This window comes from Cryptomeria japonica, chromosome 5 (genome assembly GCF_030272615.1).
Source record: "Cryptomeria japonica chromosome 5, Sugi_1.0, whole genome shotgun sequence".
NCBI classification, from domain to species: Eukaryota; Viridiplantae; Streptophyta; class Pinopsida; order Cupressales; family Cupressaceae; genus Cryptomeria; species Cryptomeria japonica.
Genome location: NC_081409.1, coordinates 448,436,200 through 448,580,378, shown reverse-complemented (window position 1 = coordinate 448,580,378; position 144,179 = coordinate 448,436,200). Strand labels below are relative to the sequence as shown.

The following is a 144,179-nucleotide window of genomic DNA, read 5'->3' as shown; positions in this document are numbered from 1 at the left end:
TGCAGCACTAGTTGACATCAATAACTGCATGTCAACAATACTCCCATACCAGTTGTCCTTCTATACCGGTTGACATCAATGACAACACAATGCCAACATAAATGTTTCTCTTGTAATAAGATAGGACATTTTGCTTCTAGGTGTCCTGAGCTAATGTCTAGATATGATAAGCATGATAAATTTGAAAGGCATAATAGATCTGATAAGTATGATAAATATGAGTTGCGTGAAAAGAATGATAAGCCCTATAAGCCTAACCAGAAGTTCAGATATTAGAAGAGATGTTATTATGTTGTTGATGAAGGTGTGACAGATGAAGAAGTAGAGAATGGAAATTTAGAAGATGAGTTTGTATTTATTGCTATCAAGGAAGATGATCTGGTACCAGTAAATCCTATAAGTTGCATTGTTGAGGAGAAAGCTTTGGCTTCTAACATTAATAGGTTCTATATCTTCATCTGTCACACATTAATAGGAGAAAGATTTGGCTTCTAACATAATAATGATGAATGTTATTGCTATCAAGGAAGATGATCTTTTAATAGTAAGCATAATAATGATGATGTCTTGTATGTTGAAGGATTCGAGCATAATCTTTTGAGTGTTGGACAAATGGTTGACAAGGGATATGATTTACAATTCATGAATGGTAAATGCAAGATCCTAAATGCCTCTGGTATAGAGATTGCATCAGGAACTAAGACTAAAGGTAATATCTTTCATTTGAATGTTGGTGAGAAAATTTGTTTGATTGCTCAGATTGATGAAATTTGGTTGTGGCATAGAAGGATGTGTCATGTTAATTTTGACTGCGTGATAAGGATAAGTTCTACTCAAGCTATTAGAGAGTTGCCTAAGATTGTGAAGCCATCTAATTTAGTATGTAAGGAATGTCAGTTGGGAAAGCAAACAAGAACTACATTTAAGAGTAAGTTGTATTCATCTAGTGGATTGTTAGATCTAGTGCGTACCGACTTATGTGGTCCTACTAGAGTGAGAAGCATGCAGGGTGACAAATACTTCATGTTGTTTATTGATGATTATTCTAGGATGATGTGGGTTACCTTTCTAAGGGAGAAATCAGAAGCGTTGGAAAAAATCAAGATATTCAAAGCTAGAGTGGAGGCTAAGATAGGGTTGAAGCTAAAGTGTCTGAGATCTAACAGAGGAGGAGAATTTACATTAGGAGAGTTTGATATATTCTATGAGAGGAATAGAATTAGAAGATAGTTATCTACTCTTAGAACCCCTCAGCAGAATGGAGTTGTTGAAAGGAAGAACATAACAATTTTGGATGCTACCGAGACTATGTTGATTGAAGTAAATGTTGCAAAAACCTTTTGGAGAGAATTTGTTAGCACTGTTGTTTACACATTCAACAGGGTGCATATAAAAGGTGATTTTGATAAGACTCCTTATGAGCTATCATTTGGTCATGTTCCTATAGTTAGATATTTCAGAATTTTTGGAAGTAAATGTTATATCAAGAGAGATGAGGATATATGAAAGTTTGATGAAAGATGTGATGAAGGAATCTTCTTGGGTTATTCTATTAAGAGCAAGGCCTACCAGTGTTACAACAAGAGACTAAGAAAGATAATAAAGAGTGAAATGTGAAGGTTGATGAAAGTCTTGGAAATTATATCAAAGCATGTGGATATGAATTTGATGATGAAGATGTTATTTCTAAGCCTATGCAGACTGAGATCTTAAAGCATAATGATCTGGTAGAGAAAGGTAATCTGGATATTATTGCTACCAGTGAAGAAGTTCAAGAGCCTAAGAATAAGAACAATTAGAAGACTCCAAGGTATGGTATGTAAGATTGAATCATTCAGATAATTAGATTATTAGTGATAAAAATAAAGGTGTGATGACTAGGACAAGGATTGTTGTTGAAGAGATATGTTTGATTTCAAAGATCGAGCCTAAAGATGTTGCAAAATCATGTAAGGATGAGAATTGGATAAAAGTAATGGAAGAAGAGCTGAATCAAATTGAGAAAAATAACACTTGGGAGCTTGTTCCGAGACCTAAAGACAAGAATGTGATTGGTACTAAATGGGTGTTCCAGAATAAACTGAATAAAGTCGGTAAAGTTGTTAGAAACAAACCAAGAGTGGTATGTAAAGGGTGTTCTCAGATGGAAGGTATTGATTATGAGGAGACTTTTGCTCAGGTAGCTAGAATTGTTGTTGTTAGATTACTGCTTGGATATGCTACTTACAATAATTTCAAGGTATATCAGATGGATGTCAAGTCAGCCTTTTTGAATGGTGATTTGGAAGAGGAAGTCTACATTGAGCAACCAGATGGATTTTCTTTATCAAATGAAGGAGATATAGTATGCAAATTGAAGAAAGCATTGTATGGACTTAAGCAAGCCCCTAGAGATTGATATGCTAGATTTGATAAGTATTTGTTGAAGTTGGGATTCTATAAAGGTACTGTTGATAGTAATTTATACTTTAAGGTTGATAATGATAACATTTTGATTGTTGAAGTCTTTGTTGATGATATCATTTTTGGAGGAGATGATGATTTGAGTATGAAAGTTGTTGATGATATGCAAAAGAAATTTGAGATGTCTATGATTGGTGTGACGAATTTTTTCTTAGGATTGCAGATTACACAAATTGACAAAGGCATTTTCATTTCTCAATCTAAGTATGTGAAGGAATTATTGAAGAAGTTTGGGTTCGATGATGGTAAACCAGTTGGAACTCCTATGGTGACTGGATGCAAATTGTCTAAGACTGATTAATCTCATAAAGTTAATTAGACTTTGTATAGATTTGTGGTTGGTGGATTGTTGTACTTAACTCATACTAGACCAGACATTATGCATGTTGTTTGTCTTTGTGCTAGAATTCAAGATGATCCTAAAGAGACATGTTACTGTTGTGGAGACGAATTTCAGATTCTTAAAGGGGGGTGTTGACTATGCTTTATGGTATTCGAAGAATGATGATTTTTTGCTATGTGCCTATACTGTTGTTGATTGGGCGGGTGATTTTGATGACCGAAAGAGCATTACCGGTGGAGATTTCTTTTTGGTAAAGAAGTTGGTTTCATGGTCCAGTAAGAAGAAAGATGTTTTATCTCTGTCTACTGTTGAAGCATAATACATTATTGTTGCTAGTAATTGTACTCGGGTAGTTTGGATAAAGCAAATATCGAATGATATTAGAGTTATTTATGAGAGCCTACTATTATATATTGTGATAATTCAAGTGCTAACAATATTTCCAAGAATCTGATACTGCATTCTAAAGCAAAGCATGTATCAATAAAGTATTATTTCTTGAGGGAGAAAGTCAATGATGAAGAATTCAAATTAAAATATGTATCTATAAATGATCAGAATGCGGATATTTTCACTAAGCCTTTTCCTACAAATACATTTGTCTATTTGAGAGAAAAGTTAGGGGTCTATGCCCCTCCTGTTGAGAACTAGATGCATGGAGTTGCATCAATCTGGTGGATTTAAGAGCCTTATCTTTTTATCCGGTTGATGAGTTGGTACTGCTACTCAGCCGGAGTAGTTAGTGTGTGATTCAGATGATCATTTGTGGGTTTAGCCTAAGGGGGAGAGATTGTCCTTCTTAGAGGATGAGTTTTGGGGAGAGAGCATGATTTGCATTCTATCTTTGGCATTGCTATCAAAGGGGGAGAGAAGCATGTGAAAAAACTGCCTTATCTTTGGAGCTTTGTGTGGATGGTCTTAGGGGGTGTTTATTGGAGTTTGCTGGTATTGATTCATCCCTTTGCACTGACTGTTTTTCACATTCACATGTTGCCATCAATTCCAAAGGGGGAGATTGTTAGATATTGTTGCTACTAGGATATGTTGTTATCATTGAAGTCAACATATACATGTGTTTGGTGTTCCAATAATTGTATTGAGTTGATCTGGTTGGTTTATCTATTTGGGATGTTGAATCAACTAGAGATACTTGATTATTTATTGATTCCATGATGCTATGTGTTGATTTGGTCGAATTGTGGATTCTAGTATGAAGATTGTTTTTCTGTGTTATGTGGTTGCCAGAGTTTGGTATTTGATCTGTTGTGCTCTGGTATGTTCATATATTTGGTTGAAAATTTGGGAGAGTGTTTTGGATGTTCACGTGTATCTACATCTCAGATGGTTCATGATTTGGTACTCCGCAAGTTATCTTTCTAGTCTAAATTGCTACTGATGAGTGTTCTTGAGTGTTAGTGTGTTGATCGATGAAGATTTGAATAAGTGGTGTTGGTGCAGCTATTGTGGATGGTTTTAATGTTCTTGTTGGTGTTTCCTAATAATTTCCTATTTCTTTTGATGGTCTGCATTGATCCTTGTCCACGGTATTGGTGATTTTGTTGATCTGGTGATATTATTCATGCTATGCGGTATTTTTGGTGGTGTAGCGTGTTGCAGTTGATCTTGGTGAGATTTTTGATGGTGATGCATGCTTGGAGATTTGATTAGGTCCATGTTAAATTATATCATCTATGGAATTGTATTCTTCTGGTGGTCGATCTATGTATCATTTGATGTAATTTTATAATTAAGGGTTGTGGGTTTGGCCGACTTTGTAGTCAAGGTTGATGAATTGTATAGATAGATGTTATATTTATTAATTTGGGTGTCGATGTGGTGTCTGCATTATCAGAGAGTGGTGTATGTGCACATTAGAGAATTTATCCTTCAGAATGATGTATTGAGCAGACATTGTTGCAGGGCAGACAAATATGCTTAACTAGAACTGTCATCAGGCATTAGCAGATGCTATCTTTGCATTTCATGTAATCCGGATTGTAGTCTGAACATTATTGTAAGGTAGTGAACCTTCCCTGAGGGTTGGAGCCTTCTGGGTCATTGTATTTTGAGCAATGAGCTCTAAGTAGTGTGCCTAAATGCATGTGTATTCCCCATTGTAATATTTACACATACTACTACAGAGTATCATCTTATTGTGGGTAGGTTCCCACCATGGTTTTTCCCTTTACTGGGTTTTCCATGTCAAAAATCTTGGTCTTATGTGTGTTGGTGTTATTTTCTTTATCTTTATCCTTGTTGCAATTGATTGAAATATGAGATTGTGCTTAAACTGTCTAATCTGGTGAAAACTGATTCACCCCCCCCTCTTAGTTTTCCTTGATTGTTATTGCCAATAGGGGCAGCTTGGGAAGACTCTCTAGTTAAAATTGCCTCCCTTTTTATCTCTTGGGGTCACCACTGGAGGCTCATATGTAGGTGTTTCTTCTTCAACCTTATTTGATGGTTGCTTTGTCCATGCCTCCATTACAATAGCCTCAAAACTTCTTAACTTACATAATGTCCTTGCAAAATAATTTTTTATGTTGGAGCAAAATCCCTAAATATTGGGGTCTCTTTGCCTTCTTTCTTGTTCCATCCTCTTGATAATATCCCACTTCTTCCTTCTTTGGATGGCATCACTGGGACAACAGTTTCTTATTAGATATTCATATTCATCATGTTCATGATAGATGCCCTCCACTTTCATTTTTTGTGTTCTAAGCTCATTTATGTACCCCTATGAGTCATACTCCCAAGCTTTTCCAATTTTGAGATGGTAAGTATCTACCAAGAAGTCATGCACTTTATCTAGTGCCTCACTCCCAACAGAAAAATCATCACATACAATGAGCCTAGGGAGGTGTATCCCCTTTTTCTCTGTTTGGATCCATTTTTTCTCCATCCACAACATCTGCCACATGAATTCAATAAATGCTAACCTCAGAGAAACAATAAGTGGCAAAATATGAGGTGGTTGAGGGCATCCAAATACCCTAATAATTATGCAATCAAAATACAAGAAAAAATCTCCAAAATTATGGGTAAACGCACCCTCTAAGAATTGTATGTTTTTCAGTTTAACATCCCTAACCCTTAATACTTTTACAATATCCTTAGAGAGCCTTGGAGTTTAGAACCCACAATATCCTAAACCCTTCACCACAAAATGCTCAAAAAATGCAGAATAATTGGACCACCTGGTCCCTTATCCCATATTTGGTTTTGCCTTTGAACCGACCATTTGCTGCTTGAATCGGGATCAAACATATTTATCTTTAAAGTTGCACCCCACTCAGTCCTGTTTTGGAAGAGAATTAGGTAGCACAATAATGAATAATATTTGACATCTAGTGGGACCTTCTCATCTTTTGCACTCGTTAGCCCTTCATGTAACTTCTCCTAAATGTATGTTGAAAAATCATACAATTCATTGGACTAGGGATGTTGGATTTTCATTGACATCATCATGAAGTCCACAGGCATCTTAGACCTTCCACAATCCACCCCCAAAATCTGGTAGAGAGTATAGTATGTTTTCACAAAATAATTTTCAAATGTTACCAAGACAAAGAGCTCCTTTTCAATATTCAAAACATAATTATTCCCTATCTGATACATCCTTTTTTTATAATGGGGGATCTCCTCATTTCTGAAAAATATTTCTTTATGCCATATTTTGTCTCCAATCTTTTCAAGTTAATTGACTCGAGGGCACTTCTATTTAAACCAAAACATTGACTAATGACATATTTGGCCACATCAACCAAAATATGCCTAGCTGTTGCTCTTACTGTCATGCTTTCAAGATGATATTGTTTCCCCAGCTGCCTTATAAGAATTGGCTCCACAAAACATTGGGGACAAAAAGATTGACCAATTCCAAATTCCATCAAGCTTGGCTTTCTTGGGTGCCCTCTTCCTTTTTGTCTTGGAGGACTCCTCTTGAGTGGGCTAGTTTAATTTTGTGCTTGGAGGGTTTGGCTCAACAGTCGACTCATTGGAAATTGTTGGGGATGGATTAATCGCTACAATTGGGGTGGCATGGGTAATTTCTGGGATGCTGGCTTTCTTCTTCTTGGATTTTGAGGCCTCTCCTTTCTTAGGGATCTTTTAAGAGGTTAGGGTAGTGGTTTTATTCCTTTTTGGTTCCATTTCTATGTTCTAGGGCTTTGAATTATTATTTTATTCTAAATACAACCTCTACACAACCTCCTACATCTTCAATAATAACGTACAAATATAGGCTCCACAATTACTTGGTTTCTGAAGGCTTTTAGGGTGCAATTGAAGCTCTGGAAATCACTCCAAGTTGCTTGGGTTGCAATTTTCTCATTCTCTTGAAAGCAAGGTGTGTAAATGAGCTGCAGAAATTGGTTTTATTCTTCGCATGAGGGATTGAATGAATTCACCATTAATTCCTTCATGAAAGCCTCACGAGTTGGGAGCATCAAAGTTTGAACTTCACCATTGATCTGCAATTGGACGATTGTGATCATGTTTGACCCTCTTTGACCGCTGACATGGTGTCCCTTAATTTTCTCTCTGCCACCCTTTGATTTCTCTTTATCCTCTATAGTTTTATCTTTAATATTTTTCCACCTTTCTCCATGTTAATTCTTCCTTGTGGGATAGTAGGGGGGGGTCCTTGTCTTTTATCCTCTCTTTATCTCGCTAGACCGTAGGGTCATCCTTCTTTGGTTTTCTTTGTTGTGGGGTAGTAGAGACTACTCCCTCCTTCGTAATTTTCCTTGATATGGCTAGCTCACGGGATCATTAACTTCTTTATGTTTGGCTCGCGGGGTAGCGGGGACAAGGATTTTGTTGGCATTATACACTTAGATGAGAATGATAGATGTTGTCATTGATGGCAAATGAGGTTCAACATGGTTCACAGGTTATATCAACAAAAGACTTCACCTACCGGCACCGACAGGTACTACAAGTTTATTCACACCAGCATCCAGTTTACATCGGCAACAAATCTTACTGGCATCCAAAGCCAACTTGGCAATAGTATTGTTTATGTAATGTAAATTGTAATTGTATAGCCGACATGATGTATTGTAAAGACTCATATATGTATGAGATCTTGTAGGTTATTTGGTCAAGAAGTAGTTGTATGCGAAGTAGGTAATGAAATATATGTATGATACCGAATAATTGTATATGCACTTTGATGTATTTATTTTGAGAGCAAATAAGAAGCAGAGCTGAGCGAAGACTATTATGTGAGAGAAGAATCATTTACCAACAAGGTTTTGGTAGAGGTATCAAATAGAGCTTAAACTGGTACTAAATCCAGCATTGCAGATGCTATTTTGAAGCAGTACACTATTATTGGATTTAACCATCCAATTGTGTAGTCAGTGGGACTCCATTTTGTGTTGAGCAGTGAGCTCTAAGCAGTTGGCCTTCCTGCATGTGCAGGCCCCTATTGTACTGAGTAATATCCAGTGAGTAAATATTGTGGGTCACAAATCCCATCGAGGTTTTTCCCTTACCGGGTTTCCTCGCCAAAAATATATGTGTTATGGTGTGCATTAATGCTGATTCTTTTGTTTCTCTTTACTGCATTATTATTTGCTTACTGATATATTAATTTCAGTTATAAAGTTGCAAATAAGTTTAAATCTTTCATTTATCGGTCAAACACTGATTCACACCCCCCCCCCCCCCTCCTCTTAGTTTCTTTGGGATTAACCAAATATCTAACAATTGGTATCAGAGCCTGGTCCTCTATTTGCAGAAGCCTAACAACTTGAGGAAGATTCTGAAACTGGTACCGATGGAAAGCTTGAGACAACATTTGGAAGGAGCTCTTGAATATTTTGATGTAGAAAAATTAAAGAATATCAAACTAGAAGATGAACTCAGAACTGCTCGGGAATTCATCAAAGCACTTCAAGAAAACTTGGCCAGGGCACAGAACAAGAGAAAAGAATTACATGAGCAACTGCAAAAACAAGACGATGAAGAAAAATAAACTTTTAGAGATATTGGAGAGAAACTGAGACAATAGAATGGTAACATGAAGAATGAGATGCAAGATTTAACCATGAGATTATGTAAGGATATTGAAGATAGAAAGAAGAATGAGGAAGATTTGGCCAGAAGACTTAATGAAAGATCAGATGAATCTCTAAGGCTTAGTTATGAAAATGATATGCTTAAAACAGATTTGATTAACATGCAACATGACAAAGAGGAACTTATGAGACAAGTTAGCACTCTGGAAAATGAGTTGGTCGCTGCAAATGAATACAAGGACAAATTCAAAAAGAGTTTAGACAAGCTTGATGATATGCTGAAAAGTCAAAAACCTAATGGAGAAACGGTTGGACTTGGATTTGAACATGGAGAAAGTTCTGGAACTGCAAACAATCATGATCACAGCAAACCGGTAAGGCAACCTAATGCTTATAAATTCAATGGGAAATGTTTTAATTGCAACAAATTTGGTCATAGAGAAAATCAGTGTAGATTTAGGAATAATCTAAAAAACAAACTCATCCACCGGTCAATGTTCCAAATGCAATAAACATGGTCATAACTCAAACAATTGCAGAATGAATGTAAAATGTTATGTTTGTGGTAGATTTGGACATCTATCTAATCAATGCAGAACTCAAACTGGTCAAGTTTATGGAAAAGCTATTCAAAGAAACAATGTAACCTGTTATGTGTGCAACAAGATTGGGCATATTGCAAGATTTTGCAGAAGCAAGAATGTACTGACAAACAACAAAGGATCTAATGACAAAGGCAAAGAAAAGGTGAATGAAATCAAGCAAGAATTCACCAAAGAATGGGTCAAGAAAAGAGATCAGAGAAATGATTATTTTGTCTCTGCACCGACTGAACAGAGCATTCCTGCACCGGCATGAGATTCTTCACCTAATTAAGGAAGAATTCTTAGGGGTAAGGCAACCAATTGAAGATCATGCATTTTACCCTCAGATGGTGGTAAGAAGTCACAATTCTTATTTACCGGCACATATGTTGAGTTACATTTCACTTAACCGGTGAAGCATTTATTGTGGTTGTAAGTTAACTTTTTGGTTATAAAGCACTGGAATTTCTCATTTCGATTCACCAAAGCATTCAAGCATTCGAAGACCGCAGAAGTTGAGCACCAACATTCAAGAAGCAAAGTAGCAATATTTTCAAGGCATCCAATGTTTTCAATTAAAAGGTATTTATCTTACGACATGGCTTCTTCATCTTTTGTTCCTGAATTCATTGCAAACCCTACTATTGTGGAAAATATCAAGCGTCCTAGACTACTTTTTAAGATCATCCCTAAGATAGCTAAGTTGGATGACTCCATTGGTGCATTTTCAAAAAACTCGAAAGGAGTTGCATTTGCTAAAGACCCTAGGGCATACATTCACTGTAACATTGAAGATTTAGTGTTCGAGGATATAAAGAACATGTTCATGAATGTTTTCACTGACAACCAAGATATAGTCAAATTGGAACATAATATTGTGGAAGATTTGGGGTTCATTGACATCCTTCACATTCCTGAATTTTCAGATGAGACTGTTCATTATGTTCTTAGCAGGGTTCAAGGTGAATTTTTATCGCTAGACTCAGTTTTCAAAATCACTAATGAAGCAATTAAGGTTGTTACTAGTTTACCTTCTATCGTCACTAGGCCTGAGAAGAAAAAGAAAATTCCAAACAAAGAGGTTATGAACTTAACTGGCACAACATCAGATAAAAGATCACTTAGGGTTAGCGATATAACTGATAACAATGTCAAATATGCTAGTATGATTATTGGATATAAGGTGGCAATTCTGTTTCAAGTCTATGCATTCATAGTGCCTATGAGATGATAATGAACAATGTTAAAATTGATCTATGTGAATGGTTGAAAGATGAACTGATAGAAAATCTGGATAAGATCAAAGGTGACAAGAAGGGAACTTTCAAATTTGGCAATTTACTTGTATGTTTAATATTATATTTCTCAAAGGTGATTCCCAGTATAGGCCACAAAGACTTTGCCTGTGATATTTATGTTGGAAAACAGATAAAGGAGGCAATTACCAGTATGGGCTCTGATGGTGACAAGTGGGTAAAAGAGTATTTCAAGGACTTTCAAGCAAAAATGAGACAAAGGGAAAGAATCCCTTGAAGCATTGTTGATAAATACGACAAACATATATGCTTTGTTGTAAAAAAAGATGAAGTATGGATGGAGGCAGTTAGACCTAGAACTATCTGGATAACAGAGATGGGTTATGAAGTAGATTCACACATTCTGGAATCTTATGCCAAGATACTCCTAGATGCTCCATCGGAACCGACAGAAAAGATCTTTGGCACTGCAGAAACTATAGAGAGTGATGTTACTATGCAGAAGCGGAGGAAGAAAAGAGACAAAGCAAAAAAAATGCTTCGAAGTTTGTTGAAGTTGTTAAAAAGGGATTGTTGAAACTTGATCCGATGAGAGGTGTTGTTGGACAAGAAAGAAAATCAGAATAGCAATCGGTAGCACATATTTCTCTTATGGCTACCTTATCCGACTCTAACAATGACAAGGCTGCAAAATTCAAAAGGGTGGATAGGAAGAAAAGAAAACCCTCATCGGCACTTGCTCCATCACCAAAGAAAACAAGGACACTTAGAAAGAAACAACGGGTTGTGAGAGAGCCCAGTAGTCTGGAGAAGAAGAAAGTTACACAGAAGAAACCGGAACAAAAGGTATCCGATACTCTTTCACCGGCAGAACTTATCAAAGAAATAACTCAGGATGGCAATCTTGGTAATGTTATCAAGTTCTACCATTCTTTCATAGATTATGATAAGGATACTACTGAGAGTATAATTTTGTATCTAGATATATATAAGAAGGTTCTTATTGAAGTTTTAGATGTTCTTCCAAATGATTTATATCTGTGACTTGAAGCCAAGAGAATGTCTATTATGGAACTAGATAAGAAATTGAAGGTTGAGGCACTATTAGCGGTTCATCCTGTTAATTCTAAGCAAGAAATTGACGATTTGATATCTGAAGCTAACAAGACTATTTTTGCAAGTGGTCATTGGAAATTTAGCCTCATGACTGATAGAATAAAAGAGATAACAGATGAAACAATGGATAAGTGGGACATATTCTTTGTAGAGAAAGAGAAAAGAGAAGAAAATGAAAGACAGAAAGTTGACAAACCCTTCACTAAGGTATATCAAAAAGAAGATAAGGGTAAGGGTAAGGTTGGGAGTGTTCTTAATTTCACAATAAAAGATAACTTACCCCTACTGGCACGGGACACCCCACCGGCAGTAGCAGAGGAACCGACAGAAATGCAAAATCAAATTGAAGAGAAGTCAGAGGAAATGAAAGCAAATAATATTGATCTCGAGTCAAACATTCTGTTCACAATGAATGTTGACACCCAGGACATCAATATTGTATTGGATAAAGAAATTACTAAGGAAAAGAAATCTGAATCTACAAATGTTGAGAAATCTAAATCACCGGTAAAGGTAGTTGACACTCAACAGAAAGTTGAGATTCCGGCAAAAAATGAACAAGAACCAACAAAATTTGAACCGGAAGAGAATAAGAATGAGAATAAAAATGAAAATAAGGAGGAGAAAGTGAATAAGGATGAGATTAAAGTGGCTGAACAGGTATCTGGAGAAGAGAAGAAAATTATTGCAGAACCTAGCACTTCTCCCAGTACTTCTACTATGGATTTCAGACTGACAAATGTCACTGATGTATTATTGGATTCAATAAAGAAGATAATTGAATGCAATGCCTTAGCATTTAAGGCTATTGATGAATCTCTACCGATTTTGCAAATGATTGCACCGACATGCAAGGTAGATCACATTGTTGGCTCAATAAGTAAATTGGACACATTGTCCAAATTCATTTCTTCTAACATTCAGTCTGTAGATAAAATAAATGAGGAAAATATTTAGAAAAGAGTTAATAAGGAAAAGGAATAACTCTTTGACAAAACAATAAAGGATTGTACATGACAAATTGATTCATTGCTACCAGCATTGAATTCCACCATTTTGGAATACAAGGAATTGTACCGGGAAGCCTGCAAACCTCATCACTTAACAAAAGACATTGATGAACAGATCAAGAAAACTCAGAAAGAGATTGATTACATTGCAAATAACGTGATTGGTTCTTTGGAACTAACAATAGTTTTGGATCAGGAAATGGCTATTTATGAAGAGAAAATTGAAAAACTGGAAAGAGAGAAAGCAAGGTTGAAGATGAAAACCTGGGAGTTAAAGAATAAACTTGGTCCTAGAATGGATAATCTACTAACACACCAAAATGAACTATCCAAGGCAAAAATTCAAGGAGACAAATCACTAGAGCAACAGATGCATTATCTCACCAGGATGATCAGGCAAATAGAGACAATAATTTCTGACAATACAAAGTTTTTGTAGAGTCTTAACTTGGTTTTGGCAGATATTTTTTAGATTGTACATAACCAGCTATAGGTATCTAAGTAATTTTTGAATTTTTGATACTTTTAACATCCTTTGTCATTAATGTCAAAGGGGGAGTGGTATAATGAGAAAAATGTACAAAAATGTACAGAGTAAGGCATGGTGACAAATGTACAAAAGGGGATCATTTGCTCAAGGGGAGAACTTTCATTTTTGGATTTCACAATTTTGATTTTTCTCACGAGTGTTGCCATCAATGCCAAAGGGGGAGATTGTTGGAATTATACACTTAGATGAGAATGGTAGATGTTGTCATTGATGGCAACTGAGGTTCAACATGGTTCACAGGTTATACCGGTAAAAGACTTCACCTATTGGCATCGGCAGATACTACAAGTTTATTCACACCGGCATCCAGTTTACATCGGCAACAGATCTTACCAGCATCCAAAGCTGACTTGGCAATAGTATTGTTTATGTAATGTAAATTGTAATTGTATAGCCGACATGATGTATTGCAAAGACTCATATATGTATGATATCTTGTAGGTTATTTGGTCAAGAAGTAGTTGTATGCGAAGTAGGTAATGAAATGTATGTATGATACTGAATAATTGTATATGCACTTTGATGTATTTATTTTGAGAGCGAATAAGAAGCAGAGCAGAGTGAAGACTATACTATGAGAGCAGAATCATTTACCAACAAGGTTTTGGTAGAGGTATCAGACAAAGCTTAAATTGGTACTGAATCCAGCATTACAGATGCTATTTTGAAGCAGTACATTATTATTGGATTTAACCATCCAATTGTGTAGTCAGTGGGACTCCATTTTGTGTTGAGCAATGAGCTCTAGGCAGTTGGACTTCCTGCATGTGCAAGCCCCTATTGTACTAAGTAATATTTATTCATATTGGCCAGTGAGTAAATATTGTGGGTCTCAAATCCCACCAAGGTTTTTCCCTTACCGGGTTTCCTTGCCAAAAATATTTGTGTTATGGTGTGCATTGATGCTAATTATTTTGTTTCTCTTTACTACATTATTATTTGCTAATCGGTATATTAATTTCAGTTATAAAGTTGCAAATAAGTTTAAATCTTTCATTTACTGGTCAGACACTGATTCACCCCCCCCTCTCAGTGTCTTTGGGATTAACCAAATATCTAACAGCTTTCTTTATCACTTTTTGTTATCCCGTCAGCCCGTGGGATGATTTATCCTTCGCTTTTGTCCATGCGAAGTCGCGTGGTGACCCTATCCTTCTTCTACGTTGGCCTCATCCCGCTACCTCGCAGTGACATATTAACCTAACCATGTGGGGTGGTGGGGCAACCACCTTATCCCTATAATATATGCTATCCCGCCAACCCACAAGATATCTTTTGCTTTTGGTTAACCATCACAGGGCTGCAGGGGCACCCATTTTACTACACAATGTATATATACTACTACCCCGCTGGACATAATCACTTAATAAAGAATCTGTGTGGGGTGAAGCTTTCCTCTTTTCTAACAGACACCCGGCTACCCTACAATGCTTCTTTAGATGCTAAATAGACCTTGTGGGGCATTGAGAAAGGTACAAAACATAATCCCCTACCGTCCCACAACACTTTTAGACTATGTGATATAGGCCTTATGTGAAATTTTTTAGCATGTGGTCTATATGTTGAGGGTAAAGGGGGTTGTGAACAATGCGAGCACTAGGAAAATAAAAACTAAGGACTTATACAAAATTTAAAACCCACCTCTCATATTTAAAGGGTAACCGACCTATGAACTAAAACCTAGCACATGGGGCTGGTCACAAGATAATTAAGAACCCTCCCAACAAAAACTTAAAAGACCGCAACCTTCCATTGTCGGTCAACAACGAAATAGAAAAGGGATGGTGCATTTCTAAGCGCATACACAAAGGATTAAAACTCTATTAAAAACCTCAAAAACCCTAACCCTAAAAGGGACTTAGGAAACAAAGAGAATGGATATGTAGCAAAATTTACACTCCTAACAATAACTTTGGTTGGGGATGCCTGATTTCCTAAGTCAAAGCAAGGATCCAGAATCTTTGGGAGATCAGACCAACCAACAATAAACACCAAGGATATTTACAACTATACAAATATACAAAACCCACTCTATTGTGCATGGAGAGAATTTTTTATACAAAGAAATGTTTAAGGAACTGTCCATGCACTGGAAGTTCCTGCATTTCACCATTCATGTCTTTTAAAAGATATGAGTCCTTACCATTCTTATTTGCAACTATGTATGGACCTAGCCATAGGGCTTTAAACTTCCCATGTTTGCCCTTGTCCTATCCTCTGGCATTCCATACCAGGACCAAATCATCAATATTGAACTTCCTGTATGATGCTTTCTTATCGAATAAATATATGTTTTTTTGGTGTAACTCCAAGTTCTTCGTACGAGCTTCATTTCTAGCCACATCCAATTCAACAAGTTGATCCATCTTTTCACTCATTGGCTCTAGCATGCCCAAATCATTTTCATGGATAAATTTGTATATAGGTAATAGATTATTCACTGACAATCTCACTTGTGTCCCATACACTAGCTTAAAAGGTGATTTACCAATAGCCTTCTTGATAGTTATTCTATCAACCCATTTTGCCATTTTCAGCTTTGAGTCCCATGCCTTCTTATTCTTTTCAAGAGTCCTTTTGATGATTTTCATGATACTCTTGTTGCTAGCTTCATCTTGTCCATTGCCTTATGGGTGATACGAAGATGCATAAGATATGATTATACCACATGACTTGCGAAAATCAGCAAACTCTTCATATCTGAAACACATAGCATTGTCCATTATTAGCCTCATCGGTACCCCAAACTTGGTAATAACATTACTTATCAAGAAATCAATGACAACTTTGTTGGTTGCTTGCCTAGTTGGGATAACTTCCACCCACTTTGTAAAATAATCTATAGGCACAAGTATCCATCTATGTCCACTACTTTATCTCTCAACTATATCACTAATAAAATCAATGCCCTATTGGTAAAATGGAGCTTCTATTTGAATAGGTCTGCATGGTAATGCTCTTGAGCACTTCAATCTACCTAAGAACTTTTGGCATGGTTCGCATTTCCTGACATAAGAATGAGAATCTTTGAGAAAAGTAGGCCAAAAATAACCCGCCCTCAACAACTTATGGGTTGTGGTATTTCCTGTGAAATGATCGCCACATACTCCAACATGCATTTTTTTAAGTATCACTTATGCTTGGTGTTCATCCAAACAAAAAAATAGAATGCAATCTTTGTCTCTATAATAGAGATCCCCACTAATAAAAACATACTTATGTGACTGCAGTTTCAGGGTTCTTTTCTGATGTTTTGTCAAATCATCTAAGCACTTCATGTGTTTCAAAAAATAGATGATATTTGTGTACCATGGAGTGCGTTGGAGGTTGCATTTGTTGTCCTCTGAAATGGACAATGCATTTACCTATGCAACTTCTAGGTTTTCCTCTGCTATGAGTTTTGTCAAACCTTACCCTCTAACCACCTTAGTAATTTGAATATCTATGTTAAACTCTTAAATCTTATTTATCCACCTGCATCTTCTCCCCGTTACTTCAGATGAGACAAAAATGTCTTCCACACTGATGAATACTAAGAGGGGGGGGTGAATTAGTATACCAAAAATTACTGAACTCAAACACTTTATCAGTCTATTAGTAAACCGGTATAACAGTTTAACTAACAAACCGGTTAACACAAATGCAAACCAAACAACAAGTAAGGCATTCACCCATAGAAGCACAATCACCATAACATAAGAGATTTTGACGTGGAAACCCAAATGGGAAAAACCACTGTGAGATGAAACTCACAAGTAACTATCTGCAGAATAGTAACCAGACCGGTTAAGGTCAGACCAGTTAAGGTCATACAATGTTCTTTACCAGAACAGATCATGTTAGGAATCTCAAACTCTGTTAGGAGATAAGTCTGATTAAAGACTACCTTGTGAGAGGATTTTAGATCCACAGATGTGAATCACCTTGTTAGAGGTTTTACAAAGGCTTTTCTGGGCCTACCCGGTTAAGGGTTTCTAACTTGTCAAAGATGTGAGTAATCAACAAGTGAATGATCTAGCAAATAGCACAGTCTATTTGGTTAGATCCATGATAGCTCAATGCTAATGCATTTCAGCATTACTTCAGTCTTCAGTAAATCTACACTCTGTTACACCACACAGACTTGATCTTTTCTGTTAAGATCGCACATATAAGAACTCATCAACCACCACAAACCCTAACAGCTACACACATACTAAAACCCTAGACATGATGTCCTTAAACGGAATCTGATTTCATGTTGGTCCAATAGGATTACAATGCAAGTTCCTAGGTTCATTGTATCTAGACACATTTGGTAACACGACACAAAATCATTGTCAAGGTGTCAGTGGATGGTAACTCATCACAAAGATATACCAGTTGGTAACTCATCACAGAGTATTATCGGTTTACACAACTTTACCGATTATCGGTTGGTAACTCAGAGTAATACCGGTTTAAGTTTTAAACAGATTACCGGTTGACAGAAATGAAGACTGGGAAAATGATAACTGCTGCTTCTAGTTTCTTTGCTCTGTTCTACTTGAGATCCTCAAACCGCTTGAGGTCCTCATGCCGCTTGAGATTGGTAAACACTTTCTGCAAGACATCGATAGTCTAAAGACTATAACATAATACCAGTTTGAAACAAATACCGGTTGAGCATAACTCATACATACAAAAAGTGATCTCATATCAAGTGTGTGTCTATCAATGACAATCACAACATAATCATCTAAAATGCCAACAATCTCCCCCTTTGGCATTGATGGCAACACTTAGGAAATTTTTTGATGTCTATGTGTTTTTACAAAAAAAATAAGTCATAATAAAAAATACTCCCCCTAAGCATATACACTATCCCTTTGCAGAAAAAAAATGTATACTACTTCCTTACAAAGATAAACATGAGTATACATAGCATGCATCAGAATTTTAAATACCAGAATACTTCTCCCCTTTTGCCAACAATGACAAAATACAGTTGAATAACCCTTGTTTCGATTAGCTGAATAAATGATTATGACAATAAAGAGTGAAACTTGTCAAAAATTGATTTAAAGTATTGCATAAATTGCTTCATGGATAAGGACCATGACTCAAGTAATGAGGTAGCAACCTCACTCTCCGTTTGCATCTGGGATACTTGTTCCTCCATGGCGTCCAAAGTACTCATCACTTGAGTAATCATCAAGGCATCCAGATTGAGGTAACACTTCTGAAGTATTTGCAGTCTTAGTATTAGAACTAGTTGTAGTTCTTGCAAATCCTTGGTTTGGTTGATGATCTCTAAATCAATTCTTGCAGCCTGAAATTGAAACTAGTGAACGGTTTGCCCATAAGCGGTAAATGAGTCATATGGGGTCTTGAAGGTGCTTATGAATGTCTACAAATTAGTTTGCAGCTTGTCTTTCTGGGCAAGCACATCATCACAGAATAGATGGGGTAGACATATCTTACTAAGCAACAATTTCCCCTCATCCATTGCATCTTTGATGTCCTTCTGTGCCTTCTACGGATCGAACCGGAGCTCATGTAGCTTTTTCACCAAGGCAGTGTTCAAATCCTTTTGATGCTCCTTCTTGGCATGCACTTCGGCAACCTCTTCCAGTCTTTGTACCTAGTTCTCCACAATTGTGCATAAGAGTTTCAGTTGGGCCAGAGAGGAATCGATACTAGGGAGGTTGGTACCAGGTATCAAACCGGTAAGAGTGTCCACTGTAGCTTGGATCACGTCTTGCTCCTTCTTCCTCCTTATCACCTCTAGGCGTTCTTGAGCAAGCTTAATGCTTTGTAGCAGCTCTGATTCGTTAGCAGATTGGAGATCAATGGGACTGGTAATGTCAGCCGATTTGGCTTGACTATCGGTTGCCTTTGGGGTCTCCACCTGTGTGCTCTGTGCCGCTTCCTCCTTCTGTTTGGCTCTTAACTTATCTTCTTCTGCCTTCTTTTGCTCCTTTGCTTCTTGCTTTCTTTTCTCTTATTCCTTCTTCTTCTCTTCTTCTTTCCGCTCCATTTCTTCTTCTTCCTTCTTCTTCTTCTCCTCTTCTTGCTTCTTCTTCTCCTCTTCATGTTTCCTCTTCTCCTCGTCCTGCTTCCTCTTCTCCTCTTCCTTTCTCTTTTCTTCTTCATGTCGTTTCTCTTCTTCTTTCTTTTCTTCTTCCTCTTCTTATCTTCCTCTTGTTTCTTCTTATCCTCTTCTTTTCTTTTCTTTTCCTCTTCTCGTTTCCTCTTCTCCTCCTCTTTTTTATTTTCTTCCTCTTTTCTCTTTTTCTCTTCTTTTGCCTGTTTCTTCTTTTCTTCTTCCTGTTGCTTCTTCAATTTCTCCACTTGCTCCTTGGCAGCCTTTTCTTTGTCCTATTTTTCCTGTTCTGTCGCTTCTGATGGTGTACCCGGAGTGACATTTTCACCATTCAAGGCATCAACATCAATAGGGTCCATTTGATCAGTGACCAGTTCTCCTTCACTGTCATATACCTCATCCAGTTTATTGGTTGTCGGTTCTTGCTTAGATTTCCTGTTGGCTTCAGCCACTTGATGCAACCTTAAAGTGGCTTGGGCATGAGAGTGGGTATCTTTTACCACTTTAGGAACTTTTCCTTCTAGCAACAAGAGTCTCCTTCTTCTCATGAAGAAGAGGCCTTTGTATTTTTCCATAGTTTCATAAAGTTCTGAATTTGACACATTAAGAAAATATTGTGCAAATATTTCCTCTCTTGTTTCTTGTTCCTTCTCTATGGCAATGTGTCATTTGTTATCTAAAGAATTATATAAAGAATCTGGTGTCACGGATCTAATTTCTGATGGCGATCGGTCATTAACACATAAATATTGAATGACTTCCTGTTCAACTTCCTCTTTCTCATTGTCATTAAAATCATCAAAATATTCTTGCAAATCACTAAGCAAATTTCTTCTAATATTCTTAATAGTTCTTTGACAATGTGTCAAAGGTTTGTAGGAGGAAATATCAATATTTACCGGTGCAGATGTTGTCGGTTCATTCTTTGTTTTTTTCCTCGTTTGCCTAGTCTTCTTAGGCCGTTCTTCAGACACAGTGTCCTCTGAGTCCGGTGTGGTGTCTTTTGTCTTCCGCTTTCTCTCAAAGACTTTGGCAGGTGCAGCTTCCAATTTCTTCTTTGCTAGTGACCGCTTGGTCACTTTGGGACTTGTTGTGGTAACTGGTGCCGATACCGAAGGCACTGCCTTTCCCTTCTTTACTGACGGTTCTTCAACCGGTGTAACCCTTTCCAAGTAGGTGTCGGTTATCTTTGCCTTTGGATCAAGAGGTGAGGCAAGTAGGGTAGAGGCATACCCATCTAGCATGTCATACATTACCTCATATCCCATCGGTTCCACTTCTTCCTGTCTAGGCTCAATCGCCTCCATTATGCACTCATCAACTCTGATGGTGAAGCAGATGTAATCTTCATATTTCTTGACAATATCACCTGATATTCTCACTCTTTGGCTCATTTTGCGTCTGAACTCATCAAAGTATTTGTTCAGAACTTTTGGATAACCGGTTCCAACCGCTTGAAGGCTTTCCTTGATTTTCTTTGTAACCGGTTGGTCAACAGACCACTGAATATCTCCGACTCCTAGGAAGTAACCTTGGAAATAGAAGAAAAACCCAACCAAACTTAAATCTCAAGGCATTGTCCTATTTAATTGACTTTAGGTTCACCAGAAGTTGCCTTTGCATACAGGTGCATAAGTCAAATGATGCATCTTCCATGATCATCCAGTAGGCAGCATTTACCGCTGCAGTAGAGACAAAGTTGATCCTGCTAGCATAAAATGTCCGGTAACCTATTACCATGCAGGCATATTTGACCAAATCATCCTTGATGGGATTGATGGTCATTCCCTGTTGGTCGCTCACAGAACCGGTGAGCTTGGTCATTTTCATCTTGCTGATTTTCCTTAGGGTTGGCACTTCATCGACGTTACAGAAACCGGTGACGGCATGAATCGCTTCCGGTGTGATGTCATGCATTTGCTCTAAGTACATTTTATCACCATGCACTCTGCTCAGAATGATGCGGATGTGATTATCTGAAAACTCTTCAAGGAAATAGACTGCATTGTGAAGCTTCTTCTTTTTCAGGATGCTAAATTCTGGTTTAATCTTCTTGTCCTTCCCGCAGAACAAACTCAACTGGGAATGGATTACAAGAGATCCTAAGTCTTCAATTTTACAATCAATGTAATCGGAAATGCCTTCCTCCACTATAACACCAGTGGGTATTTGAGATAGGGCATTGTATTTTGCCTTCCATTGAATGAAGTCTATTGGATCAACGAGTGCACTAGGGCTAGAGTGTGATGTGGAAGCCATGATAAAAAAAGAAATTTGAGAAATACCTTCATAATTTGAAATTTAGGGCTTGCAAATTACACTTCACCACACACTCCTTCGGTTGCTGAAATATCGCTTTGTGCTCTACACTTGACCGATTGATATTCGCTTTTGATTCTTCTTCAAGATTTTGAGAATTCTTCAAATCGCAATCCAAATTGCTTTTCGTCACTCTGTGCTTAAAAAAAAACTTCTTCACTCGAGAACTGATAAGTGAAAAATGACTTGAAAAATCCTTTCAAGCAAGTTCTCCACCTACCATAATAAATGCTCCACTATTAGGGCGTAAACCCTAATTTGCCTTTTACCGTTTCCGGTCTTCTACCAGTTGACAGGTGTCACTTACCAGTTAAGGTCTTTTACCGGTGTAAACCAGGGGTTCGAGATATTTCATCATTTGCTCCCCCTAAGCTTTTTTGATGCTTAGTTTGTTGGTTCAGTGACTTCCACACTAGGTGCAAAAACCGGTTCTTCTTGAATTGCTTCTTCTGGCTTCTTCTTCTAGGTTTTCTTCATATCCGCTTGAACGGTTTCAACATCTATCTTTCCTTTTGGAGTTACCGATATATCATCTGATATATTCTTTCTCATTCTGAAGAATCTTGCTGTATGACCCAGTTTGTTGCAATGATAGCAAATCATTCCAGGTGCTCTTCAAGGTCCATTGTTCATGTTTCCATTCTTCCTTCTGCATGTTGCAGCAGTGTGACCATTACCATGATAGATCAAACAGGTTGCTCTCCATCCAGTTGTCACTTGATAGCCACTACTTCCTGACTGATAATTATAGGTATTAAACCGGTTTGGGTTCCAGTTCCCAGAGGGTTCAGAAAAAGCTCCTTTACTCCTTTGAGGATACCTTCCAGTTTTGTGCATGATAGACCTGCATCCAAATGCTCTATGCCCAAACTTGTTGCATGCATAACAATTACCATTGAATCTATTGGGTCTAGGCTTATCGTTTAGAAAATAAAGAAAGTTATTGTAAGCCTTACTTCTACATACATTAGCAGTGTGTCCTTCCTTGAGACAATTAAAGCAAATAGGTTTGAACTTTTGCTTACCTTTATCCTTTGGTGTCGGTTGTTTCTTTGATGCTCCATCTTTTGTTCCAGAGGTCTCACCTTCCTCATATTCAAAGAAACCAAGTCCATTGGTATTCTTTATCGGTTTAGCTAATTCAAGCTTTTGCTCTAGCTTGACAGTGCTCTTATTGAATTTGGCAAGTATTTTCTTTGACTCAGTAAGTTCTTTGGTAATAGCAACATTCGATTCCTTCAAGGTTGCATTCTCAGAAACATCCATGTGTAGTTCACCTTGCATTTCTTCCTTTTCCATTTTATTTTCATGGAGATGAGTGGTAAGTGCACTGATCTCTTGCTTCAGCTTGGAGATCTCATGATCTTTGTCTTTTACCAGATCTTCAGCTTTCCTCTGGTTCTCAAGCTCTTGACACATTCTGATAGTTAGTCCTTCAAGTTCCCTTCTTAGGTTGGCATTGGACTCATTCAGTTTTTCAACTTCTTGAACTAGGGCTTCCATGTCCGCTTCATCAGAAGAACTATTTTCAGTTAGCTCCATCAGTTTTTCAGCATGCTCTCTTCTTTTTGCCTGAGAGGCCTTATATTTGACTTTAAGTTCATCATAGGCTTGCTCAGTTTGAGTGAGCCGATGAGTAAGTTCCCTCACAATGTATTCCCCCATATCTCTTTCCAAGTGGTTAGACTTGTAGAAAGGTTGGCTCTGATACCAATTGATGAATACTAAGAGGGGGGGTGAATTAGTATACCAAAAATTACTGAACTCAAACACTTTATTAGTCTAGCAGTAAACCGGTTTAACAATTTAACTAACAAACTGATTAACACAAATGTAAACCAAACAACAAGTAAGGCATTCACCCACAGAAGCACAATCACCATAACACAAGAGATTTTGATGTGGAAACCCAAATGGGAAAAACCACGGTGAGATGAAACTCACAAGTAACTATCTGCAGAATAGTAACCAGACCGATTAAGGTCATACAATGTTCTTTACCAGAACAGATCTTGTTAGGAATCTCAATCTCTATTAGGAGATAAGTCTGATTAAAGACTACCTTGTGAGAGGATTTCAGATCCACAGATGTGAATCACTTTGTTAGAGGTTTTACAAAGGCTTTTCTGGGCCTACCCAGTCAAGGGTTTCTAACTTGTCAAAGATGTGAGTAATCAATAAGTGAATGATCTAGAAAATAGCACAGTCTGCTTGGTTAGATCCATGATAGCTCATTGCTAATGCATTTTAGCATTACTTCAGTCTTCAATAAATTCACACTCTGTTACAGCACACAGACTTGATCTTTTCTGTTAAGATCGCACATATAAGAACTCATCAACCACCACAAACCCTAACAACTACACACATACTAAAACCCTAGACATGATGTCCTTAAATGAAATCTGATTTCATGTCGGTCCAATAGGATTACATTGCAAGTTCCTAGGTTCATTGTATCTAGACACATTTGGTAACACGACACAAAATCATCGTCAAAGTGTCGGTAGATGGTAACTCATCACAAAGATATATCAGTTGGTAACTCATCATAGAGTATTACCGGTTTACACAACTTTACCGATTACCAATTGGTAACTCAGAGTAATACCGGTTTAACTTTTAAATAGATTACCGGTTGACAAAAATGAAGATTGGAAAAATGATAACTGTCGCTTCTAGTTTCTTTGCTCCATTTCACTTGAGATCCTCGAACCGCTTGAGGTCCTCATGCAGCTTGAGATTGGTAAACACTTTCTGCAAGACACCGATAGTCTAAAGACTATAACATAATACTAGTTTGAAACAAATACCAGTTGAGCATAACTCATACATACAAAAAGTGATCTCATAGCAAGTGTGTGTCTATCAATGACAATCACAACATAATCATCAAAAATGCCAACACACACTACATTAGGCACATATGCTACAATCTTAGATCCTACTAGGTAAGGCCTAAAATTCTTGACTACTTTGACCAATGCATATGCTTGTGTCTCCACTATGTCATACTTCAATTCAGGAGCTTGGAGTGATTTGCTATAGAAAGAAATGGGTTGTTCATATCCTTCATTATTCATTTGGAGCATGACAACCGCAACAATATGAAATGAAGCAAAAGAAAAAAATTGAAATGGATTACTAAACTTAGGTGATTTCAATATCAGAGCCTCTTTTATTTCTTGCTTGATATCCACAAAGGCATCCAAAGCTTCTGCACTCTAGTCAATTTTGACCCCTTTCTTCATCATTTTTGAAATAGGTTTTGACAATCTCAACAAAATTGGGGATGAATCTATGAACAAAATTTATCTGACCTGATTGTATTGCCTTCATAGTTTTTGGGACAAATATCTTATCTATGGATTCTACCCTCTCTGGATCTATTTTGATCCCATCCTTTGGTACAATATGACCTAGTAACTTACCCTAAGTCACAACAAAATTGCACATTTTTAGGTTTCAAAGAGATCTAGTGAATACCTTTTTAAGATGTAAGCAATTTTCTTCTGTTTTTTAGAGAATGCAATCAAATCATCCTAGTAGACTACCATGATAATATCAATCAAATATGGAAATACCACATCCATAGCCCTCTAAAAGGTAGCTCCAACATTAGTCAATCCAAAAGGAATTCTCACATATACATATGTCTCCCAAGGAATGGTAAAAGTTGTTTTATATTACTCAAATTCTTTCACTTTTACCAAGTTGTACCCTGAAAAACCATCCATTATTGATAGCAACTCACAACCAGTTAGATTTTGCAACATAGAATCCATATTTGGGAGTGGGTAGTTGTCTTTAAGAGAAGACATATTTAGGTTCTTGAAATCCACACATAGTCTGATATCTCCATTCTTCTTTCTGATAGGAACCAAGATAGATACCTAGGTAAAATGTCTAATTGGCTCAATAATCCCACCATCTCTAAGCTTCATGAGTTCTTCTTGCATTTTTGGTCTGAGCACTGGATTAGTAGGCCTTTGTTTTTGCCTAAAGGGCTTTACATTGGGGTCCAAGGGGATTTCATGTTGAAACATATCTTCACTATAGGCCTTCAAATCATCATATGACTAGGGAAAAACATGCTTATACTTCCTCAGTAAAGCCGCCAACATAGTTATAATATGTGGCCTGATTTTCTTACCAACATAAACCTTCTTAGGGGATGACTCAGTCCCCAAGTTGACTTATTCTAATTCTTCTTTGTTTACCAAAGATGGTTTCATGGCTTGACCATCATTACTGTCAAACACCCTCTCTAATGGTACCAACCTTTTAGGGATATTATTAGTTTGTAACTGAACAAACTCATTCCCAAACACTGTATCCTCGCCATCTACAACTTCCACAAAAGCATTGAAGTCTATCTCTTGGCTTTCATACTCATCAACACAATGAAGGAACCCGAGTAAATCATCATCATCATTAAAGACTTGCCAATTGTAGATGTTGTCTAGAGTGGATGGCTTTGATATCCCAACAAGAGTAATGTCATTGCCTTTCAAGGCCGCATTTGCCCAAAAATCTGTCATTATGTTCTTTGATCTCTCAACCCAACTAATATTAAAAGCATCAAATAACTCTATTGAATCCCAGACATCACACTTATATTGCTTCAATATTTTGTTCTAGGAAAAATACTTTGATCTAATTTGAGATATAACCAATTTTGAATCACCCCATATTGTTAGCATTTGATCCCATGCTTAAATGCCAAGTTTAATCCCAAGAGAAGAGCCTCACACTCAGCTACATTATTTGTGCACTCAAACACTAGCTGGAACGAATATTAGAAAGTTGTTCCATTAGGTGCAATAAGGATTACCCTAGCTCCTAATCCTTCTTTACTACATGCCCCATCAAAGTACATTTTCCATGACCCATCTTGATTATTCTAGATTTCTTCACTAATAAGGTTTGTATCTTGGGGAAGTGGTTGGGTTGGTTATAACTTTCTCCTAATTGGTTTGGTGCTTTTGGTTGGCAGTGAGGGGGGACTTGGAAAGATTGTGAGATACATGGGCATACCATTCTATGTTTGTCCCTCACTGGCTAACATGTGGAATTGGATGTTCTCTAAAATACAAAGAAAAATGAAGAATTGGGATACAAACCATCCATCCCTAGTTGATAGAGTTCAAGTTTACCAAAAGATTCTAGCCTCCTACTCCATTCTATTATTCTTATGTTTAGTTCTTTGCTAGCTATGAAGTCAATAAGGTTTGGAAAATTATAAGAATTTTTTTATGATTGGATGGTAGAGGGAAAAATAAGAAACATGTTGTCAAATGGGATCAATATTCTTTTCGTAAAGATATTGGGGGTTTAGGTCTGAAGGATTTGAGATGCCAAGGCATTGCAATAGGCACTAAATGGATTGTAAAATCCGAAGATGACAATGAGCCTTGGAAAGTGCTTATAAGTAATTATATGTAGGAGGCACTCCCTAAAAAAGCAAATCAATGGAAATATATCCATATGAATGACTTGATTTTTGGTAGATCCAATGATGTACCTTTAGGATCACCTATTTTTTGTAGCATCTGGAAGGCCTTGGAGTTTTGCAAGAGCATGATATAAGGTAATGATGCAATTGACATGGAGCACAATGAGATTTATGGTTTCAAACCATTATGGTGGAATACAACTCATAACAATAAGCGCTTGCCCTTGCTACAAGGTTTCTCTACCAAGAGTTGGAATGCTAAGGGCATATCTTCACTTAAGGATTTATTCATGAGCAACAAAATTAAAACATGGCCTTTCCTACAAACTAAATTTAGTCTATTAGACTCTAACAAGAGAACATATATTGTTATTATGAAAAACATGGAAAAGATGAAACAACCGGTTTGGATTAAGGAGAATGAGGATTGCTATGAGAAATTCACTTGGTCTGATAGTTCCCTTTTCTTGAAAACCAAGGGTTTGTGTCTATAAAAGATCTTATCAGAAAACTAAAACATATTCGAGAATGTAAACAATGTGTGGAATATGAACCTTCAAAATAAGAATTGGTAAAAAAATTCAAAACTTATTGGCCTAGTAAAATTGAACCAAAGAAAAGCTAATTTAAATGGATGTTTATTCTCCAAAAGTTAGTTATTGTCACCCATGTTGTTTGTCCCTTATGTGGTTGTAATGAAGAAATTGACCACTTTTTTTTTTCTATTATAAAATTGCTTATGCCATTTGGTCTTTTATCCATGGAGAACATAGTTTGGGATGTTAAAAATATTTTTTCTTGATTTGAAGTGCTATTTGGTTATGTAAAAGGTCTTAACAAAAGGTCTAACTATTTTGGTTGTTTCTTTCTATTGAAATGTTGTATTTTTTATGGAAAAAGAGGAATGATTATGTATATCAGGGCAAGGATGAGATCTTTATCAAGTCTAAAAATAGACTCACTTTTTTATTTATTATTAAACAAATCACCTCAACATTGAATGTGCTAGCAGAAATGTTTCTTGAGATAATAGATGAAGGTTCCTCATTGTTATACAAAGAATACATTCAAGAAGTAGATTATTGGCCACAACATCTGAGAAAGGTGGACAAAAAAGTTTCAAAGTAAATAAATTGACTTTTAGAATTCCTATTGCAAGGAGCATTAGTACCAACTCCATAGGGATGCAGTTGTAAGGGATTTTGGAAATGACTCACAAGAACTTTGATTGTTCTAGTTGGGAGTGGACCTCTCCCCCAATTGGAGCCTTTTCGAGAATTGATTCCTTCCAGCTCAACAAAGTGAAAGAAAAGAAGAAAGACAAAGGCAAAGATAAAGTTCACGACGAAGAGCAAAAAGACAATGAAAATAATAGTTACAATGAAAATGAAAATGACAATGAGTAATATAGTAGGTAATTATTGGTGTTGACTTATGCTCTATATGTATGTATGAACTATTTTTATCTATTTTAGTTTGTAGCTAGTGTATATCCTATTTGGGGCTTAGGTAAATGTGAACACCTAGGTCACATGATTGTAACCAGAATATTTCTCTTTTTAGTAATTGAATTTTTCTTTTTCTTTTTCTTTTTTTAAGAGAGATATAACCTAGTGTATTTATTGATCAAACAAAAACCCTTGTTTAATGTGTATAAACTTGTCATGTGGTAGATTAATATCTTTAGCTACAGGAGGTTGTAGCATGTGATATATTATTTTGCTTGCAACAACTACATGCAAATAAAAAATGCATTCATTGGTGAGTAATTCACGGTGATAATCAAACAGGACATTTTTAAAATTTGAAGCATGAAACATTCACCTATATGTGAGTATTCATGTGGTAGGAAAAAATGATCTTTATGTTTTTCTTCAAAAAATTCTTTAAATCAACAACTTCTTCAACAAGTTGTCCTTCAAGTGCCAACTATGTTGTAGTAGCTTGACAAACTTCTTCTTGTGTATTTATGTGATCGCTATCTTCAATGTCATTTGAATTTTTTTGCACATTAATTGTATTTAAGTAAGTTTATTCATATGATATACATTTATCTGTGTCATTAATATTAGAAAAATGCAATGGATAAAAATCTGATAAAGAAAACTCCCCCTATCACTTGATGACAGACTTTGGATTTATGCTTTATGAGGGGAAATTGTAAAATTCTCATCTAAGTCTTCTTTATGTTGCATGACTAAATTCTTGTTAATAGTTTCTTTCTTCTACAACTCATCCAAATCATCCCTTTCTTTATGAATAAATAAAAAGTTATATTTTAATGAGTCATAACAATCTTTCAATCCTTCTACTCCATTTGTTGAGTTCCATATTTCAAATATCTAATTGAGTTTAATGATAACAACAATTGTTGTCTCTTCTTGATTTAACTTTTCTAGATATTCATCATTATCTTTGGCTATTCTCTTTACTTGAAAATTATACTTATTTCAACCATTAAATGTGTTGAAGTCTTCTACCATCATGGTTGTTATAACATTTGTTGCAATATATTTTGTTGCTACAATATCTTCTTGTCAAAAATGTCAAACAATTCAACTCATCATGCCCAGTAGTATCATGCATTCTACATTTTATTGGTAATGTAAAGTGAGATAAGTCTTGAGGGTACAATTGTTCATTCAAAGCCTCATGAAGTTGAGAGATATTAACTTGAAGTCTAACTTCACAACAAGAAACATAAAATTTTTGCTCATCCATTTCAACTCAGATTTTTTTTTTTTCAATGTATAGAAAAACATCTAACATATATTTTTGGAGAAAGAAAATAATTGTTTGGATAAAGGGGATACATTTTTTCTTTTCTAAAGAGGCAAAATGCATAATTAAATATGATTTGAAAAGGGAGGCATGTGTCAAATATAATTGCAATTGTTGAATGCTGGTGACGTCTCAACTTGTGATGTTGGCCGAATCATCACTATTAATGGTAAGCTAATTTTTTTTTTGCATTTTCTATAAAAGGCAATGCCCTCTCAACTGTAAAAGATGCATGAGAATTATTGTGTTAAAACTCTATTAAAATTAATATAAATACATACACTAATATTGTTGTTATCTCATAGTTGCTAATTCCAACTTTAAATGGAGTTCAGTTGCATTAACATTGATATGTAAGTGTATTTGATGAATTATGGATTCAATTTATTAATAATTTTCTAGTTGTGAGTTGCAGTACACTTGAATCCAACATTTTCTTGAGTTCAATTATGATTGTTTGTTAAATTTGTGCCAGATTTGGGTAAATTTGATGGGCCTTTGTAATCTAAAAATCTTTGACCACCTCTACAAATTGCATCTTTCTTATGTAGATGTGAATTTTTTGGTGTAGCGAAAACTAATTTTATTAAAGCATTTGTCTACCTACAACATTAAGCGTTGGCATTCTACACTCTTATGAGAATAGTTGATGTTGTCATTGATGGCAACCAACTGGCAACTCACCGACAATTGGTTTCTACATGCCCGACATCACAAACTTCATACACTGCCAGACACTGGCATCGACAAGCTCTTACACCGGCATTCAGATTACATAGGCAACAAAGCATACCGACACTCCAGCCGACATGGGATGAACTTTTATTTATTGTAATGTAATTATCTTTTGTAAGACGACATGATATATTGTAAAAGACTCATATATGTATGAGATCCTATAGGTCATTTTGAGAGTAGATGAGATGATATGTATGGTAGAAAATAATTGTTTAGTGGCAACAAAGGTTTTTGGATAAGGTGTCTATCTGAGCTTAAACCGGTACTGAACCTGGCATTAGAGTTGCTATTTTGAGCAGTACATTGTATTGGATTTAATTATCCATTTTGTAATCAGTGTGACTCTTCATTGAGCAGTGAGCTCTAGGCTATTGGCCTCCCTGCATGTGCAAGCCCCTTATTGTAAGTAGTATTTATTCATCAACCAATGAGTAAATATTGTGGGTCACAAATCCCACCGAGGTTTTTCCCACACCGGGTTTCCTCGTTAAATATCTTGTGTTATGGTGTGTTTCTATGTTGTCTCTATTATTTCTTGTTTACTGCAATAATTCTTATTTACTGGTACACTATTTTGGGTTGCAAAGTTATAAATAAGTTTAAATATTCTGCTAACGGTTAGACATTGATTCACCCCACCCCCTTTCAGTATCATTGGGACTGTCATTGAATCTAACATTAAGGTGTTTATGCAATTGTCCTCAAGAATCTCTCTCTTTCTTCTTCTTTACTTGCCTTTTGAAATTTGTTTCAAAATCTTGGTTAGTTTAGGAAGAGCATCATAGATATTGCTAAATTCAGTGTTAAATCTCTCAAATTTAAGTTCCAACTTAAATATGTAATGCCCCTTGAGTACAAAAATACCCATAAATGGTATGATGGGTCTATAATCAGTGCTAAGTTACAAGTATTAGTCCCAACTAGCTTCATCGACAGTTTTCTTATGGATTTTCAATATGGGTTTGAAAAGTGATGTTGGATATGGAATTGATAACATATGTCACAAACATCTCAGTTATTAAATGGTTTACAATAATTATGACAATGGCAAGGAGGACACCATATTAATAGATAATATAATTTAGAATAAAATTGGCTATTTGTTTGTTGGTGAAATGGGTTGATGGAATGACCTTTATCCACTTCATAAAATACTTAGTGGAAATGATAATTAATTTACGGCCATTAGATGATGTGCGATGTATTTTGCCTACAGGTTTGAGTACTCGCTTTGAAAAGGTCCAAGGAGTAGTGATTGGCTACAATTCATGTGTTGATTTATGCATATAATATTTGTGCTAATGTGCATCATGTTTCATAGTTGACCAATAGTGTCTTGTTTATAGCAACTTCTTGGCAAGGGTGGGACCACTAGAATGTACCCAACAAACACCTTTATGAACCTCACATAAGGCAATGTCAACTTATTCTATGTTAAGACATCTAAGGAGGGTATCATTGAGACCCCTTTAGTATAACATATCACCAAGGATAACAAAATAGGAAGAACAATAGATGAATGTATTATTTTGGATGTTGGATAGATTAGGTGGAAGGGTATTATCATGAAGGTAAGTGTAAATGTTAAGATACCATTGGGAATCAAGATTAATAGTTTCATACACAAGTTCTAATTTGGGACATCAAATGATAGAAATTAAGATTTATTCTATAAGGAATTCACAATGTTGGCTATTATGAGGCATCTCCAACAAAGATCCAATAGTATTAATGGAAATAACAACTTTTTTATTCAATCTTGGTATCTATTCAAAAGAGATTTTTGAGAAGTATTGTTTGATGTTATCAATCATCCTCTTGTTACATAGTACTTTCTTATCCTTTCTTTGATAATCATCATTTACCAATCTTATGACCATTTCTTTATTTTGAATTTGAAAGTTGACAAGAGCATTCAAAGCTAATTGAAAGATCATCATTCACATTGAAACTTCAAAAGAAACTAATTTATTGAAATGAAATATGCAGATTTATATAAAGTAAAATACATCATTATTTATGCAATAATCTACTACAAACATCTTCTTCCCAAGGCAGGTGTTTTTTCTTGGCTTGCCATTCAGGGCATAATTTTAACACGGGATAGACTAGCCAAAATAGGTATTTGTGGCCCTAGCAGATGCACTATGTGCAAGAGTAATTTGGAAAGTGCAAATAACCTATTATGGACTTGCCCCTTTGCTCAATACTGTTGGAAATACCTGCTAGGGAAATCGGATTTCTAGCATGTGGAACCTTGGAGTTTGCAAGAGTGGTTCATTTCATGGCCCATATTTGTGTACAAGGGAATGTTTAGTAGCATATGGGAGGTTCTTCCCTTAATAATAATTTGGTAACTCTGCAAGGAAAGGAACATAAGGATCTTTAAGGATCAGACGATGCCTCGGGAAGTGTTAGTGTAAAAAATGGAAGCTTCAATAGTAGAGCTTGTCAATAAAGTGGCCAAAAAGAAAACGAAAAAATCCAATGTTTTCACAAATAGAGACAACGATGTTATGGAAAAATTTCTTGGTTTGAGGGTCCCAAGGGGTCATGAATTGGCTCATTCAGAAGGCTCAGCAAAACAATGGGATACCATAGTCTAGAAAGCCCCCGAAAAAGACTAGATCAAAATAAATTTTGATGATGCCTCTTTGGGCAACCCAGGGAATGTAGGGGTAGCCTGTGTGGCTCGGAATGATCAAGGCCTCATTGTAGGGAAATCAACTAAGTACATTGGAACAAAAATAAATAACATTGAAGAATTTAGAGTAGCTTTGAAAGGAGTCGAGATTGACAGAAAACTGGGGGCAACAAAGCTTCACCTCAAGGGAGATTCTCTTCTAGGGATCAATGCAATTAGAAACAAATGGGTGGTAAATTAGTAACTTGAGAGATGACTTTCTCTCATATTAGAAACACTAAAAGGTTTTGTTGAATACAAGATTAGTCACATTTTTTGGGAGGGAAATGGGACGGTTGATGACCTGGCAAAGCACTTGGCTGAACACTAGATCTTTTTTGAATCATTTCATATCGTAGCATGAGTTGGGGTTGATACTTGACGAATTGGGAAAAGATCATGAGGACAGTTATAGTACATAGGAATAATTTCCCACATGACCCGACAGGTGTGGATGTGACAAGGAAGGTCACAATTCTTGATCACCCATCTTTAGATACCTAGCCAAGTGGCGGGTTAATCATAACCAGACTTCCCAAGAAGAGGAGATGTTGAGTTGGGAAAGATATGTTTGTGAGGTGGTTAAGTGTCAGTCCTACATGTCACCGCAAGGTGATTATGGGAAGGAGGGGTAATAAATAGGCCTTTTATAAGGTATGACTCAGATGATGTGATCATTATGGCAAGTACTCATTTCGCCCCGTAGCCTAAACAGTGTAGGATTTATATACATGGAGTATATGGCGGAAGAACCACTTCATTTTCTTCTACCTTTGAGTGACCTGGAAGTTGTAGCGATGGATACTCCTATTCTTTTTGAAGCAAACAAGTAGCAGATGGTTTTCCTAGGAGAAATTTCAGAAAAAACGTCTGCTCATGGTGATGGAGTCGAAGCATCCCCTAATTTTGCATGTGATAAAGAAGGTTATGGGGTCGGAGTTCTTGCGAGCAGCACACAAGTACAAAGTGAATACGACCATAACGATAATGTTCTTGGCGATTTGCATCCAGATGGGCATTTGCAAGCCTGGAATGAAGAAAGTATGCCAAATGCTTTCTCAACATTTCTTTCTCGGAGAAATTGATGTAGTTATGGATAATATTGATGAGTAGAAGTGCATTTCGTTGGCTCACCAATATTACATGGCTCAAGATGCCGGGGGGGGGGGGGGTGTGAAGAAATTCTCAATTGTTCAAACCATGGAAATGGAGAACTTCAACCGTAGTCGTGCGAAGAAGAATCAAAATCTAGCTTTTTGGCTCTTTGTGACAGACAACCTGACTTGGCCAAAGACATATGATTTGGGGAAATTCATGAGGGAGGAAGGTTTGCAGGGTTGAAGGGATATCAGGGTGGATGAAAATGGTGTGATTGAGATAGGGAATGATTGGGGCCTTGGCAAAGGGGAATTGTGGATTCCAAATGACATGAGACTCATTAAAGAGATAGTTGCAAGGGAGGCACATGTGGGATGCGATCAGGACTACCCAGTCATTTCTCAGGCAACTGCAACTCAGAGTCTATATGAGAATATCTCAGGCTCTTCAAAGAGTGAGTGACCTCACTCTCTTCTTTTCTGATAAATGGTTTCCTTTTTTGGCATAGTTCCTCATAGGCTCGTGCACAATACCTTACAAACAACAACGATGTACGTATGATATCTAAAGGTAGAAGATTAGCTATATGTAGATGATCCTTCTCCTCTGTTATACCCAGATTTTGTTGTTCTTTGGGCAAAGGATGTTAGGTGGACATAGATTGCCCTTTTGTTTCCTTTTTGGCTCTATGTCTGCATTTTGGATAGGATGGTAATGACACACACGCACCTCCTTCAAATGTACCAACTTTATTATCAATACAGGTGCTAGCCTATCCAGCTATTTACTAACTAAAAAAAAAATCTACTAGAAACATCTTATTTCATTTACTACAAACTTCATATAAAATAAAGAGCCAAATTGGTTCCAAAATACACAACTAGCTTAACCAATTTTTAGGATGAGGTTTGAGACTTCACAATAACGTCTTATTTTATAAATATCTACTAAACAAAACCAAATTATAGAAAACCTATGGCCTCTAATAATTCATGAACTTCTACAACACTTACAAACTCAAAACTAAAGAAATCCTTAACAAATCAACACAAAGATAATCAATGAATAATTATTCTATGGTAATCCTTGAATCCTATCTTAGATCACCTAGTAAGCCTTTGACTCCCATCCTTAGATCACATAGAAATTTTCAAACCTACAATCTCCTTATCCACTCATTTATTAGCCATTGAAGAAACACATCAAAGGACAAACTAAAAATCAATTTTTGAAAGCCCTCTAAAATGTCCAAATTTCTCAATATACAAAATTCAAATTCGAGTTTAAATTAGATGCCCAAATCCCTCAATATAGAGGAAATTGGCATGAAATAGAAATAATCATTTTTGGAAACTGTCATAAATAACCACCATAAGCAATCAATGAGTTGCCATAATTGTTACAAGTGCACTAGATGCCAATGAGACTTCCAAAAAACAACACCACCGTAATAGGAAATTAATTTATTATTTTTTTGTTTGAGAAATGTGATTTGCATCAAAACAAATAACATTTAGATTAATATTATTTTTTCCCAAATTGTTCTATGACACCAACTTACTATTTTTGGATAGTGGGCTCTTACTATTTTTAATAAGTTCTATTTTTGGAAAAAATGGACATGACAAGTCCTCCCTTCCCAAAACTGCTTGTCCTCGAGCAATTGCAATTATGATTCTCTAAGATCCTAAGGACAAAGTAATCTATCATGATAAACTGTATCCCAAACCTTGAACCCTTCCTTGTGTTGTCTGCCATTTTCTACCAATGAACACTATGCAAACTTTAAGACTTATATTCTTTTGTATCAAAGCCATGAATCAAACAATAACAATGATGAAACATAAGCTCTTGAGTGTGTAAATTTGTGATGTATTCTTCCTCACACTCCAATTGATCTCCATCTCGCCACAAAGATTTACCAGCTATAGTTTCATTCATCTTCCTTCCCAACCCTCTAAAAAACTCTATAAATAATGTATTTAAGTTGATATTGATGTAGCAATAGCCAAGGTATAAACAAATTATCAATGCTACCAATTGGTATGTGATATGTATCCATTCATTTTCCATCAATATCCTTCCTTTCATGACCTTTTGTCCCAAATGTATACATGCATTGACACTTGACAGTTTGTACCATAAACATTTGAAACTTATTATTGTGGCATAAATATGCTTTTACATTCAATGAAATTTTTATAACAATAAATGCATCCTTAATTGTATCAATTACACAAATGAGAGACAATTACCTCTTTTACCTTTGAATTGTTGAGATACACCTTGTTGAAAACCATACCAATCATTTCAAACTTTGCTTCAACTTGAAGGATGTTAAATTTAACTTCAAGAAGACCGTTTCTAAGATGGAAATGGTATAGTTGAGAATTGATCAACAATTAACATAATGTGACAACAAAAAATACTCCACCCAAATCTAAATATTGAATTTACAAAAAATAGTTCATTATGATGGAAGTTTGTGCACTCTTTGAATCCACCCACTAGCACATACTAATCACCCAAAAAAAATTCTAATATGATAGTTCCCATGTTATAAAAGTTATTACCATGCTTGATACCGCCTTTCTTGAAGCACTCCCTAGACAATCTCTCCCTTATGATCCTTCAAGTCACAAAATGTATTAAGGTTGTAGCATTGCTTTGGGGTAGCTTGCACCATAAATCCTTGAGCCCTTTGATAAATACAAATCTGATTTGGGTAACATAATGGACAATGAAAATATCCCATACAACCCTCATAACAACAAGTACACATCATTGAAGTACTCAACAATGGGCTCATAATTAACCTCGACTTGTGAGAATTCATTTCCACCCTCATGGATCGATCCATGAGATATAAGATGTGGTAGTAAAGGAATCATTTAATAACAATATTCATTACATGATATTCTAGGTAGCATCATTACAAATAACAACTTACATCGATGGAAGGTAATGTACCCCCTTGAAAAATTCTTTTCCAAACCTTTAAACTTCATTTGTCAAATTTCTCGAGTTTCCATCTCTTTTTAGTTTCTTTTGAATCTTCTTGTCTTGCACTCTTATGTATGCTCCAAATACAGGTAACTTGGCTAAGTAAGTGAAGTCATTGTTCCATATTGCTGATATGTTTGGTAGATCATGTTATTCATATACACATGAAACTATTTGCAAAATATCCAAAATATCTACTTAAGCCTTGAAACACAAGATATTATCAACATAGACCAACAAAAACTGTATTATCTAGCCCACCTTCAATTGTCAAGTTAAATTGTAAGGTAAGAACTTGAACCTTCTATGCTCCTTGCAAATAGATATCAGAGTCCTTCTTTGTTGATTTGGAAGGAATGGAATGATGAGATGGGGCTTGTCAGAGAATTTAGCTTGCTTGTTCTTTACCACCAAAAACAAAATGCTATATAATCAACCTTTTCTGACATGACTATCCAAAATTGAAGTCATCAAATTTAGCAGTGTACCCATGATATAACAATCACAAGGTTTACAAAATTGAGTAGTAATCATTGATGTGTCTCAAGTGAAATGGTTGAATAGCAATGTGTGGACTAAGAACTCTCCATAAGTAGTCATAAACTATAAAATGTTCTTTCCCATGACCAGGATTCCCATTATACTAAAGGCAATAATACTCATGAATTTTATCATATCAATTTCAATCAGGTGCATAGGATTGCAATCAACTCAACAATGACACCTCTCTTCCTGAGAAAACTTGAACTCTTTGAATTTATGAATTTGAAATGAAATAACTTATCAAAAGATATCATCCATTCCACATCCATAATCACATTTGATCCATTATCTAATTTAGAATGCAAACCTCCGTAACTCTCTATGTGAATTGAAAAGGCACTACTTGAAATCTTAAGATGCATTAAAATGAAATTGTTACCTTTCAAACCTTTTTCCATCGCGAATACTTGCTCTTGCCAAATTCCTGTGATTGTGCTTGCTTTCAACATAGATCAATATTCAACAAGGATGTGTTTCTCAACATACCCTTATGCTCGATCCTTATTTGTACTAGCAATATCCCATATGTAAGAACAACTTTGAATTTGAAACAAAGAATTTTCATGCCCCATATTGTAAATTTTATCATTTACTCTATCACCTAGATCCCATATAAAAGAACGCTTTGGATAATGATCTACCCCTTTTGCATGCTCTCCAAAATGACAAGAATTTTGTTGTAAAGAAAGTGACAAATCTAATGTATTTCATACCTTTGGGTGCAAGTAGCAAGATCATCCTCATTTGCCACAAGAGATTTCTCAACAACTCCATTTTTGTCATCCCCATGAATAAGGGCGAACCACAATGTTTCTCAAAAAAAGAATTTTCTATCCCAAATGCTACTTTGTAGATCAATCAATGGCTCACCATGTGCATGATTCAATAAATTTTTCTTTATCTTGAACTCTTCGCTTTGAACAAGTGAATCATGTTCTCTATGGTCTGCATTGACATTTTGATACCACATATAATAATTAGAAATCAATATATCTTTTAAAAGTAAATGTTCTCTTTTTCACCTTGCATGGCAAATTTATTCCACTTTTGCACAATGGCATCCTTCTTTTCACCACCTACAATCTTAATTGCTCCTTTATCAGCATTACAATACATTAGAATAACTTCCTCAATTTTTGAGGCTTCACATTCAACATATGATAATGTTTTTTTGTTGAATTCATCAAAGATAACTTTTTATTGATTTGAAAGCTCATTAGAAATGATTGAAGAATCTTTTCCAATTAAAATGTCTTTATATTCAACCTATTGGATACAATTTTTTTTCTCTTCCTTCTTGATTGGATCAAATATGTCTCCCTTAATTTGTTCTTTTTGTTCCTTGGTTTCTACAACTCTCTTCGACTGATCTTGTTCTTCTCTCCTTCTCGTAAAGTATTCATCAATTGACACTTCAAATCTATCCATTGAAATATGCATCTCAATTTTTTTGATAACCTCTCATTCTCGAGGGATAACTTTTACTGTAAGCTTTACAAATTTGTAAAATGCATGGGTTACCTCAAAATATCCAGGTTTCACTAAATATTTATCAAACTAGTGAAAAAATTTAGACACTTAAATGTCATTTTACAAAATCTTGAAAATAGGTTTGAAGAAACCTTCCATGATTAGTAATGTAGGACCCTACAAGCTGACAAGATCTTTCTTTTTCATTGAGTATTCACAAGATTGTGCAAACCCTTAGGTGGGAAGAATCAAATATTTGATACCATTGTAATGTCCCTCGTCAAATAAAATATCAAATCCGAAATTAAGTCTTCAAATATTTCTTTATTTTGAATTTGAGAGTTAATAAGAACATTCAATCTAGCTATCTGAAAGATCATCATTCACACCAAAACTTCTAAAGAACTTAATTTATTGAAAAGAAATAAAATATGCATGATATTTATATCAAGGAAATACATCATCATTTTTTAGATAATCTACTACAAATATCTTATTTCATTTATTGCAAACTTCATACAAAACAAAAAGCCAATTTGATTCCAAAACACACAAGTAGCTTAACCAGTTTTCAAAAAAACTTTTCAAACTCCACAATAAAATCTTATTTAATAAATATTTGCTGAAAATACAACCAAATAGAAAACCCACGATCTCTAAGATGTCATGAACTTCTGCAACACTTACAAACTCAAAACTAAAGAAATCCTTAACAAATCAACACAAAGATGACCTTGAATGAGATTATTTTGTGATAATCCTTGACTCCCATTCTTCAATCACCTATAAACCTTCAAACATCCTATTCTACAATCTCCTTCTCTGCTAGTTTATCAACCACTAAAGAAACAAGCCAAAGCTCGAACTAAAAATCAAATTTTGAAAGCCCTCCAAAATGACCAAATTTCTCAGTATATGAAATTCAAATTCAAATTGGGCAGTCAAATCCCACTACTTGACATGGAGGAAACTTGCATGAAATAGAAATAATCATTTTTGACAACTTTCATAAATAACTATCATAAGCAACCAATGAGTTGCCATAACCATTACAAGGCCACTAGATGCCAAGAAAACTTCCAAAAACCAACACCACCATAATAGAAACTTAATTGAGTATTTATTTGTTTGTGAAATATGATCTCCATCAAAACAAATAATATACTAAATTAGAATTATTTTTTCCCAAACTATCCTATGACTCTTACTTACTATTTTTGGATAGTGGGGACTTACTATTTCTAGTAAGTTCTATATTTGGAAAAAATGGACACGATGTTAGTGTTACAGTTGGCGTTAACAATTCAATTAGGGCTATATATAGGATTCATATAATATGACGATTTAATTAGGGCATATAATACAACACAGGTAAATCAGGTCATAAACTAGTTGTAAAATCAATCTTTGTGGCTCATAACCGTTTTATGGTGTACATTAATTTTTTAAAAGCAATTGATTTAAATATTGATAACTTTGATGGGTGATACATGAAAAAATAAAAAGGAAAAAAGAAAAAAAATAATCTTATTAATTTCAAACCAACAGATACAGATAGTTTTTTAATAAAATTTTTAAATATTATTTTATATTTGAAAAGCAAGATGAAATTTAGATAATTAGAAAATAAATATTAAAAAAATATTTAAGATAGAGATATTGAATATTTTTAATTAATTAAAATTTTTTAAATATAAGATAAGATTTTTTAAGATTTTATATAGGATACAGTTAAGACTAGAGAATAAGGTAAGCGTTTAAAAAAAAAACAAAAACAAATGCTTATTTTTAAGCAATCCTCTTAAATAATTTTGCAAATGAAATTATTAGTAATATTTTTCGCAAACAAAATTTCTAGGCAAATAAAAAGGAGATGAAAAAAAATTGGTGAAGCCACGTGTTCAATAAGCATCAACTGCTTATTTCTAGCCCCCCTTTTTTTCAAAGCTTATTTTCAATTTTTAAGCAGCCGCTGCTCCACTAAAACAAGGAAAGATTATTTTTTATCCCTTTTTGCTAATTAAACTTTTACATGGGAACACTCCACCTGCTTAATTTAAGTAGAAAATGCTCATAAGCAGCCACATGGGGACATGGGGTAAGAATAAGATATTTAAACAAGATTTTATTTGAAATAAAGATATTAAATATTTTTAATCAATTAAAATAATTTAGAAAATAAGATACAAATTTTAAGATTTTATTTTAAAATTAATTAATAAAGATAAGATTTTAATTATAGTTAGGGTCTAACCAGGATCGGGATTATAATTCAATTAAGATTAAAATTTAAGTTCAGTAAAGGTTAATGTTAGGGATATAATTAGGTTAGTGTTCACAAATAATTCAATTACGATTATATATGTTAATGTAGATTTTTATTTTCTTAATGAGATATTAGGTTTTTCTTAATTCTAGGTTTTTCCTATACTTTTATTAAGTTTGCTTAGGTTCATAAAGTGAGTTTAACTACAATAGGATATTGAGGTGTCACCTTTCTTAAAAGGTGGTGTCCCCTTCCTTAAAGCGTGGATCATTTGCTAATTTTCGACTATTTGATGGTCACATCCTATTGGTTGGATTTTCCACCTCTATCCTCTCCTCACTTCTATATAAACTTGCTTCCTAGCTCGTATTTTTCATTCTATTTCATACATTGTGATGCTCTTTTCATGTACTTTGATTCATGCAATTATTCTTCTGCAACATTTCTTTGAGCTCCCAATGCAATCTTATGATTTTGACATTTGCACATCTCTTGAAATCTCAAGTATGTAATTGCTTTGATTCATTTACAATTTTATAACATATTTCTTTCATGAATTTTTATTTGGGTATGTATAAATTTTAGACCTCTAACAATACATACGATTATAGTTCGCAATTTTTGATTTCGATCATGTAAGAATTTTTGCATCAACATTTAGGATCACACTCCATGATCCATCATTAGTATGAAAGAATACATAAGATTCATATAATCTAAGTTTTGCTAAATTAGATCGTAAAGTATTCCCAACAATATATAAATTTTTTATCATAAAATATACAATTATATTGTAGTTTTTTAACCTATTGTCTTTTTATATAATAAAACGACTAAAAATATTTATGCTGTCAACCATTTGACATTGGTAACGAGCGTGGCGTTGGTAAAGGTGGAGTTGAAGGGTAAAGATTTGCGTCCACGATGGCATCCACGACGGCTCGACTTTCCCAGAAATTTACTTCTTGACCTTGTTCCCACAGTTGCCTTGCGCGACTTGCCGACTAAAATAATTATTTTTGGAGATTAAAAAAGGAAGCAAAATCTCCGAAGAGCATTATTATTACTTTTGCTCCCAATAATGAAGGATTCACCATAGGATTTGGCGCGAGAAGAGCAGGGCAGGTGCAGATGCATTGAACGCTTCCGGTTTATGCAGATAATATATACCTCGATTGAAGGTTCTCTTAACCAGTGTATTGAGGGCACAGATGTGCATTCCTTACTTTCGAATGAAGTTGTGGCCGACAATTCTTGGTTAAAATATTTCAAAAACTTCGATTGAGGCCAAACCGTTTGTGATTCATTGCGGTGAGTGATTCAAGATCTTTATTTTTTCTTTCAGATTTTAGGTTATTATTGTTTGCAGTGGTGGACCTGGTGATTGCTATGTAGGGTTTGCTATCTTGATGCAGTCCATAGCTTAGTTTATCCCTTGGACAAGATTGAATTCAATTATGTTGTGATTTTTTGCAAAAAATCAATTTTGGTCCGGATGGCCAATTATCATGTTTTGGATGAGCAATCAGTAGTCACCATATGATTTTGACATCGATGTCAAGGCTTGTGATTCATTTAACAAAGTCGCCATTTACAACAAAGTCACTGATTAGATTGTATAAATCTAGGATTCGGGAATAAATACTGCAAGAATTACCTTTACTATGTTTATGTTTTGGGCGGTTAATAACAAGCCAGTAGCAGTATACTTATTTACTCCCTAAGATAATCGCTTGAGTATTGTCATGACCATATCTACTACCGCAACCTTCAATAGGTGTCATTTGACTATCGCAACTAGCTTCATTGTCAGATTTAAGTTCATCAATGACGAATCTAATGAACTCTGGAAAATTAGTTATAAAAATATGTATAACTGAATAAGGAATAAGTAAACACATTGCAATGATTGCATTGAACTTTGAAAGATTGTGTTGGAGTATCTTAAAAGGATCTAACCATAAAGACAGTAAAATCTCTAATTACTCCTTTAATTTCAGCGTAAATCTATTTCACTTTTGTTGTCATGAAAAACATCTTTATATGTGTAAAAGCCACCCTAGATGATCTTTTATTTTTTAACAAGCATAAGAATCATGCAAACTGAAACAATGCTATCTTTGCTATTAAGTACTGATAACGATTACAAGCTGATACAAATGTTGGTACAGGGTAGCACATTGAAAATACACTTTCTAGATTGCCCAAATTGCATGAAACTAGCACCCAATAGAAAACAATAAAAGAAAATACTTTGAAAAACAGCTGAATTGATCACTATAGGTAGGGAACACACATTTTGATTTAAATTACTGTATAAGACAATGCCTGTCTGATACAACTGGAAAATATGTTGCAGGTACAAAACATCACCATTGTAGTTCCAAACAATCCCTTAAAGCCTCCTAAAACTCACTCTATGCAAACCATGTTCGCCCCCAAGCAATGCCAAACAGCGAGCCTGAGATATACTCAACATTACCAAACAGTCTAAAAAATTTGCAAGTCCCCTCCAAGTTTGAGGGTGTCTGGGAGTCTCGGGGACGTCACAGTGCTCCCTGTGGCGTTTTTGACACAATAAACTTTTGAGAAACGCCCCCTTGGTGAGGAGGTGTCTAGGAGACGGCGGAGGAAACTTGGTGGCGGTGGAGGGACGGCGGATGGATGTTCCCCAGGTGTCCCTGCATCTTGGGGATGTCCCCATCTTGAAAAATCCTGCATTTTCAGGGGGGATGCGTCCCCGTGGAACACTGCAGCATTTTATAAAACAGCTGGAGAAGACTAAAATATTATTTTTATCTTTATATATGATTCAGATTTAGAAAAAAAATTCATATGGTGAGTATTTAACTTTTAAGAATGTGTAATGCAAAACTGTTTTAAAATACAAAAATTAACATTTTAAAGTATTGAAATAGATGCCAACTAAAGAAAAGATTAATTTTAATTCATATTGATATATGATAATAATCCTGCCGCAATCACCCAGAGATGTAGACAGATACTGGGAGTGGATTGCCATCATATTAAATTGATAAAAACATGGTATTTTTAGATGATTGTTTTTTCAATTAATTGATAAAATGTCAATACATTTACACATCTTACGCCTTATTATTGCCTCTTTGTGCGTCTTTGGGATTTGTAATGTCCCTACATTGAAATATAATTTAATAGTAATAATAATAATAATAAGATTAAATATAAAAGAATAAAAATAAAAAAATAAAAAATAAAAATATAAAAGAATATAATTAAAAATAATTTATTAAATTTAATTAAGTTAATGAATGGCCAAAAGACATGGAAGGAAAAGTTGTGACTCCCTCAACATTGAGATATAAAAGGGAGAAGAGAACCTCATTTGAGAGGGGGACAATTTGAAAATCAGAAGTGCAGATCTGATTTAAATAAGAGGTGCTGATCTGATTATGAAAGGTCGTGTCCCTTTCAAAAGGCAGAAACCCTTTCAAAAGGCAGAAATAATGGAGAGTTGCACTCTTTCAAAGGGTGCTAATGGTGAAAGTATGTGTCTCTTGCCAAAGGGCATACATGATGAAGAGGTGTGACCTCTCCCTCACATTGAGAGAAATAAAGGAAAGGAATCAAAAGGATCCAGTGAGGTCACCATTGATTAGATCAAATCAAATCATATCAGAACTGTTATTAAGTTATAGGCAGTAACATCCTTGCTCTTGGTGGTATGCATGAGGATGTGCTTAATATGTATGCTTGATATATGATGCCTGGTAATGTTCTTATGCAGAATTTAATAGTAATATTAATATAGACTGCAATATGTATGAGAGTCATACTTAATTTTAATAATATTCATATACATGAGAAGTTAGTAAACTTATAGTCTAAATCATGTTATTACTGTTAGTATTTAAGAAGATGGGGATGAGATGTTCCAAAGAGGGGCAGTCTAAATCCGAGCAATAGGTTAAGTCCCAAGATAGGGTGGGGATCAGCGACCCATAAGCTTGAGGGTATAGACCCAATATAGGTAAGGGCTTAAATCTGTAAACTTTGAGGGAGCCTATTGTATTTGGTCTCTAAGTGCTTTGGTAACATACATAGACCCTTCTCCCTTAAAACTGAAGTAGTAGCAAGGTCTGATATCTATATTGAGAACTATGAATAATGAAATTAATCATCTAATAAGGAAAATAAATAAGCACTTGTTAATAACTAATAAATTGAAGAATATCAATGACTAGCATCATGATTAGTCTCTCAATCAATTTTAGTATATTTAAATAGATTAATTATGTTAATCATGTAGGGGACATTACAACATTTTCTGCCACAATAAACTTTTGAATTTTATGCATTGAAAGTTTGCTAATTTATTACTTAAGATTTTTTAGCTTTTGAGTTTTGACTGTTAATTTTAGGATCAGACTGATAAATATAGATAGCAAAATCAGAGAATCAAATCATTGAACACAAAGAACACCAAAATACCCTGGGAAAACCTCCCTCTTGGAGATGAAAAACCCAGCCAACTAAATCCAAATCTTTATTAGACAAATCAGTATGAGACTTTACAACTATACTTCAACACTTGAAGTATTCAGAACAGCAGGGTAAGCACAGTAGCATAACACAATAAGAACTTATCTGGAACACAACTTGCAGATCATGGAGAATATTCGCTGTCTTTCAAGTTTGCTGACCCTAGAATGAAGTCGCTGTCATTAGGAATGACTTCGCTGTTCTTGATAGTGTCTTTGCTGTCCTTAAGTATATCTTCGCTGACCTTGGAGTGGTGTTCACTGACCTTAGGTGAAGGTTGCTGCTGATAGGAATATAATCTTCGCTGACCTTAGGAGAAGGTTGCTGCTGAATGAAGAGTGTATTTGCTAAGTGTATATGTTTATTAATTATGCCATGCAAATGACTTGCTTATATACTTGACTTGTGGTGTCAAGTCTCAAGTCGGCCTGCCTTGTTAATTTAATAATAATATTATGTATATTGTCCAAATAGGTCTTGACCTATTAGGATGTTATTGCTTGATTGCCTTTACCACAAGCTACATGAGTTTGGGCCCAGCCCAATTACATAATCGCTCAAATACATAATTGATTTTACTGCCCAAATTGGGCCTACCTTATCTACAAGTTACATTATACATTGGTCTTGTCCTATACATAGCAAGATATAATTACAAGTTACATGTATTTGATCCCAGCCCTAAGTTACATCATTTGCCTTCATGTTACATGTGTTTGGGGCCAGCCCTAAGTGGTTCGGATTGCATGAGATAATACATAGGATTTTAATTGTCATTGACAACATTAAAATCCAATAGTCAGGTATCCGAGCTAGCCACAATTTTCAACATTGACAACCAAGTGTCAGCACTTTAGGAAAACCTAGTTTTAATTAGAAGTATAGGCTCTTAGAAAACTAACTAATTTACATTATTTTGCGTCTAGCAATGTTAATATACTGCAACCTTTGTAAACTTATCGTTCTTTTCTTTGGCTGACATTTCAGAATATCTTCCACTTGCTCCTTTAGCTCTTGAGTAGGTGAAGGGTGTCAGCTTCTTTCACAATTCATTACGCTCTTTGTAGGATCCTTCTTTATGTTCTTAGAATCCATCTTTCCTCTCTTACTTATTGTCTTAGATACATTCTTCATTGTCCCCTTTTTTAGGTTTTGCCTCACAATCTTTATCATGCTTCTCTTCATGCTCTTTTTTTGATTTTTCATCCTCTTACCTATTATTTTGTGAAATACCATACGATTTCTACCCTTTTATCTGCATCAATTCCTTGTGATTTTTTTTTATGATAAAGTTCTTAGATTAGTAGTTGCAAATCTTTATCCAAGGATATCTAAGAACAATATTTAAAGATTCTAAACAATTTATGGCCATAGCATAGAAATTTGAATGCAAATAATATTCATCCACGGTAAGTTCCAATTTTTCAAAACTTGGAATCCATTTGCCATATACTTCTGTCTCTTTGTCATTCAATTTTTTGAACCTGCAGTTGTTGAGTCAGATCAATGAAGACGAAGGTATAACTACCATTCACGTTTAATGGTGATAATGTCTTTATTTTGAACCCATTGAAGAACTTACCGTAATGATTCATCTTAACTTGGAAACAAAACTCGTAAGCCTTTATTTTCCCTTTCTTGATCCAAGGTCAGGTTCACTCCCATTTTCAGCCTTTACTTTTTAGTTTTTAATCTGTTACTTCTTCAATTAGTGGTAGAATTCCTAAATAGAGTTAAAGTTAGTCTTTTTAGGCCATTGGGTTTGAATTCCTAAGTAAACGTAGTCCTTCTAGGTCACTGCCAAGCAAGTTAACAATTTGGTGTGTGAGGTCCACCCTTGTAGAACTCCACAAGAGGGTTGTTTTACCATTTACCCTTTTACTGTTCAAATTTGTATATCCTGACCAAATTTCAATTGGCTATATCCTCTTCCTTGCTGTGACAGTTTCTCCTGTACTTAAAAGCCATGATTGTTTTCTCTCTATTAGCTCATGAAGAGCTTGAATTTAATTTTTTCAGATATTCATATGAGACAGATGCATTTTTAGGCGTCAACTTGCTTTTCTAGATTTCTCTGGCCTTTTCTTTCATTAGTTTTAGATGCCTTGACCAAACTAAAACTGACCTTCTCTGCTTCCTTGCTGCGGCAGTTTCTTGAACTCAAAAGTCATGTTTTTTGTACTCTTTATTTGTTCATCAAGAGATCAAATTTTATTCTTCAGATATAATAAGGATGCATTTTTAGGTGTCAACTCACTTTTATTATTTGTAGACTTCTATGTCCTCTTTTAGTTTAAGAAGTTTCTCATGTAATTATTTGACTAAGAAAACTTGTTCTGCTTCTCCCCAAGTGAAACACCTCTCACATAAAGCCATTCCTCCGAAAGAGGGCTTTCCTATCCAAGCTTTAGGTGAGAAAGCACCCCACACAAGGCTACATAAATGAATATTTTAAAGTGCAATGCAATAACAAACACTAGCATCAATATCTTCATAACCAGATGCATAGGTGTCTCCAAAGCAGAAAGCTAGGGTTTCTAGAAAACTTTCATTCAAATTATCTCTCATTTTACCTCAATATGAATATAGAAAATATGGAGGTGAAGTGATTTTAAGTTTCTCTTACAATTATAAAACATAACACTTGAATTGCCTATTTGGATTGCAAGATATGAAGGTTTTCTTTTTTTCTGTCTGAGTTGTGATTGCAAATACAATACTTCAGCAGTTCCAGAAGGCTAACCTTTTGAGGTCATAAAACCTTCAATACAAGTTATGTTTTTTACTGTGATTGCTTGTTAGACAGCTTTAGAAGAATACTTTTTGATGCTGCAAGATGAGGTGCTTTTTTCTGAAAAGTTCCAACAAAACGACTCTAAATCTGAAACATTCTTCTCCATCTTTGTCCAAACTGCTTCACTGATAAAATTTTAAGAACCAAATATCCAATATTTTGTTAAGTTTTTTGGGATTGCTTAGGTTCTGGTAATTAACAGGTCCATCCTTTGGCCTGTGTACCATATTCATATAGCAACTTCATTATTCTTCATTTTGGAATGCTCCTTGCAGTTTTTGTTTATTGTTCATTTTAAGAAAACAAATTATTGTTTAGGTGTTATGCATGGTCAATTGAAACTCTCCTGTATCCCTGATTGTAGATGTGCATATTAGCACATAAGCTGTGCAGCACAATGAAGACGAATCCCCTTCCCTGATTGTAGATGTGGCAATTGGCACACAACCTGCACAGCACAATCTGAAGACAAGAGAAAGTTCAATTAAAGATTATCCAAAGGTAATTTTCTGAGATAGTTGATCCAAATAGCAATCCAAGACATGTTTCATTCTGCTATTGAGTTTGGGATTGGATAGACATGTCATTACACAAACCTAGAGATGCAATGCAGAGTCTGAGTCAGTGGTACTATGCCAAGGATGATAAAGATCAAAATCAAAATCTAAAGAGTACATTTTTATATCAGGCTCTCTTTAAAATGTTGGTTGGGTTTATGTGATTAAGAATACTGCTTTTGGATTGTGCCGAATATTGTTGGAGTAGTTTTCCATTTTAGTCAACTTATGTAATTGATAATACTTAGCAAATTTTGTTTTCGTTAATTTTTTTGTAGTATTTTTTAAGTGGGATGGGTTTGTCTTATGTGTACTATAAGAAAGTAGCTAGCTAGCGTCTTGCTCCTTTGGTGCTGATATATTGATGTCATACCATAGTTGGGCTATTACATTGCTCACCATTGAGAATAGCTAAGATGTGCATGCATATGTGTACACCATGCGCATGTGGGAATACAACTTGGATAGGTGTACACAGCACCCTTCCCCAGTTTGGATGCAATGCCATGCTTATAATTAAGATTGAGGATCTAGAAGATAAGCTGAACTCTGTAGTACTGGCTTGGCAGGAACATTTTGTGTTTACCTAATGTTAAGGAGAGCATAATCTCTTAATACTTGAGAAATAAAGAGTGAGTGATTAGGGATTGTTTTATGTTTGCTCTTGTCATGGTGCTTACAATCTTTGCACATCAAAATATTGCCATTTAATTTTGTCATTATGCATTATTAAAGTCTTCTACACAATCTTCCACACAAATAACATGAAAACTGGGTTTCTGGATCCCCTTTTTGGTTAAGTGGAAACAGTGGCTTGCATGTGTTGCTTGCGTTTAGTTTTATTCAATATTTTGAGATGGAATATGGCTGTTCACGTTAACATGAAATACACTTAATCTCAATTATTTTCTGTATTGTTTGGTATGGGTATTGCCTTTCATGATTTTATGTGCTGGTTGCGCACTATTTGTGCAAAATTGCAAATCATACTTATGTTTAACTCTTTGCAAAGTAAGATAATGCGATTTCAGGGCTCCAATTCTGGCTTTGTTTAATGTTACTTCAATCTTTTTGGACATACTACTTTAATTTGATGCTGAAAACATGTGTAAAGGTTTATTAATTTTATGCATGTTCACAGATTGGCACAGTTGGGTGGTAGATGAATAGCTGCAAACAAATTGGGAACCTCAATTTTCTTCAGTTCCCTGTATCCATTCTCAAATTATGCTCAATGAACCTGGTTCTGACCCAATTCATGCATGGATATGCTTATAATGGGATTGATTTCGTCTTGTGTCTGAGCATGCCAATTGTTTCCATAGGGTGCTGTTCGTCATAAATGCTACAAATACTACAGCAATGGAAGGAGCGACAAGCTCTTTGGCTGTTTCATGTGAAGAGAGCTCAATGATTGGATCAGTAACTGCAGCTTCAGAACAAATGAGTGCTCAAGGTTGCCTTTCAAGTTCCCTTAGAGCTGCTTTGAATTTTGGATCAGTAACTGCAGCTTCAGAACAAATGAGTGCACAAGGTCGCCTTCCAAGTTCTCTTAGAGCTGCTTTGAATTTTGGATCAGTAACTGCAGCTTCAGAACAAATGAGTGCACAAGGTTGCCTTCCAAGTTCCCTTAGAGCTTCTTTGAATTTTGGATCAGTAACTGCAGCTTCAGAACAAATGAGTGCACAAGGTTGCCTTCCAAGTTCCCTTAGAGCTTCTTTGAATTTTGGATCAGTAACTGCAGCTTCAGAACAATTGAGTACACACCTTCCAAGTTCCCTTAGAGCTGCTTTGAATTTTGTTTCAAGCCATCCAACACTAGGCTCTCAGGAACTTTTCCCTCCATTGTCACCTCGGAGATTCCCGAATGGGATAAATTTTGGATGCACTGGTGCCAAGGAAAATCCTATTGTAATCGAAGATGAGCAGGATGAGGAGAAATCGTTAAATTATGTAGAGAAGCAAAATAATTATGTTTATAAACGTAGAAAGTTACAAGGTAATTCTGTAACGCTATTGCCAAAACAAATTCAGACAGCTACTGGAAAAGATTGCTTGCCAAATGGCATGTTAAATTCTGACTGGTTGTCTCAGCCAGCACAAGTTGAAAATTTTCCAGAGTGTCATGAGGATATAAATTATTGCGATGCAAATGTGTTCACTAGTCATATAGGATATTCAGGAAATTTTTCGTCGTCAGAAAAAAAGCAGATAAACTGTAAATCAAATGGGATTTTAGATGGAGAAAAGTGCAAAACTTATGCAAGAGTGCATGTTGATTGTAAGGCACCAGATAGTGAAGAGATTTTATTATATCACACAGGATCTTCAGGATTAATTGTGGATGGGGAAAAAATGAATTTGAATATTGTTGAAGTTGGGGAGGCTAGTTCAGGAAGCAGATCAGTCATTGAGGATTCCACAAGCTTACAAGTTCAAAGCAGTTCATCCTTTGAAATGTCCAATTGCAATTTGGGGCGAACCACAGTTCCTGTTAAGAATGAATTAACTGAACTAGCTGAATGCACTTCGTCTGTTGATGTTACCCGTCAATCTCAAGAGAATGACCTTGAAAAAGAGTGGTGTGTTTCTGTATTGAAACAGTGTGGTTTGCTCGGGTGGTTTGTATCTTCACGAGAGTATGCAGCTGTAGGACATCCGGGTGTTGTAGGTGATGGCAGTTGCCCACAATTATGTAAAATATGTGGTTCTTTGGAAGATTCAATGACAACTCTCATTTGTGATTTGTGTGATGAAGCATTTCATATGTCATGCTGTAATCCCAAGGTAAAAGCAGTGCCTACTCAAGATGATTGGTATTGCCAATTTTGCAGAAAGAAAAGGAAGAGACCAGGAAAGAAGTCCCTTATTGAAAGCAAAAGTGCTCAAAATGCAGCGAAAGACACCTGCACAAATTTAGATAAGTCTAAAGATAAAGGTGATATTTTCTCATGTATGTTGGAAAATAGTGAGCCATACACAACACAAGTTCGAATAGGCAAGGCATTTCAGGCAGATGTTCCTAACTGGATTGGCAATGTTCCCAAGTAAGTTCATGATAGAAAATGGCAGCATCTATTTTTGTAACATATTCATAATGTCATTTGACATCTAGCATTGTAAGGTTTAGTTGGCAGACTCTGACTTGGCAAAAACTTGGCAGACCCAAGATTTGTGACTTGGAAAAAAATCAGCAACTTAAAAAATTGCTTAAATTTCTTTAAAAGCACATATTTTTGCAAAATTTAATGACAAAATGTGTCCAACGAGTACAAAAGTGTTTTCTATTAAATTTGATTAACTTGAATACAAATTGAGTACAAAACTGCATCCTCATGCAGAATACTAATACAATAGATAGCTGACAACTTAAAGTGTGCTCACTTGTTGAACTCAAGTGTTACATTTTGGAAAGTGGAAGCATCTGGGTCAGTTTTCTCTGGCTCCATATCCCACAGTTTCATGCGGGTCAAGGGTCAGCACCCCTGATGGGGTTTGGGGGCAGTGCCACCAAGCCCAAATGAAGTCCTTTAAAACTGCATAGATCTTCATGGTGCTCACTGTTTTCATAATTTTTAAAAATGCAATGTCAAAGGTGGAAAAATTTAAAAAAAGATAAAAGAAGGCAGAAAAATGGATGGATTTGTGTTTGGCAAGTTCTGCTCACGGACTTGGTGAGTTCTCTTTTTACTTGCCAAAAACTTGCCAAAAAAACTCTGCGAGTTCGTTGGTGAGTTACTCATCCCCAGAAGAAATGGTGAGTATACTTGCAGAGTATGCCATTTATGGTTTATTTAGCATTATTTGACATGTTCCCGTATAGGGGGATGTTTCGAGGACACGGGGATGCATCGGCATTTTTCTCTTGATGCCCCTTGACATCCTAGAAACATACTGGAAATGCCGGAACTTTGGGGGATGGCTGGTGATGTCAATGACTTTTCTTGACCATCCTGGGGCAGCCAACAATTCTCTTGCAGTTACACTCAATTTATAAAAAAGGCCCTAAATGAACTAAAAAATCATTTTATTTGTTTTTTGAGCAAAACAGCAGGTTTTTAAACTTCTCTAGGATGTATGACGGTTGTATGTTGTTAGGGTTGACATTGCAATATTTGAAAGTAGTAATCAGCCATTTCAGTTGACAAAATAGCAAGGTTTTCAAGATAAAATCAGGCAAAAATACCTAAGATTTCATGCTCCATTCATGAGACTCAAGTTTTTTAGTTGTTTTTGAAGTCACAAAATTTCAGGTTTGCAACATATAATGGCAAAGATTTCAGTCTTATTGAGGCAGCCTCCTTTGTGATTTCAATACAAAGTAACTTCTTGTTGCTTGTGTTATCCACTACAATCTTGAGACAAGGGAGATAGGCTCATTGATTGCACAAGTTCTTTTCAAGCTTAGGGATAGCAGCATATTTTCTATGATTGTCATTTTGTAGTTGAAACTTGCAACCTTTGGGCATTTTGTTGTAAATGTTATGTATTAAGGCATTATATCATATATGATGAATGCCTTAGCAATGTTATCATTTGAATATTTGAATTTCTTTATATTTTTTAAAATTTCCCTTTTTTTTAATAGCCGTTCTCTAAAATGGCCTCCAAAACTTCATCTTTGAAACTTGTCACCTAGTACCCTACTGTCCCCATCTTGAAAACTTGGTGGAACATAGTTACTAGGTCCATATTAGGGGTGGAATTTGGGTTGGGTATGGTTCTGGGACTAGTAAGAGTCAGGTTTGCCCCTGGGCTCGTCCCGAGCGACCGCGTTCTCTGTGGGTCTGGTGTTGTTGTACCCATAGGGAACCTTGCCACCTAGGGCACACTCGGGGCAAGTTCGAACGTACCTAGAGAACCTAGGCTTGTCGGTGCCCAAAAATGGGGCCCACGTAAAACCCTAATTTTGCCCTAGTGATGCCTCTATTTGCTCTTTTCACTCATTCATCTCATTTCACTTGCATTTTTCACATTTTTTTCTCTCCAAGTAGGTTTCAGAGGTGATTGCATTTTTCTTCAAAGGTGAAGGCTATGGAGGTGTGAGACATGCATCAAAGGCGTAGGAGTTGTTGGAGAAGGAAGATTTAGCCATCAAAGGTGAGCAAATCTTCATTTTTTCAAGTTTTCAGGATATTTTAAAGTTTCTAAACTTTTTTTTAAAGAAGTTTTGAATATTTTTTTACACTTTGTATGCATAATAGGGGGTTATAATGTCATATTTTTTTCAATAATGTTGAGTTTTCCATTTTTGATTTCAGGTTCATTATTCATACATAATGGTTGAAAGTGCAAGTGCAAGTGCAAGTATTAAAATAATATTAATATCTATTCTATAATGGTCATCTTTTATTCTTAGTGGTCATCTTAGTTGTCAACTTATTTAGCTATTTAGCTTTTTAGTCGACTTATTTAGTTTGTTTAGTCTTTTAAGTGTAACTATTGCTTCTTTTATAAGAACACATAGTTTGCATTTTAGTTTTAAGTTTTTTAGCTTTATTTAGCATTTTAAGCTTTAGATTAACGGTTTGTTCTTTTTAGAACACCGTCTTGTAATTCCTTTATGTACGCTTGTATATTTGTAATTAATTCATATGAGCGTTTTGCCTTAGAGGGAAGTGTTTGCACGAGCAGATGTGGACGAAGCGGAAGTGAGAATGTAGGCTTGAGTAACGCAAACATTGGTGAGAATCCACTGCCCCGAAAACCTAAGGATTCCTTCGCAAGGTTCGTCCACGGAGGGTGAGTCAGGGCTGGATGAAATGTTCTAGATTGAAAATGGATAGATCATATTGGAAGGGTAAAAAAGAGATTTCAAAGACTAAGAGTGGATCCTTTTTATGAAGATGATCATAATTTTCATTTTCTATTTTGTTATCTGTTGATACGACATCTATCAATTTGTATATTAAGAAGACTCTCCCTTGATATGGAAAAGTGGTCTATGTATAATTGGGACAGAGCAGCATAATAATGCTCCATATTCTTTAACAGATGCATAGTAAAGAATACTATGCTTAATAATATTAATTCGCTATATATATATATTGAACTACTTCATATTTGATAAACATGAAGTAGAATTGTATTTAATAACAAATGCATTAGTAGGGGAGCGTTTCGCCTCAGAGGGAAGTGTCTGCGCGAGCAGATGTGGATGAAGTGGACGCGAGAATGTCAGCTTGAGTAACGCAAACATTGGTGAGAATCCAATGCCTCGAAAACCTAAGGATTCCTTAGAGCATGAGTTAAATTTTTGGAAAATTTATAATTCTAAAATAACTTCTTATTGAAATTTTTTAAGTGAAATTTTCCTAAAGTTTTTTCTCGAGTGAGTTGGGTCCAAGAAGGTTTTGCAGGTCTGGCTGGGTAGGGTTTTCTAGAAGATTTTTTCTTTGAGGGAACAATTTGACTTGTCAGATTTTCTTTTGCAGGTTCGTGTTTCAATTTTGATGCGATTTTCACGACTTTGTTTTTGGTTCTCTTTTCGCTTCTCGCAATTGTTTTCGGGCTTGCGCTTTTTGTTTTTCGCCGGTTTTGGATCCAAGAAGGTTTTCTAGGTCTGGCTGGCTAGGGTTTGCTGGAAGAATTTTTTTTTGAGGGAACAATTTGAATACTTCGTCAGATTTTCTTTTGCAGGGTCGTGTTTCAGTTTTGATGTGATTTTCGCAACTTTGTTTTTGGCTCTCTTTTCGCTTCTTGCAACTGTTTTCGGGCTCGCGCTTTTTGTTTTTCGCCGTTTTTGCTTCTTTTCGGGACAAATTTCGGCAATTTTTGTGTTTTGGCGAAAGTTGTTTTGCGGCGGCATGTTTTTTTTGCGATTTTTTTGAGTGATGGCTCCATTCTTTTTTTGCCCTTGGATTTTTCGCGATTTGTGTTGGGCGGCGGCGATTGATTTTTTGGGTTGTTCTTCTGGGTGATTTTTTCTGAGTCTTTTGGGCTTCTTCAGATTTTTCGCCTTTTTTTGGGTTTCGTGGACTGCAGCTAGGGTTTTCCTAAGTTCCTCCGACCGTGACTCCTTTCGGGTTTGCAGATTCGAAATCCATTCTTGCATTTTTTTTGTCTGTTTTGGTGGGTTTTTCAAACTTGCATTGGAATCTACAGTACTGGTCGAAATTTTCGTGGAGCATATCCTTCGACCTAAGATTATTATTTTTTGATTTTTTTAGAAAATTTTCAGGGTTCAAAATTGCAGGAAATTTTAATTTCTAGGTTTTTCAGCAAACTTTGAAATTCATGCATTGGGATTCGTGCCTCGAACTTTGTTACAGTTTCAAATTTTTGTTCAACTGTTTCTATTTTGTTTTTTTTAATCAAATTCTTTTGTCTTTTGCCTTCACTAGGTTGACTTCGTTCAACCTCGCTTTCCGTGATGGCATGTTTGACCAACATCATGTTGGAACACAGTCAAAAGTTCAACGACCGCAACTACAACACCTGGAAACATTGCATGTTAACTATATTTGAATATCGTTGCCTTGATCAGATTGTTCTTGGCAAGGTTCCTCGTCCTACAATAGCAGGTCCAGATTAGGATAAATTTGATGAATGCACTCAAGAGGTTGTCATGCTCATCAAGTTTTTCGTCACAGACGATCAACTCCCTCAGGTGCTTTTAGCCTTTTAGGTAAAATAGCTAAAGAGATTTGGACTCTCTTGAAGGATCTTCATGAAACATCCGACAAGAGCCAAGCTTTCTTTTTGAAGAATATGCTGTTTTCTATCATGATGGATGAGAAGGCATCTATCCAAGTACATATTACAATGATCAAGGACATCTATGACCAGTTGCAAGCTATCGGCCGCACTATGGCTAAAGAGGATATGGTAGTGATCATGCCGAAAAGCCTTCCCAAATCCTACGAGCATTTCATTGATACGCTCAATATCACTTCTACTAGTGTTGATATGAAATTTCTTGATTTGTACCATACTTCTACAATAGGATCAATTGAAGCAACAGTTTGGAAGCAACGCTAGTTCATCCATTGAACATGCCTTCACAACAAAGTTTTGGATAAGAACAAGGGTAAAGCTTAGTCCTTCTAGCAAAAGGGTCAAGGTCAATCTTACCAGTCTTCAAAGAAGAGAAGTGTACAGTGTAACTATTGTCACCAGATTGGCCATATGAAGAAAGATTGCACGAAATTGTTGGCATCCGTGCAATCTAAATTGGGAGGGTCTCAGGAACAGGAGTAGGCTCATGTTGCAGAGCGTTTTGAAGAAGAGTCGGCCTTCTATGCTTTGTGATAAGCAAATTTCTTGTTTGGTATGTTTTCACGATTTTTTCTTGAAACGTAGGTTTTCACGATTTTTCCTTGAAAAAATGTTCATAGGTATTCACAAATGTTTCCTCAAAAATTGTTTGTTGGTTTTTTCGATTTTTTTCCTCAAAATCATCCGTAATACGTGAAGTTTATGTGGGATTTTGTGATTCGTGAAGTTCTCAAAGTTTGACGGTTTTTTCCACAAAAATCTTGCTTTGTTGTAGTCAGTTTTGGGTCACACTGCTAGGGCGAACATCCGCAACCATGGTATCTTGCAGTCTGTTTTGGAGTTGCTGGAGCAAACAGTGCTCAATACCCTTCTGCAAAAAGGTTTGCCGGTTTTTTCTCAAAATCATGGTTTTAGGCTTCTATAATTCGCGTGTGAGGGCTACATCAGCCTGGATAGCTTTTGGTACTCTTGGTCATTTACATTTTGCAGATCCTGGGAGGGTCTTCGTAGCAACAAAGTGTTCTTTCCATTTGTGATCAAAACACCTGGAGTGTCTTCTGTAGGGTATTGCGTATGATGACCATTACGAAGGGTATTAAAATAATATTAATATCTATTCTATAATGGTCATCTTCTATTCTTAGTGATCATCTTAGTTGTCGACTTATTTATCTTTTTAGCTTTTTAGTCGACTTATTTAGTTTGTTTAGTCTTTTAAGTGTAACTATTGCTTCTTTTATAAGAACACATAGTTTGCTTTTTAGCTTTATTTATTTTAAGCTTTAGATTAACGATTTGTTCTTTTTAGAACCCCGTCTTGTAATTCCTGTATATACGCTTGTATATTCGTAATTAATTCATCTGATTATTTTGAGCAATCAATTTTTCAGCAAGTGCAAGCTCTAGTTCAGTTGCCCAGGCCCAAATTCAGCAAAACCCTTTTAATATTGATGTCGATTCGCCACTTTGGCTTTATACAACAAAGATCAAGCAAATGCCTGGTGGTGGGAGTTTTTAGCGGTGTAACCATTGTGGCGTTGAGTATACCAGCTCATACTATCGAGTGCAAGGTCACTTTTGCACCATCCCTGGATGTGGAATAAAATTTTGCAAGGGGTTAGATGGCAAAGGGCTGCCAAAAGTTCTTATATGGAATATATTAGATGATTCAGGAGCATCGGGTTAACTTGTTTGTTTGGTGTTATTTTGATTTTAGATTGGTAGAAATTCAGTTTTGACGGATGACAATTTGAAAAGAACGATTAGTTGCCTACAACAAGGAAAGGTGAACGATTAAGGATTAATGAGCAATTTAAAAGAATTAGTTAAGACCCGTTGAAGGCAGTTATGAATGGCTAGTTATGCAGGAGAAATCGAACCACAAAATAAGAGGGGTAAACAGAGGCAAAATGATGGTTGGGTCAAGAAGAGGTTAGACAGGCCGAACAGATGGAACAGTCTTGGACGAGAAAGGAAGGCCTGATTTGAATGTAGGGAGTGCCTGATTTGAATGTAGGGAGACAACACAAATCCATTACAGAATAGTTGTAGCGCAGATGGAAGGCCAAAGAGAAGAGGCTATATGGGGTACGTGAAAGAGGGAAAAGTGGCAGGGCGACGAAAGTAGGACATGTTGAAGAATCTGTATAAAGTGAGATGGACGCAACTTGAAGAGTTAAGTAGTGGGTACACCTAGGAGAGTGAAATGCCGATAGAGAGAGATTGAGGAATATTGATGGAAGTGTGACAGAAGCGAGAGGAGCAAATTAGGCAAATTTGCTTAAGGTTGGCATTGTGATGAATATTATATCATCTGATTATAATCATCTTGGCATGTTACCAAAATAAAGTATTCATTGTGTTGTGTGTCTCAGAAAGATATTTGTGTGCTCTGTGTATTTATTGGTTTACTTGAAGTTCCTATCGCCCAATATGTTCTATTACAGAATTTGGTGATTCTCTGTTTTGTTCCTGTCATTGTTTGGACAGGAAGTTTGTAGAAACCGGTTATTTTCTTGAACTTTCTATCATTATTGCCCCATCATTTGATTGTAAGTTCCTGTGTGTTCTTATATATTTGTGATCAGCTAGGTGCGCCATCATTTTGCTATCAGAGCCCAAAAGATCTGGGCAAGAAAAATGGGCATGATTATTGAACTTTGGAGAAGTATGAGAATTACAGTTTGATGTTCATAAATTCGTGGAAAGTTTTTTGTGTTGCAGATTGGGTACCAAAAGGCTGTGCAGAGTAAAAGGCGAGAAGCCCTAGGTGAGGTCTCACAAAGATAAGGACAAGAGAAAGAAAGATGCAGCATATGAAGAAAGAAAGTTTCAAGGGAAAAGACAAGATGAAAGTCAATATGGTAAGACAAGATGCAGAGTTTGAAAAAGAAATGGCAATTCTGAGAAGAGATATCGAGAAGTGTAAGATTATGGTAATGGAATGGCTTGAGGAGAGAAGCCAAGAATGTGTTTGGATTTGGCCAATGAGAAAGAAGGTAAAGTGGCCTATAAAGGAGATTGTTAGGGAATGAAGAAAGCAAAAGATTGCTGCCATGAAGAGAGAAGATAGAAAAGGTTTGGACAATAGAAAGTTGATGAGTAAGATTCATGTCAAGGAAGAGGTGAAAGAAGTTCTCATTGTTGAGAACAAGAAAGAACGTAAGAAAAAATGCAGAGTAGTGCAGGAAGAAGCACTCAAAAGAGGAAGCGACCCAGAAAGGATGGTGTCCATGAAGGAGGCACTTAGGGAGACATGTTGGTCTCTTGTTTTATTTGCTAATGTTGTGTTTAAGTACTGTTTGTAGGTGAGAAACCTAAAAAGGAAGGTCAAGAATAAGACCTTGAAGATGATGAGAGAAAGGGAAAATAAACCAACTGTACAAAGTGTTGCTTTCCTGAACTTTCTATCATCATTGCCTCGTCATTTGATTGAAGTTCTTGTGTGTTCTTATGTTTTGTTGATCAGCTAGGCATGCCATCATTAGAGAACAAAAGTGATGGAAATATTGTCATTGATGTCAAAGATGCAAGAAGACATTCACAATGTATATGAGTATATGTGCGATTCATAAAAGATGAAATTGTTATGACAAGTCAGCATACACGTCAGAAAGAAGATCAGAATATGTTGGTTGATTCCATAAGAATGTCAAGTGGATTTGTATAATATAAAGCATATCTGAAGGCATTATTATTAGACCATATAAGCATATCTGAGAAGTATTGAGCAGATCTGTACAAAGCTGTGAGCATGGTAATGACAGAAAATTAGACAATGAGCAGTGTCAGAATGGCGTACATCTGATTTACATAACAGCAACCATAATGAGTTAATGGTTGATGTCTAATAGCATAAACATAGCATATGACAGATTTTGTGGGCATGTGATAGTCGACTATGTCTTTGAACAGTAATCAATGATAACATTAAAGAAATATTTTCATGCCAACAGTCTACAAAAATATAATAAAGGGGCATATTCGACAAGGCTAACTCTTTGAGGAAGTATTGTGCATTTGTAGACAAAGATGGTGATAATGATAAGTCGACTGAGATAATCGACTACATGGAAGATGACAATCAGTGACTAATGTGTGACAGAATACATGAATAATCAGCGACAGTAATCAAAGACTTATGGTAACATAGCATTGAGACAAAGAAGACTCTGAATCAGCAAGTCAGTGATTGAAGAAAATAAAGAGATTAGGTTCTGGAACAGCAATCAAATTATGAGCGATCATACATACTATATAGTCTGATCATATATATATAAATTACAGTCCCAGTAGTTGGAGATATAGATCCCGTGCCAATATACTGAGTGAAAGTTGATCCTTTTGTCGGTGGGGAGAAAGGTCGACTTCTTATTGAAGTAAAAAGCAATGCCACATACAAGTCGGCAATTCATAGAATATAAACTGATAAACAAAGTCTAAAGATGATACGTATATGCAAGGAGTATCGACACATAAACAAAATGAAAATCATAAGGATGAGAAAGTTCGTGAGAAGACAAGTGCAAGTCGATTAATGACTAAGAAAATTAACTAATAGCAATGTATTAATGAAATCGATTCATGGAGGAGATGCAAAAGGGAGTATTTGTTTAATAAAGTTAGTAAAGGATGTAAGTAATATTAAATGAAGATCTGTCATTAGTGAAAGGTGGCGTTTCATTTCATAGTGATGTGTTGTTAAAACATATGTGGCTAAAGAATGAATGAAGCACTTTGACTATTCTAAAGAGATACGATTTGGTGAATTGACAAGAATGTGGATAATATTATAAGCAAGCTTTGAAACAAGGATTAGTTAAAAGATGTGTAATTACCTTTTATAAGGTACGGGTCAATAAAATGGTGCGATTAAGAAGACACGCCAAATGGTAACCTACGATTATTACACATGAAAAGGTGCAAAGTTTATCACACGAAAGAAAGTGATTAATATTCTTAAAGACAACGCTCTTCACATGAGGACAAATTGTTTTAGTAAAAGACAAATTCCTTGTCTCATATGCAATGTTGTCTTATTCAAAAAGGTAAACTTTTTCGTCTTATTCAAGGTCAAAAGGCAGCGCTTGAGATAAGAAAGGTTTGTCAAGTAATTAATATAATATGCCATTTAGGACAAGTCAGCAAAAAGGTACGATTTATTTGGAAGAGTTATATTTACGAAAGGAGGCGTCTCAAAGGAGGCATGAATATATAATTTGTAAGAAAAAGAATATATCTATGGTGAAGCATCGTCTCTCTCTTATAGGTGTCGTATTCTTTTAAAGAAGATTTAAATACAATATGAATATGAGATGGGTAGCTGTGAGTGAATGAAATACAGAATGCTAAGAAAAGTGAAAAAGAAGATGCTACTATGCATGTATTAAAGACATTTTTTAATATACACAGGAATACTAAAATTCTGAAAGTACAAACTGAAGTGTGTGGTCTGTATATGAGTCTGAAATAATCTTCAGACTATAAGACAGTGAGTATGAGAAGAATGTGAGAAAGGTATTATGTGTGAAATATGAAAATATAAAAAGAGAGGAAGAGAGTAGTGGGTGTATATATGTTGAGAAGATAATAATTATATACACCTGTAGGTGAGCAGTGTATAGTGCTGAAGGTATAAGGAGAGTTTTAAAAAAGGATCAAGTGGAGATTTATGAGAAGACTGTGAGAAGATAGTCTCAGGCATATGGGCAGATTATGAACAGATCTATATGACAGGCTTGTGAAGAATCCATGATCAGATTTGTATGACAGATTCATGTATATGCAGATATAAAGAGAAATGTGTGCAGATTTATAAAGACATATTGACGATAATAAAAGAGAAGTGTATGCAGATATAGTGGGAGGATTATGCAGCATTTCGTGCAGAGATAAAGAAGACTTATGAGCAGATTTATATGTGCAGTTTGAGAACATATTTATAACAGAGTTATGAGGAGATTATGATCAGATTTATGTGACTGATTAGTATTATTCATCACAACAGATTTGAGAAGATCAAATTGTCCATCATCTGTTGTTATAGCAACATTGTAAAGGTGGAAATTCAGATTTATATGAAGTGGGTTGGTACTCACAAATTCAGAAGTGAGAGTTGGTGCTTCTAGTGGGTTGGTGCTCACAAATTCAGATTTGGGAGTTGGTGCTTCCAGTGGGTTGGTGCTCACAAACAAAGTTAGGGGTTGGTGCCTCTAGTAGGTTGGTGCCTATGAACATTGTAAAAGAAGATTTATATAAAAGCATTTATTGCCGTGGTTTTCTCCCGTAAGGGTTTGCACGTATATATCTTGTGTTCTACTTGTGTTCATATTATTTAGATCACATATGAACGTTGGTGTGCAATGAATATGTTAATGAGATAAGTTATATACTTATGATTGAAGTTGAAAAAGTTTAAACTGATAAAATATTGTTGTTATACTGATTCGCCCCCCCGCCCCTCCCCTCTCAGTATAACTGTGTGCTCTTCAAAAAGAAAGCCAACAAGGGAAGCAACAAACCAAAGACTAATCATCCTCTTGCCAAGGCAAGCTTGAAGAGGCCTCCTAGTAGTAGTGGCTCCACAAGATAGGCTAGCTCACATCCTTTAATGCCAATGCCACCACCTTTTGAACTAGAGAATGTTGTGGTTACAGGAAAAAGAGGGTCATTGGATAGTGCCTTCAAAAATGAAAGCAAAGAGTTTGTAGATCAGAGCATTGCTTGTTGCATTGATGGTAATGGCCTTCCTTTCAACATTGTTAGATCACCTTATTTTTGGGACCTGGTGCATACCCATTGCAATACACCTCTTGATTATGTTTGTCTCGGGTATGAAAAGGTGCGAACCACCTTATTGATAAATAAGAAAGCTTCCATAGAGACACAATTGAGAATCATCAAAGATACATGGCCGAAAACAGGTGTGTCCATTGTTTTTGATGAATGGAAATATTGCAAAAATAGGCCATTGATCAATGTTATAGTAGTGTCTGCTAAAGGGGCGATGTTTTTGAAAGCGGTGGATTGTAAGGGGCAAGTGAAAAATGCAAGTTTCTTTGCCAATATCCTCATAGAACCCATTGACATGGTGGGGGCTCAAAACATTGTCCAAGTCATAACGAACAATGCTAAAAATTGTAGGGCAGCTGGGTCTATAGTGGAGGTTACATATGGTCACATGTTTTGGACACTATGTGTAGTCTACTCACTCAATCTAATCATGCAAAAGATTGACATACAAATTGATTGGGTGAAACAAGTTTACATGGAGGGCGAGGAAATTCCAATGTTTGTGACTAATCATCACATGTCACAAGCCATATTCAAGACTTTCTCCAAGTTGAAGCTGTTGAAGGTAATTTAAATTTTATTTTTTAACTTTTTATTTTTTATATTTTATAGTTGATATATGACATGTAAATTTTAATGCGATGTTAGGTTGCTGAAACGCAATTCGCATCTCACATACTTGTCTTAAGATGACTTGTGAAGGTGCGAGAGGCCTTGAGTGCTATGGTCATCAACACTTTGTGGAGTGTATGGAAGTAGTCAAACACATAGAGAGCCCAAAAAGTAAGAGCATTGATCCTTGATGATGATTGGTGGGATTGTGTAGAATATGTTTTGAATTTCACTGAGACTATCATGAGCATGATTACGTATGTTGATATTGATCGCCCATGTTTGGGTGAAATTTATGATGGCATGGACTGCATGGTGGAGAAAATAAGAGCAATAATAGAGGCCAAGGAACATGACCCAATGGAAATATTTTTCAAAGTTGTGCAACAAATTGTTGTTGACCATTGGGACAAGATGACCACCCCCTTACATCTCTTAGCATTTTCTTTGACACCAAAGTTTTATAGTGTAGAGATGCTTGCATTGACAAGGAGAGTGCCACCATATAGAGATACTGAGGTTGCTACTGGGTATAGACCTGTATTTAAAAAGATATATTCAAGTGAGGAGACTAGAAATATTGTCTTGAGGGAGTTTGGCCAATTCGTATCTACAAAATATTATGATACTGTAGCTCTTCAAGCCAGATATGGGATGGATGCTGATGAGTGGTGGTATGTACATGGTCAAGGCTCCATTATGCAGCCTCTTGCAATTAAAATGTGAAAATCAGAGATGATTCACTAGTAAAAACTTCATTTCTTTTAATTGAGGAAGGATTACATTATATAGAAGTTACAAAATACTGTAGCTATTAATTAACTACCTACTTCTAACTACTTGTTACTGTAGACATTTAAGATGTCTAACAATCAGTTACATTATTGACCATTAACACTAATAATATAAAATATTATTCTAACACCCTCCCTTAATGGTCAATCTATCAAAAACACCAAGTTGCCCCCTGAATTTTACAAACTTATCCGGGCTCAGAGACTTGGTGAGAATATCCGCAGTTTGATCCACTGTCAGAACATACTGCAACTGAACTGATCTATCTTCTACCAGCTGGCGGATGTAGTGACAATGAAGTTCGACATGCTTGGTACGTTCATGGAAGACTGGATTTTTGGCCAGTTTGAGCATCCCTTGATTATCAGTATACAAGGGAGAAGGACCTGCTTGCAACATCTGCATGTCAGAAAACATCCTTCGGAGCCAAACTGCCTCACATGCGGCCTTGACTGTTCTCCGATATTCGGCTTTGGTCGAGGAAAGCGCCACGACTTGTTGCTTCTTGCTGCTCCAAGTGACGACACCAATACCCAAACTGAATACGTACCCAGAAGTGGATTTTCTGTCATCCATTGATCCTGTCCAATCTGAGTCAGTATAACCAATCAGCTCTGGATCGTTGCACCTGCCATGCAGAATGCCATAGTCTAATGTGCCTTTCACATATCGTAGCACTTGCTTCGCTCCAATCTAGTGATCAGCTTTTGGGGCTGTCATGAAGTGAGAGATGTAGTTGACAACAAAACTAATGTTAGGTCTAGTGGTTGTGAGATAGATGAGGCTGCCTACTAGTTGCCTGAATTCGGTTTCATCTACGACAGGTGAATCAGACTTGGCTGATCACTTCAGCCCTTTCTCCATAGGTGTAGAAGTAGGTTTACAATCCTGCATAAGAAACTTGTCAAGCAAACTGCGGGCATACTTGGACCGTGAAATAAAGATACTGTCATCAGTCTACCACACTTCAACACCTAAGCAATAATGGAGAAGCCCCAAATCTGTCATGTCAAAAGCTTGGCACAAGTCCTGTTTGATGGCTGTGATCAAATGTGCTGAATTGCCAGTAATGATCAAGTCATCTACGTAGACAACAAGAAAAAGGATATCATCATCAGAGAGTTTGACATACAGATTAGTGTCAGAGGGACTGCGCTGAAAACATGTTCAACCAAATACTGATCAATCTTGAAATACCAAGATCGAGGGGCTTGATTTAGGCCATATAGGGCTTTTATCAATCTACAAACCTGATGTTCCTTACTAGGAACCTTGAAGCCAGGAGGTTGAGTCGTATAAACTTCTTCGTGCAACTCACCATTGAGGAATGCACTCTTAACGTCCATTTGGTGAAGTTTCCATCCAAACTGAGCTGAAATGGTGAGAAGAAGACGAATTGTGCTCATCTTTGCAGTAGGAGAAAAGTTCTCCTCATAGTCAATGCCCTCCCACTGTGTAAAACTCGAGCAACCAATCTGGCCTTGTACTTATCCAAAGTTCCATCCAGCTGATAGTTGACTTTGTAAACCCATTTACAGCTGATAGGTTTCTTTCCAGGATGCAAATCAGAAAGAACCCAAGTGTGATTCTTCAGAAGACTATTGTATTCAGTCTCCATAGCCTTTTCCCACTCAGGAATGCCTTTAGCCTCGAAATATGTCTCGAGCTCATGGATGCTGTGAATGTTGGCTATAAGTGTAAAGTTGACTGTATTCTGTTGCTCTCTCTTCGAGCGGATCTGCCCCCAATAAGTTCATCGTCATGAAGATCTTCAATAGTCTTGGCCCACCACTTAGGCTTGAGGGTAGAAGTACCAACATCGGGCATTGGAGGAACAACATCCCCTAGAGTTTTTGGAACAAAGTCATCTGGATGCAAATCCTGTGACAAATCAGGTGGTGTTGGATCGGTAGATTCCTCATCTTTAGAGTCAGAATGCTCTGAAGCCCTCCCATCATGGGAACCAAGAGGAAGACGAACACCAACATTAGAAGTCTTCACAGACGGAGTCACAGGACTAGGGGTAGTAGATGGCATAAATGGACCAGTAGTCTCATCAACGACAACATCACGACTGAAAATGAGACGATCTGTCTCCACATCAATCAACCTGCAGGCCTTGTGGTTGTCGCTGTAACCAGTAAACATAAGTGTTTGGCTCTTTGAATCCAGCTTAGCACGCTTAGCATCTGGAATCCATACATGAGCCGTAGAACCGAAGACTTTCAAATGGCCCACTTTAGGCTTGCGTCCTGACCAGGCTTCTTCAAGAGTCATCTTCTTGACGACATGTATAGGTGATCGATTCAGAAGGTAGACTGCAGTGTAAACTACTTCAGCCCAGTATTTCTTAGGAACATTTCTATGCTCTATCATAGAACAAGCCATTTTAGTGATGGTGCGATTCCTACATTCAACTACACCATTCTGCTGAGGGGTGTATGGTGTGGTGAGTCGGCGCTTATTGCCCTGTGTAGCACAAAATGTAGAGAAGTCATTGGAACAAAACTCCCCCCCATTATCTGACCTTAGAGTGACAATCTGAGAACCGGATTCTTTCTCGACTAAGGCCTTAAACTGCTGAAATGTATTGAACACATCTGATTGATTTTTCAAAAAATACACCCACATTTTACTATTGAAATCGTCAACAAATAACAAGTACCTACAAACAGTAACAGATGGAGTGTTCATTGGCCCACATACATCAACGTGAACCAATTGAAGGACCTTGGAGGCTCACCAAGAATCACCATCCGAGAATGGTGTCCGATGCTACTTCCCAGCTTGACAGGGTCCACAAACTCCATGATTTTGAGGTTGGATCTGTAATGTACCGTACGCTTATCCTGCCGTACGACAACACAACATCCACCGTACGGTCAACACAACCTCTACCGTACGGCCAACACACCCTCCACCGTACAACCCTCCACTCTGTACGCTTCTTGCCTTCCGTACGGTCAATTGACTCTCTTGCGTACATAACTAATAATCTCGGTCTCAGAAAGATGGTTCCGTTATATGCAATATGTTGGTGCTATGACTATGTGAGAGATGTAAAGACAAGCAATGATGCTACAAACAATTACTAGAATATTGGAATGCTCGGATTATGAATATTATTCAGAACACAATATCAGATATCGTTGTCTAATACAAATTTGTCTTCGAATGAAGACTTCACAAAGTTGTAGCATAATATGAAATATCGGAATGATATTTCCAATGCCAGGCTAGGGTGGTTGTGAACCACCGAAACTGCGAATGCCAAGTATGCTGATAATTGAACTCCAACTGGAATTCGCACCTATAGAGAAAACAACAAATTCACATACCTACAACAACGACTAACTCGGCCATATATATGGCTTCGGGGAAACTTCCCGAAGGATTACAAAAAGTGATGACACGGCCAAAATGTTACTGCCAAAAGTAAAAAGGGCCCGCGATATAATAAATATAACTTTTGGGGTCATACACACAATTAATAATATCGAGGACATTACAGGATCTCAGGTAGACCAGTAACCAAACCCTCCCGATATAATTGAGAGAGATAGTGCACGTTTAAGTACCCATAATGCTGATGCCAAAGTGTTCTGATAGATGTGGTACGAGTCTCCCTATCAAGTCTATACAAACCATGATCCTCAAGTCCCATAGCGATTGTGGTACGAGTCTCCCTATCAACAATGCTGCAGATGGACGAACTGAAGACATCTAATTGAGGAGAATGCCTCATGATCTGACTGACAGAGAGAAGATTATGTTCCATGCCCGGAACATAGTAGACATCAAGAAAAATTAAATTTCTACCTCCTGAGTGAATCTGAACAGTGCCCTTACCAGCAACTGTGTACTCTTCTCCTCATCCGAAGATTATTGAATCTGAGAATGGTTCAAATTTTGTGAACCAATCATGACGATGAGTAAAATGCCGCGAAGCTCCTGAATCAATATACCAGGCAGAAGTGTACTTGATATGCTGTACTCTTGGCCATAAAAGCATAGAAAGCAGATTCTTTCTACTCGGAGTGTTCGGCGACATTTGCTTTCTATTGAGACCCTCCCTGCTTCTTTTGTTCAGAAGCCAATCGAATTCGACACTCAGCCTTCATGTGACCAAACTTATGACAATAATTGCATTGAACGTTCTTCTTCTTCTTGCTGTCCTGAGAGGAACTAGAGCCTTTCGGTTGAGAAGATTGAGCCTTCCCTTTGTTCTTCACAAAATATTTGGCAGAGAACGCTTGCTCGGTGGAGGTGGAACTAGTACTGCTTCCAAACTGCTGGCGCCACCGATCTTGCTGTAAAAGCTTGTTACAAAGATTAAAAAACTTCAAATCAACGTTAGTGGAAGTGATATTGAGTGTCTCGATGAAATGCTAATACAAACATGGGGGACTCTTCAGAATAATGACCACCATATCTTCTTTCTCCATTTTTCGACCAATAGCTTCCAGCTGGTCGCGAATATCCTTGATCTTTGTCAGATGCTTCTGAAGAGATGTTTTCCCATCCATCATGATTGTGAAGAGCATATTCTTAAGGAAGAATGCTCTGCTCGTCAAAGGTTTCACGAAGACTCTTCAAATGATCCCATACCTCCTTCGCTGTTTTGCCAAACGGTACCTGAGGTAGTTGCTCATCGGTGACAGAGAGTTTAATGAGCATGACGACTTCCCGGTTGCGCTCATCCCATTTGTCCTGATCTTTTTCGACAGTGGTTGGACGTTGAGACGTGCCTAGAACAACTGCATCAAGACATCAGTACTCAAAAATTGTTTACGTTGTTTCTAGGTGTTGTAGTTGTGCTCGTTGAACTTCTGGTTGCTTTTAAGCATTATATTTGTCAGAGATGCCATCACGTACCTCGAGGTCAAACTGGTGAAGGCACGAATGCACGAAAACCAGAGGATGAAAACAAAGGGTTTTTAGAGACAAATTTTGCAGGTTCTGCAAGTCGGATTTTGAGGCAGAAACTGAAACCCTAGCACGGTTTTCGAGGCAATTTTTTTCGAAAGACCCCCCAAAAATCAACAACCTAGTTGAGGTTTTCAAAAAACCTACCAAGAATTTGCAATTAGAATATAATTCCGCCTTGAAATAGAGGGTCAAAACCCCAGGCGAAGATGTAGAAACCCTAGGTCGTAAAAAACATGCAGATTGCAGAAATTTGTAGACCCAAAGATATTACTGGTAGGCACCAAAAAATGTTTGAGGGTTTTTTTGAAAACCCTAGTTGCGGCCCAAAAACCCTAGCCGCTGCGAGCAGAAAATACCCAAATCGTAGACAGGAGCTAAAAACTTTTCGTTGCGTGTGCAAAAAAAAAAATCCTGATCGCGGAAAAAGTAGACGCCGTCGTAGGGAACATAAAACTATTCCCACCGAAAAAAAAACAAGAGTCCCGTCGCTGAAAAGAATCAGAAAAAATCGCGAAATTTTTTTGCATCGCGTGGGAGAAATGTGTATGTCGCGCGGGCACAGACACGAAGAATATTTGCGCGAAAACATAGAGGATCACAGAAGCACAGATCGCAAAAAACCACGATTTTTTTAACTCGGAAAAAATTGCGAAAAAATTTCGCGTTAAAAACTCTAGGCCGCAAATGCAGACGCAAAAAATAGACTCGGGTAGGAAAAAAAATCCATGTAACAGACCCGTGATTGTAAATCGCGTTAGCAAAAAATGGAAAATGTGATTAGGGTTTTGAAAAAATAGGTTCCGTGCCCTAGCTTTGATACCATGTGAAAATCAGAGATGATTCACTGGTAAAAACTTCATTTCTTTTAACTGAGGAAGGATTACATTATATAGAAGTTACAAAATACTGTAGCTATTAATTAACTACCTACTTCTAACTACTTGTTACTGTAGACATTTAAGATGTCTAACAGTCAGTTACATTATTGACCATTAACAATAATAATATAAAATGTTATTCTAACTTAAAATTCTCTCCCAATTCCATTCAATGCTATCATATTAAAATATTTTTATTTTATAATTTATAGATTTATAATTATGTTTTAACAAGTTGCAAGTTCTTCTTCAGTTGAGTGGAATTGGAGTACATACTCTTTCATCCACTTGGTCTTGCATAATTGTTTGGGTGCAAAAAAAGCAGAGGATTTGGTCTACGTACAATCCAACCTTCATCTATTGTCAATTAAGAAACTTGAATATAATGTGGGTTTGACAAGGAATTGGGATCTAGCACTTGAGTGTGCTGATTTAGATGCTACAATTGCACAACTTGCCCAAGTCTCTATAGATGAGACAGCTATGGAACTTGACAAAGATGTAGCTAGTGGGAGTGGCAATCCAATGGATTGTGGTTCAAATGATGTTGAATTTGAACCAAATGATTACCTTGGGCTTGGGCTTGATCCTTTAAATGAAGATGAATATTACATCTCATATGGCTTGTAATTGGAATTTTCATTGTGTCATGACATTTTGAGACTTGAGAGTTGAATATTATCATTTTTGCAAATTATGAATATGATATTATATTTACAATATTATGAATATTTATTGGCAATTATGGATTTATGTATGGGAAAGTTACATTGTATGGATTGTATCATTGTAATGATGGGAGCAACAGTTTATATTTTGTAATTTTTAATGTTTGAACATACATATAATGTGTGTGTGTGCACCCAAGGAATTTTTTTTACTGTACCTACGAATCTGTACCCGAATCCATACCCAAACTGGTAACTTAAGAGTTTTTTCATATATCTATAATCACAAAATTATCAACATTTTGAATGCAAAAAATTGACCTTAGTTTCTTTCTTTTGGAAACTTCGAATTTTATATTACATCAAGCGATACAGAATATCTAGAAAAGGGTATGACTTTTGAGAGGATCTCTTTCTACAAAGTCACTGAGAGCTGTAGTGTCTTAGCATTTGCATCAACATATTCAACAATTTTTTTATAAACCTCAAATCTTGATTGACTAGGGGCACAATATTGTTTGCTATATGTCATATTGGCACAATAGAGTCAAGTTCCTTTGAAGTGCAATGCTTAGTTTATCTCCTTGAAAGGTTGATTACATCACCTTGACTGGAGGAGAGAAGATGCATTGATAAGCACAGCTTACTATGTTTCTTTTTATGGTTCCCATCCATCCATGTATCATCCAGTGGTTCCTTTTTCTATGCTATCTTGCCGCAAAGGTGCAGAGAGTTATAGCATCTCAGCTCTTGCAACAACTTGTGAAGATTCGACAACTATATATAAATCTCAGATCTTGACTGACAATGTGTATGATATTGTCTGCTATATCTGTCTTAAAATAGCCAAGTTACTCTGAATTTCAGAGGTTACTTTATCTCCTTGAAAGGTTGGTTACATCATCGTTTATAGAGAAAAGAAAACACATTGAGAAGCAATGTTTGTTGAGACATGGACCAGCTAGGACTCGAACCTAGGACCTTCCATATGCTGCTGGAGTGCTCTACCTACCACTGAGCTACTGGCCCCTCTTGGACCAGTCCATCGTCGGTCCGGGTGTGGCTTATTTCCAACACCAACACCCCCCTTAAGCCACACCTCTCGTGTGCTTGGGGCTCCTAGCCTAGACCTGACTCTGATACCATGTTAAGGAATTTTTTTTTAGTCACCCAGGGTATCCCCGCGACTCAACCCAGTGACACTGGTTTCCCATTATGGGGCGAGCTGAGGCGAGACTAGTCCCTGGAGATGAGCTAAGCAGCCTGTCAGCCAAGCCCATCGGTTGAATCCAAGCCTCAGGGTCGAACCCGAGACCATTGGGGAGCAAACCCACGGTCCAAGCCAACTCTGCTACCTGTCCGGGCTACCATGTTAAGGAATTTAGATCAGAGATAGAGAATACAACAGTCTGGTAATATGTAGTGAGGATAGACTTTAATAAGATCACTGCAATGAATATGTTTTACCTTCGATATATATATATATATATTAACTCTAACTATTAATCTTCTATGATAATATCGATAGCTTGCTGGTTCGTGAAACTGCCACAGTTATTGGTTTCGGTTCACAACAAGTGTTGATGCCTATAAATAAAAGGATGAAGAGTCATGTCCACGTAGGGGCATGACTTCTACGTGGCTTATGCCACGTAGAGTCATGATCCTACGGGGACATGACCTTTCATTCAATGTCATTATATATTACTTGCTTCAATCCGAATGAAGCTATATCCTTAACAATGTTTGCTATCTTTCATTTTTACATTCCCAAATTATCCAGGTTTGTCTGAAGGGTGCCTCTCTCTAATGAAAGCATTGCACAAAATGAATGCCACATTCAACACAAATCCACTGCCAAAAGTTTGTAGCTGTTTTGGTTTGCTAAAACTTATGCCAGAATGAACAGCATTCATGAACCTCTTTTTTATATCTTGACTTGACTGCTTATATTTAGTGAAGAGATAACCGGTGTAAATTTATTTGAAAGCAGTTTTAGCTTTTAACATATTTGATATATATGTAGCCATCTTTCCTCATGGTCTTGGGTCCAAGACTCCAAAACTCTTTTGAAAATTAAAACTTCCTATATGAGAGTGGTTACCATTTCCTTGTGATGGAAGTGTTGTCTCAAGTAGATGAAAACTTCAGGATTTTTTTGCCTAATCTGGAAAATTGCAGTCTCATTTCTTGTTTGTTTTGGGGGCTTTGGTTAACAGTTTTTAAAATTGGTGTATGCTTTTATGCAGAAAGCAGGAAAGGCATTCAACACTTATTCATAACCATGAAATAATTAAATGCGTTTATAGTTTACTGTGAATGAATATAAATTGCACAATAATATTCCAGGACATAGACTACAATATGAATTGAGAAATAAAATTTTTTAAATGGAAGGAATTTTACCACATTAAGAAGAAAATGAATGCTTTTTAAAATGGATATCATACTCACACAGAAGCATGATAACCAAAAATAAATTGTAACACAGACTCGCAATAAGTTTCAAACTATAAGCATTCAAACTTGCAAGCACACAGACTCACAATATCTTCTCAAGGTATGGCAATTTTTTTCTATTATCCATCTCTTAAACGTTAATAAAAATTAATAATAATCAACTCTTTAATAGTCTTTTGGTTACATATCTAAAGAAAAACTCATGGAACCGCTCAACTGAATCTTTTATATAAGTCTCTTTTAAAAATATTACAAGCTTAACATAATAAAATGTTAATGTCTCCAAATATCATCATCAAGCAAATAAAATCATGGCTGAGGTGGCACGTTTGACTGGTCCATGTTTGACGCCATCTCCTTGTGTTAACTAGGCTACACACCAGGCTTTGTAGTCCTTCAGCGCTTGTGTCACTACTGGAATTACTGAATGCTAGGGAATAATAGCATTCTTTGTTTTCAACTTCCACAACGTCTTGTTCCCTTTGATGCTGTCCAGTTTGGCGGTGAAGGTTGTTGAGCAACTTTCACATTGAATCAGAGCAGAGTCGATCATTGCCATTTTCCTCAAACACTCCATGTTCAACGACTGTTCATTGAACATTTCCTGAATTGCTTTCTCAAATTCATTCTTCAGTTCTTCTGCTGTTGCATTTCCTGAATTATCTTTCTTTCTTAGGTGGAGGCCTATGCTAGAGAGCTCTTATTGAATATTAGATTTAATCTGATTACATTCCTATAGTAGTTTGTTTTGCTCTACAATGTTTTCCTGTAAAAATGTGGCCCTCCACTATCTACTTTTTCTCCACATGATACACTTCGTATCATCAGCACTAGGGAGAATTTGTTCAGCCATAGCTTTATCTGCCCCAAGGCCAAGGATCTTTTTTATCTCACTATCCACCTGCTGCAGTATGGACTCTTCTTGTTTGGTACTCACAATTTCTGTGTACATGGCTTTTTCTAGTCGTCTTATATCATCATAAACCTTCCTCACCTTGGATAAATGTGACCCCTTTGATCTTTTTGTCCTTTACCCACTCCTCAATGACTTTGCTATATGCTCTATATTTCCATACTTTACCAACCATTTCCTTCCCAATAGTTTTGCTTGGGTCAAATGAGGAGCTAGCTTTACTTATTGGCTGAGGAGATGGATGAACTAGAGATTTTAAGCAATCTATTAGAACTTGCACCAATTTATTCAGCCCATTTTATCTTGCTTGTCCTTTGCTGTCCTCTCTACCAGCTTGGAGGCTGTCACTTGGAAGTTGTGCACTTCTCCATCCTTGCTTGATGGCCTCACGTTGATCTTAGTTATTTTGTAGTCCCCTAGGGTAGCTTGGCTTGGTTCCTTTTGTGGAGAGGGGTGGGCTACCTCGACATAAAGACTTCTTGTGCTGCGATTTTCCATAAGCCTAGATGTGGTTTTTAACTTTTTTGACTTTGAGAGTCCTTTGCAACAACTGCCCTATGACATTCCTATCCGGCAAATTAACTTGTACTACATTCCTCTTCTTGGAACATGAGGGAGAAGAATGGGTTTTCATTGTTTTTGTTGCAGACTTAGAACCAGAGGTTACAAAGTGCAAAGCTCTTCGAAGGGCAGGTGTCCTAGTGACTTAATGGTTTGGATAGGAAGAAGAGTAGGACCAGCCCTAGGTGGGGACGTTTGTGGCATGTTAGGAGGAGGGTTAGGAGAAGCACAGGGAGGAGACTCACTCGCGTGAGACTCAGCGAAATCATTTGCAACCTTTTCTATATTTGTCTCTTTTTCCTTGTCCTTTTCTTTCTCTGTCTCTTTATCCTTAGGAGGGGCATCTCCACAGGTCTTTTCTAGAATTCTTTTCTCTGGAAGCTCTTCACCACTAGGTGAAGCCATTTGTTGAGTAGTAGGGAGAGGTTCGCTTGATGTAGAGGTAGTTTGAGTTTGGCCTCTGTTGATCTAACCTGTGGTATCTTGGGATCCCTGTGGCTCCACTTTTGACTACTTTGCCTTCTCCTTGGCTAGCTACTCTTGAGTTCTCTTCATCACAACAACACGCCTGAGTCCAATGTCCTCTGTCTCCTTGATGCTCCAATCTATGGGTATTGGTTGCATTTCTATTGATTGATAAAGATGGGATCCTACTCTAATGTAGGTGAACCTTTGGAATTGAATAAAGTAGCTACCATAAGTGTTTATTAGCTGAATGGCATCAAGAGAAATTGTTAGACTTAAGTGTCCTTGAATTTCTCTTCGCAGTTTCATAGTAAATGCATCATTTACCCTTTTGAACCTTTTGCAGCTGTTCTGCAATCGCAGTTGAGTGTAGTAATCATATATCTAAATTGTGTCATAGGCTTCTGTAGGGTGTGGACGTGGCCATTGCCTTGTGCAAGCCAGCACATAAATAAATAGGACATTTAAATGAATTTTTTTAAAGGGAAATTGAATATCATTGAGTGTAGTTGTTCACTGATGATCTTTGCCTTGTCCAAGTACGACTCTCTAGCTATGATTACTTGAATGAAAAAGTACATCCAATGATCGATGTCATGGGCATTTTGGTTGCCTTTCATTCTATGTAGGAGGACTATCATAACAGAGATTTCTTCCACAAAGTGAGACTTGTGTAGCCTCCTAGGAAAATGTGACTTTCCCTTTTTTGGGGCAGCAAACCTTTCTTTGGCGATTATATATCTGTATAGACTCGTCTTCTCATGGAAATGTTGGTAAGAGAGTAGGAAATTGAAATTTGTGTATACCTCTCTTTTTGGTAGGGGAAAGCAATTATTGATTGTGTTTCTATTAATTGTGATGAGTTAATTGTTATGATTCCTTCTAATCTCTCTGGTTTTCGAGTTGTAATGATTTATGCATTCTAAGATCAGGTCAGTGCATTGAACAACTAAAGGGATTTATGCATTCTAAGATCAGGTCAGTGTATTGAACAACTATAGGGAAACCTACTTGCAAGAGGCCACTTTCTATCAGTCTTTGCGTGATGGGAGTTTTGTTATCTTTTTTAATTCATTCCCAAAAATCATCCAAAATTATGTGCCCTAGTCTGGTGTATCCAATTTCAGCCATTGTGCTCATCAGAGTGGACAAATACTCATCCCAAATATTTGTATTTCATTTTAGCTGAATTTAATTGAAAACAAAGCAATTTGAATTTTGGAGAAATTTTGGCAGTGGTTCGGTATGGGAAATTGGTTTTTCTCTTGTAAAAATGATTCAAAACCCTTAACTGATTTACTGCACTATATGAAGCTGAGAGAGACAACAACTTGTTTTTAGCTGAATTGTTGCGTTAGAGCTTCAAATTTCTCCTCTATGAATACTTACGATGATGCTGTTTTGCTTTCTGTGAACTCTTTTTGAATGCTTTGATCTTTTATGTTGCTCTTGTACCTACCTCTTTAGTGTGTTAGTGAGCATTAATGTCAGACATTAACTGTAGTGGATGAGCTCTCTTTTGATAGTTTGCGCCAAGCTTTTGAAAAAAATAATGGCCCAATAATGTTGGGCGGTGTTTTCATAGGTTTTGAAAATCTTGGTGGGCTCCAAAAGGGGTTTCCAAACCTTCTTTCATTGCGGCGATTCACTTTTTCAAGCTTTAGAGAATCATCTTTGTAAAAAGACATCTGCTTTTTAAGTTATGGGTTTGAACTTTGACAAGGTTTGAAAACCTTGTCGAGTCTCAACAGTAGTTTCAAAACTAATCCCTTCCTCCAAGACAAGCCTTACAAATCTTAAAAGAGTTTTTTTATGAGAACTTGAACCTTTTTGAAGTTGTGAGTTCTGAGTGGGGTTCCGACAAGGTTTTGAAAACTTGACAATGGTTTTGAAACTGTTTACAAAGATCGACAACAAAGATATGCAACACTCCAAGTTTTGAAAGCGATCCTTCTTTGGAAGTATGAAGATTTTGAGAACCTTGTTGGTGACCGATGATGTTGTGAAAACCGTCGGCTCCAAACATGGTTTCAAGAACCTAGTAAAAAGCCAACACAAGGGAGAAAGGACTTTCAAATTTTCAAAGGCAAAAGACTTTGTTGGAGTTTATGGTGGTTTCAATAACCTTGTCCTAGGCCGAATTGGTTGTGAAAACCTTTTTGGCTTTTGATGATGATTTCAAAACTAAAGAGAAATGCTGAATAAAAGACAAAGATGCAAAAGTTCCTAAGTGTGAAAAGTATGTCGGAGTTTAAGGAAGTTTCAAGAACTCGATCGAGGGCTGACATGGTTTTCTGAACCTTAGGATCACCCACTTTGACAAATAACAAATTTTATGAATGGGGCAACAAAAACCAAGGCAATAGGGGGATATATTCTAGAAATGTTAACCTTATTAATTTTATTTTTTTCCTTATTCTGAAATCACCAATTTCTCCTTGTTTTCAATGTCTTTTTCAATCTGATTAGTGCGGCCTAAATATGTCTCCTTTTCAATTTCAACTACCGTAATCCTATTACTTTGGCTCCTGACGTGAGATTCTGGCAACTCTCTAGTTTCAAAATGCAATTGCATTGTTTATGGTGGGTTATGCAAGCTTAAATACTCCATTCATTTCTCAAAATCCATCGTTTTGTTACGCAAGTGATTATTGCAACAGGCTGCATGTTCTCACATGTGTAGGGTTATTTCATTATTTTAGGTTTTTTTATTTTATTTTTAATTCTATGTTTTTGGAAGTTTTTTTTTCAGAGTTTTGCTAATTCCAATGTAGTGTTCGACACAAGTAAGAAACAGCTTACAAAAATCTCACAAAATACAATTACTGTTTTGTTGAGAAATATACTGTTTTTGAGAAAGATGATACCTATAATGGTCCACAGAATGACAACTTGTTTCAGGTTATTACTATTGTGAAAAATGCCTTTTTGACTGCTAGTTCCGATATGTTCCTATTTTGGTTATCTTTGTTGATTGAAACAAAGCAGTATTAAGTTTCTAGAAACTTATTTGTCTAGGTTGTAGAATTTCACCTTCGTCATTGGAGTTGGATACTTTGTGATGCAAATTATGGATTGCTTGGTATTGCATATTTTGGTTTGCAATGGTGGAATTTCTGTATTTGGATTTACATCTGAAATCTTTTTTTGCAAATAATTTTGTAATGTGGTTGTGTATACATATCCTTGTTAGTGAATATTTTATTATTCATTGGAATCTTCTGGCAGTAATAAATTATTTTATTAATGTTCTTGTAAGATTAGCACCATATGACTAATATTACAATTTGCAGTTACAGATATTGGCATCACTTTTCAACTATTGTTTACATTCACTTGTAATGCTATATGTCTGTATATTGATTGCAGTACTCAATGCTAGTCTTTTGGCACTTAAATGTGCATTCAGTGCTTGAAATGAATATTTTTTTGTTGTTCAAATACATGATTTTTTTTTCTTTTTCAGCACTTATATTATGATATGGCAGGTCAGGAAATGTCTTTTCTTTAATTCATTTTATGAATGTTAGTGATGCAGAGATGTTATATCTGGGAGAACCGTTAGAAAAAGAGTTTCCAGAGCAAAATTTGATAAATGTGAGTGGTTATTAGAAGACAGCGTTTTGAGTTATAAGATAAGGGTGTATTGTATAATGTCGTGCTTAGGAGTTTGCTTTAATTGTAAGTTAAGTTTCTAAATCTTTCAATAGCTAAATCTAGTAACCATACTACAGGAACTATGGTCAAAAGGCTGGCAACCTGCTAGATCCTTTTTTCCAGGCTCAATGGAAAATTGGCTTCAGTGTCAGAATGTGATTTGTGTGGTTGGAACATGCTCAGATGATGAAAAGGCAAAGGACATAATTTGTGGAAAATGGCGCAGGTAAGGAGCTACTTTTATGTGACATAATATCTTGTTTGATTAGGAGCATGGACATAGGAGATGGGTTCCGGATGGAGATTGGAATAACAGAATCAATGGCAGATGAACAATGCTTGAAGTGCTTTCATTCTTTAATTGACTGGGGCGGGAGTCCATTCTCTTGCTTGAAGTGCTTGAATTCCCATGCTTTCCTTGCGTGCTTCTGACCAACTATATCTGCCCACCCTCCCCATGGGTCCCCATGGGGAATCGATACTTTTATTAGGAGCTCCCACCTCCCAACCTTGATTCATGAGTACATCTTGTTTTCTTCTCTTTCCTTTTGACACTTTGAGTGCCATTGAAATTTGACGTAGATGCATATCTTTAATAGATGTGCCCATTTTAGTGCATTTCCTCTTTCTTACAATTCTACTGGATCCATGCTTATCGGACATCTTTCTCTTGTTCCATGGACATTTGTACATGTTTGGTGGACATGGGGGCAGTCTGGTTCTGGATTTCTTTTTAGTTCCTTGTTTTAACAACTTATTAATCTAGAAACTTGAATCGGGTGAATAACAAACTAAGCCACTCGTGGCTGTCTTTTTAACAGTGTCCTAGTACCTGCCCATAGCTTTTGCTTCTGCTTAATTTCTGCTGTAGGTTAGAAATTTTTTGATTAGTCAGTTTGCAGATTTATAATAATGGCAATAATGCTAAATTTATTTTTCCTATAACAGGCCACCATGCCAAGTATTTAAAAAATGGAATGTCTTTTTTAGTACTCATGTACTATGGACACATTCATTTTTGCAATCTTACACTCCACAAGGGGTGGAATACATGATAGAGGACCAAAAGTGTAAAACAATTTTTTTTTTGTTGTTGAATAAATCTAGGTTTTGCTTGGTCCGAAAACAAAAGACCAAAATTGAAGTCGATTCCTGGAAATAAACCAAACCAGTATATGTTACTGAAAGTTAGTGTTAGGCGTTCACACTCTAGAGTCTAAATCACTTGCTCAGAAAATCAGTACAAGGACACAAGTAAATGAAAACAGTATAAAGTTTGTAAAAGTCTTAGGTCAGCCAAGCTTGAAAACAAAATTCTTTATGTGTGTCAGATGTGTTGTATACTTGTTTTCAAATTGACACCCCTTATAGACTGTGCACTTCACCACAATTGGAGATTTGACATTTTTTTGTGTCCTTATGGGTGGTTTTGTGGCCCATGGTTGTATACTAATTATATAATATATTGTAATACAGCGTGTTTCCTATAATAACATGCTTTATTAATTTGCCTATAAATAATCACACATGGATTAGGTTTAAGCACTATTTTAAATTTTTGGAATTAGTCCTTACATGTATGTGTTTGTGATTACACATTATTTTTTTTTTTTTTTCAATTGGTAAATGTGACTTTCCGGGGCCACAATATGTGTAGAGATCCCTTTCATACAACATCCACGACATACAAATATGAGCCAACTTACCAAAATTGGCTTTATTTCCATCTTTACATGTTGACATACACTCTAAGCCTATAATAGAGCCATGCCTTGTTTCTATTGCTATTTATCTAATTTATAGACTATATCGTTTAGTTTGAGTAAAGTTTTTTCCAAAACTAGCTTGTTACCCTTCCTCGCTGTTAGCCTCTTCCTTCACAATGTTGTCCGCTAGGGTAAAATACCAGTTTCTGTCGCCTGCCATGGCCCCTTCAATACACTCCTTGAGAAAGCTTATTCCCACTCTTGCATGGTTCCAACATAGTGATTTCCATCCCCACACCCCATATCACAAACTACATCATTGGATTACATGTTGCAAGATACCTTTCATACCCCCATGCCAACGAGACAACACTAAAGGAGACATGACATTTTCCACCACACAAATATCTTCCCTTGCATCCAATAGTATTTCTTAAAACATTGAAACAATATCCATGTTAACATGATATCTCTTTGTTCCATTCATGTAGTCATCTCCCAAAACCATTCTCAGAGCATGGAGGACAACAACAACCCTGGTTTTGAAGATTTTCATTAATCTTCTCTTAGATATATCACCAATGAGAGCCATCTATCTCTTTTTGCTTTCAGGTACACTGTTGTATCCATCCCTATGGTGCAAATGTCACGATGCGGCAACTCCCATTTGTTGGCTTAATTTAAAAGCCAATGATCATTAAAAAAACGATCATCATTCAATTAGCTGGTTTTGTACTTTGCACCAATTCACATACTCCATCATTCATCCTTGTCCTTGCAATCCAATTTGGCTGCCAATTTAGTCCTTTTAACCCGTAGGCAATTTGCAGAATTCGTGCCATGCTATTAGTGATTCAACCTCTATTTCCTCAACACTCATATCGTCTACTGTCTTTGCAACGTCATTTGCCACCTCATTTCCTTCCCTGGACATATGGGAGATGGTAAAATCATTGAACGATTTGATTGTCTCTTTAATATTTCGAAGCCATTTTCCTAGCTTCTAATTGGGCATATTATATATTTGAATGGCGTTTACCACTAGTTGTGAGTCTCCCTATAAATGAGCTTTGTAGTTATTAAATTTGTTTCTGTTAACCCCAACAATGCCACTTGTAATTCAACCTCATTGTTGTCTTCCTTGCCTTTAGTAAAATCTTCCCATCTTAGTTCCTTATTACGCACCCAACCCAACCATTACTGGATTTCCATGCACAGCTCCATCGAAATTGATCTTATCCACCCTCCATTTTATCTTTTCCCATCAATTTAAATCCTTCATTTAGCACTTTCGCGAATTCTCTGCCCCTATCTTTATTGCCTTCTGATAACTCATCTGGTTTGGTTAGTTCCTCATTTCCTCCTTCCCCCATCAACTCTTTCTCATGCAACTTTCTAATTTGACCCCTCTCATTGTACTCTCGACTAGCCTTATTCACCTCTTCCTCCTCTTGTCTTTTCCTTGTTGCCCAAAGCATTTTGAATTTCTTTCGTCACTAGTCACCATCTCTTTTGGATCGGTTTCTTGTTTGTCTTCAGTAAATTCCCTTTGTTTTGACTCTGCCCTTGAGTCTTCCTCCCACACACATTCCTGCCCCTCATGCCCTTTTGATTTGCATTTTTTGCAAATTATCAAATGATCCCACCTTTCCATGTTTTGGTGCCATATTCCCCAATTCGTGGCAATTTTGATTTCCTTTGGTGTTGATAGGACCGGTTTAATGTTGATACAAATTCTTGCATACATCTCACAGTTTCTATCTTTTGGATTTTCATCGGCTTTGACAAGGGTTCCCATTTTGTCTCCAATAGTTTATAGGATTTCCAAGTTCTTGTCTTTTGATGGAAAGTTGTACAGTTTTATCGAAATTAGAATCTCTTTGATCGATTGTTGTAGGGGATTGAATTTGTTCCTTCTCCCTCAGGCACTTGTTCCTTCTGCTTCTCTCGGTCTTCATATTGGGAACCATGGTGTCGATGGTTCCAGCCCCATCTTTTATTACCCTCTCTCTCCTTTGGGCTTTGGTATTCTCTATTATTCTGAATGCCGGTGTTTTTGCATGACCTGAAAGGCTCCTTCCACCAATTAGGGCCTTTTCCAAATCGCCTGTACCATCCATATCAGGTTTTTTGAGTGTTAGGGGTGAAACTACTTCTGTTTTGGCGTCCATCTTTGGACTCTCCCCATCTGCTATTCCACCAATTCACTTTACCTTCCAATTGCCAATCTCCAATCTTCACTGCTCGTTCCCCATTTATTGCTGCGCCAGTCTCCTCTCCTTTCTTCATTCTCTATTAATGGTTTGTCTACTTCCAAATTTTTGCCAAATCAATTGTTGTTGTCAAAAAATCCTTTGATTTTTTCACTCCTTCCCAGGTCCTCCCCTTCCTCGCTTGCCAATCCCTTCTTTGCTGCTCTTGGTCAAGTTGCAGTCTTAGAATCTGAAGTGGCAGGTCTGCATCTGCTTGGTTTGCCCACACCCCAACTCTTTGCTCCATTTTTCGCAAACTCATTTTTCCAAATTTATTTTCTACATTATTATTTGTTAATTATTGTGAGTATGAAAATAATATGTGAAGAGAATAATACAAATAATATAGAATAGGTTTTTAGAGATTAGTGGGATGTAAGTTATGTATGGTCATTGGCGAAGTCCTATAAATATGTACCTCATGTTATTGAGTAAGTGTTGATGATGAATGATTGATTAATGCATTTGAGCCCTTGACTCTACTTCAATTTCTAACATTTGATATCAGAGCAGACTTTTTGTGAGAATTTTTTGTTTTCCCTCCATTCAATTGTCCTTGCTTCAAAGCGTTTCATACAATGGCTATGCACCACAGACCATGTGTAACAAGCATTGTTTTGTGTGTCTACCATTTTTGCATTTTGTCAATCATTGTGTGGTGTAGAGCACTTGCAGATTTGTCACATTTGTCATCCATTTGCACTTCTCTGCTCTTTCTATCTAGTTTACTCTATTGCTATTTTTAGTCCATTTGTTTGATAGTAAAAGAAATGTGTACATTCAGAATTGCTTTTCAGTCCCAAAACCTTTGTTGTTGCAGAAAATTTGTAGGTATTTGCTTGCGATATCATAATCTGTGGGATCTATTCATTGCATGACATTGTTGGAGGTGTTGTCATCTATTGATTGCAGACTTGCATTGAATTCATTTCTGTGTAGTGAAAAATCAACTGATTGCAAAGGATAGGTGGTTGCCCGATTTTCACTAAAGACTTGTGGATTGATGAGGAGCATTTTGTAACAATGTGGCATTTTGTAATCCGCCAATAAGTTTTAGAGGAACTTTGGGGTGTGTAAATACATTGCCAATCGGCATAAATAATTACTGTGAGGGATGATATATTTAGCTATCTGGAATGAGCTTGTGGCGAATTCATTCACAAGTATTATTTGAGGTGATCAACATTGTATTTGTTTTCTTTGTAGGAGATTATATGTTAAAAATGAATAAGAGGATTTCATATTTATATATTTAATTCAGATTGAATAAGAGCAAACTTTGAATTGTTTTAATAATGCTTTGGTCAAATTGGAAAATGAATGTATAGACCCATAAGGCAATGAGAAGAACTATTCAACAACCCATACTTTTAATTAATGACATTAGTTTTCCACAATCCGTAATGTTGACTGTTGTTGTTTCTGGATTTGACTGCGTGAGAGTTTTTAGCATCAAAACTCTCACACAATTGAATCCAAAACCAGCAACAGTCAACATAATTTTAATGTTCTTTGAAAATGTTTAGCCAAAAGCCTATCCTCATACACAAAGTCTAAACATTTTGCAGTGAAGGAATGCATATGTGCACTAGGGTCACCTTTGTCATCACATATTGGGAATCAAGGTGCCACAGAAATGATGTTTAGAGGATGCACAAATGTGTTTTAGGCTTACTGTTGCTATCATACATTGGGACATTATGTGGCACAAAATCAGCAGTTCGAGGATTTATAACAATTTCAAATGCCAATGGTGTGTTTCTAGCTTCAATAAATTCTGCATTGTCCGGCATCCTAGTTATAGTATCAACTTTATCATTCTTTTGAAATAGTGCATTTAAGCAGTGGAGGGAATGGCAACCCAAGAGTTGAACCTTAAGCTTTTAGCTATAAATGGTCTCACACACACACACACGTACAGACATAGATGTTTGTGTGTGTGTATAGCAAGTGAAAACCAAACCTACTGTACTTAACCCAGGGAAAAAATTGGTGAACTGCCAAACCCAAAAGCCTGAATCGATAATGTAGTTTAACAAATGAATTACTTATGTTTTGTTTGGTGAAAGGAGATATCAATTTAAATTGTGTTTAGTGAGAACAACTGAAAAGTATGTTTGAAGTCACCTTTTATTTCAAGTGATAACTTCTCTGTGTTATTGTAGAATTGATTTAATTCGTAATTTTCTTGTCCTTTTTAAGAAAGCATTTGAAGTAGATGTTGTTTGAAGATAGAGACATACTTGATGTTGTTGAAACATGAAAATCTTACAGCATGAAACAAAAGATCCATAAAGTTTCTTTGTTTAACAGAAAATGGAGATTATTTACCTGTTTGAAAAGTATGAGTTTTTTTTGGATATAGCAGGTTCACTACCATTATATGCATAAAGCAGAAAAACTTAATATGCTGACATTTCTTTGCCCTAACTTGTGTTTTCTGTGGTACTTTACTCATGTCAACAGAGCTCCTCTCTCTCAAGTGCAAAATGATGAATGGGATTGCTCTTGTGCAGTGGTTTGGGACCCTGTTCATGCTGATTGTGCTGTACCCCAGGTACTGTTAACACCATTGATGTATTAACTATTAAGTTTCTATTCAAGCAGGGTTTGGAAGCTTATTTCAATTGTTTAAAGGAATGGTTCCTCGTATGATTTTTTATGGTTTCTAAATTATTGTAAGAAACTCTTGAAAGTTGTTCATTGTGGTAAATTTTCTATATATGGATGAAACACATTAAGTATATCTTGTTTTTAGAGTCATTATATTTTTTATTTTTTTCAATCAGTTAGTCAATATAACATAGGTGGTTACAGAGTTGAGTGAATTTGCACTGGACCTGAGATCGATATGTGTTATGTATCTTTCTTTCTTATTTAAGTGTGGTTTCTATTGGGCTTCCCTCTCTTAGAGAATAACTTTATCTTGTGTTACTTTTAATGGTTTTTCTAGTTTTTTGTTATTGCTTTGTACTTTAATTGAGATTTTATTTTCAGCAGTATTACAGTTTGACATTTTGTCAAGTTATCCTTATGCCACTTTGTTAGCCATAGTAGTGTTGCCACATTTCATGATTATTTCTTGTATCCTTGGATTTTGTAGATTGCAAACATGAAGCAGAATAGAATACTTAATGCAATAATCCAATTTTTTGCTAACACTTTCTCACAGTAAAATTTCATGTATATAATATATATACACAATTTCAAACTACCAAATATCTTGAAATGCTGGTTGTCAATTGAGAACTGAATATTCACAAGTATTGGGCAATGAAGCAATATTTGAAGTAGATGTTACGGAAAGCCATTAACACTACATTTATATAAAATGTGTGAAATGGTAATTGATTGATGAAACAAAGGAGATGCAAAGCTCCATTTAAAGCAATTACAAAGACAATGTTTGTAGATGAAACAATCGTTTACTGAAACTGAAAATAGAAACTTGCTAAACTTACTAAAGTACATTAAGTGACCATTAAATAAGAAATACTCTAATACTACTCTAATACCCTACCTTAATGGTTATTCTATCAACAACACCAAGTTGCCCCCTAAATTTTACAAACTTGTCCCGACTCAGAGACTTGGTGAGAATGTTTGCAGTCTGATCCTCAGTTGGAACATATTGCAACTGAACATATCCATCTTCTACAAGTTGTGGAATGAAGTGACAATGAAGCTCAACATGTTTGGTGCGCTCGTGGAAGACTGGATTCTTGGCAATTTCATCACCCCTTGATTGTTACATAACAAGGGAGAAGGACCTTCTTGAGACATTTGCATGTCAGAAAGCATCCTTTGAAGCCAAATTGCCTCACATGCGGTTTGATAGTTCTCTGATATTAAGCTTCTGTCAAGGAAAGAGCTATTGCTTGTTGCTTCATACTAGTCCATGTGACTGCACTCGTGCTAGACTGAACACATACCCAGAAGTAGACTTCTTGTCATCAACAAAACTTGCCCAATTTGAATTTGTAAAACCAATCATTTGAGGATCTTTGCTTCTGCTCTACAAAATGTCAAATTCAAGTGTACCTTTCACATATCTCAGTACACGCCTGGTTGCAACCTAATATTTTGCCTTAGAGGCTGTCATGAAGTGAGATATGTAGCTCACATCATAACTAAGATCAGGTCTAGTGGACGCAAGGTAGATAAGGCTGCCAACTAGTTGCTTGAAAGCGGATTCATTCACCATAGGTGATTTTGATTTGGTTGATAATTTCAACTCTTTCTCCATAGGTGTAGATGCAGGTTTGCAATCATTTATCCTGAACTTATCCAGCAAACTCTTGGCACACTTCGATGGAGAAATGACTATACTGCCACTAGTTTGCCAAACCTCAACACCGAGACAATAATGCAGAAGTCACAATTCTGTCATAACAAAGGATTGGCACAAATTCTGATTGATTTGTTCAATCAAATGTGCCGCACTACCAGTAATGATTAGGTCATCGACATAGATGACAAGAAGGATCTCACTACTAGAATTCTTGACATATAAGTTGGGATTCAAGGACTCTTTTGAAAGCCTTGTCCAACCAAATACTGAACAATTTTAATGTACCATGCCCGAGGAGTGTGTTTGAGGCCATAGAGTGCTTTCACCAATCTGCATACTTGGTGTTCTTTACTAGCAACCATGAAACCTTGAGGTTGTGTCATGTAGACTTTTTCCTCCAAATCACCATTGAGGAAGGCACTCTTGATGTCCATTTGATGGACATAATAGCCAAATTGTGCTCAAATGGCTAGAACAAGCTGGATGGTGCTCATCTTGGTTCAGGGAGCAAATGTCTCCTCATAGTCAATGCCCTCTTTCTATGAGAACCCTTTAGCCACCAATCGAGCCTTGTACTTATCAAGAGTTCCATCAACCGTATACTTGACTTTATAAACCCATTTGCAGCCAATGGGTTTCTTTCCAGGTGGAAGATCTGACATAACCCATGTTTTTATTCTTGAGAAGACTATGATGCTCAACTTCCATAGCCTTCTCCCATTTAGGCTTTCCTTGTGCTTTGGAATAAGTCCGAGGCTCATAAATAGTCAGAAGATTTGCCATAAGAGAAAAAATTACTATGTTTTTTTTGCTTTTGCCTCTAGAAGGTCTCCCCTCAACAAGTTCATCATCATGAACAATACCAATGGTCTTTCCCCACCATTTAGGCTAGCGAGTAGAAGCACTTGTAGCTAACTCAGGAGGATCAACATGAGCAAGTGTATGGAAGAAACTCATTTAGATGCTGATCCATGTTTTCTTGAGGAAAATCTGGTGGAACAAGAACTTGTTAAGGAGAATCAACAGTCTTTGTGCCAAAATCAGAAGAATCCTCCTGTCAAGTGGAGTTAAGGGAAGTTGAACACCCAAATCCTTAGCCTTTAGAGGCCGATCTTTAGAACTCAAAGTAGGAGAAGAGAGCTGAAAGGGCTCTCTTTCATCAAACATAACATCTCGATTGAATATGAGACCATCAGTGTCTACAACAATCAACCGATAAGCCTTATGGTTGTAATTGTAGCCCGTGAACATCAATTTTTGGCTCTTGAATCTAGTTTGATCTCTTTGCATTTGGAATCGAAACATAAGCAGTAGAGCCAAAAACTTTCAAGTGGCTGATTTTGGGTTTCCTCTGGGGTCATCTTCTTAACGACATGTGAGGAAGACTGGTTTAGAAGGTACACTACAATATACACTGCTTTAGACCAAAATTTCTTAGGAACATTTCTATGTTTCAACATAGACCAAGCCATTTCGGTAATTGTGCTGTTTCTCTGCTCAACAACACCGTTCGGCTGAGGAGTGTAGGGTGTGGTAAGTTGGCGCTTAATGCTGTGGTGTGTACAAAAGTTGGAAAAATCAGTAGAACAAAATCCCCCCCCCTTATGGGACACCTTGACCCTTTTCAGCTAAGGCCTTAAGCTTCTGAAATATAGGAAACACTTTCGACTTGTTTTTAAGAAAAAACACCCACATTTTTCTATTGAAGTCATTGACAAATAACAAAAAATACCTGGTGCCAATGACTGAAGCTGTGTTCTCCAAGGGTTGCCGTTTGAGAAAGGAGTCTGATGATGCTTTCTTGCCTGGCAAGCTCCACAAACACCATGACTCTATGACTGAATCTTAGGTAACCCAAGAACCAGACCCTCTCGAGCCAATTGAGAGAGATATTGAACATTCAGGTGTCCATACCGCTGATGCCAGAGTGTGTTGATGGAAGAACTCTTTGCTTCCATGGGATGCTCCTGAGAGTCACCAGTGTCAACAAGTCTGTAAAGACCATGATCCTTTGGGCCAACAACAACTATAGTGCGAGTTTCCTTGTCAACAATGCTGTACTTGTGTGTATTGAAGATGACGCATAATTTGATTGACTGAGAGAAGATTCAGTTCCATGCCTAGAACATAGTATACATTGAGAAATAACAATTTTCTCCCTCCAGATTGAATCTAAACGTTGCCCTGGTCGACAATAGTATTACTCTTATCCAAAAATCACAAAATCATTGAAAGCCATGCACTCTGAGAACCAATATTGTTGATTTGTGAAATGACAAGAAGCTCCAGAGTCAATGCACCAAGCAAATGACCTGACATTATCAGTTAGTATTTTGGCCATAAAAGTAGAAAAGGTAGGCTTCTTCTGCTCATTATGCTCTGCAACATGGGCCTTCTGCTGAGACCCTCCTTGTTTCGATTGCTCAGACGCCAATCGTTTCCTGCAATCCTTCATATGACCAAACTTGTGAAAGTAGTTGCATGCAATGTTCTTTTTGGGGTTCTCCTGAGATTTACCTTGTCCTTTTTGCTAGAAGGACTTGCCTTTGCCTTTGTCCTTATTCGAGGCTTTGGCAGTGAATGCTTGTTTAGTGGAGGATATGCTAGTGCTACTGCCAAACTGTTGTTTCCATCTATCTTGCTGTAGAAGCTTGTTGCAGAGGGTAGGAAACTTGAGATTAACACTAGTGGATGTAATATTGAGCGTCTCAATAAAATGCTCGTAGGATTGAGGAAAGCTTTTCAACGTAATCACCACCATGTCTTCTTCCTCCATTTTGTTACCAATATGTTCTAATTGATCCTTGATCTTAATAAGATGCTTCTGGAGAAGAAACATCTTATCGTTCATCATTATGGAAAACAACATGTTCTTCAGAAAGAACGCTCGGCTTTTGTCAAACGTTTCAAGGAGGTCCTTCAAATGTTGCTAGATATTTGGAGCGGGCTTACTAAACGAGACTTGAGGGAGTTGATCTTTAGTTTCGGATAATTTGAGGAGCAGGACTGCTTCTTGATTGTGCTCATCATATATATCTTGATCTTTCCCTGCCGCGGAAGGTCGAGTTGTATAACCCAAAACGACCTCATCAAGACACCGATATTCGAAGATGGTTAACATGCGTTGTTTCCACGTGCTATAATTGTGGCCATTGAACTTTTGACTGATCTCCAAGATAATATTCGTTAGAGATGTCATCACACCAGATTCCGATGCACAAAAAGTCACACGTTACTGCAAAGTTTAAAAATAGGTCAAAAAATAACAAAGCTTGTAGGCATGGATCCCAAGGCATTGCAAAAGATTGATGGACTGGTCAAAATTAGTCAACGTGCACAAATCCCAAGGTAAAAAATGTAGAAAGTAGAATCCATGGTTTTGTAAAAAAATCAGTCAAAAACTTGAACACCTGTGAAAAACACTGTACTTGCATAGCAAAACCCTAGCTGTAGGTTACAGAATACAACACCACAAAAAATCTTAGAGTCGCGAGTAGAAATTGCGGCTAGAAACAGGAGAATAAAAACCTAGATTGTGGGAAAAAATCTAATGATTTTTTTTTTACAGAACAACCCTCGCGCTCTCTAGAAACTTTGCACGTGGGAACACGTCCCGTTAAGCTTGTAGAAATTTTGAAATCTGTCAGACACACGAGCATCAGAAAAACGAGGCCAAGAATACGAGCCTCATAAAATTGCAAAGAGAAAAGCCCTTGCGGGTCGTGATGTTGTTATCAAATTCTGATTCCCTTCTCTCCTCCCTGTTAGGAATACAATAAACTTTGTTTGCATATGAAGAGGACACCGAGGAAGAACAAAACTCCAGAAAAACATATAACAAGGTTTTAACAAAACCTTCTACACTTCAAACTTATCCAAAGTTCAGGTGGGTATACCTTCTGTGAAAACTTTCACACTTTTGAAATTTGAGATCCATAGTAAACCAATGCTAGAAACCTATGGACTTCATCACCTTAATAGAACTGAAACATTAATTGAAAAGCTTATACTCATTTTCAGTATTGATCTCCAAGAGAAATAGAAAGAAAACCACAACTGGATACTAGTGCCTTCTTCGGGCTACAGAGTCACCCAAATCAAATTAGAATTCCAAAACTGAAGAATCGCATACATTTCACCACCTCGGCCTTAATTAACCCCATACATGCCTAACATATACATGAGTTTTATCCTCTTAAAACTAAAACCGTTCATCAAATTCAAAATGAGCAAACAATTGATTTACTGATAGAGATATTTCATGCATATTTAATTCCTCTCCCTTGAAGAGAAAAGCTAGAAACACATCCATATGATTGCCTTACAATCCATGTTCAATCAAATAACCCTAGACTATTCAAATGAAACCAACAAATTAACAAGTGCACACCAGAAGACAACACAGATTTAGGCCTGAAAAGTATTGATCTGTATCTTTATATTCATTTTTGAAAATAATCTTACATGATTCAAAGTAATCTCTGCAATAGCTAGAAAAAAACCAGATATATTTCTGCAGAGTTTCTTTACAAAAATTCTTGTGATCCCTTTTCTATTAGTCATGGTATCCATTTATAACATCATGGATGCATACAAGCTTCAGACATTCCTAAGAAAAGTTAGTTACAAACCGCAATGTCCTCCAAGAAACAGTTACAAGTCCTTTTCAGTATCAATGGCCTCTTCAGTTTGTTGCTCCTCTGTAACATCTTCTAATTGTTCTGGGATTCCTTCTTCTTGCACCGCATATTTCTTGGTCCACTCTTGGAACACGTCATCTCCAGGCCATGAGTAGCCAACAACTTTTTCCTTCAACTTAACCAACCTTTTCCAAGAGTTTATCACTTTACTAACCTCTGAATTCAAAAAGACATAATGTGACTTTATCTTTTCTATTTCTTCAACTGTCTTGACAAATAGGGATGTGTCATCTGTATTAATGATTCCATTCACCCTTAGAGACAAGTTAGCTCCCAACTCATCAAGCCATACCTGTTTGTCCTTCAACTGATTTTGGTTAACAAAACCCCCAGGAAACAATTCAAATTTACGCTCAAAATATTCTTTCCTATACAAGTTGGCTTTCCTCTCCACATTGGTTCTTCCTTCTGCTAACTTGGTCAGACCTTTTGCTAACTCACATGTGGATTTAATAATAGCATCCGATTTTGCTTCATCATAGGATGCACACATAAGTTCTAAATCCACTTCTCTTGGCATCCACTTATCCAAAATTGGCTCCAGACTAGCCTTGTCTTCATTCAACTCATTCCAAATATCAAAAATCTTCTTCATGCTATTGTGCACCATGGAAGACCCTATTGTGTCAGCAAAGCTCAAAATTGTGGCCTTTACCTTATCCTCATATTTGCTTGCAAATAGGACCTGAGCCTGTTTTAACTTCTCCAATTCATGCTGAATGGTCTCAGCTGGCTGAAAACCAGAAGGCATAGGAGAAGGGGGAAATTCTATAATAGGACTGGTAGGTGGAGGTTGTGCAGGAGAAGAAGCTATCATTAGAGTAGAGGATTCACCTTGATGGTACTGTCCTGCCAATTGAGGCTTCAATTCAGCATTGATGTTATCTCGGTTAGCTAGTCCTTCTTTGGCCTCATTATAAGCCTTCAAGATTGTTTCTAATTTCAACTGGAGATTAGCCTTTTCTTTTGCCTCCTTTTCTGCCACTGCTACATTGAATTTTGTAGTTTCTAAGACTGTACTAGCAGCCTCTACCACCTCTGTATCCTGAACTCTTCTTACTATCATGCCTCCTAGAAAACTAGATCCTGGGGTATCCTTCCTTATTCTACTTTCATCCCTCTTTAGGGACCACATGACCAGAGCAGCATTATCTTTGCTTAATGTCACTCCCTCCATAGGCTTGGTCTCTTTCCTGACTGCTTCAAGTACCAAGGCATCTGCTATATCCCATTCAGGGAGGAGTAAAACACCAGCCTTTGACACCATTTCCCTTCCAGCTTCAGGAGTGATGGCTTTGAATTCAGCCATCATTTCTTGTTTAACTTCTTCCTCCACTAAAGTTGTATCTTTGTGAGGCTGCTCACTCATTCTCTTTTCACATCTTGCCTTGAATTGTTCAATGTTTTGTTTCCATACAAATTGCATGAATGCCCCTGTTGTGACAAAATTGTTGTCAGCTAGGAATTCTTCACTAGCTTGCTTGACAGTCAGGTCTAACTCCTTACCTTTGAACTCATCTTCAGTTAAGTTCATCTCGACACTAGGTGGCTCTTCTGGCATTCCCTCTTGTGTCTCTTCATAGGTGTAAGCAATTTCTCCGAGGCTTCCTAACTGCAACATCTGTTCTGCTAGATGGAGAGTACAGAGGTTCACTTGCTTGCACTTCTTTCCCCACCCTCTACCTTTTAGGGGATTCTTGGATGTCAATGACATCTTCAATTGTTCTCTTCCCTCTTGAAGTGGAAGGCTCACCTGTTACTGGCATCAATACACTATATTTTGACCTTTTGTGCATCACATAATCACCGGGAGGGATGGCTTTAGCAAAGGCAGACTTAGTTAGAACTAACTTAGCCTTGTCAGGGTTATCTTTTATTATAGCCTCCCTCTTTAAAGTAAAGAATTAAAAATTTGATCTTTTCCTCAAAGGGATCGAAGCTAGACAGAGGGTCATAACTGCTATCAAATTGATGAATGAAATCCAAACCCTTTTTGTATGCCACCCACTTTTCTTTCCTCAATTCTTGCTCATCCAAACTGAATTCATTTCTAATTAGGTCCTCAGGGAAATGAAATTGGTGTGGCCTACCTTTGCATACTGCTCTTCTCCTGAACATGCCATTGAAAAAATCCTTATGGTCAACAAACCTGGTTACTGCGGTAGACAACCTATACGGTTGAAAAAATTCATCAAAGAATTTCCAACCACCTTTGGTGATCACGAATTGATGGGCCATGGTAACAGTTGGGAAAATAGTCCCTTTACCCCTATTTGTCAGCTCTGCCTCTTGCACACCTCCAATTTGCCTTAAGACCTCTGCAATCCCTATTTTCAATGGGACTTGATAAGGCAATAAATATGGAGTGCCTCTGAAACCATAAACTCTGAAAACTGTAGAAACAGGGTACAAATACATATCACCCCAATTATGAACAATCTTAATACCTTCAGTAAACTCCTTAGGTTTGAGGAACTCCAAAAGAGCCTTTGGGATCCTAGGGTTATGTGGGCATAGAAGAATCCTAAGCCTAGATGCAAAGCATCTATCAAACTTCAAATAACTGGCATCCTCTCTGTCCCAAGACAAAATTGTGCTCCACAGTTGCACAGGCATCTCCTCACCTTCCTTTTCTTTGATCAAATCCATTTCCTTAGCAAAATAATCAGATCCTTTGAACAAAAATATGTGCATTAGAAGAGAATACCATCCAAAAGGTCTATCCACCTTACCATTTTTTATCCCTACAAGCCCCGCATGAATTGCATCAGTGAGGTAAGGTGCATAATCAAATGTCACTGCTATAGAGAGGTTCAAAATCTGTGCCATCATTAACATATAATGGGTTGGCATGGTTGTTTCAGCATCTTCCCCAAGGATCTGAGATAGTGACCAATACATGCCCTTGGCCCTTAAAGTGAACAAATTCAGGTAGAAGGGTTCCATGGTGCTAGGGCCTACTATAGTTAACCCTCCTATTTTAACAAAAAACTCCTTCAAAGGGCCACTCCTAAGGTGATCTTTCTGCACATCATAAACCTGGGCCAATGTTTCAAAATCAATAGGCTCTAATAAATTTGATGCCTCACTGAGCTTAAAAACATTCCTGAATTGATCATCATTGATTTCTATCAGAGCTCCTCCATTGACATTCCTCACACATCTAGCAACAGGATCATAATTGTGTGCGATCTGGGTTAGCAAGTCTACATCCATAAACACCCCAGGGACTATGAGCTTTCCCACTTCTAGTTCCCATATGCTGTTCATTGGGGCACTGACATGTCTTTGATTGAATCCCACTTTAAAAAGACCCAGCCCTGAAATCCCTATTTGTGAATCCCTTAACCATCTACCCTTGTCATATAAACCGTCTCCAATCCTTAAACAGGGGGCTTTAAGAACTAATTCTTTGATTTTGGCCGCAACATTTGAGGACATGGTCAATTGTTCTAGGAAGTCATCACATATATTCCTATCTTGATAATTTACCTTCCTTGTGAACTCCCTTCTTGGTGCCATCCCGTTAATGCAATTATATCAATTGAGATTCAAACAAAACACTGATAAGGCAAGCACACAGTAAAGAACCAATTTTCAAACTGTAATTAGTAAGCAAGATACAGAAAAACCTATGACTCTCCTGAAAAAATTCGCTCTGCACCAGCTCTACAACAAACTCGGCGAAATGGTGCCAATATTCAATTTATGTAGACCTTAATACGGCAACTTGGCATTGAATTGAGAAATTAATCCCGCATGCTTCGACCATCAACTCAAAATTGAATTCGCAAATCAAATTCAAAAACGGGCTCCAACGGATCACCGGTTCTCTGAGTATTTCCCTGTTTCGTTGTTTCGCCATTTCGTGGAGTTTAAAAACCTCACACCTTTCCTTCGCGAAGCAACGACGTTCGTTGGATCATTGGAAACTTGCACTGCCTTTACTCTTCCGGTCCTTCTACATTAGTAACGGGCCCCACCTTCTTTTCGCTACTTCGCGAACACTAAACCTTGTGCACTTCGATTGCGTGAAACAACGCTGGCCGTCCGATCATTTTCCACTTGCTCGATCTTTACCGCTTACGGTGACCACCAGTCTTTTTTGCTAACTGCGCACCACCATCACTGCTAGCGGTCTTCGGCGCTTCGCGAAAACTGACCACCCTGCATCTTCGGGCTGCTAAACAATGCTGGCCGTTGGATCCACCTCAAGATGTACACCATTTAACGGACTCAAACCTTTAAAGTGGGCCCCCGGCTTGGAAACCACTTGCCTTTTCATCACCGGCGAATGAATCTTACGTGTCGGTCTCCTATTCACTCAAGAACTCCGACGGGCTCCATTCTAAGATCGCCATGTGTTCTATTTCACATGGATTTCAACACCATCATCGGTTAAATCAAAGCGGGCCCCAAGCAATCCTTTGGAGCCACGTGCATCTGACAAGTCATCATTTCCCTCAACCTAGCGACCCACTTGTCCTGCCATGTCATCCACCGTGTGACTGCCATGTCATTTAGCTATTTCGCGAACGGTAATCTTCGTTTGATTTGAGGTTGCGAATCCACGCGAGCCGTCCGATCAACCACAAGTTGATCGGTCTTTAAAACCACGACCCGCTTATCCTTTGGGCCCACCAACCTTTTCGCTACTTCGCAGACTATAAACCTCAGGCAACTCTTCTTCGCGAAGTCACGACAATCGTTAGATCTTTGGAAACTGCTCGCCTGTTAGCCCTTTCGTCACTACCTTACTCGGGCCCTCCACCTTTTCGCTACTTTGCGAAAGGTAAAATACGGACATCTTTCGGTTGCGAATCTACGCGCACCGTTGATCTTCTCTAAACCGATCGTCCTTTAACCAAATGAAACGCTTACCTCTGGGACCCGCCAACTCTTTCGCTATTTCGCAGAGCGTAAATCACATGCATCTTGGGCTAGCGAAGCAACGCCAGCCATTGGATTCAATACAAGATGCATTCCTTTTATCTAACGAACAATCCTTTGGTCGGGCCTGCTTACCCCTTTCGCCACTTCGCGAACGCTAAACTACAGGCATCTTCGCCCAGCGAAACAACGCACACTGCAGGATCAACCTTGACTTGCACGATAGTTAAGAAGCCCGACAAAGATTAAAACAAGACATAGGAAAAGGCGTAAAAATTGAAAATATTTAAAAGACCGCCTAGGGAAAACCTAAAGGGGGGGACACTTTCATGACGGAGCGAGCCTTCCACTTAAGTGGAAAAAGTAATGGAGAAATAGAACGCAAGGGTTTTTCCAAAACATAGGAAGGGTTAAATCTTTCAAAAACCTTAAAACCTCTTTGACCCAAAAAACAGAGAGGCAACAAGGCCATGTCAAACACAACTTTGCAGATTTTAGCCAATTATGGGACAAGAATACCCAATTTTCAAAACAGTGATAACACGTGGAAAACACAGGAAAAAACGTCGCGCAAAAAAAGAAAATGATCCCATCGCAGCAGAAAATAGAACTTCTCGGTGTGTGAAAAATGCAAGAATAGGTCTGCCATTTTTCACAAAGATTGTGCAAAATGTCTGAAAAAGAATGTCATGCGGGTGAAACCAGTTGCAGCTGGAAAGAAAACCCTCATACGGCTTAAAAAATGTTGTGCGATTTGAAAAAATCTGCGAATTTTCCTTTTAACGATCTGCCTTCAGAAAACGACCTCTGAAAAACTTTGATTTTTAATTAAAAAATCAAATAAAAACTTCTAAATTTTTTTTCAGGTTACACATGAAAAAATTTCACCAAAAACATATAACTTGGCTCTGATACCATGAAATGGTTATTGATTGATTAAACAATGGAGATGCAAAGCTCCATTTAAAGCAATTACAAAGACGATGTTTCTAAACGAAACAATCGTTAACTTAAACTGAAAATAGAAACTAGCCAAACTTAGTAAAGTACATTAAGTGACCATTAATAAGAAATATTCTAATATTACTCTAATAATGTGAATTTGCCCAAAAATTAGACTCAACTTCAAAGAAACTGGTGATCAGTATCAGTTGATGAACCTTTGTTGCATTAGAGGAGCTGTGTAATGTAATTTGTCAACTACACATTTCCACATTATTGTCATTTGACCATGAAATCATGCCTTAGATTTAAAATTACATTGGCGTTCTGAATACGGAAGCAATCATATTTCTTACATTTATTTCTTGCCTTCTGGACATTTTAGTGATTCAGTTTTATGGAAAAGCAAGGAGGCTACTGAAGAAATGAGTTCTTTAAATTTTTCAGGATTGTTATTATTCAAAAGTGGAATTAAATTCTTGTACTATGGATATTTACAGCTATATTGTAGTTCCTAATGTACTCTATTAGCTGATATACTCCAATGTAGAAAGTACCCTTAAGTTAGGGCAACATCAAACAATGGAAGGAATCACTTCAAATATCCATCCTATGCAATTGTTAAAACAATGATAGATGACTCTATTTATAGCTTTTTCTTCCTTGAGCACTCTTGTACATTGTTTATTGTTCTCTTCTTTAGATTCTTGATCATATAGTTCATAGTTCCATAGCTGAAAAATGTGTAGAGTAGTCGCAAAACTTATGAGTCAGAAACCTTGGTGAGTTACTTGCCTAAGAACTTGTTGACGGTTCTTTGTAAAACTTGCAGTGATTTTTGGATGGAACTTGTCAAAACTTTGCTAAGAACTCATGAATTTTTATGTCAGTGTCACCTAAATGAGGTTGTAAATATGTTTTTTCACCTAATGTTTAAAGCCTTTTTTATAATTTTTCCTTCAAGTGATAATATTGAGGAAATGGCACGCTGCCCCTAGACCCCCATGAGAGGCACCGATCCCAACCTCGTTGGAGTTTCTACCCCGAGACCTGCACTAGTTTTTATGATCCCTTGTCACATAAGAAACTTGATTGCAATGAGGGGGTAATGAGGAATTGAGATATAACTATTGAGTGTGCTGACTTAGATGCTATTATCACACAATCTACCAAAAATCTCTTTAGATGAGGCAATTTCTACATTTGACATTCCTATTCGAAGTGACATTGTAACTCATTTTTTGATCAATGATTTGTATTAAAATCTAATGTTGATGTTTTTATGATAGAATCCAGTAATATGTTCTACAAATTTAGTAATATGTGTGCTTTTGAAGAATATGTTAAAGAATATGTATTTTCAAATATTTGATAAATATGCCAAGTTATTGCTGAGTATTTTCTCAAGTGGTTTCAAAAATTTGGGCTTGCTGAGTAATTGTTGAGTCCTGAGTTTTTAAATTTTTTTGGGCCTGCCAAGTAATTGCCAAGTCTGAGTTTTTCAACTATAGTTCAGACACAACCTTGCCTTGCTTAATTGTACATGGTCCCTGATGCCTTGGAATACCTTGCATTGTTCACTTCTTCCTTGTGTACAAAAGCTTCACAAACTTTTTTTTTGCATTAAGATGACGAATCCATAGACTCTAACCAAGATAAAGATAATTATCAAAAGTCTTCTCTAACTACTTAGCTAGTAGTTGTCACCAAGCTTGCAAGCTGCAATGACAAGTTCCAAGCAAAATGGTGAGTGCTCGGCAAGTCCAAGTGAGAAATTTGCAACACGTAGGAATAATAGGCAGATGCAGAAGAAATGTTGGAAAACATTGTAAAATTGCAAGGTTGGGCATTATAAGTTCTATTTGCCCAAGGTGAAGGACACTAACATTTCAGCATTGTTGAGCAAATTGGAAGGATTTTATAGTGGATTTGTGGAATTTTGGTTTGAAGATGGAATGCATCATGAAGTTTTGTTTGGTATTGAAAGCCTTCATTCTTGGTTGTTTTTGGGGGGGGGGAGGGGGGGGCTCCATAGCTCAACCTTGCCTTGTGTTGTGATTGGGAATGCGGCAAGGTCACTGCTCCTCGATCCCGTTTAGGGTGCTACTCTTAGACCTTTGAGAGGGGCATTGTCCCTAGACTTTGGTAGGAGTGCTACCCACAAACCCCCAACAACTTCGTCTGATACATTTTGTAACGAAATTAAGTATTTTTTAAGTTGCCAAGTTGGGAAATTTTTGGTTTGTAGAGTTTGAATATGTGAATTATGGTCAAAACCATCCATAAGTATGTTATGTACCTGTTGTAAAGATAAAATGCACCCTTTGGAGAGTGGTGTGATGACTCTCCTTCCAACTAACAAAATTGAAACACTCCTAGGCTGTGGGTGACCTTAAACTTGTAGTGAATCTCTAGAGAGGGTTGGTTCCCCAAATGTAACACCAAAAACTAACTTTACTCTAATGCTGCAACAAGGAAAAGGGACAGAAACTAAGCACAAAACTGAACTCAAAATATGAAAACAAGGTGATACACCAGAATGTTTAATGACCTACACCTGCCTAAACATACACAATAGGAATAAAGAGACGAACACACCATACACAACTCACAGTTTGACATATTTTCTACATAAGTATTTCATCGAGAGGTTTGAAGTTTATGACAGCATTCAGGAGTGACAAGTGACTTCTAGAAACCCAAATGATAAAATCTCACAACTGAATCTTGAATGAACTTGATATATTACAAACTATGACCTGAAATGAATGTAATACAAGTCAAGGACAGTTTGTTTCATCACAAGATAAAGTCAATCATTTCATCATGTTACACAACACAGCTATGAGAAGGTAAAAAACATTGCTTTTTTATTAGTAAAAAATCACACCACTCTCTTGAAACTCAGAGATATCCCTTGAAAAAAAGAGATATCCCTTATTACATCACATATTTCTTAGATATATTGATAGTACAAAGCATACTAGAGAGAATGTAGGGCACATTTTTCTATGAGAATTCAATTGCAAGTGCTTGCTGGGGTGCTGGAAAAGTTCTTCTAACCTATCTCCTTCAAATTGTCCTCAAACTTTATCATGCTGGGCATAGAATGAGGCTTGCTGACTTTTGTTGGGAAAAGTTTGAAAAGGCATCTTTGAAAGTTGAAAACTGACTCCAACAAGATCTGACAGCTGTTCTACATCCCCTAGATACTTGCATGATGGTCAAAATGCTGTTACAGGTGTCCTTGAAGTGATAACTGCTCTCCAACTGACCCTTGCATGAATATAGGACATATGTGAAACTGTTTAAACCATAGAAGCAATAGTCTACAAAAAATCACGATTATACTTGATTAATCCTGAATCCTGGAGCCGTCTGATTTATTCCCTGGATTTTATTAATCCTGAATCCTGGAGCCGTCTGATTTATTCCCTGAAAAAATCCGTATTCATGAAAAAATTGTTGACCAATTGTTGACCCAATTTTCAATGTTTTTTTGCATTTAAATCACGTTAAAATCATGCTAAAAACCCCCAAAAATGGCAAAAAAAATTGAAAAAAATCGTTGTAAAAGCTCACAAAAACCTAGGAAAACTTGTGAAACTACTGAATTGTGCAAAAATAGGCTTGATTCGAGACGGAATTAGAGTCAATGTGGAATCAACGTCGAAAAAGTTTGTTATTTTGTCTCTTAGTTTTCTTTCCGACCTCTGAAAATCCCAAAATAAAGGAGTGGGAGGAGCAATGGCGGTCATCAACCGAATTTGAAAGGGCCTCAATCATCCTAAATCATGGGAGGCATATGAGATAGTATCGAAGCAACTAGCAAATCTGCTCTAAATCACGGCTTCAATATGACTCAAGCTCTTTGCACACCTCGCCCCATGGATTCTGATGGGAACAAGTATATAATTAATATTGTACACTAGCTTTATAAGTAATACTATTATGCACTATTATAGATGGCATTTTGATGGGGAAGGAGTGAACCCCTATAGTTTGTAATTAATACTATAAAGTAGTTTTAAAATTTAAACTATTATAGACTATGAATATATATTAATAGGTATATAATAAACTATAAATTAAAAATAATATAAAATTTATAATGTACATATTTAGTTTTAAATATATATATTTTTGATGAAGGAAACTCGGGTTTTTAGCTTGGTTTGATCCTAGAGAGACCACTTACGGAGGATCTCTTCCCACGAGGCCTTTTTTGGGGGGGTCATCATTCCTCACACTTCACTTGTTCAAACCCACGAGCTCAATGGCCCAACGAAGGCAGAGGCCATTTTCAGGGGGTCATCATTCCCCACACATCACTTGTTCAAACCCATGAGCTCAATGGACCAGTAAAGGCAGAAGGCCTGCAAACTCAATGGCCCAACAGGGGTTTGAACCTTGGTGGCTGCCTGGCCAACAGAGTGTTTCTACCACGACACTAAACATCCAAAGACGTATATATATATATATATTTTTGTGTGAGTGTGGGTGTGGGTGTGCGTGTGTACGTGTGTGATTTATAATTTATAATTTATAATTGATATAGTTAATTTTTGCTCAAACAAAGACATACAATTCATTATGTGAGTAATATATCCAAAGTTCTCCACGAAATAAATCTGAATGACAACAAACAAGCTTACATACTTGTAATAAAACAGCCTCCAACACATAATCATTAAAAATTGTCTCTACCTAAAATAGTAGTTGCAAGCTTGGTATTGCCAAAACCAGTGGCTTGCTAATCTTTTACTTCAGCTAAACAAATGCCTTTTGTTGAATTCTACCCCCATATAAAAGACTTACAAACTGTCATCAGAGAATATAAAGCATTGCAACTGTGGAATATGATTTGATAAGCTTTCTCAAATATTGAACTGCCCCTAGAAAACTCGCCTCGATCACAATGAAAGTTATGGATCACTTCAAAATAGCTTCCACTCTTACTAAATTCCAAACAATAGCTGGATCGCTATCTGATAAATTTTGATCTAAGCTACTTCATAGACTTAGCTAATCTATGATCTCAGACTTAGACAACTATTTGGTGTATTTGGTGAGTGTCCTTTTAAAAACTTAATGAATATTTGCCTATGTAATCAGCAATATGAAGATAAACAACAAAAATCTATTTTCTACAATTCATGGGTTATACCCTATTTTATTTACTCTCTATATCTCTATGCTATGGAAGTGCCCTTAAGTTTAAAAAAAGTAGTTTGTGTATTTTTCAACAATTTTTTATGATCTTTTAAAATCCAATTTTTTACCCATTTTTTTCAAAAAATCTTATACTTTTGGTTTGCCAAATTTTCTCCAAATGATTTTTGCTGCTAGGATATAAAGCATTACAATTGTGGAATTTGATTTGATAAGCTTTATAAAATATTGAATTAACCCTACAAAACTCCTTGCCTCAATCACAATGAAATTCTTGGATCACTTCAAAATGGCTTCCACTTTTACTAAATTCCTAACAGTAGCTGGATTGTTGTTGGTTAAGTTTTGATCTCAGTTACTTCATTGACTTAGCTAATAATTGATCTCAGACTTACCATTTGGTGACTGCCCTCTTAAAAAGTTAATTGTATATTTGCCTGTGTAATCAGCAATATGAATATAAACAACAAAAATTATTTTCTACAATTCATAGGTTAAACTCTAAGTTACTGATTCGGGTACGGGTACAGAATCGCGGATTCGGCAAATCTTTTCTTCCTTGCGTACGGGTATGGGTACGTCCGTACACACACACACACATATACATACATACATACATATATTATATATATGTTCAAACATCAAAATTATAAAAAATAATTACATAAACTATCACTACCATTATTGATTATAATTTATTACAATAATACAATGCATACAAATATACAATGTAACTTTCCCATACATAAATGATAAATGACAAATCCATAATTGCCAATAAATATTCATATATCGTAAATGTAATATCGTATTCATAATTTGCAAAAAAGATAATATTCAAGTTTCAAAATGTCATGAGACAATGAAAATTCAAATTACAAGCCATCTATGGGATTTAATCTCCATATTCATCATCGTCTAAATTATCCAACCGAAGCCCAAGGTCATCAATTGGTTCCATAGCTGCCTCGTCTAAATTATCCACTTCCACTAGCTATGTCTCTCTCAAGCTCCATAGCTGCCTCGTCTATAGAGACTTGGGCAAGCTGTGCAACTGTAGCATCTAAATCAGCACACTCAGGGGCTAGATCCCAATTTTTTGTTGCACTCGCATTATATTCAGGTTGGAGTGTATGAGTTGAATGATTGTTTAGATGCATGAAATGCTTCATAAGGGGCGAAATTAGGGTTTATTGTAAAAAAAATATAAAAAAAATGTTTTTAATTAAAATGTGTTACTTTATGACCCTTGGGCCCCGTTTTTGGGAACCCATGGGCCTTGGTCTGCTTGGGTCTGCCTAGGACCTATGTGGATTCCCCCTAGGTTCCTGCCAGGCGGCTGGGTTATCTGTGGGTCAGCCTATGTGGGTTCCCCCTAGGTTCCTGCTAGGCGGCTGGGTTCTCTGTGGGTCCAGACCCACAGAGAACCCAGCCGCCTGGGAGGAACCTGGGGGGAATCCATGAAGGACCAGGCTTGGACCAGGACCCGAAGAGAACCAGGACCCGATTCTGAGGCAGCCTAGGAGAATCCGGTAACTTAGGTTAAACTCTATTTTATTTTCTCTCTATATTTCTATGCTATGAGAATGCCCTCAAGTTTTTTAGAAAAATAGTTTTTCTCTTTTTCTACAATTTTTTATGTTTTTTCTTAAATCCAATTTCTTTCCCAATTTTTTCAAAAAATCTTGTACTTTTGGTTTGCCGATCTTTTCCCCAAATGATTTTTGCTGCTATGGTTTAAACTACCTTGCTGGGCATAGGAATAAGGTGCTCTGCATTATGAAATGTAACTGTCCATTTAAAGTCTCCTTAAAGGACTTCGAAACCACTTTACTTCTTTCATTTATGTCTCTTTCACATTGAGCTCTTGGTGAATAGTCTTGATAGTTGATATGCCTTAGAATCCTGAAGATATGCCTGTTAATGACACTTTCTGCCTTATCTTTATTTGACTGAAATGCATTCAATATGCTGTTCTTATCTTTTTTTTTGATGTTCTGCCTGGTGTTGTTTCTGTAAGATATTACTATGCGTGCACAGTTCCCATGAGTGCCTTCGTATGCATGTTTCCTTATATAAGTCTTTCATGGCTTGAAGAAAACAAAGAATGGATGGCTTTAAACTGTAATCTCTGGTTATTTCATGGACAGTCCATACCCACCGACAATGCTATTGAATCCTCAACTCACTGTCATACAGACTTGAATCGTATACCAACTTCTGCATCAAACAGCCTAATGGACGACGATGCAGGGAGCACTTTTCACCCAAGTCTGAATCACCAGTTTTGCCTTTATTATTGTTACCTGTAGATTGTCTTTATGAGTCCTTACGCTGTCTAGACAGTCCTTAGACTCTTAGGGTATTGCCATGGTTAATAAGCCTGCTCACTGAGATTGTCCTCTTGTCATCAAACATGGAGTCTAAACATTCAGGTTTCATGTGTCTGTAGATTATCCTAGCTTACTAATCACCTGTCAACTGTCATCTGAACTGTTACTCGTGAACTATTCACTTGTTTTTATGAACAATCCTTTGCTTGGTACTGTAGACAAAGAAGTTTGTTAGCAAGCAATCTCTGTTGATAGTCCTTGCATGATGACTGTTCCATTTAGTTTGTAGGCCTTTATGATCACTGGCTTGTACAGAGTTTATGATTTTACATGGTTGAAGAGACTTAGAATATCCTGCATACAAATAATGGCATATATTCTTGTATCCTCTGTAGTTACCTTCAATGTTTAGTCCAAGTCCTCTTATATTTTCATGCACTGGCTCACACTGTCAGACGTGATTTAAAGAGACTTTGCTGCCTATTTAAAGTGCTATTTTCACTGTTCATTCATAAAGCACTGATCACTGCCATCTACATCCATAGATTGTTGACAAGTTATGACTGTCATCTAGGTTTGATGGGTGTTGGAGTTAGGCATAGAATAACTTCCTGTTAAAAGAAAATACCAAGTTTTGATTTCCTTCTAGGGTTTGAGGAGTTTCGAACTTTGATGAGACAGGTACATCTTCTCGATGATTGACTGGGTTATCGACAAGTCTTATGACTAGCTTGCATTCATTCTTAAACATGTGATAATATGACTCTGGTTAATCCTCCAAAAGAAGACTGTGCTGGTTTCATATCTTTATCAGAGGTCTGTCAATGATATATTACCTTTCAGATCTTACAACCATATCTCGTTGTCTACTTATCACAGAATTTAATAGATTACTGCTTTTTAACTGTCACCTGTAGATTGTCTCTTCACTGCCCTGTTATGCATAGCACTTGATAAAGGCCTTTTAAGGACTTCTTAGGGATTCTTGGACTGCTAGGGTTTAAGAATGTCTTAACAATATTTGAGAAAAAACTCCTACACTCTTTTGGACAATGTTTGACAGTCCACAGGTGAATACATCCCATGAGAGATGCTTAGTCTTTTCCTATGCTGCTCAGGGATTTATTTAAATTCCAACATTTTAAACAACTCTACATCATCAAAACTTCATTCAAACCCCTTGAATATCTCTGTAGTATTCTAAAGCTCCAGCAATACATAGCATACCTGTCAAAATATGAGAAGCAACCATGCTGAACCTGCACTATGAGTAAGGCATGCACAATTCCCTGAAATTCCTCCATCTTCCTTCAACATGCCATGCACCTTTTTACTGCTTCTGCAATATACCCTACACAGGGCAGCAAGATGTAGTTTCCATGCCAAGAATGAAGGATGAGTTTTTCAATGCCAAACAAACCCTAAATCTAAAAAAAAAAGGTTTTAATTTTTTCCCTCTAAAACTGGCGTGGGACTTGATGAATAGTGAAGGTACCTTTTTAGGTGCCCAAGACTTTTGAAAGTCATTTGACACAACTAGGCAACGTTATTTTACTTTTCCAATGCCAAAGACCTTCATATTACTTAATCAAACAATAGTATTTGAGTCAAAGGACCAAATATAATCAACTGTACCTATGCAAATGGCATTATGAGTTCGTGGAGATGCTGACATGTGACATGCATTCCCTTTCTTTAGTTACATTGATTCATATGGGTGACTTTTGAAATTTATATATGTTGGGCAGTTAATTGTCCAATTTTGGGATTAATGACTTGCCCCTTGCCCCTTGCCCCTCTATTAGGAGGTGAATATATTAATTATAGGAATGAAATATAAGTAGTGGCTTCTTTCCTAAGGTGTGTTGTATGGTGCTGCTCTACCTCAAGGGTAATTATTTTACTCTTAAGTAAATTGGATACTTGGTCATCTTTGCCCACAAACATATTTTGTGTTGTGTGATATCTATTTTATTTCTGCAGAATAGTTTTGTTGTTGTATGTATGGAGTTTCCAAGGTACACCACAAAAATTGAACTGTTAAACAGAAATATCCATACTAGCCTCCAAATTTTCAAAAGTTGAACTTTCTCACCATATACATGTGCTTTCTCCAAGTACTTTGATTAAACGTGTAACCACTTTGTCAAAACAATTTTGATGAAATTATACAATACTGAAGCTTCCTTGGTTTCAAACAGATTATTTGTATTTATTTCCTTCTCTTCTTATAAACAATTTCTTGTTGTATTTGTTGATAGATAATTGCTTCTCCTTCATCATCTTGTTGCTTTTTCTGGTTGCAAACAGATTACTTGTACCTATTTCCTTCTCTTCTGATAAATAATTTCTTGTTTTGTTCTTTGATAGCTAATTGCTTCTCCTTCATCATCTTGTTACTTTTTCTGGTTGCAAACAGACTGCTTGTACCTATTTCCTTCTTGTCTGATAAACAATTTCTTGTTTTGTTCCTTGAAAGATGATTGCTTCTCCATCATCTTGTTGCTTTTTCTTCCTCGTCCACTTATTTTGATTTCTTTTCTGACTTTTCAAGAATGTTGGTTCATCACTTACTAGCCATAATGATTCTATGCCAATTGGTCAAACTTGCGAAATTAAGGAGAACCGATCTCGAAAAGAAATTACTTTTGAAATTATGCTTTTCTTTTTTTCTAGAAAATGCACCTACATAAGTTCCCTTTTCCTCCAAAAATTCTGGATATAACTACTTTGTAGGCTAGTAGGTACGAAAATTCCTTCACAATGTTAAACACAACACTCGGTTTCACTTATTTGTATTGCAAGTTACAGTTTTTCCTCCTTTTAGTCTCTGTTATAACAGACAAAACACAGTTCTGCAGGTTTGGAAGGCCAACTTTTGGAGGTCATAAAACTTTTAATATGACTTGGATTCTTAACTGTGATCACTTTCTGGAAATCTCACAAAATCCTATTTCTATTGGCATCAGATAATTTGCAGTTTGTAATCATTGCTAAAAAAATAATGGTCTGCAAGTTAGGTGTTTTTTCTAAAGGTTTCCAGTAAAATAAATTCATTTTTGTAAAGAAGTTCTCTGACTTTGGCCTAATCACTGTTCTGACATTGTTTGGTAATATGCAAACATAAGATTGTAGAAAGTATTGAGAAATATAACAAAAAAAAAATAGAACACACATTGTAAGAGCTGTGACAATTATCAATGCATCTTAGATTCTTAATATTCAAGATACTTGAGATTATAAAATGCCCTTTTAGGTGATCACTCCAAATATACTTGCTAGGAGAATCCAAATATAATTCAATAACTTTTCGGGATCCCTTACAACAATAGATGCCTTGTTTATAGTTTGTCCCATAATAATCCTATGGTTTGGTTAAATTCTCTACCAATCTCATACATGTTAGGCCGACTTATGCCAAATAATACTTACTCCACCAGTACATTAGAGACATTACTAATGATATCCATAGAGCCCATCATATCTGAAGATGAGATATGTGTGTTACAAGTTGGCTACTCAATAAAAAATTTACATGATGATAACAAGTATCATTTTCCTAGGTACATTAAACATTATATGATATATTGTAACATATTCTAGTTGAATCTTATGAAATATTTATGCCTTTGTAATAGTTTGCTTGATTTTTATGATGCGTCCTTAAGACTCTAAATGCATGTTTTAGAATAGTGCATGCGTGCATTGTTGGGAATGCCATCCTATATTATGGTATCACTATACTATCCCTACGACACCACCATAGTATACCAAACTATTTTTTTATACATCCCATTCCAGTACTGTCATAGTTGATGGCAGAACTATTAGCACAGGAGAGCAACTCCAATCAGACAAATATTTGTCAACTTATAGCATAGAAGGACCCCATAGTTGGATCTGATGCATTAAAAAACCAAGGGAATGTCTTCTGATTTTTCCGCAACAACAAAGAGATGCCAGCATTTAATGTTATTCTCCCTGGGGCATCATGGAGATGATTTACATTTGGAAACAGCTATACAGGTCTGTTCTAAAATCGCCATAGAAATTAACTATTCAGAACTTTTTGTCCATCAAACAAACATAGAACATGATAAAAGGGGCATTCGGTCAGGCAGAAAAGTGCACCTGAATGTAGGTGCCACGCTTTTGATGGCAGAACTATTTATGATGTAGAAAAATGTCTGTAACTCTTGTTGGGCTAAATTCCACCATAATATGATAATATTTTTGATATAATCGTGGCTTGTGGGCTTATCATGCATTTGTGGGTTCTATGTGAGCGAAGGCAGATGGGAGATATATTAGATGTGCACACTTGTATCTAATACCCATCTGCACTGGGACAAAGCTTTCCTTTTATAATTGGGGCATGTGTAGTTGAGCAGGTTTGAGCATTTATTATGGGCAGTCATGGATGGAGGATCCAATTAAGAATTATCCACCATGCAGCCTAATCCAAAACACTCACAGTTTCACACAACAGATTTTAAATGTAAAGCAATATGTAGAATAATAACTTTATTGATTCACAGTCTGAAACACATCCATAGTTTTTGCCACGAGGGATTACAATCAGAAATAGACTTTAGTCCTGAATTACAAACAAAAAAAGTACAAACAAGTGCAGGGCTTCCCAAAACAGTATCCAATTAGTTGATCTTCAATCTAACGCTCTTCTTCTGTGAACTTTCATATATGGACGTATACTTTTGTGAGATGTATGCCCACCTTTGTGAGTTGTATGTACTTTTATATTTGGAACATTGGTTGGTGAATGCTTTACTTTCAGGCTTTAGCATCTTTTTGAGGTATTCTAATATTATAGGAAGAGTTGGAGAGGAGGCCAGAACCACCCCAATAGAACCAAATTTTATTTGTGCAAGTTAGGGTTTGGAGGTTTCACTGTAGCAAATTAGCTCATGCATTGTAGTTTTGACAACATTAAAACTAATTATATATATCATCTTTCTACCTATAAGCACATGCCACAGCTTCATATTTCATGTTTGTGTGAATGAATAATTGACTATTAGTTTGAAAATGTGAGAAACTGTACTTATGAATCCTTTGGCACTGGTGCAGGAACTCAAAACAGAAGACATTATGATGCGCTTGAAGGCTACTGAAACTGTATGGCTAGATAAACAATTCTTGACACTTGTATTTGGGTAGATTTATTCCTTTCTTATGTGATCTATGCAACATAAATGTCATCAATGAAGAAAATACGTGGGCTTGTGCCTAAGAGATCTTCTTGCCACATAGGCAAGGAGAGAAAGCATCTCTTCTTTTGTAGCCATTTGTAAAGAGTGGACTTCCTTTTTAAAACCTACAAATAAATTGCATCAAGTCTCTTAGCTTGCCAGAATTTTTTTCCCCATGACCTTTGATAATCCAAGTGCTTTTGAATATAACGGATTTGTAGAGGTCTTGCAAAGGGTCTACTAATTTTTGGATCTACTGCAAAAGGTTACACTTGTTTTGCAGTGCTAAAGGTTAAAGTATCACAGTTTTCTCTTGCTGACATGTGATAAGGCAGTGTTGGCAAGGTTTTTGTTAGAATATTAGTGTTGCATTGTGTGAATTTATCCCGCATGCAGTCACGTGATGTTGTAATGGGAAAATATTCTTGTATTTATTGTGGATTCATCCCACATGGACTGTGCCTCATAGGTCACTGGTTTAGTGATTGTTTCTAAAGAAGTCAGTTGTATAATGTAAAAATACTGTGAACACTGAGAATTTAGACAGTGAATAAATGAAGTAAACATTTTCGAACGTACTAGTTTTACTTCATGTGTCTGTTTTTTCTCTCCTTTCCTTCAATTATGCATATCCTATTTTAAGTGTTATTCCTATCATGGTATCAGATTTTTAGGTTGAAGAGTGAAAGCAGAGTTTATGTTCTATGTTAATTTTTAGCATGGTGATATTGCAAGGGTTGGTTCATCAGAAATTTTGCATATTTTTGAGTTGTTTGGCATTGGTCTTGGTTGATGTTTTCATCCGAGATTCTCTTTCTGTGCAAGTTCCTGAGTTTGGTTGGATCTGGTTTGCAGATATTTGGATCTGGTTTTGTTCAGTGGGTTTAGAGTTTTTGTTCAAATCTATATGAGGTTTTTATTTTTTTTATTTTGTTTCCTCCTGTTGTGACCTTTTCACACATCGCCCCATTGCTAACGGGGACCCCCTCTTTTCCAGCTTCTTGCGTTGTTAGGTTAGGGTTTTGGCTGCTTAGTGGACAATTTTGCGTTTCCCGTGCCCGAGTCTCAGAGCTTTGATCATGCCTAGTGTCGTCTAGGGTTTTGAAGTGTTAGGATCAAGTTGCAAAAGATGATATTTTAATGATCCTAAGTTTTGCTAAGTGTTAGACCTATTGAACGTTAACGTGTTTTTAAACACGCGCATCAATGATTTTAAAGTGCCAAGGTATTCACAGACCTTTTGGAGTTGTTTTCTCGCTCCTAAGGTAATATTTAAGTTGGTTTCGCACTTTATTCCAACATTTTCCTAGCGTTTCGCTCATATTTTTGGAAAATTAGTCTAAGTCCAGTTAAATTTAAAGTCGTTGAGTGATTTTGAGTGGTTAAAATGATAAAATCCTAAGGGAAATTCATATTCCAAGGGTTAAAGGGTCAAAATCCATGCTAGAGGTGATTTTCCCCTCACATTCCAGACTACCCAACCCATTCCCCCGCTCAAAATCCATACTACACATGGGTTTCCCCTGGAATCCATATTGGCCACTAATTTCCCCCACTGTTTATCCACACCTGGGTCGAATTTCCCCTGGAGATGCTAAAATTTGGCTAAGTGTCAGGATTTATCCAGACTGCCATCGAATTTCCCCTGGGAGTGCGAACTGGAGTGCGGACTGGAGTGCAAGGATAATTCCATGCCTGGGTCGATTTTCCCCTGAGCATTTTTGTAAGGATTTTGAGTCCGGATTTTCATCCAGACTGAGGTCGAATTTCCACCAGGGAGGTATTTTTTCCAAATCAAGTGAGTTTTGAGTGTGGATTTTTGTCCAGACACCCATCGAATTTCCCCTGGGGGGTGATTTTTGCAAAATGAGTGCATTTTTGTCTGGATTTTTGTCCAAATTCATATTGATTTTCCCCTGGGATGGCTTTTATGTGCATTTTGATGAAATTGAGTATGGATTTTTGTCCAAGCATGGGTCAAATTTCCCCTATGGGGCAAATTTTGACACTTAAGTGATTTTTTAAAAGGGATTTTTTAATCCCAACCTATAGCGATTCTCCCCTGGAGGCTTTATTTTGGATTTAAATTGGAATATTTTAATAAATAAGCCCCATTTTGATTGCTTTTAAATAATTATTAAATGATTATTTAAAATTTAAAAGCAAATTTAATAACTTGCAATAATTATTAAATGTTTAAACCTTCTAGAAGCAAGTTAGGGTTTCACCAAGCAAGTATTTATACAAGTGTTTTTTATCCCACATTGCTTGTGTGGTAAAAGCTGGAGGTGAAAGCAAGTATATGAGAGGAACTTTAGCATTATTTTATTATTATTTCTGCCAGGTGTCTCCATGAGAGTGATTTTCTCCAAGTTGGGCGAATTTTTTAGCAAGGCGTTTTTGTGAAGTGTGGGATTGAGGATTTATTTTTCTCCATTTTTTCCAGCTTGCTGATTTATTTCCTCCTTGGCTGCCATTAAAGACTAGTTTCAGATTTTCGATTTTTGCTAAGTTTGGCGATTTTTCCAAATTTAGCAATTTTTGGTAAAAATTGGCAAATTCATGATTGGAGACTTGGGCGATTTTTCCTCCACCATTTTTGCTGCTGTTCAGACCTTGATTGCTGCAGATTGCTGCCATTAACAACAATTTTCAGAATTTTGAAAATTTCGATTTTTTGCTAAGGAAGGCGATTTTTTGTGTTTGGCGTATTCAACCCCAACTTGGGCGATTTTTCCAGATTGTTGCCATCCTCCATTGCTGCAGATCTAAGCTACCATTGGCAACAATTTTTCAGAATTCCATTTTTGGCGCTAGACTTGGGAAAATTTCGATTTTGCTTGGGAGGTGTTTTGGTGCCATATTTTGATGATTTTCATGCATGTTTGGTGGCTACCATCATTTCCAGCCTGCTGATTCGCTTCAAATCTGAGGTTTGCTTCAGATCTTGACCTCCATTAATGGCTGCCATTAATTTTCAGACTTAAGTTTTTATTGCTCAGCTAATTCCAACTTAAACATTTAGCATTTGGAGGTGTTTTATGGAGTTTTCTGTGCACTTTTTAGACCATTTTATCGCTGTTGCAGGTCTGAAACTCCATTGTTAGGCGGTTGTCCTCAGAAATTTTCATTTCCAGCCACCTAACCAATTTTGGCGAATTTGCTTGGGCTGTTTCTTTAGCAATTTTTCATCATTTTCAGGGATTTAAACCACTTTGCAAGGTGCTGGTAAGTCTGAAGTGTTCGATTTTCAGACTTGTCCTCAGAAAACTAAATTTTACCAGCCATACTTACATTCCAGAAAATGATTGTTTTCATCAATAAAACTGATTTTTATTGATTTTATGCACATTTTGAAGATTACATGTTTTGAAAGTCTGAATTTTCAGGTTGTCTTCAGAATTTTGACCTCCATTGTTGACTGCGGAAGGTGTCTTTAGACATTCATGGTGTGAAAACACAACCTTTCACACTTTTCCTTAGTCACCACTTATCTGGTATACTCCTTTGCATTCTTTGCTTGCATATTTTCTAAGGAGGTATAAATGAATTTTATGGAAGGCTTCCATGCCTTAGTGTTGTCACACGTTGAACGTAATTGCTAAAATTTACCAAGTGTATGGATCATTTTCCTGACTCCATGCTCTAAACTAGCTACATCTCTAGAAAGTCAGGAATTTTATTACAAGTATTTATTTTTATCCTAGGACTAACTTCCAGCTTCGTACAGGTGCGATGTCAAAGTCAGGATACAAGGAAAGGAAAGAGCTGCTGAAGACTGGATTTTATCCAGAGTTTAAGATTTCATCCAGATGGAAGGAGATCACTGATACAAACATGCATTTCCTAGACTTCGACCAAATGCAGCGTCGGATGTTCGGATCCAGAGATCAGGTTCCTTCTCCAGCATATGCGAATATTATGAAGAGTGGCATTTTCCATGCCGCATGGTTTCAACAATCCATACAGTGCAGTGAGTTGATCCTGGAGTGTGCACGATGTTACGATCCGCTCACAAGAATGATCAAGAGTCCCAAGAGTGTTGTCATCGCCTACCTTGCTGAGGTATTCGGAATTCCACGCAGTACAGACATGAAGGATGTGACCAAGGAAGATTATGCAGACAGATACACAAAGAAGATGGGTGTATGCAAGAGTTTAATTAATAAAGAGTGGATGATTGAACTTAGGAATCATCATTCCAAGGCTCCCAAGACACTTATGTGCGTAGATTTTAAGGAGGAATATAGTGATTTGATATTCCTACTCAATAGAGTGATGGGAATGCCGCAGGGAGCAATATTTCATGGATGGATGTTCTACTTCATCCAGGATTGTCTTAGAGGAACGCTAGTGAATTGGTCCAAGATCATAAGTGACAACCTGGATTTCCAGTTGAGGAATGTACAGCGGTCCAAGTCATTTGCCATGACTTCTTACCTGGTGTACCTGCTTGCACGATTTGTTTCATACAGAGGACTAATATGCAAAGGTGAAGTCGGGAATGGGCAAGGACAGTTTAAGAGTTATGAATGCTACCCCCAATTGAGTATGCACAGAATTGAAGATTATAAGAGAGTGAATGATGCATTCACTATGTACATCACGCGGATGCTGCAGGGCGGAATCCACAGAAGATTGTCCAAGGAGGCAACAGAGTTAATAGAGAAATACGGATCGTGGTATATACAGTTCCCTACTTTCACCTACCTCAAGATTCATGGGTTTCAATCTGAACCCTACAGACTTCCTAGGTATCCGACTGACAGAATGATATTGTTGGAAGTGGTAAGACAGCTTCTAGAGTTCGATGTTATCCAGAGAGAGAAGCACAGGACAGGAATGACATTCCCTATTTCAGTTGGGAAGACGTCAGAGGTCTGCCAATCTGCCATAGCTGCCAGCACTGCAGGTGAGGAGATTGCATTCTACAGATTTGCAACGTACAAAAAAAGAGAAAGATTCGATCCAGACAAGAAGGTCGGAAGGATCAGAGGAGAGAAGTTCACTCATAAGGTTGACATAGAAGATTATTGGGCTAACTTAATGGACAAACAAGCAGTGAAGAGAAGAATGTGGTCCAGAATGTCAGTGGATTTCATGAGGAAGTGTGGACTTTTCCTCATTCTTGATCAGGTATTAGATGATAGAGATCATACACACCCACATTATGAGAATGAAATGAAGAAGGCAATCCTATTGCCAAATTGGTCAGAGTCAGAAGAGATTGACCTAAATGTATTGATGAGAGAGGTTTTGAATTTCTCCCGCACATGGGTAGATATGTAGATGAACAGATTAATTGACATGGGTGTTCCCTTTACTTATGAAAGGATGAAGCTGGAAGAGTCTACTTCCGAGGATGATCAGAGGACTGTCAGTGATGTTAGGATTCATGCAGACGAAGAGAGTCAAGCTCCCAAGAGAAGGAAGAACATGCCAGGAGAAGTCAAGGCTAGAGGGAAGAAGATTGAGGATGTGAAGAAGAAACAAAAGACTATCATTCCTCCACTTATCCTTCCTTCACCCCCTCCTAGTGTCTCATCAATCGAAGTGATTGAAGTAACAGAACAAAATAAGGAGACTCAGCAGTGTTCCAACACAGTGATATTACTAGAGAATACTCAAGAATTTCATGCCATAGTGACATCTGCACCTCCTGATGAGAATGATGACCAGCCGGGATCCCCTACCATCCTTTTGGAAGTTAGTTTGGGAAAAGATGTATATGATTGGACCAGGAATAATCCTGATGATAATGATGAAGTTATCTCGGCACTGAAGGACCTTGATTGAGAAATATGTCTCGATGATGGTATGGAGATGACCGCTATTCCTGAATGGTTGAAGAAGAGTATGGAAAAAAGTAAACAAATGATAGAGGTACAGCCTATTGATGATATTGATGACTACCTAGCTAGGAGTGCTAAGAAGAAGGAGCCCAAGAGAGCGGAGATTTTGTCGCACATTGCTAGAGATGAGACAGGAATGCGGATTGCGCAGATTGCTGTTCCTAGAGCCGGCGTGACAACAGACACTGCTACTCCCATGGATTTCCAGATCACTTCAGTCGCCCTTGGTCGTCCATCTGCAGGGCAGGAATTCCAGGAGATTGGTGATAACCTCCAAGCAATCAATGCAAAGTTAGACACAGCGATTGCGGAGAATGAAAGGTACAAAGAAGAAAATATTAGACTCAGAGAGTATATTGCAGGGACAAGGCGTGAGAATCCCACCCTTATTTCCCCTATTGCAGTCGATCATGGAATACATTCACACTGCGAGGTAGCGAGAGGTACACACTCAAAGGTGGAAAAGTGGACTGAAAGCACAAGGAAGCAGGCAGATGATTTCCTTGCTCAATTTGTCCAAGCATATGATAAAACAACAACGCTTGTATTCAGAATCCAGTATTTGGAGGGAGTTTGGGAGGAATTCTGGCCTATCCAAGAGAAGACTATTCCACGCCTCCTGGCATTAAAGAAGGTTCCTAATTCCACCTTGGTCAATGAGAAAATTGTGCACAGTGGAGACATATATAATTTCCATGGCTGGTATTGTGCACTAGCCTTGAAGAAATCAGCTTATGAGAACGCCCAATCGAGTTGTATGGAGATGGAAGGATTAATTCAGGACATTCAGATGAAAATCCTTGCCTCGATTGAGGAATTATTGGGTGTTGATGTTAGTGATGCTAGTGGTTTACACTTAGCCGAATTAAGAGACAAGATGAAATTCATGTATTTTTGTCAGTTGGACTCTTTGAAGAAGATTCAAATAGATGACTTGGTCTCTTTGTTGATTCATGTTCATAATTCGCAGAAGCTCATGCCAGAATGGGATAACACTTTGAATGCTTGCTCGGATTCATTGGATGTGATTGATTTACAACAGGATACCTTGCCTAGCATTTCCATGGAGGAGTTAGATTCAGTATTGGCTAGATTCTTGGAGTATGCTAGGGGAGAGAGAGATGCAAGAAGGAATCTTTTAGAAGATTCCCTATATGATGATTAGGTATCTTTCTATTGGGCCATATGTTGGTGGCACCATTTTTAATGTAACCCTAATTAGGGCAATTCTAGGGTTTTGTTGGCATGATCTCGACCGTTGATCTTAGATCAATCTGGGCCATCCATTTTGTAAGAGACTCTATATATGCCCCATTGTCTCGCATTTGTAAGAGAGAGTTTTTGTAGAATTGTTGGTATATGCTACAGCTATTTGAATCCTAATCATTGTTCAATTGTTGGTGATTTTGCTCTTCAAGTGTTGTATTTGCATTCATGGTTCTCAATTCCTCCAAGTTAGATTAGAATTTATTATCATGTATGTTAGATTGAGTGGAAGATTTGTTGAATTCATTTGTGTGGAATCTTTAATCCATACCACTAGCCTCTTGCCGCTGGTAAGTGCACCTTGTGTGGTCAACTGGAGTTTGAGTAAGCATAACTTAAACTATTATGCGTCCGTTGACAAGCATCAACTTGGATGGTGTCTACGTTTGATGGTAATAGTCTGAAAGTCATTAAGTATACCTTAGGTGATTGCACTAAGCTTGTGTCAATACCTGATTGTGAGACCTTGCCTGGTTTGATTCCATTAGATCCATTCATCATTTCCTACATTCCTAGTTTTAGAATAGATTTCCTGAACCCTATTCTTTTTCCCCCTTTTTTTAGTAAGAAGTAAATCCAGAGCCTTATTGATAAATCTTAAGTTGTCAGCACACCTATTCCGCATCATTCATGATAATCCAAACATTTGCGTAAGTCCCCAAAGTGAAACACAGCAATTCACATCAACCACTGAACTTATCCACTCGTCAAGACCTGACATGTAGAAACCTTGGAATCATTTTAGTTGATCTCATTCTTAGCATCTGAGGTGATTTTGTTCAAGAGAGAGTAAATTACCTTGGTATTTTATTCTGAAATGTTTTGTGCATAAAAAACACATCAACACCTACCTTTGGTTCTCGTGGCACTTCAAAGGTCACAATTAGAGTTCATTTATGTTGGGCAGCAATCTGTCATCAGTCGAGTATTTTGGCAGTGTTTGTTTGAATTAGCAGATTTATTTGTGCAAATGATATTCAAGTTGCTCCTGTGTATTACCGGACAGAAAATTATGCATTGAAGTTATAGTGTTGAATTTTTTATTGTTGAAGGGTTGCATTTGCAGGCTTGAAAGTTGCATACATGGGTGTGTAAGGTTTTGTTTTTGAATGCCACAGAGAGTGTGCACCGCAGGCAGATAAGGGGTTGCATGGAGTATGTTCAGGCTGCAATTCCTTTCTTGTGGCACTACAAGCAGGAGCAGGGTAGTGTGTAGGATTTAGTTGATGCATGGCAGTATGGGCATGGGCTGCAAGCAACCGCAAATCTTTAAAGCAACCTGTGAAAGCAAAAAAGCTTTCGAAGTCTGCTTTAAAAGCTTTGCCCACGTCAAACTTCTTCAAAAACACAAAAAAAACAAAATCAAAGTGCTCTCTGTTTTTCAAAAGAAAACAAAAATTCGACATGAAAGAAAAGACTTTACTTTTGTCTTCTTTGTTTTTAATTAAATCAATGTACACTTTCCTTAGTTGGGTTGCTCCAGGCATGCACTTGTCTTTTATCTTCTGTACGTTGTTGTGTGTCTTGCTATGCTTTTCAACTCTTTTATCTCTCTCATTACGGGCTTCATGTAACAGGGCTTCTATTTTTTTTTTATCTTTCTTCCTATCACTTCCTTCCCTTCAAGAGATCATAGTACAATTTGCAACATAGGGATTGGAGGACAGGCCATCTATACAGGGGCTTCCACTTGTACCTTTTGTTTTTGATACTCTCAAGTTGAGCAGTTCATTTTTTATCCTTATGTTTTCTTCTTCCAGCTTCTAATTCTCTTCAGCCAGATTCTGAGCTGTTGCCTATTTGAATTAGGAAGTTTGCACTGCCATTTGAGCAGCCTCAACTGCTGATACATCCCCAACTCTTTTAATCATCAATGAAAAGGAGCCACTGCTCATATAGCCGAACTTTGCATGTCTGGGTCAAAGGCAGAGTCAGAATTAGACTTGGCCACGTCCATTTGATTTTTAAAAAAGTCATAAATGCCCCCTTTCTTTATCATGGTGTCTAATGCCATGGCTTGGGCAATATCCCATCCTGGAAGCAGCAAGCACTTGTTGGTTCTAACTATGGCTCTCTTCTCTTCTGAAGTTATGTTCTCAACTTCAATTTTTAACAATAGGGGAGCCCAACTACTTTCTATGGTGTCTTTTTCTTCTTATGATTCAATGGCTTTTTCTTTTGTTGCCGATTGGGTTTGTTTCCTTTTATAATTATGTAGCCAAGCAAACCTCTTGAACTCATTAAGTTTTACAACAAAATCATCCACAAGAACTCTTGGCAGACTCTATCCCTGATGATACCTGTTCCTTCAACACTTAAGGCATTCAGAAAATTCAGTCTCGAAAATGATCAGCTCATGTCCTCCTAAGTATTGGGGGTGTAAGTTGAACGTGGACAGTGCCTTGAAGGGTAATCTGGGTCAGGCTAGTATGGGAGGCATTGGTAGGCATTCAGATAAATCTGTAGCCTTCTTCTTTGCTGAAAAATTGGGAAATATAACCGATAATTAGTGGAGATCAAAGCTGTGACTCAAAGGTAATTATCAGCTTGTTATTTGATCTTAATTGATTCCATACTGAAAATTGGCAAATAGCAAGAGTTGGGGAAGATGCAGGACAAGTTTCAGGAGGTTCACTTCAGCCATGTTCCCGGAGAACACAATAAAGTAATGGATGGTCTTGTGAATTGGGCTCTTGAAAACTCTAACCTTATTTGTTATGGTCTGCCCCCTCAGTTGTGGTCGACCAAGCTTGAAGAGGATCTGAAAAACATTCTAGATACTGATTTGCCCCAATGAATTTTACTATGTATCCTTCTCTCTATATTGCCTACACTTGGACTAATAGTTTTCAGGATCGACCCAATCAAATATGTACACTTTGATTTCTATCTAATATGATGAGGTTCTTTTGTTTGAAAAATGTATTCTATGAAGCAAAATCGTGGTGCTTGTTTGTGTGTAGTGACCACAGTTGCACCCACTTTATTTGTCCTTTGGATTTTTGAGGGAATATTAATTTAATTCCCAATAAGTGAGACCACTCAACCATCATAAAATACAAGAATATATAACAAAGGAGTGAGTACCTCCTAAACTTCTTTTTTTTTGATCGATAACCAGGATAATATATTGCTTAAAAAGGAAAGATTACAACCATATAGCTGTTGAACAACCCACCACTACATGGGGTCTTGCCCCTACAAAACCAACAGAACCCGATATAGACACTGGACCTACGAGTCCAAACACTTCAAAAAACTAACCAAACAACCACACTTCCCTACCCAAAACCCGACAAACCCAAGGGACCTGCCTAACGAAACCATCCCAGGGCCTCTTCCCTTGAGAAATTCGGAATTCCTTGATTGGGGCCTGCCACATGAGTCTCCCGCCCACCACCTGGCATGGTTCCCGGCCTGCCACCACTAAGTAAGCTGCGCTCCACCACCTTCGCCTGCTTCCGAGGGATCTGATGGCGTATCAGTGGCCTCCCATCATCACCCAAAGGTGCTTCCGACTTGATTGTGGTCTTCTTCCCCCGAATTTTTGCTCATTCTGTCGAGCCCATTGCTCGCACAAATTGCACAACATCCCTCCACCCCTTTCTTGCATCCTCAAGCTGGAAATCCACAGGTCGTGAAGCCGACCAAATCACGAATGGTTGCAGCCCCCCCATTTCCACCCCAATCCTCGGCCATGGTTCTTTCAACATCTTCAAACCAGTGCCAACAACTGCACGAGCCACTACATCTTCCAACCCGCCCGACCATTTAGGTCGCAGCACCAAGGACGCTATCCTCTACACCTCCTCTGTCGACCCACCCACCGTCAAGGCGAACGCAACAAACAACGACGAGATGTCCAGATTAGTTCGAGGACGACAATCAGACTCTAGGAATTCCTCCCCAACCATCAACCGTACTGCTCTCCAAAACACCTCCCCATCAACCTTGAACACATTCAACAGCCTATTGCACGAAATTGAGCCGCGAAATGCTAGCATCTGACCGTTAGTCGACAAAGAAAAATTGGCCTCCATCCCGCCTCTCGCCCTCGTCCAAAAACCTGCGCACACAATCAAAGCCAAGGCCAATAATTGTAAACTGCCAGGAAACCAAAAACCAAGGCCCTAAAATAGCCAGTGCCACCCCAAGACATAATTACTTCCCACATAGCACCTCAAACCAAGCATCATCACCAGAACGGCTCGCCGATCTTCTCCATCATTGCTCCGACGCCGCCAATACAACTTGCTACATGATCGTAGATCACACTCCACGAGGGACATTACTTCCCACAAATCCAGTGTCAAAATCAAACCACACAGGCTCAAAAAAACAAAACAACTCGGGTTCTCTTTCCCCAATATAAGCAAATCAACTTAAGTCTTGAGGCCATACGTTACGAAGGTCCTCAAAAAAACAAAAGTTGCTTTCCAAAGAACCATTTGCTCCCACATTGGAAAGCTTGTTAGCCTCTGTATTTGCTTCTCTGAGAACATGTGACACCTTAAAATCTTCGAACCCACAAAGAAGAAGTTTCATTCTTCTTACTATCCCATTCACCACAATCTGAGAGTCTCCTTCCAAATGGAGTTTTTTCACTCCCAGTTTCTTAGCCATAAGGATGGCCTCAATAGCCGCTTGGCACTCGGCTTCATTGTTCGAACCATCCACCAACCTTTTAGCCCCAATGGCTATAGTGTTGCCACATTCGTCTCGAGCTATGACACCAACTCCAGAGGCCCCGAGATTTCCCCTTGAGGCACGATCAAAGTTGACCTTAGTCCACCCCTTGTCTGGCGGATCCCACTCCTGCCTTATGGCACCCTTTCTTTGAAGATTAGCCCTCAAAATCCCATTAGCAGGCCTAAGTACCTCCTAAACTTCTTATGAGGATTCATTTTCTTGAATTTAACCAATTATTTAAGGATCTCCTTGGAAATATACTTGCCAAAATTGTTACATTGAGGGTGATAGTTATTGCATAGATAAGCAAAAGATGCTTCAAATATGCTCAAATCAATGTATCGCCCTATATCTTGATAGAAAGATTGATGAGCCTCCTAGAAATATGGATATAAGTTCTCGTCATCTAATGATTCAACCTCCATAGAAGGAATAATATTGTCAAGAGGATTTTCCTTCCCAATGACCAAGGAGATGTTTGTGAAATAAAAACTTTGTTCCTCTAGAGATATTCATGCTTCTTTTATACTCAAGGCCAAATTCTTTAATTTTATTACTGCATCAGCTTCTAGCCTCAGTTCCAACACCTTGATGGAATTCCTGTCTAACTAGAAAATTGTTTGTCCATCTTTTGCCTTCATCTCTCTAGTGCTTTCATTGCAACACCTAGAAACATATTCTATCGTACCAGAGGAAAACATTTGGTTATAACTGCCTTGTCTAAGTTCAAGGTCGATATGTTCTCTTCTCTTGCACCATGATTTCAAGAACAACTATAGGATATCTAATTTTGCCCTTGACATCTTCAAAAAGCTTTGTAGATGCTTCTCCCTTTCTACTAGATTTGTTATGCTTGTTTGCCGCCAAAGGGATGGAAGAGGTGGTATTTTTCTCAAGTCCATTCTTTGTGTAGGAAAATAATACTAAAGTGATTCAGCAAATTGTATAAGAAGCACACACACAATACTGAGAGGGGTGGGTGGGAGGGGAGTGAATCGGTATTGCAAAAATTTAACCCCTTTTTAAAAATATCACACAGAATTGTAACAACAATAACCACAATGACGATTACACCAGATATCTTGTGGAAAACCCTTTTGGGTAAAAATCACGACAACAAAAGATTTTTATTATCTTCAAATGGGCACCAACCCAGATTACAAAGCAATAGTCAAAAGAGAGCTCCAACTCTCCTCACAACACCAACTTTGAATAACAGAGGCTCCAACCCCTTAAACATTCACCAATCTGTATCTCAAAGAACTCAGGATAGCTTGCCTTCAAGACTATTTCATAACACAACATCAAATAGATACAACCCCAAGTCACAATTTACGATCATTTTAATAAAACCATCATTATCAACAAAAACTGCTAGCATCCAAACATCTTTACTCCCGTCCAAGAAAAACATCAATACAATACATAGCATCAAATATATAGCTCAGCATACCCACACGAACAACAGATATTCAAAACATATATCATGAGAAAATATCAACTTAGGAACCCAATACATATGTGAGGAGTTGTTTTTTCACAGCACCGCAAAACTTCACTTCTCACAATAATCCATCCAACTTCAATGCACTACGCAAACAATAATACTTTTCTGCGCCTCGCAGTCGCCACAGCACCACCCCAAAATTCTAACTGGCCCTTGTATGTTTTAAAAAAAAACAAAAACAAAGCAATATATCTTCATAAACGACTCTTCATGACTCAAGATTTACAGCAGCTTTAAAAAAAAAACCATTTCGCCATGCACAAAATCAATAAATACGATTCTTGTTCCTGCCAAAACTTCAATAATTTTTAGCAAGGCACAACTTATAGAAAATAACTTCCTCATCATTCACGGTGGCTCCATCTTCACATTAAAAGGTTTTTAAATCTGAAACAGCATCTCCTTCAAAAACTCGACTCTTCCATTATCAGGCACGAAAACTGCTTCACTAAAGAAAATCTACCGTGACTCTGCTATTTCTAAAAGGAAAGATGATACACCAACGTGTCACCACTCACGCACAACTCAAAAAAAACTTATTAAAATCTTCCCTCTCTTTTTGCACACCCAAAGATGCAATGATATTTGAAAAAAAAAAAACAACCTCCACCCACACTTGCGGAGAAAACAAAACTGTTGCCACACATACCATAATCTTACAGAAACAAAGGCTCAAACCAAAAAACGTCCAGCCATAGTGTCGCCAACATAAAAATAGGCATTATATAAATACAAAGACTCTATTGAGCTGAAGCCACCATTTCAAAAATGTAAGGCATCTTGAATGAGTCAAATTTCGTGGTATGCAGCCCACATACATGGCACAATGCTCAATTAAACACATAGGCCTTTTTAAGGAAAAAATTGATCACCACGACTCCACCAAGCAAGACGTTTTTTCAAAAGAACAAACAAACTAAAACTTAATGCTCAGCACACCCGAGGAGGATAATTCATATTTGATTCACATTGAGCCGTCACAATAAATAAGCCACTTAACTTAGGATATTCAATTCACATAAAAAAAACTTCGAACCTTTTAGAAGTCCAAATGATGATGTAGCAAATAATCTGATAGAACAGCTGACAAAGTGACAGGTAAGCACACAAGCTGTTGATGCAGACACTCAAGCTGCTGAAGCAAGCATACACACAACTCAAGTACATAAGAAACCAAGTAGCTCTAGCAAGCAACCAAACACACAGGGAGCTTAACCAACCATGCACACATGAAGCTCAACCAAAATTCATGATCAAACTCAAACAAGCCTTTGACATCAATGACAAATAATCCAACAAACTCCCCCTTTGTCATTGACGACAACTCCATCTCCTTCTGCAACCTCCTGAAACCAAGAAAACAATACATCTCGCCCTTTGACATCTATGACTAAAAGAAAGCTGCAATTAACCAAAAAAATGGGATAATCATCAACATAAACAACTACAGCCTTTGACATCAATGACAAATAATCCAACAAACTCCCCCTTTGTCATTGACGACAACTCCATCTCCTTCTGCAACCTCCTGAAACCAAGAAAACAATACATCTCGCCCTTTGACATCTATGACTAAAAGAAAGCTGCAATTAACTAAAAAAATGGGATAATCATCAACATAAACAACTACGATCAGCATATGTTTACCTTCCTTTTTAACATACATGTTGCTGTCCGGTATGCCTCTTTTGAAACCCTGCTGTTACAAATAACAATCCAACCTATCATACTGAGCACGTGGTGCTTGTTTGAGGCCATAAAGAGCCCTTCTTCAGCTTGCATACATAATCTTGATTTGCTGATAACACAAATCCATCAGGCTGTTCTACATAAACTTCTTCATTCAAATGTCCATTCAAGAAGGTAGATTTAACATCCATTTGAAAAACTTTAAAACCCTTAAAAGAGGCAAAAGCTAAAAACATTCCAATTGCCTCTAAACGAGCAACAAGTGCAAAGGTTTCATCGAAATCTATACCTTCAACCTGTGCATATCCTTCACACCCTAACCTTACCTTGTTTCTCACCACTTGGCCATCCTCATTCAACTTGTTCCAGAAGATCCACTTTGTGCCGATCACATTTTTGTCCTTAGGCCTCGAGACAAGTTCCGAAGTTTCATTCTTTTGCATCTGATCTAACTCTTCTTTCATAGCTGCTACCCAAGATTTCAGCTGCCTCTTCAAATGTTTTAGGTTCAATCATGGAGAGCAATGAAATATCATCATCTTCATAATAGTTTACTTTTCTCTTTGTTGCTGTAGGTCTGTCCTCTTGTAAGATTTGATTGATGGGATGGTTCTTTTCAACAAATCTTGAAGTGGTCTTAAGAGAAGTTCTAATTGTAGATCTATTTCCATCATGTGAAGGTGTAGGACCAACCGATACATCTGCTGTTCTAAACTGATTGTCTTCTGTTCCACCTTCAAAATGTTTACCAACACCTTCACTTTGATTGTTTTCAGGGGTATTTCTAGCATTGTTACCTGCTGTCCCAACTTGCACACTAGTAGAAGTTGACTGATCAGCACTTTCAGCCTCTCCATTCTGTAAATCATCGTCACAACTTTGCATTTCTCATAAGTGTTAGCAATATCATGAATTTTCACATTAGTGCTCTCAACTATCTTATGCAATCTCTTGTTAAAACACTTATAGGCTTTACTTTTTGAAGAATATCTTAGAAAAATACCCTCATCAGTTCTAGGATCAAATTTGCCTAAGTTATCCTCATCTCTTTTAATGTAACAAGAGCTGCCAAAGATTTTAAAATGCTTAATAGATGCTGTCTTAGCATTCCAAAATTCATATGGTGACTTGTTGTGCTTAGCTCGAATCAAACCTCTATTCGGAATGTAGACAGCTGTATGAACTGTCTCCTTCAAAAAACAATCACTTACTTTGGATTCATTTATCATGCTTCTTGCCATCTCTTGAACTGATCTATTCTTCCTCTCAACCACCCCATTTTGTTGAGGTGTCCTAATAGTTGAATATTGTCTTTTGATACCAAACTTTTCACAAAATCTCACAAAATCATTTAAGGTAAATTCACCTCCATTGTCTGATCGTAGGCACTTAATTTTCAGATTCTTCTCATTTTCAACCAAAGCTTTAAAGGCTTTGAACTTCTCTAATGCTTATGATTTTTCCTTTAAAAAAACCACCCAAGTCATACATGAGTAGTCATCAATTAAAAGCATAAAATATCTCTCACCTTGCATACTTTTTGTTCTTGTAGGACTACACAAATTAGTGTGTATCAGCTCCAAAGGCATCATGCTTGAGTACTCTTTTGATTTGAAACTCCTATGAGTTTGTTTAACTAATTGACAATCCTTGCACACAGTGTCAGATTGTTTAGTAAATTTAGGCAAGTCTCTAACAACTCCCTTCTTGCTGATCTGAACAAGATTATCAAAACTTGTATCACCAAATTTTTTGTGCCACAATCAAGATTCATTAAGTAAACTCAAACAACAAGTTACACTCTTAACATCATCAAGAATATATAAGTTGTTTGCTGCCCTACTTGGATCAGCAATATGAATACCATCTTTACTAGTTTTGCAACAATCAGAATTGAAAGTTAAACTATGTCCCTGATTACACAACTAACACTAAGCAAATTATGTTTTAAGCCCTCTACAAACAGCTCATTCTCAACTTTAGTTTTTCCATCATTCAACATAAGAGTACCTTTTCCAGCCACCCTTGCAGAAGAATTTCCATGAAACCTTACCTTGCTACCATTGGATTGCTTGAGAGTCAAAAATTTATTCATCTCCGATCATGTGTTTGGAGCAGCCACTATCCACATACCAAATATCCTTCTCATTTTGTGCAAGAACAGCTGTTTGCACAATCAAAGACTTTGTTTCAACCTCTTTCTCTTTCTTCCTCCACACTTTGGTTTCCTTAACATTGCTCTTGACATCTTTGTTTGAGAAATCTGCCCTGTTATTCTTACAAAACTTTGCACCATTTCCAATGTTATTGCATTTGTAACAAACATAATTATAACTTCTCAAAGGGGCAAAAGAGTTCTGATTCACAAATTTGAAATCATTTCTAAAAGACATTCTGCAATTTATTGCCTTGTGCCCAAAGTAATTACAAGCATAATAGTAACCATGAAAGAAAGAATGATTAAACCTGGTTAAGAGTGCTTGTCTAGTACTAGAAGGCTTCTTGAAACCATTATTTATGATTCTTATTGAAGAAAACTTTGAGCTATTTCCATCAATAGTCTGTTGTTCTTCTTTTGAAGACTTAGAGCTTTGACCTTCTTCAAGACTAACTCGACATTAATCTGAAGACTGTTTTTGAGAGGCTAGAAGATCATCCAAGTATAGTGATCTTTTCTAACTTATCTCTTTTTGGTTCAACAATGTTGATGATTTGTCTAACTTCCTGAGAGAGTCAATTTCAGCTTCCAATCTATCACAACTTTCTTCCTTCAACTTAATCTGATTTTTCAGATCCTCTGGAACCTTCTTAGCTTCTTCAATCTGAATTTTCAGGTCATCTATGAGCTTGTTAGCATCATCTAGAGCTTGTGATTTTCTGATTTTTTCTTGAGTTTCTTCTTTGAGCAGTAGCTACAAATTTAGATTTTTCTTCTTAAGACTCTTAATCTCACTGAGAGCATTTAACAATTCTTGTTCAAGATCCACTTCTCCATCTTCTTCATCAAAAACATCTTCATCTTCTTGATTTTCAGTGTGAGTTTTTTCTAGAGCCATAAACAAAATCTCATCACTCTGAGAATTTTCATCACTTCGTTCAGATGAATCACTTTCCTCCTTTGAATATAGACTCTTTTTGGATTTCCATGTCGTCTTGTCCTTTCCTCTGAACTTCTTGTTAAACTTAGGCTTCTTTTTGTAATTGCTGTCTTCGTTATTCTCATACAGACACTTGGGTGCAAAATGTCCAGCCTTTCCACAGTTAAAGCATTTTAGAGGCATCTTCTTCTTTTTGTTTGCTGAATTCCTTCACCCTTTTCATAAGCAAAGCTTCTTCTACGTCGGAATCATCATCCAAACTGTAAATTGAAACTTGTTCCTTTTGTTTGCCTCTTTTTGAAGCTTTGAAAGCAGTCTCCCTTATTGATGATTCTGTGTTTGTCCTCATCTCATATGCAATCAATATACCATGGTGCTTGTCAATGGACAATTTATCAAGGTTAACCATCTCCTCTATGGCTGAGATCTTTGCATCAAATCTTAAAGGTAAAGACCTTACGATTTTTTGAATAACCAAACTATCATCAACCCTCTCACCAAGACCTTTAAGAGAATTCACTACTTCATCTACTCTTAGAAAATAGGTTGCAACATTCTCATCTTCTTTCATTTTAAGACTTTCAAATTGCATCCTGTGAATCTAAAGCTTGGCTTTCTTCACCTTTTCATCTCCTTCATAGACATTCTTGAGTTTATCCCACATGGCTTGAGTAGTATCACAGTGCATGACTTTAACAAATTCAGATTCAGACAATCCACACAGTATAGCATTCATAGCCTTAACATCTTTCAAACACTTTTTGTTCATTAGCAGTGGATGGTGGATTTTATGGAGGTGTATAGCCAGTCGCAACACAATTCCAAACATCAAAAGCGAGTGACATGAAGTATGCTCGCATTCTAACACACCAAAAGGTGTAGTTTGATCCATCAAATAGAGGGACTCTGTTCGGTGCAAGACCTTCTAGAGCATTCATCTTCGTGTGCCAACAAGATCAACCCTCAAGCTTTAAAGCTTTAGCAGAAGGTACCGGCTCTGATACCAATTGAGAAGCACACATACGTTATTGAGATGGGGGGATGAATCAATATTGCAAAAATTAACCCCTTTTAAAAAATATCGCACAAAATCGTAACACGAATAACCACAATGACAATTACACTAGATATCTCGTGGAAAACCCTTTCGGGTAAAAACCCACGATATCAAAAGATATTTATTATCTTCAAATGGGCACCAACCTAGATTACAAAGCAATAGTCAAAAGAGAGCTCAAACTCTCCTCACAACACCAACTGTGAATATCAGAGGCTCCAACCCCTAAAACATTCACCAATTTGTCTCTCAAAGAACTTAAGAAAACTTGCCTTCAAGACTATTTCATAACAAAGCATCAAATCGATACAACCCCAAGCCACAACCCACAATCATCTTAATAAAACCATCATTATCTGTTAGAATCTTTCATACTGGAGTAAAATTGAGAGGGGGGGGGGGGTGAATCGGTTTTCCACAAGTATAAACAATTAATGTAGATTATAAACCATTTACCGGAGCACAATATAAACAACACAGTGAAGGGTAAAACTTTAAAGCATAGAACACAAAACACCAATATTTTGACGTGGAAAACCTGGTAAAGGGAAAAACCACGGTGGGAAACCCTACCCACAATCAGATAATACTTCTGCAGCAGTATGTGAAATAATTACAATGGGGATTGCACTTGCAATCAAGCCAATCGCCTAGAGCTCACTGCTCATCACAAAAGGGAAGTCTCATTGACTTACATAAACATCGGACTACAATTTGGAGAAAATGAACTGTGAAAATAGCATCTCATAATGCTTGATACAGTTCCGGTTAAGCATAGATGTCTGCCCTGCAACTCTAAAACCTTCTCAAACCTTCACTGAATGATATAACCTTGTTCGCACATAAACCACTCTTAGATAATGCAGACATAACCATACCATACCATCCTCTGCAAATTACATGAATATATCTCCTTTAAATATAGATCATCAACCTTGATAACAAGGTCGGCTAAACCCTAAACCCGTAAACCATAATTACAAAAATTTCATCACATGATACCACCGGACCAATATTATGATTTACATTACATAGCATGGACCTAATTCAAATTCCCAAACAATTATACCCGCCAGAAATTCCGCTAGGACCTATATCAACACGTTTCACCAACCGGTAGAAACCCTCTGTGCAAATAACACAGAATAACCGACCGGATCCAAATAGGATCACCAAATCATCAGGCCAGCAACAAAGCCACCAAATAATTAGGACACGATCAAGAACGCCCTCAGCACGTTAGGAACCATTTCTATAAGCGGGACCAAAATCACTTAACCAAATCATCGAATATCACCAACCGGTACCAAGAATATCAATCTGTAATCCAGAACATAAGCGATAGCTTTCGGAGCACCAATCATGAACCAACTAAATGTGACAAGTATATAACCATCTGAATAACCATCCAAAACCGAAGCAACCAATCTGATCATACTGGATCCAATCGGAACGGGAACCAACCAGGACAAAACCATATCCAACCGGAGCACAATGTTGACATCAATGACAACACAAACAATTTCAGCATATTGCCAACAATCTCCCCCTTTGGCATTGATGGCAACACTGAATGTGAAAAACATCCAAGTGCTAAGGAGTGCCAGCAATAATCCCAAACAATCAGAAAACAACAAAATATCTCTCCCCCTAAGATTATTTGTTTTTCACATGAACACCTATGCCCCTTTGACATCAATGACAAAGGGCTGATGCCAAACCAAATAGCTGACTACTCCCCCTGAGCAGCAGCATCATCCCATCAACCCGAATTAGAAGATGTTTCTGATAAGCTCATCGGATTGATGCATCCCTACATCTCTAAGTTTTTGTCGGAGGGGTGGTGACCTCCAACTGATCTCTGAGATATTCAAAAGTGTCTTTAGGGAATGGTTTCATTAGAATATCTGCACCCTGTTCCTTAGTAGGCACATAAACCAATATGATTTCTTTCGCTTCAACCTTTTCCTTCAAGAAATTATACCTTGTGGAAATGTGTTTTGATTTGGAATGAAATACCAAATTCTTTGACATATCAATAGCAGTAGTATTATCACAGTGAATAAAAATAGGCTCATCATAACTTACCCTTATATCCTTCAACATTTGCTTCATCCATAAGATCTGAGTATAGTTAGTTGCAGCAGCTACATATTCAGCTTCAACAGTAGATAATGAAGTGCATGATTGTTTCTTGCTTATCCATGAAACCAGTTTCTTCCCAAGAAAGAATGCACCACCTGTAGTGGTCTTCCGGTCATCAACATCTCCTACCCAATCTGAGTTTGTATAGACACATAATCTGAAATCATCCTTTGGATACCATAACCCATAATCTGTTCCTGCCAAATATCTGAGTATTCCTTTAACAACAATATCAAGACTTCCTCTCGGATTAGACTGAAATCTAGAAGCAATGCAGACAACATTCATTATATCCGGTCTGGTCTGAGTTAAGTACAGTAATCATCTTAATAAAACCATCATTATCTGTTAGAATCTTTCATACTGGAGGAAAATTGAGAAGGGGGGGGGGGTGAATCAGTTTTCCACAAGTAAACAATCAATGCAGATTATAAACCATTTACCGGAGCACAATATAAACGGCACAGTGAAAGATAAAGCATGAAAGCACAGAATACAAAACACCAATATTTTGACGTGGAAAACCCGGTGAAGGGAAAAACCACGGTGGGAAACCATACCCACAGTTCGATAATACTTCTGCAACATTATGTGAAATAATTACAATGGGGATTGCACTTGCAATTAGGCCAACCGCCTAGAGCTCACTGCTCATCACAAAAGGGAAGTTTCATTGACTTACATAAACATCGGACTACAATCTGAAGAAAATAAACTGTGAAAATAGCATCTCATAATGCTTGACACAATTTTGGTTAAGCACAAATATCTCCCGTGCAACTCTAAAACCTTTTCAAACGTTCTCTGAATGATATAACCTTGTTCGCACATAAACCACTCTCAGATAATGCAGACATAACCATACCATACCATACCATCCTCTGCAAATTACATGAATATATCTCTTATAAATACAGATTATCAACCTTGATAACAAGGTCGGCTAAACCCTAAACCCATAAACCATAATCACAAAAATTTCATCACACGATACCATCGGACCAATATTATGATTTACATTACATAGCATGGACCTAATTCAAATTCCCAAACAACTATACCTGTCGGAAATTCCGCTAAGACCTATATCAACACGTTTCACCAATTGGTAGAAACCCTCAGTGCAAATAACACAGAATAACCAACCGGATACAAATAGGATCACCAAATCATCAGGCCAGCCAATGCGAAGCCACCAAATAATTAGGACATGATCAAGAACGCCTTCAACACGTTAGGAACCATTTCTATAAGCCGGACCAAAATCACTTAACCAAATCATCGAATATCACCAACCGGTACCAAGAATATCAACCGGTAATCCAGAACATAAGCGATAGCTTCTGGAGCACCCATTCATGAACCAACTGAATGTGACAAAGCATACAACCATCTGAATAACCATCCAAAACCGAAACAACCAATCTGATCATATCGGATCCAACTGGAACAGGAACCAACCGGGATAACAGTAACCAACCGGGACAAAACCATATCCAATCGGAGCACAGTGTTGACATCAATGACAACACATAACAATTTCAGCATATTGCCAACATTATCAACAGAAACTGCTAGCATCCAAACATCTTGACTCTCGTCCAAGAAAAACATCAATACAATACACATCATCAAATATATAGCTCAGTGTACCCACACGAACAATAGATATTCAACACAGATATCATGATAAAATATCAACTTAGGAATCCAATACATATGTGAGAAGAGTTTTTTTTTTAACAGCACCATAAAATTTCACTTCTCACAATAATCCATCCAACTTCAATGCACTACGCAAACAATAATACTTTTCTGTGCTTCACAGTCGCTACAGCATCACCCCGAAATTCTAACAGGCCCTTATATGTTTTAAAAAAACAAAAAAACAAACACAATATATCTTCAAAAATGACTTTTCATGACTCAAAAGATTTACAACAGCTTTCAAAAATAACCATATTGCCATGCACAGAATCAATAAATACGATTCTTGTTCCTGCCAAAACTAAAATAATTTTTAGCAAGGCATGACTTAGCAAAAAATAACGTCCTCATCATTCACGGCGGCTCCACCTTCACATTAAAAGGTTTTTAAAATCTGAAGCAGCATCTCCTTCAAAAACATGACTCTTCCATTATCAAGCACGGAAACGGCTTCACTAAAGAAAATCTACCACGACTCTGCTATTTCCAAAAGGAAAGACGATACACCAACGTGTCACCACTCACGCACAGCTCAAAAAAAATTATTAAAAACTTTTGTCTCTTTTCGCACAGCCAAAGATGCGATAACATTCTAAAAAAACCAACCTCCATCCACACCTGTGGAGAAAACAAAACTGTTGCCACACATACCATAATTTGACAGATTCAAAGGCTCAAACCAAAAAACGTCCAGCCATAGCACCGCCAACATAACAAATAGGCATCATGTAAATACAAAGACTCTATCAAGCTGAAGCCACCATTTCAAAAATGTAAGACGTCTTTAATGAGTCAAATTTCGTGGTATGCAGCCCACATACATGGTACAACACTTAATTAAACGCATAGGCCTTTTTAAGGAAAAATCTGAACACCTTGACTCCACCAAGCAAGACGTTTTTTTTTAAAACCTTAACACCCAGCGCACACGAGGAGGATAATTCATATTCGATTCACATTGAGCCGCCACAATAAATAAGCCACTTAACTTACGATATTCATTACACATAAAAAAAACTTCTAACCTTTTAAAAGTCCAAATGATGATGTGGCAAATAATCTGATAGAGCAGCTGACAAAGTGACAGGTAAGCATAGAAACTGCTGATGCAGACACTCAAGCTGCTGAAGCAAGCATACACACAGCTCAAGTACACAAGCAACCAAGTAGCTCCAGCAAGCAACCAGACACACAGGGAGCTCAACCAACCAGGCACACATGGAGCTCAACCAAAATTCATGATCAAACTCAAACAAGCCTTTGACATCAATGACAAATAATCCAACATTGTGTACATGCAACAACATTTGAATGCACAAACCTTTCTCACATAATTGCAAATGAACACAAATTTACTCCCTAGGTCAATTGTAATTGAATGGTCATAGGGTAATGCTAGGAATAAGGTGTTGTACAACTTGCAGAAAAATGAATTATTTTAATTATGTAAAATGAATGCGTATTTGTGGTGCATCATTAGGAGATGTTTTTAGCCACATTGAGTATTTATTTGGTTCCACTAAATATTTTATGGGTAAGTAATAAGAATAAATATTGCAAATGAAACTTTGGCATACTATGTAAAGTTTAAACTAATAAACATAAAAAATATGACAATGATTGCATTGAACAATAACAATGGTGGGCATAGTTTTGGAAATGAAACTTGGCATGCTAAGTAAAGTTTAAACTAATAAACTTTGAAAGCATGAAATGATTGTATTGATCAATAACAATGGTGGGTGGAGGTTTGGGGTCAAGGGGCAGTGCCCCTTGCAGGCATTTGGGGGCAGAGCCCCCAATAGGGTCAAGGGGTAGTGCTCCTTGCAGGTGTTTGGGGGTAGAGCCCCTGGTGGGGTTTGAGGGGAAGCACTCCTCATGGGGCCTAGAGGCAAGCACAAAGAAGGCCTCTAAAACCTCACAAACCTTCATGATGAATGCCATTTTCACAATTTTATCACCTTTTTTGTTTTCACTAAAAGTGAAGATTATGGGGTGTTGTATAGGGTTTGGGAGGCATTGGTGGGGCCCATTGGCCATTAGGGTTCACCTTTGGGCATTGGTTTTTTTTTTCACTTGTTTTGCCTGCCAGCTGTGGGAGACTCTTGGGCATCCTTGAGATGGTCGTGGGACTCTTGGGAGTCGCTTGGCCGTCCTGGGGATGTCCAGGCGTCCCTATAGTTCTGACGGACGAGGCGGTGTGATGGAGGAATGTCTCCCCCAAGTCTCCTCATCTTGGGGATGTCTTTTTCTCGGAAACATGGGAATTTTTGTCTTATGGAGAAGCATAAGTCCCGAAAGCACTATTTAACAGGACAGCATCCTGAATTGTTGGGATGAAAAATGAACACCATACAAAAGGTTATGTCATCAAGTGGTTTGGAGTTGATGAGCACGGATCAGTTTCTAACTTGCAACTGTTCAAGGCTTATTCAATGTAAGAGTACCCAACCAATTTTTCTGTAAATGGAATTACGTGGCATTGCCTCTCAAAGGTTGAATCATCTCATTCCTTGTTTGAATGCCAATCTTTGAGGTGTCACTAGTTTATCTTTGTCTGCATCTTTTTAATTCCAATATCTTTCTATATCAACATACAGATTCCGTTGCAGGACTTTCTAGATCTATTCATTAGTGTCATTTTTTGCAATGATTTTCCAATTCAGATGCCTAACAGAAGGCACACTTCTTTGAGTTTTTTTGTTGGGTTTATTTGCATGTGTTTTAAATTTTAAATTGCCTAAAAGTTGCATCATAAATTCAGATGATCTTTCCTAGTTGCTGTCAGAACCATTTAAATATGCATGAGGAAATATTAGATCAGTCTGTGGCTCATGTGCTTTGGATCTTTAAAGCATATCGACTTCAGATATGGTAGATGCTTATTGATTAAAGATCACATTAAAATGTTATTTTGGCATATCTAGCCAGTTTCCAGCAAGTATTATGCAATTGAATATTTATTAATAAGATGGTCAATGCTAAGATCGCTCACATAGGAGTTTTGATGTATCAATGTTATGTTCAAGATTCTTTTTATTTCTTTCCTTATTGTAAACAGTATACCTGCAGCGTAAGTAAAGCTGGTGACACATTTTTGGAGGGATATATTCACTTACCACTAATTTGTTCCAGATAAACACTTTTTCTTCTCTTGCTCATGTTTACTCTGTAGCTTATATCCTGGAAATTCATTTTGTTTATGTCAATCTCGCTTGAGAGATGTGAATATACTAAAGCTATTTATTCATGATTACAGGCAAAACCACAGCTTGTTTACAAGAAGAGGAAAAATAAAATGAAGCATTGCATTGCTGAGGAGGGTCAAAACAGGATGGAAGGACCATCTCCTCTTTGAAGCACTTGGACAGGTAGCATGGAACAATAGACAGGGGCAACCCAATTTCAGAGATACGTAGATTCCTAAAGGCTATGTTGACCATAATTTTACTCTCCAGTTATTCAACTATTTTGTATGGGTACTATGATGAATTGAAACTGCCTAAAATAACTCACAAAATGAGATTTTAAGATGAAGATGCATTCTCTGGAGCTTACTTATGTTGAATACACAAGAGCCAGTAAAGATTTATCTGAACCAGTCTTGAAGCCATGCGGGAGTTGTATATATGGTGGGCTCTGTTGAGAAGGACGATGATGAGGAGTAACTGAAAAAATATGCTTGGAATGCAAGAATGCACATAGAGAGGGAGAGATGGGGGCTGAAGGGTTGGATGCGAGTGAGTGTGAGGCTAGGAGTTGCTTCATAAGATTCCGCAGTCTAGAAAGTCATGGAAGGTGGGAAAAGGTACCATCAAAAAATGAGGGGCTTCTATGTAGATGGTGTGTTTCCTTTCCAAAAAGTGTTTTAAGCCTCAAGAATGGAAAGAAAGCAGTTTTAGCTTGGCAGATAGTAAAGGCACGCTTTGCATAATGTGAAAAAAGTAATGGTAGAAGAGAATCTTGTTTGAAGAAAACATTTCTTAATTCATCCAATGAACATTTTAATTTGTCTCTGCCATTTGGTGTGGTAATCTGATCAATTTCATTTTTATATCACCATTTTTTTTGTATTGCTTATTGTATATTTTTCCGGTTCTATCGAGTTCTTTTTATGTATGAATATACGAATCACCCATATGAATCACCTGGGTTTAATTGTAACGGGGACATTGATGTGAAGCAATGGGGAATTTTGATGAAAGAAGGATTGGTACTATTGAGACATTGAAGATTGGTTGGTGACCTGCTTTGGAACTGTCTCAGGCCTGCTATGCTCCGTTCACAGCTATCCTTACAATGTCACATTCATTTCTATTCTCAAAAGTGCAAAGTAAATTGAATTGAATATCTATAAAGACAGTGTGTTCACAAGCTGTAGAAGGATTGGAGGGCTCATCATGCTTCACATGCATCTCAGATCTTTTAAATATGCAACCTATTAAAATGTCATTGTGATCTATAAATATGCTAGTGTACAAAGTGACTAATTCAATTTTTGTAGGGACAATGTTTACATACAACAATGTGGTTCTAATCGAGTGCCATTATCTTGAAGACATTGTAGAATCAGTTTTTGACCTTTTGTGTAGTTTGCGATTTGCACCATCTCAATCCCAAATGTAACATGCCTAAACTTATGATTATGAAAATGCAATAAATTCTTGACAAGTAAACTTGATATAATTTTGAAAAATAGAAAACTAAAGACTTCAGCTGAAACTGAAATGATTTAACTAACTGAAATTTAGCATAATTGCATCTAACTAACTTCATCTGAATAAGAAATGCAAGAATGTAAAACATCATAACTTAATCAACAATTAACATACTTAAATTCATAAGAGAAGAAAGGTTTAGAGATTACTAATCAATACTCATTACAGCTGGAAATTACTCTTACAAGTCTCGGCATATTGTGGAGAGGGAGAGCATCATCAAGGGCTTTACCTCCAACCATAAACTTGGTAGTCCACCGCACACCTTCCTTCTGGAAATGGCCCTTCCCTTTGCGAGGGTGCAGACCAAAGATTAGGAATAGTTGCCATTTGAGCCTGGTGTTCAGAATCTACATAACACTAGCTGGTCACACACTGTAGGTACCTCCTAACTAGTATGACCATTTTGACTAGGGGTGTATCTGATTCATGTGAATTGATGGTCGTATGCATAACACTATGCCACTTTGGCGAAGGTCTGAAGTTTGCTAATCATGCTATCAGTATTCTCGACTTGTTCCAAACACTTCAGCCAACTGACTCTATGGTTATTGGACAACTAACATTACATTGCCTTATGACATTAACGGTCCTTGGTGTATATATAAAAGTAGAGAGAGAGAGAGATCAGTATTCTCGACTTGTTCCAAACACTTCAGCCAACTGACTCTATGGTTATTGGACAACTAACATTACATTGCCTTATGACATTAACGGTCCTTGGTGTATATATAAAAGTAGAGAGAGAGAGAGAGAGAGAGAGAGAGAGAGAGAGAGAGAGAGAGAGAGAGAGAGAGAGTGATTATGATAAATATGGTTGGTTGAGATTATATTCAGATCGCATTGCTTAATATGGGTGACAGGTGTAACGTTGCCACACCACCCATTGCAAAAGTTTGGATGGTGGAGATAATAAACATGCACTCTTATTCGATGAGGGCTTACACACTCTCTCTCGACTCATTCCATCATTATTATTCTTTGAAAAAACTGCGAAGTAATGTAGGGACTGGAACTTACAACCATTAATATCATTGAAGATAGCAAGGGTCAGTTAGGAGGACATGACTAAAAGTCATCTCTGCCATTATTGATGCCAATCCAATCCTACATATACACATATATAGACACACAAACACACACATCACACACACACATATGCATTAATTATAGAATTTTCATATGTATATATATATATATTTCTTTAGCTAAATTATTACAAGATATAACTTTAGTTCTGATTCCACTTCTAATAAATCATTAAGACAATTATAAAATAAGGACCAAAACTTGAACTAATAATTGACAAGGTCACAACTTGACTACTTGGACTTAGAAAAGCAATAATTACTAAACCATGCCAACTTATCTCAAGGTTTAGGGCTTCGATGACAAATGCGATCTCTTCCAAGGTCTACATTCCTCTTCTTGATGATACTCACTCTCCCTTGTGAGGACGTTAGCTATGTTGCAATCACTTAGAGACAAAAAGGTAGTTAGGCAAATCTTAAAACACATTAATCAATCACATAAATATACACGCCAATATTATTCATCTATCCAATGTTCATATCAATTGCAATGTTAGCAATATAAATCTCTAAAACTGAAAGTACATTCATCCATGTAAAGAGGGATGTAACACCAAACATATTCAAGAAAACCATTATAAAGGATAGGCTCATATCAAATTGATCTGACATCTCTTTTAATTAAACTTACAAAAGTAATGTATTTCTAGGGTTCCATAGGGATGCATTCCACCTCCTAAAAAGTTCTTGTCTATTTTGAGATGAGGATTTTGGGGAAACGCCCCTTCTTGTACCACCACCACATCTGGATAGGGGCCATTCTTGGGACATCTCCCTTAGAAAGGGGACTTTTCTAGGCCATCCCCTTGATTTGGAGTCTTTTAAGGGAATGTAGAGATGTATTAGGGGCACTTAGGGGACTTGTTAGCACCTCCAAAACACACTTGATACTCCCAACTGTCCCTTTCATCAAAGAGCTGAAAGAAAATCAAACATTGATATCAATATTTGAGCCTCTAACCCTAACCCTAATAGCTTATGGACCCATCCACAACCATAATCACTCACATAAAGCAATAAATTAGGATTCCAACCTCTCTCCAAATGAATATCAAGTTTCAACAACATAGAGCAAAGTTGCAAGATTAAGCATTAGGATAGGTAAAGTGAGCAACGATGAGATCACTAGCCACATTTTCATTGATTAAGTGTCAGCATTAGAAAGAGAAAGCGACGAATTATAAGAGAAAGTGCTAGTATTCAAACATAGATAAAAATTGTGTAGTCTTCAACATTCAAACTGGTTAGATTTTTTATGCTCGTTTTAAGTTTTATGAAGAATGGAGATTTTGTTTGATTAATAAGCAACGTTAACTAGGACGCTGACCCTTTAACATAGTCAAAGACTATCAAAAAGAAAGAAAACAACAACACATGGGGGCAAGCCTCGAACAAACTAGGCCAGACAAAAGAAAGAGACTTGACTAACCTTCAACAACCTTGACCCAACTCAAGGAGGAATATGGACATTTGAGCCTTGAGGAGGGGCTAGGGGGGCGGGAAGGACTTCCCCTTCCGCCTACGACAAACAAAACCCCGGGTGATACTGTCATTGGGACCATCAAGAGAATGATCAAGCGGTAAGGATCCCGCTTGGAAACCATCAGTAGAGCCAACAAAGTGCTGCTGCAGGATAGCAACCGACTGCTGCAAAACATGAGGGGGTTGTTGTAGAAGAATGGAGATTTTGTTAAAATTGAAAGGCTTGGTGTTTCTTAGAAGCATAGTGATAAAATTGTGAAAATCACATACACCATAAAGATTTATGTGGTTTTGAAGGCCTTAATTTGGTCTTGGTGGTGGGGGTTTCACTCGTCAGTCCTGTTAGGGGTGTTGTCCCTAGACCCTTGTGAGGATCACCTCCCATTAATACCATGAGGGAACTCTACCCCTTTACTTTAGTGAGGTTCAATACCCATCACCCTTACTAGGAGCTTTGCACTTAGAGCCTTTCTTACCATCATTTTGCCATTATCCCCAAATCTAGACCCTTAGTCCCTATGACCCCACATCCTAATAATTCATGGAGCATAATTTATTTATTCTTGTAATATTTATAAAGTTCCATTTTCAAGGCATTGTTGATAAAGTAATCAAGATTTTTTGGGTTGAAATCATTGTTACTATATGATGCAAATTGTAAACTTATCAAATGAATAACCAAACAAAGGTTGTGCAAAGCACAAATTAAAAGCATCTTTAGGAAGATTAACAATGGAAATTCTATTAATTATTGAAGTAAATTCTCCATGGATTACTCCAAAATGTGAAATCCTTCCAATTCTCACTACCATATGTTAGGGAACATTGCCATAAGCACATAAACTCCAGACACAAAGTTATTTTGGGTTTACCACCTAGACCGAATGTCTATTCTTATGTGAACGTGTTTGTTTATGGTTTGTAACACTCAGATGATAGCCTAAAACCTAAATTTTATCTTTCTCCTTGCCATGCTTGATTGTTGAACTCCTTTAGAATGAAGCTTCATGTGCTAATTAATTGGTAAGGTGACCTTGGCCTTTCACTTTGATACCAATAGTTGAAAAATTGTAATGCCAAGTGGTCACAATCCAAGAAATTGAAGGTTCAAGAAACTTGATGCTTTAGTGTCCATCCTACAATTCTTCAAGTTTGCTAGTAGTCCTGCATGCATTTGAATCTACTTAAACATTCTTGATAATTTTGGAAAGTCTAAAATAAACAACAATAGTGTGTTGTCGTCCACTTGTCAACCAAACCATGGTTGCTCAACTATCCAAACTTGGATGCATAAATTGGATATTTCATGACTTCCCTAAGATTTGATGGTAACATATGACACCTTGGTGACATACTCTATAGCGTGTCATTTTATCATGATTTAATTTGTATCCTACAAATCTAGAGTTCTTACTAACTCATGTGATCCTTGAAACATCAACCTCACAACCAATGACCTTCATTACAACATTATATGGATACTTAGACTCTTAAACACTAAAAATCAAAGTTGCAAACTATCAATCACAAATAATCCCCTGTACAAACTAAAATAGTGAAAGAAACAAAATTTTATTTATTTTGGATCATGTAAGATTGCTTGACTTGTAGCATGTGCCTGCATAAGACACCAAAGGTGAAATATTTATGTTTTGATATCACAATTTTTTTTAATGGACAACTAATTTGACCACCCAAGTTGTGTTAACTTTAGTGATTCCCAAATATATTTTTGGTCTCTAAACCTTCCAACAAATGATATATTATTTGTTCTTGTTGCATTAATTGGGTCTTCTTGCTGCATTTAAAATTTGTTCAAATAATCTCATTTTGCAAGTATCTACTTCCTCTAACACGACTCATCTTGCGCTTGTGTTACATCCTCTAGTCCACTATGTGAAAGTTAGGCATAATGATTATATGCATTTAATATCGTGGAGATATCCAATCTTACCTGTAGCTCAATTTCATATACATTTTTCGTAAACATGCATAATATGTTGTGTATAAGCTAATCTTGTACATTGATATTATAGGTCCCCTTAGTAACTCTTTCTTCAAGTGCAACATGACCAACTCCCTTTTTGAGTAAGTCATTTTGCTCTTATGCATACGCGCTAGTGCTTTGTACTTGGCACTACAATTCTCTAGTGGTTTATTGACTTGTGCATGGACCTCTTTCATGTGTTGTGTAGTCTCTAGTCTTTGCACAAACATGACCCTCCTTATATCCTTGATAGATAGGTCACACCACACATAATTGTTCCATTCACTACTTGGTTCATAGTAATGTTGA

At 37.0% G+C, this 144,179-nt stretch overlaps 1 protein-coding gene across 7 annotated transcripts; it reads left to right on the top strand.

Annotated features, from left to right (window-relative positions):
• Window positions 1–42,640: 42,640 nt before the first annotated feature.
• LOC131060721 (uncharacterized) lies at window positions 42,641–138,819 on the top strand. 7 transcript variants are annotated; one of them, XM_057994069.2, is made up of 8 exons: window positions 42,645–43,079; window positions 49,448–49,584; window positions 50,782–52,687; window positions 79,960–80,026; window positions 80,164–80,312; window positions 86,511–86,601; window positions 111,461–111,508; window positions 137,852–138,665. In XM_057994069.2, the coding sequence occupies exons 3-8, from the start codon at window positions 51,003–51,005 to the stop codon at window positions 137,948–137,950; spliced, it is 2,139 nt and encodes a 712-aa protein (XP_057850052.1). In that variant the 5' UTR covers window positions 42,645–43,079; window positions 49,448–49,584; window positions 50,782–51,002; the 3' UTR covers window positions 137,951–138,665. The 7 variants fall into 7 exon arrangements, with proteins under 7 accessions (XP_057850090.1, XP_057850099.1, XP_057850062.1 ...); XM_057994079.2 differs by lacking the exon at window positions 49,448–49,584 and having other exon boundaries at window positions 42,643–43,079; window positions 111,461–111,546; XM_057994060.2 differs by lacking the exon at window positions 49,448–49,584.
• Window positions 138,820–144,179: the final 5,360 nt, after the last annotated feature.

Coding starts and splice junctions, on each gene's coding strand:
- LOC131060721 (XM_057994060.2), top strand. CDS start 51,003: ATGGAAGGAGCGACAAGCTCTTTGGCTGTTTCATGTGAAGAGAGCTCA. Junction 80,313..86,510: donor ATTTGTGGAAAATGGCGCAG/GTAAGGAGCTAC, acceptor TCATGTCAACAG/AGCTCCTCTCTCTCAAGTGC. Junction 86,602..111,460: donor CTGATTGTGCTGTACCCCAG/GTACTGTTAACA, acceptor GCACTGGTGCAG/GAACTCAAAACAGAAGACAT.